Here is a 144,179-nt window from a genome sequence, read left to right as displayed (position 1 = left end):
TATTTAACTATTCCATAAAATGTATTTATTTTTGTCCTGAGAAAAATTAGTTGTTTTGAATGTTATATTTACAGTGTTCTCCCCAGGACCATTTTAGTGGGTACTTCACACCAACTAAAATGTTTTTAAATATTTAGCTAAAATTAGCTTATATTAAAAATGTTCAGTTTATTTCACACAATTATCATTAATTTTTTTTATATTGTGATGCAATAAATCTGTTCTTTGGATAGAAGGAAATATTAGAAAATATTTAACTGCCTCCTCTCAGCTATTTAATGCCAAATGGCTGGCAAACTTACCTGTGGAGAACATTGTATTTATACTATGTTTATTGTGTGGTTATATTGTATTTTTATTTTTTTGAAAATTCTGTTTATTATGAATCTGTTTTAAACATACAGGTTAGTAGACAAGTACAGTATGTGTTGATTTAAATCCGTTATCGATGATTTCACAGTTCTAAGTTCAGATTCATTGTTTTACATATTTAAAAAAAAAAAAAAAACATAAACAGTTTGTGAATAACATTAATGTCTCTGCAAATATCTTTTCATTCTCAGATACAAAGTAATAGTATAATAGAATATGTAAATAACAAGACAGGGCATATAGGTGTTAAAGTATCTCTAGGTCTAAATCATATGATGTGTCATTCCACTCCTTTGCCCCGCTTTCCACTGCCTCCCCAGATGTCACAGATTAGTCTTGGTGGCTCATGTTGTAGGTTATTTTGGTGAGGGGGGGTGTTTTGATGTATTGATCCTACATTGCTTGTATTTCTGCGTAAGCATCCCTTTTGCCCATTTTGTAAGAACCATATTCTTCTAATTCTAGGAGTTCAGTACCCTTTTGTCTCCACCTTGCTAATCCCGGTGTTTCCTGTGATTTCCAGTTTCTAGGACGTGCACCATTTGTCATAATTCTAAGGAGTAGTTTGGAGTGTTTTGAGGGAAGTTTTATGGATTTACTTAACAACCAGATTAAGGGGTCAGATGGGATGGGGGTCTGGAGAATCGTTTCTATTTCTTGTATAATGTCGTACCAATATTGGTTTATCTGAGTGCACCACCACCACATATGTCCCATCCCACTTCCAACATGTCTACATCTCCAGCAACGATTGCTGGATTTTGGAAATAATCTATTTAGTCTTCTTGGGGTTAGGTACCAGCAGTGTAAAATCTTATAGTTGATCTCTAACATGGACGAGGAAACAGAGGATGTTTTAATGTTATTAAATATGTTGGTAGCTGTTTGGGGTAGTATAATGATACCTAATTCCTTTTCCCACATCTCCATCGAGTAAGGTAGGTTGCCGGGAAGTGGCTGTTTTAAAGTTTTATATATAAGTGAGAGTGAATGATTGATAGGAGTATTGGATGTGAAAAGTTTTTCTATGTTGGTAAGTGAACATGTCATATTGTGCACTTGCTTGTGTGTAGTAATGTAATTATGTAGCCTCCTATATGAGAACCAATTGGATGCCCAATTGTGCCCCCTTTCTATGAGTTGGTATTGAGAGCAAATGGAATGAAAATTCTGAGTTGTCTATTAGTGACGTTAGAGGTCCAGGTCTGGAAGAGAGACAAGGGTTATATCTGTTGACTTTTTCCCATAGTTGTGTGGTTTGATTGGTTAATGGATTAGGGATAAGACGGGCTATTTTTGGAAAACTTGGGTCCCAGCACAAGTCTCTTATGTTTAGACCTGAGTTAGTGTTAATTTCTAGAGGTACCCAAATTTTAGTATCTCCGTGTATTCTCCAATCCAATATTTTTTGAAGGTGAATGAATGTATGGTATATTTCCAGGCCCCTTTGATTTTTGGGAAGTGACATTGTTTTTGCATTGATTCTAGGTGGTCTCCTATTCTAGATAAAAGAGCTGAATAATTGTTTCATCTGTAGTAGATATCATGGAGGTAGAGGGATAGGCAGTGTTTGCATGATATAGAGATGATATAGAGGAGTCTGGGGAATATGTTCATTTTTATGGTGTTAATACGTCCCAGCCAGGAGAGCCTTTTGGAGCTCCAAGAGGAGAGGTCGCACACAATTGCTGTTCTGATTGGGATGTAATTGTCTTTGTAAATAGTGTCAACGTTGTCAGTTAAGTATATTCCTAGGTACTTCAGTGAATCTTTGCACCATCTGAAAGGGCATAAGGATTTAAGTTGAGATACCAACTGTGGGGTTAGCGAGAGGCCTAAAATTTCAGATTTGGATTGGTTAACTAGAAAGTTTGTTAGTCTATGGAAGGTGGATAGTTCTGACATTAGAGGGGGGATTGATTTCTCAGGATTTGTGAGGGAGAAAAGAATGTCATCTGCAAACATAGATAGTTTATATTTATCAAATTTGATCTGTACTCTCGAGATCTCTTGGTTATTCCTAATCTTTGTCGCAAGTGTCTCAATTAGGCAAGCGAATAGAATGGGGGACAGGGGGCATCCCTGTGAGGTGCCATTAGTGATTAAAAAAGATGGGGATAATATGTTGTTAAGGGAAATCCGAGCACTTGAGGATGTGTATAGTGCAAAGATATGGTTCAGTGTGATTTTGCCCAGCCAGAAGGCCTCAAGGGTAGCTTGTAAAACAGACCAGTTAACCCGGTTAAAGGTCTTTACTGCATTGGTTGATAGTAATATTGATGGGATATTTTTGTTTTTAACATGCCAAATTAAGTGGAGATTTTGTACCGTATTATCTTTTGCTTCGCGTCTGGAGTCGCGGTGTATAATGTTGGGAGAAGCTCTTGAAATTAAGTATGCTGGTACAGCCTATTGCTCTGCTACATATCATGCTACATTTGTATGCCGACGACACCCAAATCTACTTCTCTGCACCAGACCTATCTCCTTCCTTGCTAACCTGTGTCACTAACTGTCTTTCTCACATCTCTTCCTGGATGTCCTCTCATTACCTCAAGCTAAATCTCTCGAAAACTGAGTTAATTATTTTCCCCCCTTCTTCCAAAATCTCCACCCCAATCTCTCTATAACTGTTGAGAACTCCATCATTACCCCTACCCCGCATGCCCAATGTCTTGAGGTCACATTTGACTCAGATCTTTCTTTCACTCCTCACATTCAGTCCTTGGCTAACTCCTGCCGCTTCCACCTTAAAAACATCTCTAAAATTAGACATTTTCTAACACAAGTCACAACTAAGATTTTAATCCACTCTTTCATCCTTTCCCACCTCGATTACTGCAACTCTGTCCTCTCTGGTCTTCCCAGCTGCTTCCTAGCTCCTTTACATTCCATAATGAATGCCTCTGCCAGGCTCATCTTCCTTACATGTTGCTCTTCATCTGCTGCACCTCTCTGCCAATCCCTTCACTGGCTTCCTCTTGCCTTTAGGATTAAACACAAAATTCTCACACTGACATACAAAGCCCTCAACTGCACTGCTCCCCCCTATATCTCAGACCTTGTATAAGGTTTGCTTCCTGGTAAGGCAGAAGTATTAGATCTCAGCTGCAGACTTATAGAAAAATGTAAATGTATCACTTAGTTGCACAGGCTATTAATTAGCATAGACTGTATGGTAAAGTGAAATTAAGTTAATATATTTTACACAGGAGGAAATAGGTCTGTATTTCACACTATTCCTGAAACGGATACCAGAATAGGAGAATTGTAACCTGAAATACCTGTATGAAACAGTATAAGAAGTCCCAGGGGATCAGGTTAACAGGAAAGGAGTTAGATTCTAAAATACAAGCAGAGTTCCATATAACTCCTTTTATGTTCTAGCAAACGGTTTTTGTAGGAAACAAAATGCTCAGTATGTGTTACTGCTCTGACCTTCCAAGAGGTTGTTTGGCAGCCTATGATGAGAGGGAGTTAGGTGGAACGTTTCCCTTTACGAGGTAAGACTGAGCAAGTGAGTATACAAGAAAGTCACAGCCTTCGCAAATGACCGCTATAGTGCCGAGTTCCGTAACAGCTGATGGGAGGAGCTGACGAGTTAAGTGACAGCGGCACAAGCGGCAGTGAAAACTGAAGCTCCGGTCACAGAGGAGGTAAACGGTTGTTTCCAAATGTATAATAGCAACAGTAGGAGTCTGATCTGACTCAGAGTATGTGTACAGGGCAGAAGAGAGGTTAAGCAGGGTGCCACTGGAAAGGGCTGAGGCTTGTAAGCTGCTGCAGACGAAGTGCCGATTACAGGAGATGTTAAAGTCCGCTGTAAGATAATGCTCCAGAGGTAAGATGGTAGGTAATACCTGGTGACTGTAATATAAACAAATTTGTAATCCACAAAGGTGAGCTTGAAATTATACAAAGTAGCTTAGGATGGCAGGAGTGCTACGTGCTGCTACAAGTGCAATAACTAAGCACCTGTTTACAGTCAGGTGATGACTTAAATGCAGGCAGACAGAGAACATGTGATAGAAAGGAAAACTGGAAAAGATGGACTGGAATCCTTACATACGCCCCCCCTCAAGGAAGCTGATCCTCGGCTTGATGTTTCGGACGATCTGGGTACCGTCTATGGAACCGAGAGAGAAGACGAGGGGCATCAATGTGCATATAAGGTTCCCAGGTGTCATCATCCGGAGAGAAACCCTTCCAGCGAACTAGATACTGCAATTCTCCATTCAGAATTCTGGAGTCGAGAAGATCTTGGACCTCGAAGGAATCGGAGTCCAAAGGCAAAGCCGTTCCACTAGAAAGTCCATACCTATGTGAAGCCAAGGTCTATCAGGAATTTCAATAGGTAGTAGTTGACCATATGGTTTGTTCCTATCCTTTTTAGAAGTAATACAAATCGTACAGGCATGTATATAATTCTTGATAGTAGAGAACATATCAGGCCACCAATAACGTCTATCGAGAAGTGTTTTGGTTCTGTTTATACCTGGAATACCTATAAGAGGAGGATCATGGTGTTGCCTGATTAAACTACTCCTAAGTTCTTCTGGTACGTATAGCTTCTTTCCATGGAAGTACAGGTTGTTCCGATAAGAGAGCTGATGATAGGGTATCCCCTTATCGGTTTGCAGAGAACGTTGTACCTGTGATTCGAAGGTAGGTAGAACACCAAGGAATCTTTCAGCCGGAATGATAGAGGTGGGTTCTTGTGTATTTGGTGGTCTAGGAAGATGTCTGGAAAGTGCATCAGCCTTGCCGTTCTTAATACCAGGTCTGTAGATAATTTGGTAATTAAACCTGCTAAAGTATAAGCTCCAATGAACTTGTCTACTAGAAAGAGTTTTATTTTTTTGTAGGAATTCAAGATTGCGATGATCCTTATAGATGAGAATCGGAAAGTCGTGCCCTCTAATAAATGTCTCCAGTTCTCGAAAGCCCTTTTAATTGCAAGCAACTCCTTCTCTCCAATGGAGTAATTCATCTCAGCAGAAGAGAGTAACTTAGAATAAAATGCAACAGGATGAAGAGGTTGTTTTAGACTCTTCTGTTGGGATAGAACTGCTCCGAGAGCATAGTCCGAGGAATCAACTTCGAGAACGAATTGGAGGGATGGATCAGGGAACTGCAGAATAGGGGCAGACGTGAAAGAGTCCTTGAGCAAATTAAAGGCTTGAGTAGCTGCTTCATTCCAATGGAATGGAACGTTAACAATGGTGAGTGTGGTGAGTGGTTTGACTTTATGTGAGAAGTTTTTAATAAACTTTCTATAGTAATTGCTGAAACCGAGGAAACGTTGCAAATCCTTCCTGTTAGGTGGTTGAAGCCAGGATTTAACGGAATCAACCTTGCTATCTTGCATTTTAATGCCCTTCGGTCCAATAGTATAACCCAGGAAATCTATTTTGGTCATATGGAAGACACATTTCTCCAACTTAGCATAGAGTCGGTGGACTTGAAGACGGGAGAGTATCCAACTGACATGTATGATGTGTTCATCCAGGTTGTTAGAATAGATTAAAATATCATCAAGGTAGACTACTACACAAGTATCAAGGAGGTCGTGGAAGATGTCGTTCACGAAATATTGGAAGGTTGCAGGAGCATTGGTGAGGCCAAAAGGCATGACGAGATATTCGTACAGACCATACCGAGTTCGAAATGCTGTAAGCCACTCGTTGCCTTGTCTAATCCTAATGAGGTTATAAGCCCCTCTTAAATCTAGTTTAGAGAATATTTTGGCATTTTGTAGCCTTTCAATACGTTCCGGAATAAGCGGCAACGGATACCTGTTCTTGATTGTGATTTTGTTCAACTCTCTGAAATCTATAATGGGGCGTAAAGAATTGTCCTTGTTTCTAACAAAGAAGAAACCAGAAGCTGCTGGAGAAACGGAAGGACGAATGAACCTCTTCTTTTTATTTTCGTCCAAGTAGGACTTGAGGTGATCGAGCTCTGGTTGTGACAAAGGATAGAGATGTCCAAAAGGTGGTGATGTTCCAGGTTTTAGATCAATGGGGCAGTCGTAGGAACGGTGGGGTGGCAGCGTTTCTGCCTCCTTTTTACTGAACATGTCTGCATACTTCGAATAGACATCTGGTACCTGTGTGGAATCTGAGAGTTGTAGTAAAGGACAATGCTGGAAACAAGTTTGTTTGCAGTAGGGTGATTTAAACTCTACCTTCAAGGAGCTCCAAGAGATCTCTGGTTCATGTAGAAGAAGCCAGTGTATTCCTAAAACAATGGGAAAAAGAGGTGAGGTGATTACATCGAAGGTGATGTATTCCTGATTTAAGCCAAGAGTAGTAACAAGAATGGAGATGGTATGGTGGATGATAGGACCTGAAGAGATTTCAGAACCATCAACTACTCTAATGGAAACAGGAGACAATTTTTTGATTAGAGGTATTTTTTGTTTTGTTACAAGGGAAGCATCAATATAATTGCCCTGTGTTCAGGTGTCAATTATAGCCTCTGTCTTCATGTGCTTGTTGTCCCACTGTAAGGAGAGAGGTAAAATGCAGTGAGCAGGTTGATCATGCACAATCAGAGAAGACAAAAAGGAATTGGACTTACTGTTTTTGTTCTTGCGTAAAGAAGTGCACTCTCTGATTGAGTGAGAAGCTGATCCACAATACATACATAAGCCTCTTGACTTTCTTCTAAATCTTTCTTCAGAAGAGAGAGGGCCTTTGAAAAAAACAATCTCCATAGCCTCAGGATTACTAGAGCTAGAAGTATGAGGTACTGGTACATGAGTGGGTAGACTCGATCTTTTAGGAGTGGAATCCTTATATTGGCGTTTAGATCTTCTTTCTCTCAACCTCCGGTCAATTTGCATTGAGAGTCTAATAAGGCCCTCCAGTGAATCTGGGAGCTCAGTGCGAGCCAACTCATCCTTCACCTGATCTGATAGTCCCAGGCGAAATTGATTCTTCAATGCGATGGTGTTCCACTGGCTGTCAGTAGCGTATTGTTTAAAGTCTGTTATATAAGATTCAACGGGCCTGTTCCCTTGTTTTAATTTCCTCAGTTTGGTTTCAGCTGTGAGCTGTAGATTTGAATCTGAGTATAACTCATACATAACTGCAAGGAATGATTGTAGTGAGGAGAGAAGAGGACTATTGGTCTCGAAGAGGCTATCAGCCCAGATGCGGGGTTCCCTGCGTAGGTAAGTAATCATAGTTAAAACCTTCACCCTGTCATTTGGGTATGTATATGGTTTTAAATTGAAGGTTAAGAGACAAGCATTCCTGTACTGGCGGTACAGAGATCTATCCCCACTAAAAGGATCTGGAGAAGAAATATGTGGTTCAACAGATGAATCAGTAGGATGTGTTTTAGGGGGGGCTATGTCTTTAAGAGCCTTCCTTAAAGTGTTGTTTTCCACCTTAAGCTCCCTCATTTCTTGAGTCAGTTCATCCACTCTTTGAGACAAGTTATAGACTATATTAGGTAAGTCTGCTGGATCCATCATTAAATGGCTTAGTTATTCTATAAGGTTTGCTTCCTGGTAAGGCAGACGTATTAGATCTCAGCTGCAGACTTATAGAAAAATGTAAATGTATCACTTAGTTGCACAGGCTATTAATTAGCATAGACTGTATGGTAAAGTGAAATAAAGTTAATATATTTTACACAGGAGGAAATAGGTCTGTATTTCACACTATTCCTGAAACTGATACCAGAATAGGAGAATTGTAACCTGAAATACCTGTATGAAACAGTATAAGAAGTCCCAGGGGATCAGGTTAACAGGAAAGGAGTTAGATTCTAAAATACAAGCAGAGTTCCATATAACTCCTTTTATGTTCTAGAAAACGGTTTTTGTAGGAAACAAAATGCTCAGTATGTGTTACTGCTCTGACCTTCCAAGAGGTAGTTTGGTAGCCTATGATGAGAGGGAGTTAGGTGGAACGTTTCCCTTTACGAGGTAAGACTGAGCAAGTGAGTATACAAGAAAGTCACAGCCTTTGCAAATGACCGCTATAGTGCCGAGTTCTGTAACAGCTGATGGGAGGAGCTGACGAGTTGAGTGACAGCGGCACAAGCGGCAGTGAAAACTGAAGCTCCGGTCACAGAGGAGGTAAACGGTTGTTTCCAAATGTATAATAGCAACAGTAGGAGTCTGATCCGACTCAGAGTATGTGTACAGGGCAGAAGAGAGGTTAAGCAGGGCGCCACTGGAAAGGGCTGAGGCTTGTAAGCTGCTGCAGACGAAGTGCCGATTATGACAAAGCTTGAGAGAGTGAAAATCCTTAGTGCAGCAGAGAGGGGTAGCAGGAGATGTTAAAGTCCGCTGTAAGATAATGCTCCAGAGGTAAGATGGTAGGTAATACCTGGTGACTGTAATATAAACAAATTTGTAATCCACAAAGGTGAGCTTGAAATTATACAAAGTAGCTTAGGATAGCAGGAGTGCTACGTGCTGCTACAAGTGCAATAACTAAGCACCTGTTTGCAGTCAGGTGATGACTTAAATGCAGGCAGACAGAGAACATGTGATAGAAAGGAAAACTGGAAAAGATGGACTGGAATCCTTTTCACCTTGTCTCCAGATACTCTCCCTCCCGTCCCCTTTGCTCTGCTCATGACATCCTACTCTCCTCCTCTCTTGTTACCTCCTCACACTCCCATTTACAGGACCTCTCCAGACTGGCTCCCATCTTGTGGAACTCTTTGTCTCGCTCCACAAGACTCTCCCCTAGTTTTGAAAGCTTCAAGCACTCCCTAAAGACTCTAATGTTCAGGGATGCATACAACCTACACTAACCTTTCTTTATACCAGTTCCACTCCTCCATTGTTATCCCCTTGAACCCCCTTAGCATGTAAGCCTAAGAGTCCAGCTGTTTGTAGATCACCTTCTTAAGAGCTGACTACAACAGTGCGACTCTTGGCAGGGTCCTCTACCCGTTTGATCCCTATAAATGTTTTGTTGTACTCCGCCTATGTTTATAGCACTGCAGAATCTGTTGGCGCTCTACAAATAACCGATAATAAATAATAATAATAATAATAATAATAATAATAATAATAATAGTCAAGTATGTTGGTTATTATTTTAGCATAAATCTTGACATCTGAGTTTAATAAAGAGATGCTTGCTGAAGGTGGAAAGGATTTGTTTTTGTCTATGCTTTGAAAGTAAGCTAAGAAGTGAGGAGACAGGGTCTCTTTAAATATGGAGTAATAAGCATTGCCAAATCTGTCTGGGCCTGGGGATTTTCCTTGGGGGAGGGAGGAGTTCTTCATCTGTGAAAGGGGCGTCTAGTTCTTCTCTCTGTTCTCTAGAGAGAGAGGGGAGGTGTAGTGAAGTAAGATATTTGTGAATTTCATCTGGCTGAGGGTCAGGTTTGGCCTCCTTTAAGGTATAAAGTTTCTCGTAGTAGCTTTTAAAGGCTTTAGCTATATCTGTGGAGGATGATCAAGTTTTCCTATTGTTGTCTTGTATACTCGTAATATAGTATTTGAGGGTCTTCTTTTTTAACTGTCTGGCTAACAATCTTCCCTGCTTATTTTCTCCTTCATAGTACTCTTTTTTCTTGGATTCTTTTCCTAGGAAAGAGTGCAACTGACTACGTTTGTGATCTATACTGTCAAGTAGGGACTGGTTTTTAGGATGTAATTTGTGTATATCTTGGAGTTTAGTCAGGTCTTCTAGTAGGGATTGTAAATATAGTCAATTTTGTTTCCTCTTTGCCACCTGTAGTGCAATAAGCTCACCCCTGATTACACATTTATGGGTGTTCCAGATGTAAGTATTTATGTGTGGTGTGTTATTATGTTCGAAGTACTCCGTTATTGCTTTTAAAATTTGAGCATGTGCCAAGGGGTCTTTTATCAGGGAGTCATCCAATTTCTATATTTTATCTTGAGGGTGGGATGTGGGCCAATTAAGTATGCAACTGATCATTGCGTGGTCAGACCACGTGAGAGGGAAGGTTTTTGTATGCTGGACTAGTGCTAAGCTAGTGACATCTACCAGTAGGTAGTCGATTCTGGTGTATGTCTGGTACGGGTGTGAGAAAAAAGTGAAGTCCTTTGTTCAAGGATTTTGTAACCTTCAACCGTCGTGTACAGCCAGTTTTGAGAGAGCTGATTTTGTCAAGTTTAGGGATTTTGTTGGTGTTGAAGTCTCCCCCCAAGGATTAAACTGTCCTTAGCTACTTCTATGATCTTGTTGCTTAGCTGTTGGTAGAAGGTATGAGAGTCAGTGTTGGGTGCATATATGTTTACAATTGTAATTGGACTGTGATATAGGTATCCTATTAGTATTATGTATCTCCCTTCTTTGTCCCAGTAGGTCTATGTTTCATTAAAGGGGGGAAGGAAATTTCTTGAGTGGTAGTTTAGGTTAATTTCTCTTCCTGAAATGGGTTTCTTGCAATAAGATTATGTCACCTCTGTTTCTAATGTAGTCTGTAATGGCCAAAGTTATCTTTTGGGTAGTGTTAAGCTCTTTAACGTTGTGGGAAATTAATACTGACGTGTTTAGGTGTGTGAGATATTTTAACCATGGGGAGGCAGTGGAAGCTCACCTGATGAAGTGGACTGGAGAGTGTATACAAGAGTTTCTGAGAAGTGTGAACCTAAGGAACAAATGCAAGACATGTAAACCATAGCATTAAATACAATGCAGTGATGAACTGTATAATCTCTAGAACAGTAACATATACCAAAATCGGGTGTATTGCTAGAGATATACACCTTGGTACGGGGGAAAGTGGTGCCTTAGTTGAGGATAAGAGTTATAACTGTAGGGGTCATAAACGACTCCTCCACTGAGATCGTTGTTCCCTGCATGTTGAGGGGTCTTCTTGTGCGTGGGAGGGAGGGAGGTAGATTGATTGGTGCATCTTCCGGTGTAGCAAAGGCAATATTCACAGTTTTTGCCAGATTTTCCAAATCACTATAGTTCTTGTATATGCACTGGGTGCCATTGTGCATCACAATAAGGCTAAAGGGATAACCCCAGTGGTAATTTATATTATTTTCTTGTAGAGTCTGTGTGATGTACATTATCTCCTTTTGCCTCTGGATAGTATAGGGGCTGTGATCCTTGAATATTTGTAATGAGTGTCCTTGGTAGGAAATGGCCTGTCTGGTCCAGGCAACGTGCCATATCTCCTCTTTAGTAGTACATTTTAGAAATCTGATGATGATGTCTCTCGGGCGGGCAGGTGGTTTGGGTAGGGGTCATAGAGATCTATGTGCCCTTTCGATTTCCTCATTGGGATAGGAGAGGATTGGGGAGAAATGTGTATGAAAAGTCCCTTCAAGTAATTTTTAATCTGTTCCTGGGTAAATTCTTCTGGTATCCCCCTTATTCTCAAATTATTCCTGCGCCCCCGGTTATCCAATTCATCAACCTTATCTTGCAAGGCTTGCATCATGGAATCTTGTATAGAGATTGGGTGTTGGAGCTGACCAAGTTGTTCAAAGTGTCTTGGCCTTCCTCTAGGTATTCAATTCTTGAGCCTAACTCATTGAGGTCTCTCTTGAGGTCTCTGAGCTCCTCTCTTATAAAAAAATTAAATGATTCTAAGTCTGCTTTGGAGGGCAGGACTGCTAGTTGGGTTTGAATGGCTAAAAGAGGTTCTTGCTGGCTTGTGGGGTGACCTGTAGAAGGATGTGTATTTTGTGAGCCATGTACTTTAATGCTTTCATTAGCCATGTGCTCAGATGTCTGAAAAAATTATGAAACTAAGGACACTGATGATGAAGACTTGATATTTTTTGTCTGCTTTCTGTACTTTTTTCGCGGCCATTTTGTGCACCCCTTTTCACACTGTTTGCTGAGAATGTTTTTTCATACTTTAGTTTGAATATAGGTATCTAGTGAGCCTATCAGTTTAGCTTGCTTGTAGATTATATTTGCAAGTGTAGGCACTAGGTCTGTCTATTGACTTATGCCTATTTGCAGAGGCTGTAAAAGTTTGTAGCAGGTTGTGTTTGTTGGCTGTTTTGCCCGTTACTCACTCCAGGTGCTCCGGTTTTGCTGCTGCGTCACAGGGCCTACTGTGTGAGGGGGTGATGTCCGGCCCGTCTTGTTGTTACAGGGCAGATGGTCTGTGTGATCTTCAGCCAATTCAGGTGGTGACTGGGAGCGAGATGACTGCTGATTGCGGTATGCTCCGAGATAGGGAAGCTCATCCGCTTCTCTGAAGTTTCCAGGCCCTTTACCAGTATGACGGCTGAGCAGACTCTTCGGCTTACAGTCGGTCCCAGAATGAGGCTTGGGAGCAGATGTGGCCGTAGGTGGTACACCGGCAGTCAGTGGAAAGACAGGTGCCCTTGGTATGTGAGTTGAACATTACCCCTGAAGTTGGTTAGAGGAGGATTGGCAATGACGGAGCTCTCTTAGTGTACGGCCATGTTCCTGCATGGCACGGCTCCGCCCCCCATGTGGTTACATTTTAAAGAGTGATCTACTAAAATGTTATGAGTATGTAATAAATAGTATAAAACTAAAGATTATTTACTCAATTTTTCAGTGCTGCAACACCTGCTTGTTCCTATATAAAAAAAGCAAGAAAGTTAATATTACTGGAAAGTGTTAAATTAATCTAGGAATTATTATTATTCTATGACCCATGGTTACTGAGAATAATCTTCACTAACTGTAATTGCTTGCAGCATTTGGGAGACCTTTGGTTTACTGTTAAAAATTACCAATAAATAATTAGTAAATAAGGTGTGTTTTACTGGTGAATTTCCATACTTTAATGAAATAAAGAAATCAGAATTGTGAATTGTCATAGACAATTACAATAACACTCTCTCTGACACTATCCTAGAAGCCTTCATTAAGATACTGCTGAAACCTGTGAAGCCAAGTTAAGTATGACATTTTCTTGAAGAGACATCATGAAAATTAAACCGCATTATATGCAAAATAAGTAAAAGAAATTAAAAAAAACCCATAAAATACGACACATAGCAATAGCAATATTAGAGGTATCACATCCAAGTAATGACGAGGTGTGATTGTGCTTAGTTTTCAAGATAGGATGGACTTGATGCCTTCACAACAATATGTAGTAAGTAATAAAGTTGTATATCTGGCAACTGGTAATATAAAATAATTTAAACAATTAAAAACTTGAATTACTGCTCTGATATTTACACAGGCTGATTTTAGAGAAACTGAAGTGTTGGATTCTTCTGATACCCCTTCACCATTGTTTTAGAACTTCAGTCAGATTTTGGTATAATGGTTTCTCTACAAGGATCCATAGAACAGGTAAGTTTCATGTGAAATGTTTTAATTTATGTACCTGTGAAAGAACATTTCAAAACATAATTTTAAAGGGGCAGTCTACCCCCTAGTCATCTTAAATTCTTACTTTAGATTAAGCTGCAAATTTCCTCCTGAACCCCCTTTTATATCATGCAGCAGTAACAGTAAAAATGTTCTTTTAAAATAAATAGTGTTTCTGGTCAGTTTGGAATGGCTGCCAAGCTCTGCCCACTGATGACATCACAATCTGGCCTGCATCTATGCACTCTGCTGAACAGCATTGACAGTCTTTTGAATCCAATTAGTGAACCTTTTGTAACTAGTGAAGCAGTGGCGTATTTAGGTTTTGTGCTGCCCTAGGCACTCAAAATTCTGCTGCCCACCCCGCTACCCCCCTAGGTTTTAGGCTTTTTTTCGGCCATAATATTTTTATACCCCAGGACTTGCATGTATGTATGTATGTGTGTATATATATATATATATATATATATATATATATATAGTATATATATATATGTGTGTGTATATATATATATATATATATATATATATATTGTGTGTGTATATATATATATATATATATATATACACAGACACACATATATATATATATATATAGTGTGTGTGTGTGTATATATATATATATATATATATATATATATATATACATACACACACACACAAAGCACACAGTCACAGACACAGCATAACTAATATTTTCAGCAGTAGCCCATCACCTCTGGGAGCAAAGAGGTTAAAACAGCCTGTTTTCTGCTGTGAGCAGGAGGGTGGGGGTATTTATGACCTGTCCTTCAGCAGCACACATTATTTACAACAAGAGATTGCTATAACATCCCCCTCTTACCACATTCACTGCAATATTCTCCTGTGACCTCAGCCTGTGCCCTGTCTTCAGCGTGCTGTTCACTGCTACTGTCTTGATCTGCATGGCTGCGTGCAGATGCTATCAGTGAAAGCAATGTCAGCACGGCACTTGGGGGGCCAGGAAGGGGGAGGGAAGGAAACAACTATGCTATTAGGCAGAAGGAAGCGGGACTGCTGGCTCAACACAGGCATTAAACTGTCTACACTTACAGACATTAACTCTCCTGTCCTCGCTCCTTGTCAGCCCTAGCCTACCAGCCCGCTCTCATTAGTGTGCACTGTGCGGCAGCTAACACTTAATGCCTCCTCTGCTAGCAACATTAATATTTTATTGCCTAATGATTAGGCAATAAAATGTTAATGTTGCTAGCAGAGGAGGCATTAAGTGTTGCTGTCACAGTGCACACTAATGAGATCATCATCCCTACCTACTGTCAGGACTCAGCCCGCCCCTACATGAGTTAGGTGACAGTCCTCCTCCACATTAGTCTCCGGCTGTCTATCGCAACTCACTGGACTCCTCCTTCTTCTACTAACCCCTGTTGCCACCTCAAGCCATGTGCGTGCGCCAGCAATAATAAAACACACAAATAGATGCTATTGGCTGAGAGTATATGAAGCAGCACTTTCAAGTTTAATTTTTTTTTTCTTTAAATGATCAGCCGCATATTCAGTGCAGCCACGGCAAGTGCCGCCCCTCAAAATCCGTCGCCCTAGGCACCGGCCTTGTTGGCCTATGCCTTAATACGCCCCTGTAGTGAAGCCTTTAATGCAGCCCAATGCAGCCCAGATTGTGATGTCATCAGTGTGCAGACCTTGGCAGCCATTTCAAAGTGACCAAAAACAATAGTCATTTTAAAATAACTTTTTTACTGTTACTGATGCATGATATAGAAAGGGGGCATGAGGATATTTGCAGCTTAATCTAAACTAAGACTTTAAGATGACTAAGGTGTAGACTGTCCCTTTAACTTTACTAACTAAGGGCTAGATCACAGACTATCAGCAATTTCCTCACAAAAATGTTTTGTGTTCTGGATTGGTTTGCATGTTTTTTGACTGATCATTTTGCAAAATGTATCTGTGTGTTAAAGGTCTACAGTCATGAACTTGTTTTCAACAGAAAAGTTCCTGAACAGGCCTTTTCATTTGTTAGGTACTTGTACATGCTATTGGGATAGATTTTCTATACTTTTTTTTATCTAAATAAACTTGCACAAATAAGTTTGAGCTAGAAGGTAAGGCAATGGAAATTGTTTTGTATTCATTATATACATTTGACAACATTTAGAAAATTACTGGACATTCTAACAAAATCTATTCACTGTGATTTCTTTTACAGGTTTCAGAGATGGAGAGAACATTGCTCTCTGAAAATCTTTGCTATTTCTTATGGGACTTGAAAAATCTTTCTCAGTCGGAAATCATAGATGCAACTAGTAGTATAGCAACAGCTATCAAGTACAGTAGTTTTGTGTTGTCTGTGCTTACTTGTGTCTTCGGATTAGTGGGCAATGCTATTGTCATCTTGGTTACTGGGTTCATAATGAAGGAAAAAAGGTCAAGAATCTGGTTTTTGAACTTGGCCATAGCAGATTTCCTATTTTTGTTGTTTTTGCCGATTGGTGCAATTTCTTTATTAAATGGCAACTGGCCATTTGGATCACATCTATGTAAAGCATATCATTTTTTATCCAACGTGAATATGTATGCAAGTATTTTCATCATTATTGCTCTAAATATAGATCGTGTCCTTTCAGTTGCTAAACCAATATGGCATCTCAAGTTCCTGTCTCCAAAATTGTGTTACTTTACTTGTATTCTTATTTGGATAATAACCGCTCTATGTAGTCTTCCAGCAGCTCTTTACAGCAATGAATATAGTTTTGGTGAAGGAACGCAGTGCCTTATGGGCTATAATGGATACAGTAATAAGGAAATGAATATCACTGCAGAAAGAAATAGTGATCAAATTATGAAACTGGCCAAGAAGTTGTTTTTTAGGCATGAAGAACGCAAAAAGAGAAATGTTGACCATCATAATTCTGTAAACGATGAGGATTTCATGAGCAATACAACACAATTGTACACTATAAGTATTAAAAAAAACAATTTTATGGAGATTAAAAATAATATCACTTATATAGTAATATCAGAAACCATAAAGGATTTAGCTATCAATGTCTTTTTTACTCTTGCACATGACAATATTAAGTTACTTCCAGACCAGCGAGATCAATGTGAAGGCAATGAGTGTTGTGCTAATGAAAAGGATTTAACGAAATGGAACCAGATGTTGTTAATCACAGAGAGTCTTGCGATACCTCTAACAATTATTGGTTTCTTTGTTCCTCTTTTTGTTATACTGTTTTCCAATGTAATAATTGCTATAAATGTAAGGAACTCAAGGACTGTAAAACCTTCAAGATTGTACAGGATTGTTGTTACAGTGGTTTTGGTTTATTTCCTAACGTGGACACCACTGGTCATAGCACAGATTATTTCCCTAGCTGCTGCACGTAATATGAAATTTTCACTTTTCCTTAAGATCAATATGATTTTGCCCTTACTATCCAGCATAGCCTACACCAACAGTTGCTTAAACCCTATTGTGTATGTGCTAGTTGGCAAAAATGTAAAGAATTCAATTACAGACTCTATGAAAAACATAAGACTAAGCATGTCAAGGAATTCACTCAAAACAACACAGAAGAAAAACTGAATCTCATTTTATATTATAAAAAGTTAATTTTGAAGCCTACATGATCATTTAACCAAATCATAAGAAAATATCTAGCTTGGTGTGAAACCATTTAATATGTCTCCTTTAAACACACACCATCTTAATATACAGTACATGCTGGATTGATTAAAATTATATTATAGTAAAAAAATTAAATGCATTTCAGTTTTGATTAGAAGTATTTTTGCAATATACATGTATTAGAAAAAATGCTTCTAGTATGTATCACTGTGTTAGTGTTTACTGTGCATGGAATATATATCTGTATGCACTATGCCTCTTATATCTAGAGACTGTGTCTACTGAGTGATGCATCAGTGATGTATATCACATTATTATGACCATCAGCTTTATGAGTAGGTGCAGTCTCCATATGCTAGTGTAAGGAACATATCGATTTATGTTTTATTTGGCTATTGAACAGTAAAATTTATATTTTCAACAGGGATAGCATTTACTAGGGGTATTTATAATACATGTCTACTAAAAAAAAAAATTCTAATCAAAACTGAAAAGCACTCCTAAGCATTTAAATTAGAGTGGCTATTTTACTGGTATGGCTGGTATTTTTAAGGATCAGGTCAAGGCAAAGATCTAAGTAAAGTCCAACTTATAGTGAAATCTATTTTTAATACATGATCAGTTAAAATCATTCCCAGAGCTTTGATTTCTGAGTTATGTTGTATAATAATGTATGCAAATGTATGCTAATTAGCACATCCACTTATTTCTCCTAGAAAGGTGGTACCTCTAATTTTAATTGCAACTTGAAAATTATGTTATAAAAACAAAAGGGAGTCTCATGGTGTAGACTGTGTGATTTATGAAACAAATAACAAATCCCAAATGAGTGCACTCACACGTGAGATGGCACTATATAGATGAATAGTGCAAATAGGCTCCCACCCAAAACCTCCAGGGGAATTCCTCCTTAGACTCCAATATCCAGGCACAGGCAATCAGGAGGTGGCTGCATCATCCAACCTGCCTATCTACACTATTCATCTCACTTGTGAGTGTTCTCACTTGGGATTTTTTTATTTGTTTTATAATTCGCACAGTCTACACTCCAAGGCACCCTTCTGTTTTTACCTTGTAGATACATGTTGGTTTTCCCGCACCTTAAGAAGAGGAGCTGCCCTGGGGACTTTGATTGTTCTTCTGGATTAGATACATAGGGGCATATCTATCAAACTCTGTATGGAGCTTGAAGCCCCATGTTTCTGGCGAGCCTTCAGGCTCGCCAGAAACACCAGTTATGAAGCAGCAGTCTAAAGACCGTCGCTCCATAACCTGCCCGCCTGCTCTGAGGAGGTGGACAGACATCGCCGCAATTCATCCCGATCAAATACGATCGGGTTGATTGACACCCCCTGCTAGCGGCTGATTGGCCATGAATCTGCACAAGAGCTGCTGGTGCAATGCTGAATGCGAGAGCGTATTGCTCTCCTCATTCAGCGAGGTCTGTCGGACAGGATCCGCTGAAAGGATCATGTCGGACAGGCCTTTAATAAATAGGCCCCATAGATTTTTCTTTTATCCAAAGTATTGTGTGTAGTATAGCTCCCCCTGTTTACTTTGTATACAAAGTGACTTTGTTGTTTTGAAAATTATGATGCATATATAAAATCAATTTTTCTTTACATTTTAATATTAGAGCTCCTTTTTTAAATAAAACTCTTACACCACAGTTAGATTAATGCTAGTGTTGTTAAAATGTTTGCATTAAACTAAACTAAAAAAACAACTAGTGAATCTGTATACTAATAATCAAATATATCTCACAAGCTTCTGAAACGACACAAAAAACATTATCAGCCCTTCTAGTTTGCTAGTGTCTGGGTACCCCTGCATAGTGAATATTTAATAATAGATAAGATTTAAAGGGATATTAAGGTCATTGCTACTTGAATCTTAAAGAGGCTATTTTTATTAGAGATGTGCAGGGAAGAAAATTTAGATTCATATGAAATTTTAATTTAAAAAATTCAAGGAAATGTGTTTGACTGAATATTCATTGTACTATTCAGTTTTCGTTTAGTTTAAATCGAAACGAAAATCTAATTTTTGCTAAACCCAATTTTTTTCTTTTGTAATTCAGATAGAGCATGCAATTTTAAGCAACTTTCTAATTTACTCCTATTATCAATTTTCTTCATTCTCTTGCTATCTTTATTTGAAAAAGAAGGCATCTAAGCTTTTTTTTTTATTCAGACATCTGGACAGCACTTTTTTATTGGTGGATGAATTTATCCACCAATCAGCAAGGACATCCCAGGTTGTTCACCAAAAATGGGCCGGCATCTAAACTTACATTCTTGCATTTCAAATAAAGATACCAAGAGAATGAAGAAAATTTGATAATAGGAGTAAATTAGAAAGTTGCTTAAAATTACATGCTCTATGTGAATCACGAAAGAAAAAATTACATTATTTCTCTCTGGAGAGCATGCTAAACCTATCCTCTTCTTGACACAGTCCTGGCTATGATAACAGAAAGCTTAGCCATTCAGCTCCCAGGACCTGCACTAACATTAGTGCAAGTCCTGGGTGCTGAGCGCTCTAAGCCTCCTCTTAGCGCAGATAGGGACCTGGCAAAAAGAGGATAGGGTTAGCATGCTCTCCAGATCGCTTTAAGGTAAGTATTAAGCCTTTAAAATTAATTTAAAGGAAACAAATAAATACTGACAAGTTTCGTCAGTAGTTTTTCATTTTCTTTAAAGGTATAGTAAACACCAAAAATGTTATTGTTTAAAAAGATAGATAATCCCTTTATTTACCATTCCCCAGTTTTCCATAACCAACACCGTTATAGAAATATACTTTTTACCTCTGTAATTACCTTGTATCTAAGCTTCTGCAGACTGCCTCCTTATCTCAGATCTTTTGACAGATTTGCATTTCAGGCAATTAGTGCTGGCTATTAAATAACTTCACTTGCATGAGCACAATGTTATCTATATGAAACACATGAGCCTACCTAGGTTTAGCTTTCGACTAAGAATACCAAGAGAACAAAACAAATTTGATGATAAAAGTTAATTAGAAAGTTGTTTAAAATTGCATGCCCTATCTGAATCATGAAAGTTTAATTTAGACTTCACTATCCCTTTAAATTTTACTGGTGCATTCATTTTGAAATTCTTTTTCTTTTATGAAAATGAAAATCCAATTTTCATTATGAATGTACTGTACTGAGAAAAAGGGACTTGTTTACTATACTTGTGGTCAAATAATAGTGCTGTTGGTGTTTTACTTATCAGAGAGAGAGTTTCTACCCCTCTAACTATTATTGCACAAGCATGAATTTTTGTTTAGTTTCAAAATCAAAATACACAGCTCTTACTTAAAGTAAATGTCAATTTTCTTGTTAACGAATCCTCCAAATGCTTTCTTTTATACATATTAGTTAAACTACCACTTTATTTTTTTTGAAAAATAAACAAATAATTATATATTTTTCTTTCAAATTTGATTCTGTTACGTACCCAAACTCCTCCCAGTCATTACTCCCTTCTTCTCCCTGGTGTGATGTATAGAGCGGTCCCACCCGCTCTGTACGTATACTTCAAGCACGCTCCCGTGTACACCTTCAATTGCACATGCGTTTGTTAGCAATACACATCACCGCCAATATGCATAAAAATGTTAAAATGCAGTACATTTTAGGGGCCACTAAAGTGAGCATAGCAAGAGGCTGTTAGAAGCCATATCCTCTCACAACTGCCACTGTGATATCTTCTCCGATCTAGGTATAAGTATGGTAAGTGCGCATGCGCAAAGTGTGAACGCACGTCTAAACATAGATGAAGATAGGTTTTAACGAATGAGTATTTAGATTCTGTGACGTTTTTAAATCGAGATTGAAACCCCCGTGCTTGAATCTATGATTGGTTAAAAGAGTGCATCTAAACCTGTCACTCAAATAGCGAAGATGGCGGGTGGAGGAAGCTTAGGGAGATATAACTGATAAAAAGCTAATTTTTGGCGTAAATATAGCAGTCATTGAAAAATGATGAATTAAAATTCAACTTATTTTTTATGCACATTAGTGTGGCGTTCTCAGGGGGTGGTGACTTTACATTCACTTTAAAGGAACAGTGTTTTTCAATGATGAAGCTCCACTCACCTCTTTCCTTATTTGTAGGAGCCGATCTTAAAATGACACGGCTTGCCCCTATCATTGTGTCAACAAAATCTCCTTCGTTTTGCTTCAGCAAAGATAACAAAAGGAAAATGAGGTGGATATAAGTGTAAATGTTAAAGGGACACTGAACCCAATTTTTTTTTCTTTTTTCGTGATTCAGATAGAGCATGCAATTTTAAGCAACTTTCTAATTTACTCCTATTATCAAATGTTCTTTGTTCTCTTGCTATCTTTATTTGAAAAAGAAGGCATCTAAGCTTTTTTTTTGGTTCAGACCTATGGACAGCACTTTTTTATTGGTGTATGAATTTATCCACCAATCAGCAAGAACAACCCAGGTTGTTACCCAAAAATGGGCCGGCATCTAAACTTACATTCTTGCATTTCAAATTAAGATACCAAGAGAATGAAGAAAATGTGATAATAGGAGTAAATTAGAAAGATGCTTAAAATGTCATGCTCTATCTGAATCACAAAAGAAAAAAATTGGGTTCAGTGTCCCTTTAAGCTTGTAAATCCAGCCATGTGCTCCTTCACTTTTCAGCACTAGAAATTCCACAATTTTCACACTTAAAGGAACATTTAGAACTTTAATGAAATTGTTACTACACACCATGATATTGTTTTACCTCCTGTGCCTAGAGCTGTCTTCAAAGTCATTCTCTTATTTTATCCCCTTACAAGTATCAGTTAGTGAAGCTCTGAGGCTTCACACTGGGCGCCACCATCCTGGAGCTTATATTTGTTATGTAACTTTTAAATTGTGCAAAAAAACCTACAAAAATGTAATGTTTCCAGTCTGGAGCACTGGCTCTGTAACAGGATGCAACAATACGCATGCTGCAAGATGGTGGCGGCTAGTATAAAATGCAGATCTTTACCATTTGGATTTAAATGATACCTGCAGGTACAGGAAGGAAACATTTTTATGGTAAGTAGTAATTTTGCTATGGTAAGCTGTAGAATGTCCCTTTAAATTACAGCAAAGGGGGCAAAACAAATAATGAAAGTATATTGCAAAGTTGTTTTACTATGCATAATTTAGCATTTAATATTGCAATCTCAATTTATTTATATTTCTTTAAGGTCCCTGTAAGGCTTGCAGTCATAAATGATTGTCAATGAACTGAACTACCAATGGCAAACATAATCGCTTATTTACAAACGCCTAGATTTAGAGTTCTGCAGCCAAAGGGGTGCGTTAGCTACGCATGCTTTTTTCCCCCCGCACCTTTTAAACAATGCTGGTATTTAGAGTTGTCTGAAGGGCTGCGTTAGGCTCCAAAAAGGGAGCGTACAGGCATATTTACTGCCACTGCAACTCCCTCAATACCAGCGGTGCTTACGGACACGGCCAGCTTCAAAAACATGCTCGTGCATGATTCCCCCATAGGAAACAATGGGGCAGTTTGAGCTGAAAAAAAACCTAACACCTGCAAAAAAGCAGCGTTCAGCTCCTAACGCAGCCCCATTGTTTCCTATGGGGAAACACTTCCTAAGTATGCACCTAACACCCTAACATGTACCCCGAGTCTAAACACTCCTAACCTTACACTTATTAACCCCTAATCTGCCACCCCCGCTATTGCTGACCCCTGCATTTTATTATTAACCCCTAATCTGCCGCTCTGTACACCGCCGCAACCTACATTATAGCTATGTACCCCTAATCTGATGCCCCTAACATTATATTTATTAACCCCTAATCTTCCGCCCCCAACGTCGCCGCCACCTACCTACAATTATTAACCCCTAATCTGCCGACTGGACCTCACCGCTACTCTAATAAATGTATTAACCCCTAAAGCTAAGTCTAACTCTAACCCTAACACCCCCCTAAATTAAATATAATTTTATTCTAACGAAATAAAATAATTCTTATTAAATAAATTAATCCTATTTAAATCTAAATACTTACCTGTAAAATAAACCCTAATATAGCTGTTCCGATCAGCCAATAGAATGCGAGCTCAACCTGATTGGCTGATTGAGCTGCTGGTGCAATGCTGAATACGGCGATCGTATTGCTCGCCGTATTCAGCGAGGTCTGGCGGACCTAATCTGCACTGTCGGATCAGGTCCACCAGACTTTGATAAATTGGGGCCATAGCATGTGCGACAGTGTTGATTAGGTCCGCAAGACCTCGCTGAATGCGGAGAGCAATACGCTCTCCATTTTCAGCATTGCACCAGCAGCTCACAAGAGCTGCTGGTGCAACGCCGCCCCCTGCAGACTCGCAGCCAATGAGCCGCAAGCAGGGAGGTGTCAATCAACCCAATCATACTCGATCGGGTTGAATTGTGGCGATTCCTGTCCGCCTGCTCAGAGCAGACGGACAGGGTTATGGAGCAGCGGTCTTTAGACCGCTGCTTCATAACTGCTGTTTCTGGTGAGTCTGAAGACTTGACAGAAACACGGGCCCACAAGATCCATACGGAGCTTGATAAATGGGCCTTATTATCTGAAATGAATTGGAGAGAGCACCAAAACATCAGGGAGAGGCAGTATAGTGTAGTATTTTCACCACACAAGCCCCAGTAGATAAATCAAATAGGGATGGGCAAATTTGTTTATATTCCAATTTGAATGTTAGAAAGTTGTTGTATAAGTTCTATTTACATAATCGAATGTTGATAAGAATGATTATTCTTAAATAACAGTTTTCGAATGTCACTTTCAAATTCGAATGTTTATAATTAGATCGAATGTCCACATTCGAAATTTCAAATGTAACCTTCAATTTAACAAATACTATTCAGAAGTTAAATAGTTCATGTGGTAGGGAATTTAGTAAATTGATACATAATAGATACATATATAATAATTTGAATATTACATTTAAAGAAAACATTAGAGATACTATTACATTAAACGAATGTTAGAATGTTGTACAAACATTCGAAATTCGAAACAAATGAACAAATGTGTTAACATTCGTATTAGTTTTTGAATGTTGCAAAACATTCGCCCATCCCTAAAATCAAAGTAGCACTGAGGTATAAGTAACATTTAATGGTGCGGAAAGAATCCCTTCTGTGTCTGTCAGTTCTTTCCATAAATGAAAAACTCCTTTTATTGTATTCAGTATAACATAAGTTGATTCTTTTGAACATAAGATATTTACCTTTTAATGAGATGTTAGATGAATTCCCAATAAAACTGATAGGCTCTTTATTAACCCCACCAACTTAAAACATGTACAATACTCACAAAAGTCTTTAGAAATGTTCAGATGGCTAAAATAAAGGAACAGATTCTCAGGACCTATATATAATAAACCATATAAGAAAAGCCACACTGCCCCAGAATTCTGTTCAGCACACAAATACTAAACCCCAGGCCAGATCAAGCCAGTAAAAAAAAAAAAATTATTGCAAAAAGGGAGACCATAAAACCACTAAATGAAAAAAGTGAAGAACAGCGTAGGGAAAAAAGGAATCGGTTAAAAACAATCAAACAATCGTCCAGCACCCTCCTGCATCTGATGCAAATTGGGTGTGTCCCATATTCATATCTATGAATAAGGGTCATACCCAAAACATGCCAGATGCAGACTTTTTTATTCTAACCTTAATTTTTTTTATTAGCTCATTTTTTGTTACTGACATACTCAGAAAGTGAGGGCTTTGTGTTAAAGTAATGTTTAAAAAATGTCAGTCATTATATTATAGTATATGACATACAAACAAAGTAAGACATATCCAATAGAAAGCATGCTGTTAAAATAAAGCTATATATTGTTTCAATTTGCATATCAAAAACACTCTGGTGCTTTTCCCAGCTATAAAGTAAAATGTTAAATTTGTGCTTGTCCTCCTAAGATTCTAAAACCCAAAGCTCAAATGCTTAAAGAATTAAAAGTGTTTTTTTAAGATATTTTGGTTTTATATAACATAAATTTACCAAATGTAAAAAGTACTATGGGCAAACTAAACATGATGAGCAAAAACTCGTCGGCATGGAGAGAAAACTTGCAAAATCTTTTGTGGTTTTATTGAGCATTATATTGTAAGGTATTTGTCTCTCCTTCATACCCAGAAGAGAGCATAGTGAGATAAATAGCTATTGAGCTAAAATGTGCCTTTCTAAAATACTTTGAGAGACCTCACAATACTGATGAGACTCCTTAGATAAACTCACCAGAGTGGAGAGCCTTATATCACCTAACCACTAACCTAACCGTTACTTTGCATAGTGTGACTAATGCCTAGAGAGTCAGCATATAAGTGTTGTGCACAGGGATTGCCATCAGGACATGACAGGGGCCCGACTGCCCACTAAAAGAGTTCCCACTAAGGTACCCTTTAAGTGCACACAATTTATTTTTAAGTAGCACACAGTTTAATTTTTACAGTGCACAGTGCGTTTCCTGCCCACAATTTCAGATGGGCGATGGTAAACCTGACTGCTAGTGAAAAACAACCTGGTGGGGGAAGCAATGCTAATACAAAGTGCATCTTTGCAAGTGCCTCTCAGCAGTGCACACAGTCCTTTCTATCAGGAAGGGAATTTAACATGACAAGGGCTCTGGCTGTAGCAGTGTTCTGTTGCATTCAAATGTATAATTGTCTTACACTGTATAAGGTAACCTGAGTTTAGAGCTAGAAAATAACCCTACATGACTGCATGGAAGGAGAGGTTTGTGACCTGGGTCATGTAAAGGTGAAGGGGGTGTCAGTTTTGGCAAAGACCTGTAAAGAAAAGAAAAATCTTGCCATTCTTTTCATTTGGTTGAGCCATTGCTGTCGCAGCCATTTGGAGTTTTGCCTATTTTTTGGCCCAAAAGTTATTGGTGGTACCTCCTGCTAGGGAATTGTGAGAGAGATTTGAAATTTTGGGCGTGTTTTTGCAGAGTTTGCCAGCATGTGGATTTTCTGATGTTTATTATTATTAAAGGAACAAAAAAAAATTAAACTTTCATGATTCAGATAGGGCATGCAATTTTAAACAACTGTCCAATTTACTTTTATTATCAAATTTTCTTTGTCCTCTTGGTATTCTTAGTTTAAAGCTAAACCTTGGTAGGCTCATATGCTGATTTCTAAGCCCTTAAAGGATGCCTTTATCTCAGAATTTTTAATTGTTTAAAAAGATAGATAATACCTCTATTACCCTTTCCCCAGTTTTGCATAACCAACAAGGTTATATTAATATACTTTTTACCTCTGTGATTACCTTGTATCTAAGCCTCTGCAGACTGCCCCCTTATTTTAGTTCTTTTGACAGACTTGCCAATCAGTGCTGACTCCTAGGTAACTCCACGGGAGTGAGCACAATAATATCTATATGGCACACATGAATTAGAACTGTCTGGCTGTAACAAACTGTCAAAAACCAATGAGACTAAAGCTGGCTTCAATGACTTAGAAATTAGCATATGAGCCTACCTTGGTTTAGCTTTCTACAAAGAATACCAAAAAAACAAAGAAAATTTGATGATATAAGTAAACTGGAAAGCTGTTTAAAATCACATGCTCTATCTGATTCATTAAAGTTTAATGTTGACTATACTGTCCCTTTAATTCAGTATATCTGGGTGAGGGGGTACCTCCAATTGATCCCCCGGTAATTTGTGGAGGGGGCAGCTATGGGAGGGTAGGATCAGGCTGACATGGGTGGGGATGGGGAAGGGCAGAGTTTTGGGGGAAAGCAAGAGATTACCACTGTTTAGTAGGCAATTAATTAAATTCAACAGCCAGTGATATAGATTTAGTATATTAACATTTTATACTAGAAATCACGTTGTTGTTTTTAATCTTCTTTATTCATAAATCAGTAATTGCATGTAAAACATATAAAGTTTGTAAATATTAGCAGATGTGTTCCTCATTCCTTGCATCGATATACCATGCATTTGTTTCCTCCATTATTTATTGCCAATGCACATTTGCTCCAAAAAGAATGAAGTTCTGAAAGAAAATATAAAGTTGACTGTTATTATATAATTATCATTATTATCAGGTATCAGTGCCAACAGATTCCACAGCACTATAAACATAGGCAGTATACAAGATAACATTATAGGGATCAAATGGGTAGAGGACCCTGTCGAGAGTTGCACTGTTATAGTTGGCTCTTATGAAGGTGATCTACAAACAGCTGGGCTCATAGACTTACGTGCTAAGTAGTTCAAGGGGATAGCAATGGAGTTAGGAAGGTTAGTGTAGATTGTATGCATCCCTGAATACTAGAGTCTTTAGGGAGCGTTTGAAGCTTTCAAAACTAGGGGAGAGACCTGTGGAGTGATGGAGAGAGTTCCATAAGATGGGAGCCAGTCTGGAGAAGTCTTGTAAACGGGAATGTGACAAGAGTGGAGGAGAGTAGGAGATTGTGAGCAGAGCGAAGGGAATGGAGAGGGAGAGTGTCTGGAGACAAGGTCTGAGATGGAGGGGAGAGCATTGCAGTTGAGGGCTTTGAATGTCAGTGTGAGAATTTTGTGTTTAATCCTGGAGGCAAGAGGAAGCCAGTGAAGCGATTGTCAGAGAGTTGAAGCAGATGAAGAGTGACGTGTAAGGAAGATGAGCCTTGCAGAGGTATTTATTATGGATTTTAAAGGAGCTAGGAAGCAGCTAGGGAGACCAGAGAGGATACAGTTGCAGTAGTCGAGGCGGGGAAGGATGAGAGAGAGTGGATTAAAATCTTAGTTGTGTCTTGTGTAAGGAAAGATCTAATTTTAGGGATGTTTTAAGGTGGAAGCAGCAGGCTTTAGCCAAGGACTGAATGTGAATAGTGAAAGAAAGATCTTAGTCAAGTGTGACCCCAAGACATTGGGCATGTGGGGCATGTGGGGTAGGGGTAATGATGGAGTTATCAACAGTTATAGAGAAATGGGGGGTGGAGATTTTGGAAGAAGGGTAAAAAATAAGGAGCTCAGTTTTAGAGAGATTTAGCTTGAGATAGTGAGAGGACATCCAAGATGAGATATGAGAGAGACAGTTACTGACACTGGTTAGCAAGGAAGGAAGTAGATCTGGTGCAGAGAGATAGATTTGGTGTCAAATGATATTAAAACTCGTGGCTCTTTATTAAGGAACCTAATGATGACATTTAGATTGAGAAGAGAAGGGGATCAAGGACAGAACCTTGCGGTACCCCAACAGAGAGTGGTAACGGGGTAGAGGATGCCCCAGAGAAGACTACACTAAAGGCAACAGATAGGAAGAGAACCACGAGAGAGCTGTGTCATAAATGCCGAAGGATTGGAGGGTTTGGAGCAAAAGAGGGTGGTCAACAGTATCAAAGGCTGCAGACAGATCGAGGATAAGCAGAGAGAAGTGGCCTTTGGATTTTGTTGTAAGTAGGTTGTTGCTATCCTTAACAATTGCTGTCTCTGTGGAGTGATGGTGGCGAAATCCAGATTGCAGTGGGTCAAGGAGGGAGTTTAATGTAAGGAAATGGGATAGACGTGCATATACTAGCTTTCCAAGAAGCTTTGAGACCAGGGAAATAGGGCAGTAGTTGGATGCGGAGGTTGGATCGAGAGAAGTTTTTTTGAGGATAGGTGTGACCAGTGCATGTTTAGGAGATGAGGGAACTGTACCAGTGCTGAGGGAGAGGTTGAAGATGTGTGTGAGTATAGGGGTAAGGGTAGAAGAGAGGGAGGGGAGTAACTGTGAGGGAATGGGTTCGAGGGGACAGGTAGTGAGGTGAGAGGAAAGTATAAAGGGCAGAAACTTCTTCCTCTGTAACAAGGGCAAAAGAGCGAAATGTATGGTTATGTGTGTTTTGGACAATTGTGAGCTTTTGAGGGGGTGGGAGACCAGTAGTATGTTGAGAGCTGATTTTATTTCTGATGGAGTCGGTTTTGTTATTGAAGTGGCTGGCAAAATCTTGAGCTGAGAGAGAAGTTGTAGTAAGAGGTGGGGGTGGGCATAGAAGAGAGTATTGAACGTGGAGAACAGACGTTTTGGGGTTGAAGAAAGAGTAGAGATAAGAGTAGAGAAGTAATGTTGCTTATATAGATTAAGGGTGGAATAATAAGAGTTCAAGATGAACTTGCAGTGAAGAAAGTCAGCTAAATTCCGAGATTTTCTCCAGTATCGCTCAGCAGTACAGGAGCATCTGCGTAGGTGCCATGTCAGAGGTGTATGCCAGGGCTGAGGATGAGTGTATGATTTCTGAGCTATGGTAGGTGGGGCCAGATGGTCAAGGACCGATGTAAGAGTGGAGTTATACTGGCAGCTAGATTTATCAGGGCAGGAAAATGAGGGGATAGAAGAGAGGAGAAGTTCGAGAGAGCTAGCGAGCTGTTGCTGATCTAATGACTTGAGGCTTATAGTGTTAAAACACAGTCTGATTATCTAATATTTGCTAGATTGGACATGAAAAATCTTGTTGACACCCCAGGGGCTGACCTCAGATAATCCTCCTTCTCCTATCCTTACTCAGATAGAGATTCATTTTTAAATAACTTTCTAATTTACTTCTATTATTACATTTTCTTCATTCTCTTTGCATCTTTTGTTGAAATGCAGGGATTTAAGCTCAGGAGTGTTTATGTAGCACTATATGCAGCAGTTTTGCAAGAATGTTATCCATTTGAAAGAGCACTAGATGGCAGCACTATTTCCTGCCATGAAGTGCTCTAGACACCTACCTAGGTATCTCTTCAACAAAGAATATCATGAGAACAAAGCAAATTTGATAATAGAAGTAAATTGAAAACATTCTTAAAATTGTATGCTCTGCCTGAATCACAAAATAAATGTTTGGATTCCATATCCCTTTTTAAATACTGAAGACAATGCAAATCATACTACCCTGTTTTCAGTTTATAGCATCTTACAATTCATTGCGTTTTTGTATGCAAATGTTTTACATATTGTGTCACGCTTTATTCAGCCCACTACTAGAGGCAAAGAGTCCTATTTTATAATACGGAAAACAAAACACTTGCAATTTTGTATAAAAAAATATAAATTTCACAGCATTTTGTGTATTTGCAGTGTAGTTTTATTACAATCTTTGCTGTGTAATTTGATTATGAATTTTTTTTTCTCCATAAAATACAATTTTTGCAGAACATATTTGTTATGATTTTTAACACACTTTAACAGATATTTAATGCATCTTTTTAATTCAGTATTTCATTTATTAGATTAACAAACATTTGTAAATGACAATTTTGTGAGCTCTACTGTAATGTATGCATCTCATTGTTATACTTAAAGGGATACTGTACCCAAAAATTTTCTTTCGTGATTCAGATTGAGCATGAAATTTTAAGCAACTTTCTAATTTATTCCTATTATCAAATTTTCTTCATTCTCTTGGTATCTTTATTTGAAATGCAAGAATGTAAGTTTAGATGCCGGCCCATTTTTGGTGAACAACCTGGGTTGTCCTTGCTGATTGGTGGATAAATTCATCCACCAATAAAAAAGTGCTGTCCAGAGTACTGAAACCAAAAAAAAGCTTAGATGCCTTTTTCAAATAATGATAGCAAGAGAACGAAGAACAATTGATAATAGGAGTAAATTAGAAAGTTGCTTAAAATTGCATGCTCTATCTGAATTACAAAAGAAAAAATTTGGGTTCAGTGTCCCTTTAAAGGGATGTGAAACACAAACATTTTCTTTCATGATTCAGATAGATCATACAATTTTAAACAACTTTCAAATTTACTTCTGTTATCTAATTTGCTTCATTCTCTTGTTATTCTTTGATGAAGGAGCAGCAAAGCACTACTGGGAGCTAGCTTAAAGCCAATGAAAAGATGCATATATGTGCAGCCACAAGTCAGCAGCTCCTGAGCCTACCTAGGTATCCTTTTCAACAAAGTTACACGCTCTATCTGAAACTTGAAAGAAAAAAATTGTGTTTCATGTCCCTTTAAATACAGGGAACACCCATTTGCAATGCACACTATTCTCAAGGCAGACAATTCCAACAGGGGCTTTACAGCACTAATGGGATTTCTTACTGAATCTTGCAAGCCCAGAGATCTTTATTACAAAATAGGTTTGTCGTCAAGTTTGTGACGGATGTTACACACAGAGCAAGGGATATCTATAAATTATATAAACTGAATTCAGCTGTAAAACATTTTTAGCCTAAAATACAACAATATATTTCATTTTAGTAGTTTTTTTATTTCTACCATTTCAAAGACATTTGACACTGAGAAGCAAATCAACTGACCTCTTGTGGCTGTAGGAAAATGTCTGAGATTTGGATGTTATCCAGCAGTGGCAGAGGGTACCCATTCATTAAATGTACTAGAAAAAGAATATGTATTAAAAAAAGAAGAAATTGTACAGACTCTTCTGTAATACAAGAATACAATAAAAGTGATATAAAAACAGGACCTGTATTAGAGGAGGATAAAAGAATGCAACCTTTATTAAAGGTACACCATACTGTAAAATTGCTTCTCTTTAATGTGTAACCAATGACTTGTTAAACCAGCTTCATGCTATTAAATGTTTTGTAGATTGCTCCTTTAGGCAATTGAAACAGTTGGTTTCACTCATTGAAACTACCACCTATAAGAAAATTGAATTACAGTATTGGTCTTTGTGTATAGAGAGTGAGATAAGATAAGCAGGTCTACTCTTCTTGCATGCTTGCTCAGACACTTGATTGAGCATGTTAGTGAGAATAATGGGTGTTGGCTTCAATGAGTAAAAACTATTTCAAATACAAACATAAAGCTAAAGGAGACATTTTCAAGACATCTTTATACTCTGCAGTATAACAAGTTACTGGAAATATATTAAGGGGAAACATTACACTGTCCCTTTAAGGTCTTTATCAGACTCCAGTTTATAGTTAAATAATTGTTTTAAAAATAGGGCTCCTTGATACATCAATGGCATCCTTGCTATAATATCATTGTAATTAACTTATTTAATTCAAGTTTGAAATTTTACTATCGTGTTTAATATTTGCAGATATATGTATCTTGTATACAAAATTATAATACAAATTTGAAAAAGGAAAACAAAATAATACATGTAAGGTAGTATCTCCTATTAATAATTACTTTTATACACATCACAGTTACATTAAAAGTAAACACTATTTTGGGGGGAGGAGCCAGCAGCTGAAGCAGCAAGACGTGTATTTCTCAAGCTCCCATAATTTAATCAAACTAACTAAGATTACGAACAGCCTACAAAGTTGTTTTTTTACATGTCCCTGCTAATCTGAATCCTAAATGGTGAAGTGAGCATTTTGAGGACAGGAAACAAAGAAATAGATGACTTTTTGGCAAGAGGACTAGTATGATGGTTAGATAGTGGAGTGAGGCGTTCCGACATTTTTGACTGTACATACAACACACCGCTATTCTCAGTGAGCCGGCCTATGCATACTCTGCTGCTGTCTAATTGGAACACTGTGGCATTCATAGCAATTTAATCTCCCACCTTGGTCCGCGAGGTTATAAGCTGGGAACTGCTACTGCTATTTAGAGCCTACGGAAGAATATTGGTCCGGAAGCCATGACGCCTTCAGGTATGGAGCGTCAAACTGCTACCATCCTGGGCAGTTTGCTGCATATACTAGACAGACACCAAGGTCCTCATTTTTGAGCTGAAAGATGCCTTTATTTTGTCCCAGATTGCACTGGAGGAGCATGGGACTGCAGATGACAGCATTCACGGTGCAACTGATACACTGCAATGACCGGGAGAGATAGTCCACAGCGCGGTAGACAACACTACTGAGGTACACTGTGAGATGGGTGACAATGCTAACAATTGACTCAAAATCTTCATGTTGATTGATAACTGTGTAAACTTTTCATTTTTTTCTATAAAGAAAGAAAATATGGATGGCCTTATGGTGACTTTGTTTGTTTGTGGTGGCATATCCCTATTGTATGTAATATATTTTATTCATTTCCAAACAGAGAAAAGTTATAACACAAGGGCAGTTATAGTTAGTCAGTAAACATATAGTAATAAATAAACAGAAAAGATTTCTTGTTCATCAGGAAACTCCATAGAAAACTACTACTGTAGAACACTCAGGGCTTTAGCCCCTATTAATTCTGAATAAGATTTTCCTGAGAAAATACACAAAAGAGTTTATTAGTTTAAGGGACAGTAAACACCTTGTAATTACAATATATTTCTGTTGTGCTTCTAAAGAATAACATATCAGCAAAGTCTTAACGTTTTAAAAACAAATTAACAACCTTTTTCCTGCAATTATTTTTCATTAGCAAACCCCCCTCCCACCACCACCATTTGCTTTAAATGGAGGAGCCATCCTGGACTTTAGCCAGCAGACAACCAGGATCATAAAGTTAGTATAAAATGCATATATTTGCAGTTATCATCGGTTAAAGGCAGTTAGGAAAATATATGTAGCAGAGCTAGCCTTGAAAAGTCAGCAGGGTGCATTTCAAGTTCTTAGTATCAAAAATTTCTCACGTTTCAGAGCCAAATTACATAAAAAGGGGCAAAATAAATAATGAAAATATATTACAAAGTTGTTTCATTATACATAAACATGGTATATGCAAAACACAAGGTCCCTTTAAGCGTCACATTATTTATTCTACGTACCGTTAATGCGTGGAAGCAGAATGTTTATGATATAATAGTTCAATGCAACATTTAGTAGCTCCACCTAAACAAAACAAATTACATATGTTTTATTTTATGTATAACCACTAAATCATTGTTTGCAGAGCTTATCAAATCACTGGCAATTCCGTAAATGTCCAAATCTAGTCTTCATCAACCAAAGATACGCCAGACTCTTAAACTATAAAGAGAGTTTTATAATGTATGTAAAGTATGTTTAAATATTTAAATCATTTTATATTAAAAACCCTCTTTTAAAGGTATTTATTTATTTTTCAGCAGGGCTTTTACAGAGCCCCATCCTTTTTGTAGAATTCACATTGTATCATCTGAATTTTGTCTGTTGCTTCCATTTGAATTTAGTTTCATGACTATCCTACTACTGTAACTCTTTAGAAGGAAGAAGTAACAATACACTACAGAGCTGCATCAAAATAAGGGATAATCGTGGAATTTTTACAAATTATTCTAATCATAAAAAAATAATTTTTAAAAAAAAATTTTTTTTTTTCTTATTCTTTTCCCTCCTCTCTTTATCTCCAAAAGTATCTCCAGGAGGGGAGAGGGGCAGGGGGAAAATGATCTTTCCCTCTGATTCATGGCTAGCCCCTGTGTGTGACCCCCCAACCGTGATTATCTCTCTTAGAACTGTGATGTTTTTACACTATGTTTTAGATAGATGATTGATAGATAGATAGATAGATAGATATATGATAGATTGATATATGATAGATAGATAGATAGATAGATAGACAGATAGACAGATAGACAGATAGATTGATATATGATATATGATAGATGATAAATATATATATATATGATATATGATAGATTGATATATGATAGATAGATAGATAGATAGATAGATTGATAGATAGATAGATGATAGATAGATAGATAGATAGATGATAGATAGATAGATAGATAGATAGATAGATGATAGATAGATTAAGATATGATATTTGATAGATAACAGATAGATAGATAGATGATAGATAGATAGATCATATACTTTTGACTGTGTGCTAACCCCTGCTCCCATTTATAGTACCAGTGTGAACTGTAGAAGTAATTAATCCATGGATTTGAGAAATTACTTACAGCACTACCTATATTACCCATAATATACCATTAAACCAGAAATTGTAATTAAATTCAAAAACATCATGTGCAGAAAACAGACAGAATTTGTTTTAAATCTTAGCCAAACAATGGTTTTGAATATAGATTTATGTGAAAGAATCTAAAAAAAAGGTTAGTTGAATTCTGAATGTTATGTCACATAATATATTAAGCAAGATTAAAATCACAGAGTTGTTGTGTCTGATTAAATAAAAAGACAACACTAAGGGATCTGTGAAGGCAACATACTGTGTTATGCAAATGTAGTGATCAGCTGCCTTCAGAAAATAGTGTATATAGCTAAACACTGACATCTTGTGGTCATTCTATAAATGATTTGTTCAGCGCTGCATTTACTGTTTTGTTGTCTGAAAGTTACAAATGTCAACCTTTTCTCAAGATAAATCAAAATCACATGACTCTCATCTAAGAGGATTGGTGCAGAACTAATAGAACAAACCCTCTTGGCTCACATGTTCCATGCACAGAAGAAAAAGTCCCATAAACACAGCCATAAAAACACAAAAGAGCATAACAGTACATGTTACTGAATATGCAGTAAAACATATTACAAAGTAAAATGGCTTTTTTTTTTTTTATTAATAGTTCTCTTTCATGAAGGTTTAATGTACACTTCCATGTCCCTTTAATTGGGCTGCCAAAATGTGCCACTTGCAATTTAGCCCTATGTATTTTTAATTTTAATATTTTATTTAAAGTCATACTCCATTATTGAACTCACATTCACAAAGGCACATTCCAGTTAACAAGTTCCATAATGTTGGTGCAAGCACTGTGAAATCTGCTGTCTTAGCATGAATGGAGGAGCAACCCTTACAAAAGCAGAGGGTTCACACTTTACAGTTTCGGTTCTGGTCAAATCCAGATGCAGAACTTCACTAAATAACATTTTTAAAGGTTTAAAATAATAGAAAAGATTTGAAGAGAGCAGCAGGCACAGAACAAACATGATAGCTTGATAGATAGTAACCATGCTACTTTAGTTCTACCCAGCCGTTTAACCCCCTCTGAAGTAAAGTTATGCTCAGGAATTGCAAGATTCTGAGCAGAACACAGCTTGACAGCCAATCAGAAGCAGTAGTTGCATGTAGCCACAAATCATAAGCTATTCCTGACTCAGAAGCTGCAATGCATGTGATACATGAGTAGGACATTACTTATTTGTTTAACCCTTTATCCACATTCAGATTTATGCTGTCTCACAGCAATCTCTAAAAGCTTAGAATCAAATCCCTTGTTTATTGATGTTGAATACTTACAGAGAAAGGTCCTACATCCGAATGTACAAGAGTCATCTCAATCCTGAAAGCAACACAGAACAGAAACCAAGATCAGAAATGTACTTAGAATTACAGACTATATGTTCAGACCATTAGAATAACTATACATTTGTTGCACGGCTATTTATAACATAAATATCAAAAAGTGCAGCAAAAATATTAAAAATTGTGATTTTCAGGTACCATACATAATATTTTGGAAGCACGTTAGACAGCAATATAATCTCTTCTTACCATCACCTCTATTGTGGTCCTCTAAACAAATAACAACTAATGTAAACATATGGGGTCTTATAATTTTATTGTAAAGTGTCATTTTCATCTTTATCTCCTACTATTTTATTATAAGGACTGTGATAGAGCTGAGATGGTTATGTATAATGCAATATATGCTTCCCTACAGATTATGGCATATTCTTGGTTATATTGAAAAATGCATAACTAATTTGTTTATTAGGGGCCAGTATTCCAACCCACAGTCGAAACCCCAATCACATCAGCTGATAATTAGCACTCAGTATTTGTTAAATTATGTGTACTGGGGCTGTTAGATGGAACCTGTGAGAAATATGCTGATGCCGGCTAAGACTTCTAGACCTCTAAGTTTATCTAATTTGTTTTTTAGTTTGCAGTTGGTGAGTGGACATGCAACCCACATTTAGTTAAGTTACACTATACTGTATAGTAAGCACTGTGAAGGAAGGGTCTTGTTTTGTTTATGTTCAAATGCTATTGCTCAGGGTGCAACTACAGGGGTCTCAACTGAGACAGTACTTACAACTAGGGAGCCCATCTGGCTTTGCAATCAGTAGAAGCAACACCAGAGGGGGGGGGGGGTGTGATGTGGGTTCAGCTTGCATCATGTTTGGTTCTTCTTTGTGCCTCTGCAAAACTGGTCTTACAGTGCAAGCAAAGTGTATGATTTTACCTTTACAGCATGGTTGTAGGGTTTTCAAGATGGCTCCCTTTCTGTTGCTGTACAGAAAAACCTGCCACCATGTTTGTACAGGTAGGCTGTGCAAATGCACATCATATGGCGTGGACTAAGCAAGGGTGAAGGATGACTCAGTGACAAAGCTCCAATTGTGTGTAATATGGGTGTTTGCTATTAATCAGCTATGCAGAATTATGCTATTATGAGTTTGTGCTGCATTGAAAAGGACACTGTTGAAATGTGGGGCCCTGTCATAGCCTTTGCCTGATGGCCAATGACATCTTGTTACGCTCCTTCACCTACTGTAAACTGTAATAAACAAGTCATGGCTTTTAACCTAAACCAGCATTTGAAGTACTTTTCTGCTGTAAAAAGACTCTGTGTCTATGCTATTCCCTGGACAAACTACTAAGGAAAGGAGCATTTTTATCACATGATATATAACTGTGAGTTTAAATAGTGTTTCCTCAGCATTGTTAATAATAAATAAATGCTGTAATAGGTTTATGGTAAAGAAATGCATCTTCCATATATGTTTAACTTGGAGTGTGGCTCCTTTTACATGCCCTGGAGCTGGGAGCAGAAGCCTTCTGGCCTCATAACGTATTTTAATCCCTTATTTTAAATCTAAACAACATCAGCAAATTAACATATGATACAAATCACTAAGCCAAAACAAATAAAAAAATTATAGAAACCATAGTAATAAGCAAAGCAAAAGCCATATTACAAGCAAATTATCAAGTACTGTTCTGAAACATAGGGATCAGTAACAATAATGAACAACCTATAGTAAGGACTATTTTACAATAAGAATGATACATTACACTGGAAATATGGCTTGAAGATTACCTCTTAATTGTTAGATTCAAAAACTAATGAGCACATCTCATTCAGAGGAAGACTTTGATATCTGGTTATCATATTAACTTTTGAGGTAAGACTCCCAATAAGAAATAATATTATAGTATACGATGATTTTTTATTTTTTATTAAACCTTTGAATTAAATGAATTTCTGTGAACAATATTTCAATACTGAGAAATATGTATTGTTCTTCATTCTCTTGTGCTTTCACAAATGCTTAGTCTAATGACATCTGCACCTGTGTAACCTCCGACTTCAGCTCCAAATTGTTATAATTATTTTCAATTAAATAATTTATAATTGATTTAAATAAGAATAAGTTGAATAAATAGATACATGTGTGTACATTTGCTCCCTAATTGTCTTTATGTGAAGGAGGGACACTTGTGTTATAATATGATAGTCAATAAAATAATCCCAGGGTGTCTCACCATGCCGGTGAGTTTTTAAGAATCTGTTCCCTAGTCTCTCAGTTCAAATATACACAGCAGCTTAGATTGCAAACATGAACTAAAGAAATGTATTTTTGCACTCGTTCTGTGTGATGAATATAATACGTCATAAGCTCTACCCTAGCCACACAAACAAAATCCTTTCATATAATATGTACTAGTACTAATGCAGTAAATATAATCATTCCCTCACCTCAACACATTAACCACAACATCCACATCATGTTAACTCCTCCATCATCAGAATACTTCTATGGCAATTAACATCCTGGCAATCCATCACTTAAACATTAACCACCCATAGGTTGTAGAGGGTGTCATGTGACAATAGGAGAATACTAGATGTTCTGATGTCAGAGGTGTTTGGGTAGTAGTCACAACAAAATATATAATATAGTATTGTGCAAGCAGTCGCGTGAGACTGCAGTACACCTAGTTTATAGGTATAAGTTAATTTAATAAAGTTACTAAAGGATTTCTTAGCTGTATGCAGCATCTGCTAATAAATGTTTTATAACCATCTTCTGCTGGTGTACAGAAAAGTAGGGTAACAATTTTTGAAAATAAAGTTTACTAATAATGTAACTCTACTTACTTTTTGAGTTCCAGGTTACCCACAATTCTGCTTGAATTAACTTTCAACCTCACCAATGCATCAGTTGTCTAATTAGAAGATACATATATGTTACTATCCACTTGTGACACCAAGTAATACTATAGATGACATACATAAAATGCTAGTTATACTTGTCAAACACTTTGATGCTTCTCTTAGTCTGAAACACATTAATCAGGGGTTCTGTGGAGGTGCTAGGGTGTGCTTAGTCGTATAGATTTTATTTGTTTTTAAGGACAGTGAATATTTTTATTTCAACTCTGCTTCCCTCATGCAGCATGCCTTAGTTCAGCTACACTCTCGCTACTTAAAGGGACATGATACCCAAATGTTGAAACACTTGAAAGTGATGCAGCATAACTGTAAAAAGCTGACTAAAAAATATCACCTGAGCATAGGTTTGCCACCTGCCCCGGTATTGCCGGGACAGTCCTGGTCTGGGACTGTATGTCCCATATCCTGGAACTACCCTCTAATGCCCCGGGCTAAGACCTCCCCTGGTGCAGCAGTGAGCACAGATTAAAAAAAAAATAGCTGGCCAGGAGAGCTCTAAGTCCGGGAGGAGATACAGAGCCTGGAGTGTGTGGGAGGGGGAAAAAGGAGGGTTGAGTACGTGGAGGGGATTCGTCACTTCCTGGCTGCACTGTGCAGCTGTGATGAGCATAACCATGTGTGCGTCATCTATAAGGACAGGAGCAGAGTGCAGCCGGTCCGTTAGGTAGCAGCACAGAGGTAGGAACCCGTTACCTGGACATGCAATGGATCGGGCCTCATGCACACTCATGTTATTTCCCTATTCAGTTTAAGGAAGTTTACTATGAAATCTCATGAGAATTAAGTGAAATCTCATGAGATCACAGTAAATGAGTTCATGACCTCAGCACTGCTGATGCTGATTGGCTGTTGTTCATTTTTCCTGACCTGAGGAAATTGGGAGGTAAAATATTTTTCTTTGTTACATAGAGTTTCTCAGGTGATATTTTCCTGTCAGCTTTTTACAGTTATGCTGCATCACTTTCAAGTGATTTCGCCTTTGAGTATTATGTCCCTTTAAGGTCATGTGGTCAAGTGATGCACTATTTTGTTTTCGCTCACGCGCTAGTAAAGTGTTATAGTGTATATTTACTATAAATATTTCACATATTAATGTTCTGCACATAGCAGAATATGTTCTTTGTATTTTTAAATAGATATTCCTATATATTTATATATATATATATATATATATATATATATATATATATATCTGTATATATCTATACCTATATATAATCATGTATACTGTATATAAAGGTATAAATATATAGTGTACCAAAATACCATTATATATATATGTGTGTGTATTTATGAATAAATAGAAAATATGCTATGTGCAGAACATTAGAATGTGAAATATTCATATTTTCATGTTGGGTTAGCCCATATGAATTTGAGTTTGGGTTAGTGTGCAAGTCAGGTGTTTTTTTCCACTTTTTTTCCCCTATGACTTCTATGAGGAAAGAGGTTATCTTTAGCGCAACAGTCTAATTGCACTAGAAGTAACCTGTTTGCGTATGTCGGGTTAGCTTGAGTGCGATAACTTTTTACTTTCAACTGATATATCAGTGCAACCCTACTGGTGTTAAAAGGTTACTTCTAGCTCAATTAGCATTATAGTGGAAGTGTTAAGTACCGCTCCACTTATAATCTGACCCATTTATAAACATCAGAAAATTTTGTTGTATTGCAAAGTCTTATACTGAACACAACTCACCACCCTGCTTGCTAAATTGTCTGTGGAGAACACTGTAGTGTGTGTGTATATTCTGTTTGATATTTTGACTTTGGCTAATTGTCTTTTTGATGAATTTTGATATAATTGTATACAGTTTTTAACGATATAATAAATATCTTCTATATCATCCATATTTTTAGAGGATTTTAATGTGTAGCAGTGCCCCTAAGAATTCACTTATATTAAAAATTGTTATATTTTTCACCAGGGAGGTATGCAATTTTTGGATTTTGTAAAGAGCTTTTAAGTGCATAAGATCTTCACTTTTTAGTGGCTGATATGCTACAGTATGACAATGTTATTTTTTTTATTTTGTGTTATTATTATTTTTAATATTATTGTTTCAATCCCTGTGTTACATCAGCAGGTTTTTTTGTTTTTGTTTTTTTAAACAATAGCAATGTAGTCTGTCCCCATTCTAAAAGTAGTAGCAATATTGGACTGAGTACTCTTGAGCATAAAAATAATCCTATGACTTAGTTCCTATTATATCTGCAGATACTGTTGCCAAGTGTTCAGTATTTAATCTGTGTGTTTTTTGCAATTGTGCATTATGTGTATGCCTTTGTGTATGTTGTGTATATCTATGTGTTTTGGATGTACACATATGACTGTGTTTTTCCATGTGGAATTTTGTGTGTACGTGTGTATTGTGTGTATTAGAGATTTATGTATGTTTAACTGTATTTTATTTGTGTATGTGTGTGCCTATTTGTCTTTTTTAATTTTCTGCTCTATCATATAAATATCGATTTTGGGTAATTTCATATACAAAAAGATGTTTCCTAAAATATATATATATATGTGTGTATATATATATATATATATATATATATATATATATATATACTGCATTTATTCATCAAATTCTAATATTTAATGCCAGTATGGATAAAGAAAGCAGGTTACTAACCACATTTAGAAGAAATAGAGAAGTCAGAGAGGAGTTTGGCAGAAGAGCATAGGCCTGGACTGCAATGACAGGGGAGAGAGTAAGGTTTCCCGGTTTTATGGTCAAATATGGAGCAGTAGAAGATGAAATCTTCAGCTTCATGAGCATATTGGGATACTGTAGTACCTGAGGGCATGGTAACAAGTAAATTAGTATAAGCAAACAATACGAATATTAGCACTCCCAAAACATTCACTGGCATTTCAGCTTACAGAGAGCTAGATTATGAATGGTGCCCTAAACAGTTGCTCGAGAGTGATAAGGTGTTTATCACAGGTGTTTGCGTGCATCATAAGTAGCGCACGTATTACAAATTAAACGTAAACGCATTTGCTGAAGCGCAATTGAATTTACCATGCGTCGGGTGATCGTGACTTTAGAGCTCACATTAACTGTTACGCTTGAATAAAAAAGTTGCACACAACACATCAAAAATACATTACAAAGTACATCTACACTCATAATAACTAGGGATGGGCGAATGTGTTTATATTCGAATTCGAATGTTAGAACGAATGTTATTGTAAACATTCGATTTACATAATCAAAAGTTGATAAGAACGAATATTATAAAAAATTCTATATTCGAATGCTATTTACAGTTTTCGAATGTCACTTTTTAATTCGTATGTTCATAATTAGATTAAATGTCCACATTCTAAAATTTCGAATGTAACATTTGATTTAACAAATACTAATCAGAAGTTCAATAGTTCATGTGGTTGGGAATTTAGTAAATTGATACATAATAGATACAAATATATCAATCTGAATGTTTCTATTTTGAATATTGCATAATTCGAATATTACATTTAAAGAAAGCATTAGAAATACTATTACAAATATATAAATTGGAATTTTTCATATTTGAATATTGCATAATTCAAATACATAAATCGAATGTTAGAATGTTCTACAAACATTCGAAATTCTAAACGAACATTCGCTCATCCCTAATAATAACAACACCATCTAATAAAAGTTCTTTGTAAAAAAATTGCATAAAAAAGTTATAAGGGCTCATATCTATATGTGTTATACACATATAAATGTATAAATACATATGTACACACACATAGCCATATATATAATTGTATTGGAGCCCTTTGCACTCAAGTAGCTGAAAACATGGAAAAACATATTTATGCAATATTCATATTTAATAAAGGTTTTAAGTATTGTACTGTAAATATTTACCATTTCAATGTTTTTCACATAGAAGCATATGCTCTAATTATTTTAAACAAATATTCCTATATATACTGTTTATCTGTATATATCTATACCTATATATAATTATATAGGTAAATATATATTTATATACAGGTATAGATAAATATTGTACCACAAAATCATATATATATATATATATATGTGTGTGTGTGTGTGTGTGTGTATGTATTTATGAATAAATAGGACAAATTCTATGAGAAGAACATTGGAATGTGAAATACTCCATGTAGGGTTAACGCACTTGAGAAAATGTGTGCGAGTAAGGGTTTTCATTTTTATTTACTTTTCGTGCTCCTTTGAAGTCTATGGAAGAATATGTTAACATGGTCGTGACATTCTAACTTCAGCCTTTTGTGCATGTTGGGTTATTGCACAAGCAAAAACATTTTACTTTCAACTTGTAATAAGCATTGTACCCAACGTGTGCAAAAAGCTTACTAGGGGAGATAGCGCGCAAGCGGGACAGATAAATAGCGCTCCACTCATAATCTAGCCCAGAATGAGAAAAATGGTTTTCAAGTATTTTTAAAGTAAGTTTCTTTGTCATACCTGAGGTATTAGTGCTCCAATATAGGTGGTATTCAGTCGTATTTGAAAGTCCTTGGGGATCTACAGAGATACATAACATGTTAGATTTCTTAGTTTTATTTTTTTAAAAACTGTTCAGAAATGACACAACACATAGACTTTTTTGGGGAAATATACTAGTAATATTTTTGTGCAATAAGTATTTATGAAGCATCATGATGTTAAAAAAAAAGAAAAAATATTTATTTATTTTAAAAGACCACATCTTTTAAGATAAGTTCCATAAATGCCCATCCATGCCACTGTATTACTTTCATAATTAATATATTTATTTGCAGTATAGTACAGTGGGATCTTAAAAATACCAGCCGGCTTATAAATCACCAGCTGTGTGGAGGCCGTTTAAGGTATTGACATCTCTTAAAGGGGCAATTTAATGCAAATGTTACATGATCTAAATCAGGGAGAGACAACCATGGGACACATGAAGCCATCTGCACTTGCTTTTATGGCCACAGGAAAAAGCACAACCAAAAATTGTTACACAGGAAAAGGCGAAACTAAAAATATGTGCTTTGTGCACTTCTGGTTGGTGGGCACACAAGATATTTACAACTCAAAGGCAGATAAAGAGCATCCTGCAACCTAACCGAAATCATTTTTAACAGCCATACACACATTATATATATATATATATATATATATATATATATATATATATATATATATATACAGTATATATGCAACTCTTCAGGCTCCTAAGATATTCATCTGCAGCACCCATGTGTGAGGAAGTCACTGGTCTCAATCATCATGTCATGTTTGTATTGCTGACCTTAGCTAACTTTAGGTTGATCACAATCTATATAATTTTATAATTATTTGCATTACAGCTGTGGGTGACCAGTTTTTTTATGTTGTTGCAATCAAAATCAGACATTTTCTTTGTTTATTGGAAACACGTTTTTCATTATTGTTTTCATTATTGTTTAAATAAAAATATATCATATACTTAACATTTCTCTTTTCCCTGAATTGAGATACAATTTATGTAGATGATCATGTGCAATATGTAACATATTCTCATTGCTTTCTCACATTATAGTAAAGGGTTAATGTGGAATACAATTATGTTGATTGGATGGCCACTCCCATTTGTACTTGTGATTAGCTCACATTTTTATGATATGGATATAAATATGAATGTTGCTATATGAATTTGACAAAGGGGCAGAAGCCCCAAAATGTTGCTACATAAATTGAGCTAATAAAATTATTCGTATTTTAACTCGAGAAGTGACAATAGCAGCCGGTGTGCAGAAATCATTATCTACTAAAAACAAGTGCAAGATATTAATAAAACCCCTCTGTGTTTAAACCCTCACCCCTACAAACTGGTTAAAACAGGAAGAGTTGTGCTTGTAAGCCACAAGCATTGGACCATGTCTGGTAAAACAATCAATAGCTTTCCTTGCAAATCCCTGGCTGTGTTCTATTTAGGAGATGCATTTCTTACAGGTCCAATGCAGGGTTTTTTTCTATGTGTTTAACCTTTGCAGAGGTAAAACAAACGTAATCTAGGGTCAGAAATGTAAAATGTACATGCGCTAACAAATTACAGCATGTAATTTTACTTTAGAATATCCCTTTAATGTTGACTCTTTTTTTCCCCTAGTTATTATAAGTGAGATGTTAAGGGACAGTGTACTGTAAAATGTGACTCCCCTTAATGTTTTTTTCTAATTAGTTGTTATATCAGCTAAAGAGTATTAAATGTATGGGAAATTGTTTGTTTATGTTTATTTTTGAATATGAACTAGCTAGCTCTTTGAAACCACAACTCATAAAAATTGGTTGTGCTGCAGGGAAATCAAATTTCCTTACATTATCACTCTTTATACATACACACACAAAGTCTCCTTATCTTATCTCTGTATACTTAGAGAGGACGATTGAAAATTAACAATTGAGTGCTTATTTCTACTACCCCCACACATGCACACACTGGATTTTCTTCTCCTGTATTTGTTTACATAGCTTTTCCATAGTAATTTCTTAAGTATTGAAATGTTTAGTATAGGTGGGGATACAACAGGCAAAAAAAGCTAGTTCAAATTACAAAGTAAAGCTAAAGAAGCTATTTGTAATCTATTTAATATACTCCAGCAGGTAATATAGATCATACTATAGTAACAAGATAGTAGGTAAAGTAGTACTACAAAGAAGAAGGGGAAGAAAAGAGAGGCGCTTGTGTGTACCAGTTTAGCAGGTTAAACAGTTAAAAGTAGTACTAGTAGTCCGAACCCTCTGAGGAAGCGTGAGCAAAACACGTGTCAGGGGTCTTGCTCCATAGAGTTCATACTTTCATTTTTTAACCGCTTACTCTCTATGATAACTGTTGATTGCCAATAGCTTGTAAATGTGTGTTATATTCTGAGATCAGATGTTGTGCTATGTTAGTGAAACAAGTCAGTTAAACGTTATTCTAGCCCCGCTATAGAAGGGGCTTAAGCAGACAGAATTTATTAAACTGAATAGCTGTACTAAAGTTAACTGTGCAAGCAAGGACTTTATAATTACAGATAGAGTATTAGTTTATTAGCTTTAATCTCGCAATCTGACATCCAACATATTAACAGGTCCTCTTGTTACAGCATTATTTTTTAATTTATTAATAGCCGGCTGCAAAAAATATTGTTTGTTTCTAACTGCTTGATATTATACAAACCAAGTACAATGTTTCATATTTAGATACATGACTCTCAGAGGTATTATTCACATACCTATGCTATATATTGATTTTGGGAGAGTTCAAGCAGACAGAATCTATTACATTGAGCAGCTATGCTAAAGTTTACTATGTAAGCAAGGACTTTATAATTACAGATAGAGTATTAGCTAGATAGCTTTAATCTCATAATCTGATATCCCACATATTAACAGGTCTTCTTGTTACAGCATTATTTCTTAATTCATTAAAAGCCGGCTACAAAAGATAATGTTTGTATCTGACTGCTTGATATTATACAAACCAAGTATGTTTCACATATAGATACATGATTCTCGGTGGTATTATTCACACACCTATGCTATATATTGATATCTAAAGAGTTTAAGTGTTTTTAAACGTGTATGATTGAATAGTTTAACCAATAAAGATAAAGTATGAATGGTTAAAAATCGTTCCTGTATTATTCAGGGAGAATTTTTCCTAAATAGTTGCAGGGGTAAAGCACTCTTTTTTTGTTACAGATTTTGTAACTCATTTATCTATGAGGTAATATAAATCATGAGGAACATATTAAAGGGAGAAAATTATACAGTACACTGTACTTTTAAAGGCATATTAACTGCTAAATAAAATTAGAGCATATATATATATATATATATATATATATATATATATATATATATATATATATATATAAATTGTACTGGTTGTTTAAATATTGGAAAAATAAGTTTAACGTTTTAGTCTTAATAAAGTAATGGGCACCACCATGTTGTTACCTAGGTTTTTGTAACAGATGGTTGAGATCTTAAAAGTGGTAACTTGGGACATGTACACACTACAATTTCAAATTAATTAGCACCCATATGTTTTATATAAATACTTAAATGCTCACATAACATTTAATAAGAACAAATATATATATATATATATATATATATATACTGTTCAAACTAAAACATATACTAATAGGACTATTAGGTTTTCTAGCTGTATATGAGCCAATAATCTTCAATCAGATGTGAAGTGAGAAAGATTTTTTTTTTTTTACTAGTTAAATACAAGCAGAAAATATTAGCTTGTTTCAACAGAGCAAAAAAATGTGTTTGGGATTTTACACTTGGTAAATACAACATATTCAGAAAATGCCACCTTCCCTGCCCCTCACTGTACCATGTCATCAGTGACATTGAAGACAAGAGCCCCTGCTGAGTAGTATACAAAAGCAGCTGTGTTGAACAAGTAATTGGCAGCTCCAAAGTAAACCATAAGATTGTTCTCCATTGGTAAGGACAGAGATGGTGGTGAGTAGGGTGCAGCTATCCGGTTAGAGAGGTCAAAGACTTCCCCCTGTGGATATAAGAGGTTAATAATTAGCTACATATAGGACGTATATATGTCATGTGTATTAATTCAATAAGTATATATTTCTTCTGAGTATATTTACTAGGTAGAACAATCAAGTCAGGGGATGCAAGCTGCTCTTTTCCTCTGTGAAACCGGCCTTCTTTCACCTCCAAAATAAAAAGCTCACAATGGTGTAGCACGTTTCAAATAAAATGGTAGGCGCACAAACAGGTCATACTCACAGGATTTTAGTTTTAAATCAGCTTTTTATTAAAACCATCACAAGGGCACCTTCATATGCAGCTTCAGAATTAATTAAAATATAGCTCAATGCGTTTTGGCAAACAAACCTTTCTCAAGAGCATAAAATCAATATATCTCAAAGCAAGTTATAATAAAAGGTTTTAATAAAAGGCTGATTTAAAACTGAAATCCTGTGAGTATGACCTGTTTGTGCGCCTACCATTTTATTTGAAACGTGCTACACCATTGTGAGATTTTTTATTTTGGAGGGGAAAGAAGGCCGGTTTCACAGAGGAAAAGAGCAGCTTGTATCCCCTAAAGTGAAACAGCGCCGCCACATTGGATATTTTTTGTTTCTGGATATGGTCTGGGAGAACCGCAGCTGCCAGCGAGCATCTGAAGGGAAGTGCTAACATAGCTTCATACTTTACTGCTATTTACAAGAACAATCAAGTATGTTAAATAATGTTGGACACACCCACTGATTATTTCCCTAACATCAACCCCTAAAACACCCAATGTAAATTGCTCATGGTAAGATTCACTAATGCAAATTCACCCAGTTAGATTCAGATGCAGAAGACGTGGATCAAAATTCGAACAAATCTATATTCAAAAGACCTTAAGTCTAAGTCCCACAGTAAAACATCCAGGCCAAGTCTCCACTTTAGGGCAAGTTTTTAAACTGTAGGAGAGACTCCCAGGACAATTATACCGTGGAACAGGAGGCCAAAAATTGTATGTCCTTTAGATAATTTATTTTTGACAAGCTCCAGGTCCAGATGCAATAAACCCAACGGATTTTAGGGAATTTAGTCATAGCCAAACCACTGTTCTTAATTTTTCAAGACTTTTTATCCTCAGGCATAGAACCCCAGGCCTGGTGTAAATCTGATGTGGTGCCGCTTTTTAAAAACAGAGAAGCAGGGCTGATCCAGTAAGCTGTAGACTAATAGGCCTGGCATCAGTAGTGGGGAAGATAGTGGAGGGGATTATAAGGGATTATATTCAAGAGTATATTCTGTAAAACAAGATTAGGGGCTCCATGTATTAAAAAGTAAGCGGACAAGTTTCTCAACTTAATTAAAAGCCTTTGCGGCATACATATCATTACATTCTCAAGTGGGTGTGTAAAGCCTACCCTTTCTCTCGCTCGAACAATCGCATGAGAGAAGGGTTTGTCAATCACGCCGAGCGAGTGAGTTCTAATTGCGGGAAGCAGGCTCGCATGTGCAAACCTGCCCCGCAAGGGCTCCAGAGCAATTTATGCTGCATGGCACATGAAGCCCTATGAGTTCAAATCAGCCTGGTTTTATGAGTAATAGATCATGTCAAACAAATCTAATTAGAATTTTTGAGAAGGTAAGCAAAAATATAGTTAAAGCTGAATCAATTGAGGTGATTTACTTGGATTTTGCTAAGGCTTTTGATGCCGGAGAGATTATTGTACAAAATTAAGGGTGGGTTTATTTTTTAGGTTAGGGCTTTGGGGCTGCAATAGAGCTAAATACCCTTTTAAGGGCAATGCCCATCCAAATGCCCTTTTTCAGGGCAATGGGGAGCTTAGGTTTTTTAGTTAGGCTTTTATTTGGGGGGTTGTTTGTGTGGGTGGTGGGTTTTACTGTTGGGGGGGTTGTTTGTATTTTTTTTACAGGTAAAAGAGCTGATTACTTTGGGGCAATGCCCCGCAAAAGGCCCTTTTAAGGGCTATTGGTAGTTTAGTTTAGGCTAGGGTTTTTTTTATTTTGGGGAGGCTTTTTTATTTTGATAGGGCTATTAGATTAGGTGTAATTAGTTTGAAGATCTGTAATTTGTTTTTTATTTTCTGTAATTTAGTGGGGGGTTTTCGTGATTTAGCTAATTTAATTTAATTTATTTAATTGTATTTAATGTAGGTAATTTATTTAATTGTACTGTAGTGTTATGTGCTATTGTAACTTAGGTTAGGTTTTATTTTACAGGCCAATTTGTATTTATTTTAGCTAGGTATTTAGTAAATAGTTAAAGACTATTTAGTCACTATTCTACCTAGTAAAATAAATACAAACTTGCATGTGAAATAAAAATAAAACCTAAGCTAGATACAATGTAACTATTAGTTATATTGTAGCTATCTTAGGGTTTATTTTATAGGTAAGTATTTAGGTTTAAATAGGAATAATTTAGTTAATTATAGTAATTTTATTTAGATTTATTTAAATTATATTTAAGTTAAGGGGTGTTAGGGTTAGGGTTAGACTTAGATTTAGGGGTTAATACATTTAATATAGTGGTGGCAACATTGGGGGCGGCAGATTAGGGGTTAATAAATGTAGGTAGGTGGCGGCGATGTTGGGGGCAGCAGATTAGGGGTTAATAAATATAATGTAGGTTGCGGCGATGTTCGGGGCGGCAGATTAGGGGTTAATAAGTATAATGTAGGTGGCGGCGATGTTAGGGGCGGCAGATTAGGGGTTACTAATATTTAACTAGTGTTTGCGAGGCGGGAGTGCGGCGGTTTAGAGCTTAATATGTTTATTCTAGTGGCGGCAATGTCTGGAGCGGCAGATTAGGGGTTAAAAATGTTATTATAGTGTTTGCGATGCGGGAGGGCCTTGGTTTAGGGGTTAATAGGTAGTTTATGGGTGTTAGTGTACTTTTTAGCACTTTAGTTATGAGCCTTGTAGTGTAAAACTCATAACTACTGACTTTAGAATGCGATAGGAATCTTGGAGGTAAAGGGTGTACCGCTCACTTTTTGGCCTCCCAGGACAGACTCATTATACCGGCGCTATGGAAGTCCCATAGAAAAAAGGGTTTACGAAGTTTACTTAAGTCGGTTTGCGGTAAGGCCAAAAAAGTCTGCGGTGCCCCTAAACATGCAAGACTCGTAATACCAGTGGTAGGGAAAAAGCAGTATTAGGACCTGTTAACGCTGCTTTTTCAGCTTACCGCAAAACTCATAATCTAGCCGATTGTCTGTAAAACCAATGTACCACTTAAAAATGCCTGCATTGTATTCTATAGATGTTTGAGTGTTTCATTTATTAGACTTTGCTGTTATATTATTGCAATGACAGAAACTCATTTAAGGTGCTTTAAAAGCTGAGACTCAGGATGTTGCACTAAGGTAGTTACATTGGTACAATTGTAAAAAGTCTGCTGGTAGAAAAACATTGTGAAGAGACTGTCTAAGGCTGCACAGATTAATGAGAGGATCAGCACATCTTGTTTCCTGAAGTCTTCAAGGCTAAAGGACCAGAGGTCAGAGTAACAAGGGCAGCTCTACTGTTGAAATAGAAGATGGCTGTGCATAATGGAACAGTTAATGCTATTAACAAATCAGCAAACCCATGCAACTATAAAAATGCTGTACTCTTTATATGCTGTACTCTTTATATATTATTTTATTCTTCATTTAATTCATCTATTTAAATAAAATATTTAAATTGCAGGTTTTTCTTATGATTTTTGATAAAATATAAAACAAAAGACAAAAATTGCTTAAGCATGCATGAAGTGTAACCCCCCTCTTCAAAAAAAATAATCTGTTGGATTAGAAAAATGGTCATTGATAATTATTGACAATGCATATGAAGCTATACTATTTAATGCAAATCTCTCACCTTTAGATAGACTTCAACAAAATCTGTAGTCACATTTGGAGGAGCTGTCAGGGAGTAATCAATAGCTGCTACTTCATCTATTTTTGCAATTACTGTAAGAAAGAAAGGTACAAAAAAATAAAAAGAGCCTTTATCCAATGAACCATATACTGTTGGTAAATAACAATCTAACATTGACCTTACCGATATTGCTATTGTCTCTTCCCTTGCCCTAGTCCCATTTTCTGATACCCTTATAATTTATAGCTACTGGTAGCTGGTACTGAGGGTTTTTTCATCATTCATGACACATGCTAACCTATTCTTAAATGGAAACTCAAGTCAAAATTATACTTTCATGATTCAGATAGAGCCTGCCATTTTAAAAAACTTTCCAATTTACTTCCATTAACAAAATGGGCGCAGTCTTTCTATATTTACACATTTTCCCCCACTGAGCATGTGCAAGAATTCACAGAATATACGTATATGCATTTGTAATTGGCTGATGGCTGTCACATGATACAGGAGAAGTAGAAATAGATACAACTTTGAAATTTAACAGAAAAAAATCTACTACTTAGTTGAAGGAAACACTAAGTTCTATTGCATTGTCTTTTTATCATGTAATGGTTAATTATGCAAATCTACTGTATTTACTGGTCCTAATACTGATATACTAAAAGCTGTACAATATGTAATATAGCAACAAGACAGTTACTAGAAAATCTTGTTTCTAGGGTGATATTGCAAAATGGGGGATTTTGTATTTTTTTAAGGAAAAGAACTGTTTAATGTAGGGCAATGCCATACAAAGGGCACTTTTAAGGCTATTGGTAGTTTAGTATTAGATTAGGGGATGTTTTTATTTTGGGGGGCTTTTTGATTTTCATAGGTATTACGTTTATTTTTTTTATTTTTGATAATGTTGTTTATTATTTTATGTAATGTTAGACTTTTTATTTTTTGTAATCTTATTTAATCTTAGTTTTTTTATTTTTAAGTAATGTTAGCTTTTTTATTTTAATTGTTTGTAACTTAGTAACTTTTTATTTAGGTAATTGGGTTTAATATAGGGGGTGTTAGGTTAGGGGGCTGAGTAGTTTAATCAGTTATTTGTGTTGTGGGGGGTTTGGTGGGTTTCGGTCATGAGCACAATGTTATCTTTTTTATTTTATGTTAGCTTTTCTATTTTAATTGTTTGTAACTTAGTAACTTTTTATTTAGGTAATTGGGGTTCATTTAGGGGGTGTTAGGTTAGGGGGCTGAGTAATTTAATCAGTTATTTGTGTTGTGGGGGGTTTGGTGGATTAGGGGTTAATAGTTTTATTAGGTAGTTTGCGATGTTTGGGTTGGCAGATTTAGGGGTTAATATTTTTATTAGGTAGATGTAGATGTGTGTGAATGGCGGATTAGGGTTTTTTTTAATAAAGAAAAATTCACAAAGAAAATAATCACAATTAATGTCTGATGAAGTTCGACTTTCTCCCTAGCTGCTTATTTTATGCTTTCATGTACTGTAGGTCTGCAAATCCTATTATTAACCCTTACATATAGGTTTTTTATGGTTAACCAAATTGTTTCTGTTGAGTTGAAAACAATGATTGTTCACAAATTTTTCTAACTTTTATTTAAAGGGACAGTCTACTCCAGAAATGTTATTGTTTAAAAACATACGGCTAGATTACAAGTTTTGCATTATGAGCAAAACAGCAGTGTTAAGGCTCATAACGCTGCTTTTTCACTACCGCTGCAATTACGAGTCTTGTAGGTACAGCTGTCCCGCACACTTTTTTGTTCGTACCGCTAATTAACTTACGCAATTTTCGTAAAGTCTTTTTTCAATGGGACTTCCATTGCCCCGATATTACAAGCTTTTTTTTTTAGGCCAAAAAGTGAGCGGTAAAGCCTATCCTGTAAGATTCGTAACGCTTTCTAAAGTCAGTAGTTATGAGTTTTACACTACAAAGCTGTAGCATAAAAGTCATAACTAAAGTGCTAAAAAGTAAACTAACACCCATAAACTACCTATTAACCCCTAAACCGAGGCCCTCCCGCATCGCAAATATTAAATTAAAATTATTAACCCTTAATCTGCCGCTCCCGACATCGCCGCCACTATAATAAACATATTAACCCCTAAATCACCACACTTCCGCCTTGCAAACACTAGTTAAATATTATTAACCCCTAATCTGCCACCCCTAACATCGCCGCCACCTACCTACATTTATTAACCCCTAATCTGCCGCCCCCAACGTCACCGCCACTATATTAAATTTATTAACCCCTAAACCTAAGTCTAACCCTAACACCCCCTAACTTAAATATAATTAAAATAAATCTAAATAAAACATACTATTAATAACTAAATAATTCCTATTTAAAACTAAATACTTATCTATAAAATAAACCCTAAGCTAACTAATAGTTACATTGTATCTAGCTTAGGGTTTATTTTTATTTTACAGGCAAGTTTGTATTTATTTTAACTAGGTAGAATAGTTACTAAATAGTTATTAACTATTTACTAACTACCTAGCTAAAATAAATACAAATTTACCTGTAAAATTAAACCTAACCTTAGTTACACTAACACCTAACCTTACAGTACAATTAAATAAATTAACAAAATTAAATACAAATACCTAAATTACAACAAAAAAACACACTAAATTACACAAAATAAAAAACAAATTACAAGATATTTAAACTAATTACACCTAATCTAATATCCCTATCAAAAAAACAAACAAACAAAAAAAACCCTAGCCTACAATAAACTACCAATAGCCCTTAAAAGGGACTTTTGCGGGGCATTGCCCTATAGAAATCAGCTCTTTTACCTGTAAAAAAATACAAACAACTTCCCAACAGTAAAACCCACCACCCACACAACCAACCCCCCAAATAAAACCTTAACTAAAAAAACCTAAGCTCCCCATTGCTCTGAAAAGGGCATTTGGATGGGCATTGCCCTTCAAAGGGCATTTAGCTCTATTGCTGCCCAAACCCTAATCTAAAACTAAAACCCACCCAATAAACCCTTAAAAAAACACTAATCCCCGAAGATCCACTTACAGTTTTGAAGAGCCCACATCCATTGTCAACAAAGCCAGGAGAAGTCCTCAATGAAGCCGGGAGAAGTCCTCAACGAAACCGGGAGAAGTCTTCATCCAAGCCGGGAGAAGTGGTCCTTCAGATGGGCAGAAGTCTTCATCCAGACGGCATCTTCCATCTTCAGAATTCTATCAGCCAATCGGAATTAAGGGTTGAAAAAATCCTATTGGCTGATGCTATCAATGCGAGCTCAATCCTATTGGCTGATTGGATCAGCCAATAGGATTGAAGTTCAATCATATATTATTAAATATATGTTATAACCCTGCCATATACTGACACTTTACTATATTGAAAACACATTATTAATACATTATTTGATGTTTTACTTTGTGAATTTAATGTATTTTTGAAAATATACACTTATTTTAAATCTGATACCTGCAACACACTCCAAAAAAGTTGAGACAGTCAACTGTTTACCACTGTGTAACATCCCCTGTTCTTTTAATAACACTTATTAAGCATTTGGGCGATGCAGACACCAGTTGGTTAAGTTTAGCTAGCGGAATTTTTCCCTATTTATCCATTATGCATGTCTTCAGCTGCGCAATGGTACGGGGCCTTTGTTGCCTTATTTTGCACTTTATAGTGCGCCACACATTCTCAATAGGAGACAGGTTTGGTCTGCAGGTAGGGCATGCTAGGACCAGCACTCTCTGCTTACGCAACTATGCGCTTGTAATCCGGGCAGAATGTGGTTTGGCGTTGTCCTGCTGGAAAATGCAGGGATGTCCCTGGAAAAGATGACGTCTGGATGGCAGCATATGTTGCTCTAAAATGCATACATATCTTTCTTCATTAATGGTGCCCCCAAAGATGTGCAAGCATGGGCACTGACACATGCCTCTACCATGACATACGCTGGCTTTGGACCTGACGCTGATAACAGCTTGGATGGTCCTTTTCCTCTTTGGCCCGGAGAACATGACGGCTGTTTTTCAAAAAACTATTTGAAATGTTGACTCGTCGGACCACAACACATGATTCCACTGTATTACTGTACCTCTCAGATGAGACCAAGCCCAGAGAAGTCGGCAGCGCTTCTGGAAAGTGTTGATGTATGGCTCCTGCTTTGCATAGTAAAGTCATAACTTGCATTTGTGGATGCAGCGGCGAATGGTGTTGACTGACAAATGTTTACCAAAGTATTCCCTGGCCCATGTCAGGATATCCATTACATATCTTTTAATTATATTGTGCACTGTAGAAGGTGAAATGCCCAAAATCCTACCGATTTGTTTTTGGGGAATGTTGTTCTTAAAGTGTTGGATTATTCGCTGACGCATTTGTTAGCAGATTGGCGCGCCTCGACCCATCCTTGCTCTTGAAGGACTAGGCCTTTTTGGAGGCTCCTTATATACTATGATTACTCGATTGCCTTACCTGTGTCACATCACCTTTTTCAACTTGTCAGATCACTATTAGTTCTAAATTGCCCCTGTCCCAACTTTTTTGGACCGTGTTGCAGTCATCAGATTTGAAATGAGTGTATAATTTAAAAAATACATTAAATTCACAAAGTAAAACATCAAATTATGTGTTAATAATGTGTTTTCTATAGTACAGGGTGAATTGAATTTTCAAATGACTCTTTTTGGATTGTTGTTTTTTTTTTTGCATTTTCCATACTGTCCGATTTGGGTTGTAGATGCCCTATCTGAATCATGAAAGTTTAAAAAGTTTAATGTTGACTAGACTGTCCCTTTAATGGTAAGTATGCAATGCTTTTCTTTTGGCTTATCTATAACTGTGTGTGTTTTACCATCTAAAGTATACACTAGTGAGAAGAAACACTAATTACTCAATATACCACTAAATAACAGTATTGATAATTTGCCTCCCATCCACCCACTAAACCTAGGAATTTGAACCTTTTATACTGGTAGTTATATTGTCATTCTTTATGCTACAACTCATTGCACTGAGTGTAAACAAGCTTCCTACCGGGTATGGTCTCAAGAAAGGGCTTCAGTTTGTCTCTGATTAAGTCAGTAACTGCAGGGCAGATCTGAAAAAGAGAAAAATAATTATTGATTTCCAGCCTTTAAATGTTGTCAATTATTTTCAAATCTCATATTGCTATATTTGATGTCTGCCTCCTGCCTTCTAATAATGGTGTATGGTTCCCAAGTGCCCTGGATCTAGCAAATTAGTCTTCTGTTCTGTAGTCCCACCCTGCATTTCCCAAGTTCAGTCTTTGTGACTGCCTTCCCCACTCCATCTAAACTGCACCCACATAGGGCCAGATCCGGTAACACACGAATTACAAGTTAAATTTAAAAAGATTGCTACGGAGCGGAACCTGACGCACACAAATCAAAGGACTTAGAATATTGCAACCATGTTATCTTATTCTCCCCATAGACTTAATATTTCCCATTTCAAAGTTCTTCACATACAGAAAAATGGGATATTTACTAACAGGTGCTTAAGAGCACACTAACCCACCCCTCTTTACTCTAGTACCAGGCCCGCGCAAACTTAGTTAGTGCAGGCTCCAGGAGCCAAGCGCGCTATGCCTCCAGTTAGTGCAGACGGGGATCTGGAGTAAAGAGGAGAGGGTTAGCGCTCTCTCCAGTGCATGTAGGTGTTTTAGCATTTTGTAAGAAAATAAAGGAATATTCCTGAAATCGGCAATATTCAATAATTTTCTTCAATTTTCCCTGTGCATTCTTTTAGATATTTGTTTCACTAAAATTAAACTAATATCCCTTTTTCAGCAAAAAATGCTTTTGTTCTTAAATTAATGCACAAGTTTAATATCTATTCCTATAGATATATAGGTATAGATATTTATTTTATATTTTCATATATTTATTGAAATATATATTAAATAATAAAAGTAAAATGTTTGTGTATGCAAAGGAATGTAAAATATGCCTATAGGAATTAATATATACTGTAGGTATAGGTATATGCAGATATATTTCTAGAAATATATATTTGCAATTAAAATAACATTTTACTGTATGTGAAGAACTTTGGAAAGTTAAATATGTAGAGTAAATACACAGTAAAACACATAAATACATAAATACATATTGCTTGCTAATAGCAGTTAGCGCACCACTTGTAATCTAGCCCATAATGGCACATATCCCCTACATTCTGCCTGTACCATATAGACTATCAAGCCATGTTTATTGGCTGATGAAATATTGTATTACTCCATCCAAACTTTATCCCTGGGTTTTTGAAATCCCCCCTTCAGACTGCAAAATTTTATTACAGTGTTAGACTGCAGGGTATGGGCATGTATTTCACATCTATGGGTGTTCGCAAAAGAAGAGCCAGTGATTATAATTACCAGCAACAAAATATACAGAGCCCATATTTGCCCATATTTAATAGATGCATGAGCCAAAATTAGAGGTCTGTGATCAAACAATCCAAAAGCCATTGTATGCTTTGCAAAGCTAACAAAATAAAAATATATACATTTATATATGTATATAGTATATATATATATATATATATATATATATATATATATATATATACAGTATATATATATATGCATATATACATATTTATATTTATTTAGTAACCATTTCATTATGTTACTACTAAAAGCCATTTGTTTGATAGAATAGATATTGATGGCAGATAAGAGCCATAAACCCAGCAAGTCTGCCCGATATTACCTAACAGTCGAGTCTTGTTGGTCTAGCTATACCGCAAGCATTTTAGCCTGTAACACAACGTCATCCCCGCACTAAAAAAAATTACGTTTTTACGTGGGATTTCCATAGCGCTGCCTTTACAAGTTGTGCGGTGAGGCTAAAATGCTTGCATTCCAGCCTATACCGACACAATCCATTCCGCAATCTGAGACCAGTAGTTATGAGTTTTGCGCCACAAAACTGTTACATAAAAATCATAACAAGTCTTACAAAGTACACTAACACCCATAAACTACTTATTAACCCCTAAACCGAGGCCCTCCAGCATCGCAAACACTATAATAAAGTTATTAACCCCTAATCTGCCGCTCTCTACATCGCCACCACTAATAAAATGTATTAACCCTTATTCCTCCACTCCCTGACATCGTCACCACTATAATAAAGATATTAACCCTTATTCCACCGCTCCCTCACATCGCCATCACAAAATAAAGTTATTAACCCCTAAACCGCCAGCCCCCCAAATCGCAAAAAATTACCTGTGAAATTAAAAAAAACTAAGGTTAAGCTATACAGGTAGCCCTCAGTTATGCCGGGCTTAGGTTCCAGAAGGAATGGTTGTAAATCGAAACCGTTGTAAATTGAAACCCAGTTTATAATGTAAGTCAATGGGAAGTGAGGAAGATAGGTTCCAGGCCACTCTCAAAGTTGTCATAAGTTACACCTAATACATTATTTTTAAAGCTTTGAAATGAAGACTTTAAATGCTAAACAGCATTATAAACCTAATAAAATAATCACACAAGACAGAATATATAATTAAACTAAGTTAAATGAACAAAAATATTTGCTAACCAGCATTATAAACCTAATAATATAATCACACAACACAAACGTCACTTGCATTTTTCTGCAAACAGTTCTTTCTATGCATTCCAATCTGGACTGATTTATAGACAGGAAGATCTTTTTCCTTTGAAATCTGCTTGATAGCTCAAGTCTGGTTAAACTGATTAATTTCAGCTTGCTTGGCTTTGCTGCAACACAAGCGGACAGCTCCCCCTACTGGATATTTTAATAAATGCACTGCTTCTCAATGCTTTTCAATAGCAGTCACATGACTGAAAAAAAAGGTTGTTATTCTGAAACGGTGTAAATTGAACCGTTGTAAAACGAGGGCCACCTGTATATTAAACTAACATAACTATTATACTAAAATTAAAATAACTATCAATTAAATAAATTAAATTACACATTAAATAAACACTACTTAAAAAAATTAAATCTACAATTACAAACAATAAAAAAACACTGAATTACAAAAAATTAAAAACACTAAATTACAAAAAAATAACAAACACTAAATTACGTAAATTAAAAAAAGAAATTATCCAAAATAAAAAAATGACACCTAATCTAATAGCCCTATTAAAAAAGCCACCCCCCCCATAAAAAAGACCCTAGCCTACAATAAACTACCAATAGCCCTTAAAAGGTCCTTTTGTAGGGCATTGCCCTAAAGAAATCAGCTCTTTTCCCTGTAAAAAAATAAAAAGACCCCCCCAACAGTAAAACCTACCACCCAACCAACCCCCCAAAATAAAAAAAACTAACTCTAACAAAAACCTAAGCTACCCATTGCCCTGAAAAGGGCATTTGTATGGGCATTGCCCTTGAAAGGGCATTCAGCTCTTTTTCATTGCCCTGAAAAGGGCATTTAGCTGTTTTAAGAACGTCCAAACCCTAATCTAAAAAAAAAACACCCAAAAAATATTAAATAACCTAACACTAACCCCCGACGATCCACTTACAGTTTTTGAAGTCTGGACATCCAGGTGGCAAGGACTTCATCCAGGCGGCGAGGTCTATTCAAATCAGCCAATAGAATTTCAGTAGCTCTCATCCTATTGGCTGATTTGAGCAGTCAATAGGATTTCAGTAGCTCTCATCCTATTGGCTGAATTGAATTTTAAAAATCAAATCAGCCAATAGGAATGCAAGGGATGCCATTTTGAAACAGCTCCCCTGCATTGAAGATTCAGTGTACGGTGGCGACCATATGAAGGGGACACTCCACACCGTCTTAAAGGATGGACCTGCTCCGCACCGCCGGGATGAAGATGGAAGATGCCGTCTGGATGAAGATAGAAGACGCTGCTGGATGGATGAAGACCTCGCCTCCTGGATGAAGACCTCGCTGCCTGGATGTCCGGACTTCAAAAACTGTAAGTGGATCATCGGGGGTTAGTGTTAGGTTTTTTAAACTTTTTTGGGGTGTTTTTTTTTAGATTAGGGTTTGGGCGTTCTTAAAAGTGCTAAATGCCCTTTTCAGGGGAATGAAAAAGAGCTGAATGTCCTTTTAAGGGCAATGCCTATACAAATGCCCTTTTCAGGACAATGGGTAGCTTAGGTTTTTGTTAGAGTTAAGTTTTTATTTTAGGGGGTTGGTTGAGTGGTGGGTTTTACTGTTGGGGGGTATTTGTATTTTTTTTTTACAGGGAAAAGAGCCGATTTCTTTAGTGCAATGCCCTACAAAGGCCCTTTTAAGGGCTATTGGTAGTTTATTGTAGGCTAAGGTTTTTTATTTGAGGGGGCTTTTTTTTATATAGGGCTATTAGATTAGGTGCAATTTTTTTATTTTGGATAATTTCGTTATTTTTTGTAATTTAGTGTTTGTTATTTTTTGAAATTTGGTGTTTTATTTTTTGTAATTTTTATTTTTTTATTTTTTGTAATTGTAGATTTAATTTTTTTTAGTAGTGTTAGGTTTTTTAATGTGTAATTTAATTTATTTAATTGATAGTTATTTTAATTTTAGTATAATAGTAATGTTAGTTTAATATATAGTTTAAACTTAGGTTTCTTTAATTTCCCAGTTAAGTTTTTATTTATTTTAAGATAGGGATCTTGTAGTTTTAATTTAAAGTTAGGGGATTGTTAGGATTAAGGGTTAATAGTTTAATTAAGTTTTTTGCGATGTGGGAGGCTGATGGTTTAGGGGTTAATAGGCTTATTTAGTGGTGGTTATGTGGGAGGCCAGAGGTTTAAGGGTTAATAACTTTATTTAGTGGAGGCGATGTCGGGGAGTGGCGGAATAGGGGTTAATAAATTTATTTAGGTGGCGGCGATGTTGGGAGCGGCAGATTAGTTGTTAATAACTTTATTATAGTGTGGGTGATGTTGGTGTGCGGGCAATAGGGGTTAATAGCTTTATTATACTGGCGACAATGTCGGAGTGGCGGAATAGGGGTTAATAACTTTTATTAGTGGCGGCGATGTCAGAGCGGCAGATTAGGGGTTAATAAATTTATTATAGTGGCGGCGATGTTGGAAAGCGGCGGAATAGGGGTTAATAACTTTTATTACTGGCGGCGATGTCGGGAGCGGCAGAATAGAGGATTATAACTTTATTTAGGTGTTGGCGATGTCAGGGGTGGCAGATTAGGGGTGTTTAGACATGGGATTTATGTCAGGGTGTTATGTTTAAACATAACTTTTTTTCCCCCATAGTCATCAATGGGGTTGCATTACGGCGATCGCCATTCTGCACTTCAGGTGTTAGTTTTTTTCAAACACACTCTCCCCATTGATGTCTATGGGGAAAGCGTGCACGAGCACGTATTCTCAGCCCTGGGTGAAATAACGCAACTTTTGTTGCGTTCGTTTAGCACCCTCTATAGTGCAAAACTTATAATCTAGGCGAGTATAAAGTTATCTAGTTTGTAGGATAGCCTTATGCTTGTCCCAGGCATTTTTTAAAGTCCCCCACAGTTTTTGATAGAACACTGTTTATGCCAGTTCCACTCATGCATGAAGATTCAACCACCATATCATCTAAATGTGTGCTTCTTAAACTGTGGGTAGGGACATCCCAGGAGGTCGCATAAGAATTTTCAGGGGTCCTCACAAGACTTGATAATGTATTGTGCAGAAGGAGACAATGGTAGGCTAAGTTGCAATAACTAACCAGACAACAGCAGTATTACAATAAGACAGAAAGAAAAAAAAAGTGCTGTTGACTTCTGCTTGTTTTTCAAATGAAGATTTTCTTTGTTTCAATGTCTTCATAAGACTTTGTTCATAATGGGGGGGGGTGCAGATATAATTCTTTGTATTGATGTTATGGGAATCCCTGGCTTTGTGTAGGAATTTGTGTGTGCGTGCGTGCATGTGTGTTGTGCTTGTGCGTGTGTGTTGTGTTTGTGGGTGTGTATGTTGTTCATGTGTTAAGTATGTGTGTGTATGTGTGTGTGTTCTGTTTGTGCATGTGTATGTTTGTGCGTGTTGTGTGTGTGTGTGCGTGTGTGCATGTTTGTGCGTGTGTGTTGTTTTTGTGGGTGTGTATGTTGTTCATGTGTTAAGTATGTGTATGTATGTGTGTGTGTTCTGTTTGTGCATGTGTATGTTTGTGCGTGTTGTGTGTGTGTGTGTGTGTGTGTGTGCGTGTGTGCATGTTTGTGCGTGTGTGTTGTGTGTGTTTGCATGTGTGTGTGTTGTGAGCATATGAGTTTGTATGTTTTCCAATGTAAATGGGGTCCCAGGTGAAAAAAGTTTAAGAAGTTTTAAATACATAATAAACACAATAAACAAATAGTTTAAAGAGAGCTAGTAGATGATACAAACATTAAAACATATATTTAGGCTTGTGTTAGAAGTAAAGGAATCACCGAGCAGCTGCTGAATATTTGTATCATAAGATCTTATTTGTGGAGACAAGAAGAGTTTCTATGTAATTGAGTAATAGGCTGCTCACCATTAACACCAATATAGCAATAACTGACATTAGCTTTCTTTTTTGAGACAACATCATTTTATACTATTTTTAATCTGTAAAATGTATCCTTGCTATTGAATGTTTACACTGTCCAAATGTTTTTTTTTTTTTAATAAAATGTAATTTTATTTAATTTAATTACAGGAATATTGTAGTGTATTATATTATAGTGTTTGATGATCAGGCACTAAGAGTCATTTGGAGAATATGGAAATCCATTTGACAGATATAACTGTAATTTGCTAACGCATATATTACATAACATATTGACATGCCAACCTGCTGCTCGATGTTAGTTTTTAATTCTGAGGAAACTTTGTCATGAAAGAGCTTAACCACCCAGCTGTAACAAGAAGAAAAAAATACAATATTACCATTTTAGTTGAAAAGTGAGTCCTCAAGAAATTAGTGTAAGATATCTTTAAAATAATGTTTGTGGCATACCAATTGGACCAGGTAACACCATAGTTTCTATCAGAGTACATGTGTGTATATGTGTATATATACTGTATAAATGTATATTTAAGTATATATATATAGTATATATAATACCTCACAACATTTCAAAATTCAAAAGAGGGACACCCCCCCTCCCTCGTGGCAAAATTTTTAAATGTGGTGGGCAGGAGCAGGGGCGGGGCTTAAAAAATCATAAGACTAAAGTAATATAAATAAAATTTTAAATAAAGTCATATCTTTTAATACTCTTAGGCAGCAAATCAAACACAAGCTCAACCCACTGTTATAGCTATGTGAGCTCTGTATTTAATTAAACTTTGCAGAGACAGTGCTAATTTTTTTTTATCTTAATTGGACATTTAATAATATATTCTTTAAAACTGCTCTCTGCATTCCCCATTAAAATTCTAGATTCTGGCCTTTAAAGTTAGCAAAAATGCACAGTAACACACTACATAGCATACACTTACATATGCACATACACACACACTACATATCATACACTTACACATGCAGATACACACACACTACATTGCATACACTTACACATGTAGACACACACTACATATCATACACTTATACAGGCAGATACGCACACACTACATAGCATACACTTATACATACAGATACACACACAAACACACACTACATAGCATACACTTATACATGCAGATACGCACACACACACTACATAGCATACACTTATACATGCAGAAACACACACACTACATAGCATACACTTATACATGCAGATACACACAAACTACATAGCTTACACTTATACATGCAGATACACACACACTACATAGCTTACACTTATACATGCAGATACATACACTGCATAGTATACACTTAAACATGCAGATACACACAAACTACATAGCATACACTTATACATGCAGATACGCACACACACACTACATAGCATACACTTATACATGCAGAAACACACACGCTACATAGCATACACTTATACATGCAGATACACACACACTACATAGCTTACACTTATACATGCAGATACATACACTGCATAGTATACACTTAAACATGCAGATACACACAAACTACATAGTATACACTTATACATGCAGATACACACACTTCATAGCTTTCATTTATACATGCAGACACACACACTACATAGCATACACTTATACATGCAGATACACACACACTTATACATACAGATACACACACACACACTACACAGCTAACACTTATACATGCAGATACACATACATACACACTTATAGATACAGATAGACACACACTACATCATATATGGGTATCTGTAACTCATTGTATAGGGTTCTGGGGTTGGCAAGCACATTAGCTAGCAGTCTGAGGCTGCCACTGTTCATTACCCTGGTGTTAGCACTGCTCATCGTATAAAACTGAAGGCATGCTAGTATTATCACCAGGGGCTAGACGTCATCACTACCAGAGGTAAGTTAGAGAGGTCACCATTACCTGAGGTCAGAGGGTATACAGCCTTCCTACTCCTGCTTAAGCCACACACCATTAATTTTCTACAAAGAATCTAACAGGTATATAACCCTGGGAGAGAAAAGCCAGCTGTATGTGCCCAATAAAATTTTAAAAAGAAAATATTTTTTTTAATGCATGGGGAAATGCGGGACAGATGGCTAGCAACCCGGGACAGACCCCTAAAATTGGGACTGTCCCGCGAAAATCGGGACAGGTGGGGGGTATGATATATATATATATATATATTATATATATATATATATATATATATATATATATATACACAGACACACACACACATATACATATATATATATATATAAAAATTATGTGTAGATGACACTCTTCTTCATAAAAACAACCCCCTCCTTGAGCTCCCCCCCCCCCCAGATGTTAATACAGCTTGTTTTCCTGGGACCTGCACTGAAGCATTTTGATTTTGAAAATTTCAAGTGGATGGTACTGACAAAGCCAATCACAAGCCATATAACACACACTCACAGAAGAGGTTGCTTTTGCTGCTCTAAAATAATCAGTGACTCCAAAGCATTCAGTGTTGATGAGGTGACTAACTGCAAGAACTAAATGAGAATTTTATGACAAGACAGGAGGCTTCATATTTTGCATTAATCTTTACTAACTCCCAAAACAGCAGCAAAGAAACATGTAACATAGAAACAAAACAACCAAACAGCAAAGAGCAGATAATGGGGCCCATTTATCAAGATCCGTATGGAGCTTGAAGGGCCGTGTTTCTGGTGAGCCTTCAGACTCACCAGAAACACCAGTTATGAAGCAGCGGTCTAAAGACCGCTGCTCCATAACCTGTCCGTCTGCTTTGAGGTGGCGGACAGACATCGCCAGAAATCAACCGATCGAATACGATCAGGTTAAATGACACCCCCTGCTAGCGGTAGATTGGCTGCAAATCTGCAGGGGGCAGAGCATAACCCGTTCTTTGTATAGGGCCGCTCCGGATCTCTTACCTATCCTCCTCTACTAAATCACTGGGAGGAGATCTGGTATAGTCCGGTGTTCTGTCCCAGCTGCTTCAGCCCCCTCCTCCTAGCGATCCAGCTCCTGCACGCCACGTGACTCCAGTGCTCTGTGAGCGTTGCAGGCCTCCTCAGTGCCGCAAATTCATCCAGTTTTGCTGGGCAGAACAGCTTTGGCAGTTCCCGTGCCTTCCTTTCTGACTCACTTCCACCCCTGGTGAGTCACAAAGCTACTTAAAACTGTAGTGGCTTGTCTCTGGGCTCGCGGTTTCTGCCTCTTGAATTACCTGTATTACATTTTCTGCATGGCTCAAGACAAGGACCGGTTTCTTTCCTAACTTCAGGACATGTCCGCTCTCCTCTCTGGGCTTTGTGATCAATGAGGAGAAGTCGAGAATCATTGGGCTCTTTTCCTCATCCATCCAGTCCATTTTTCCAGCCCCTCTCCACTACCATGCCATGTAACACTTAAATATCTAATGCTTTCAGGAGTCTTGCTCCTATCAACAACAGATTTTCCTTACAAACAAAGTTCGATTCAGAGATGGCATGGTGGCTTCAGGATGCCTGTAATAGCAGGGTGATTTTTGGTTCGGCCCAAGACTTCATTCTGTCCTCCAATGCAAGCCTTTTAGGCTGGGGTGTTTCTTCTAGAATTCCCTCCACCGGCGGCCCCCTTCACATCAATTGTTTGGCGTTATTGGCTGGCTTCTTTGCCGTTCACAGTTTTTCCAAACACAATACCAACTGTTGCATTCTTTTACGATTTTTTCCGCCCTACATTATATCAATCGTTTAGGTGGAACTCGATTCAAGACCTTTTAAGATCTCACCTCCCAATTCTATCAGTTTTGTTTGGAATGCAGGATTTCTGTCCGTGCCCATTTCATCCTGGGTGTTTCCAACTTCACAGCAGACTGGTTCTCACTTCATTGGAGGGAGTCCAGCAACTGGATGCTGAACCATCAGGTTTTTCTAGAGAATCAAAGAATTTTTGGCCCTCTGTTGGTGGACCCTTTTGCGGCCTGGACCAATCGCCAACTTCCTCAGTTTTTCATTTGGCTCCAAGATCTGGATTGCGAAGCAGTGGATGCCTTTCTGCAAGTCTGGCCTTTTCGCAGAGCTTACGCTTTCCCTCCTTTCACCCTCCTTGTTCGGACTTTTATGTGCGTTCTTCGCTTCCAATGCCTTCTGATGCTGATAACTCCCAGCCATAGTTTGCTCCTTTTCTGGAGATGTGCTCTGCGCCCCCTCGCCTTCTTCCCAATCTTCTGGAAGATTCTCAGAATTGCCCTCACCCTCTCTTATCTTCACAAAGATAAAACATTTATTTTGAGTGATCATTTTTATTTTATTATTTATTATTTTTTATAGAATCAAGATTTTTTTTGTGAATATTTAGCCCACTTTCACATTTTTTGTATTAACATCTTAATATATCTAACCTTTTTTTAAACCCCTTCTATCTCTAATGAACAGTAATAGATTTGTTTTGTAAGAGTCGTCTTAGATAGAGTTGTTTTTAAAAACATTAGCCCCAAGAAAAACTTTCAGTATGTAGAGTATGGATATAACAAATGACTACACCTTTAAGAAAGAATAGAAGGAAAAACATCAATTGAGAAATTGGCGGATAAATAGGAAAGTATGGGTAAGAGAAGTTCATCTTGAAAAAGGCTGTAAAGCTGAAATGCATAGATGATGATAAGCAGTTTCTAACTCCAGGATCAGAGCACTCTGATGAGTTCAATGCAACAAGTGTTTGATACATTCATGTTGGATACTCTGTATACTTGATATACTTTACTCAAAGATCATCCTGCATCAACCCTGTAATCCGCTCCTTTCATTTGTTCATTCACAACCTGTGACTTGAACATGTGACCCGGAACTAGGATCTGGAACAACTAACCCGCAATAAAGAATGGCAGAGTCTTGAAAGGTGATACACCGGATGCCGGATCTAAGGGAAGCCAAGTCTCGGAACATAAGAGTGGAGAAATCGATAGTGATTTCGGATTCCAGGGAAAGTGAGAGTCATGGTATCAGCAGACATCAGGAACGTAAAGTATTGAAGTTAAGTGTATCACACTATATTGCATTTATCAACAGCAGAACTTTCACCCATACCCCTCCTTACATGCTACTCACATGGGAATACCATTACATATTATTTGCTAGCAGTGACTCATGAAATTGTTATAGACCAATTGTTTTAGAATACATGTTTGGACATTTAGGGTCTCATTTCCGGAAAGCCCACGTCTTTTTTGATTGATTTTTAGGGGCTGTTTTTTACACACATTTTTTTAACATTTTACACCACCAGTTGCTTTCTTGTAGCACTCCACTAATTTGTATTTTTCAACATATGTATTTAGTATGGTTTCGTTGGTGCATGGGAAGAGATGTTGATCCCTTTTTTCCTCTTTTTCCATGATTGTGAATTTTCCCACTGAACTGTTTTCTCAAGGGAAAGCATACCATACTGTTAATCTGTTTTGCTCAGCCATTTTGGTGGGTCATTTTCCCTTTGAGTGTGTCCCTGCAGGTAAACATCCTTTAGTCTGCCGGCTTCTGTGAGCCATTTGGTTTAAGAACCCTCCAAAACCTTGTTATTCCAGCCTTTGGGATGTAAATGTGGTTCTTGATTTCCTTAGAAGCTGGTCTTCTAACTCTTCTCTTTCTCTTAAACATCTTTCTGCAAAATTGGCCATGCTTCTTTGCTTATTTTTTTTTTGACGGGTCTCTGACATTAGGGCCCTTGACGTTCATGCCATCTCCTTTTCTCCTGAGGGCATTTCTTTCTCCATTTCTCGCAGAACCAAATGCTCTTCTAAGGCTTTGTTTTACCCTTATTTTCGAGAGAACCCACACATTTGCATAGCCCTTTGCCTTAAGGTTTACCTGGCCAGGACTGAGAGCCTCCGTGGCTCCTCGTCCAGTCAACTTTTTATCTCATTTGTTCCCCCTCAACATCTGGTCTCTACCCCTACCTTAGCTAGGTGGATTTGATGGCTCATGTCTGAGGTAGGAATTTCTTTCTCTTCTGGAGCTCAATCAGTCAAGGTTGCTGCAGCCTCTTAAGCTTTCTTTTTGGGTTGTAATCTGCAGGACTTGTTAGCAGCAGCAGATTGGTCTTCGGCTTCTGTGTTTTCTCATTTCAATTTTAAACCTGTTCCTCATGCATTCCATTCTGTCCTTTCAGGGCGTTAACATATGCAAAATATGAAGCCTCCAGTCTTGTCATAAAATTCAGATTATTATAACCTTTCTGCCTAAATAATCTAGATTTTATTAAAGACAGGAGGCGAATATTTTCCCTCCTCTTCCTCCCCCCCACCCAAAAAACAAAAACTGTAAATTTTAAGTTATGTATATTTTTCCATATGTGCATGTGCTTGTTTAACCTTCATTCTCCTTAGGTTGCTTTCCGTCCTGGTAGCAGTGTCACCTATTTTACTTTCATCTTAATGGACTGATGAACTTGCGGGATGGAAAAGTTTGTTTTTCATTTTTATTCTATACTTTCTGGGATCCTAGACAGTTCTTCAGTGGAATCTTCATATCCGTTCTCCTTTGAAGTGTTTTCCTTTGTGGAATCTCCTTCTTCTGTTTGGCAGCGATAAGAGGATTTTATTTCCTGTGATTATGTGGTTGTATTATCTGCTCTTTGCTGATTGGTTGTTTTGTTTCTTTGTTACTTGTTTCTTTGCTGCTGTTTTGGAAGTCAGTAAAGATTAATGCAAAATATTCACCTCCTGTCTTTAATAAAATCTAGATCGACCAAGGTTATAATTATCTGAATTTTTCTCCACAACATATACTTATTGGCTAATTTGCATATTATGACATCCCAGTTTGCATATTGTCACACTAATCATAATACTATGCCAATCAAACAACAACATTTAAAGTAAGTTTTGAAAAATTTGTCAAGGGTTATGTAGAGTCTTTTGTTAAGAGCTTACAGTTCTTTCATAATCAATAGAATGCTGTATTACAGATATGTGTCATACATGCTGTTACTAAAAGCATGCTCTAAAAGTGCAACTTTCTATGTTATTTTATGGAACCTTTTTGGTTTATCTCAATCCTTTATAAAAGTTTATCAAATTGTTTATCCACAAAAATCCCCATAAACTTTAAAGGGACATGAAACTCAAATGTTTTTTTTTCATGGTTTAGACTAGAGAGAGCATGCCATTTTAAATATCTTTCCAATTTACTTCTATTATCTAATTTGCTTCATTCTCTTAGTATCAGTTGTTGAAAAGTATACCTAGATAGGCCCAGAAAATGCTGATTGGTGACTGCACATATATGCCTCATATTACTGGCTCATCCATGTGCAATGCATTGTTGTTTATTCAACAACGGATATCAAGAGAATGAAGCAAATTACAAAATAGGAGTACACTGGAAAGTTGTTTAAAATTGTATTCTCTATCTGAATCATGAAATAAAATTTGTGGGGATCATATCCCTTTCATTTTTTTTTCTGTTGGTAATCATTAGATACATTTATCTAAAGGCTTGTGATCAGCCTTTTATTTGTAGTGTCTATAAAATCTAGAAAATACAATGTTACATGAGCAAATAACTTACCCAAATTTCCCAGGCATTTGCACTTTGAGATCCTTGATGTGGCTGCTGCAGTCAGAGGAGAGAGCAGTTGGCCTTCCTTGCCCATCATTTCCCAATTTTAACACTATAGAAATTGTGAGGTCCTCCATTTTCACATTAAAAGTTCCATCATCTGAACTAATCCACAAAAGAAATATGATAAAATAAATAAAAGAAAGTGCAAGTAATAAGATAAATTGTAAAAATAGAATTACAGTTTAAACGTTCCTTGATTCTGTAAATTTTACCAGTATTGGTTGAAGTGAAACTATCTCCCACTAATGCATAATTGCAGCATTTACAGGGTCTGCCCCCACAGTTATAGAAACCCCGGTTCCTAGATAGCCAACCGGATTTAGTAGAGTAGAGCTAAAGTTTTTTCTTACTCTATCTCCTATAGTATCTGATCTCCGTGATATAAAATTACAGTTATTGGATATCAATCTTAAATCTACATCTCTTTCTAAAAGGGGCATTCTGGTTTTAATGATGTTACAAATTTCATTAAACTGATTGCTATATTTGGTAATGGAATTTACCCCTCTCTGTTGACGGTTACTGTTGGTATTATCCCTGGGATTTCTGTCCCTCAGTAAACTATCCCTTTCAAATATCGATACTAATAGGGATATTTCTTTCAATGAGTCTGGCTCATAGCCTCTATCCACAAGTCTGGAAGTCAAGTCATTGGCATGTTTCCAATAATCTTCCAGACTGGTGCAGTTACGTCTGAGTCGAATGTATTGGCCTTTGGGAATCCCTTTTTTTAAGTGTTTGGGATGTAGGGAGTCTGCTCTGAGTATGGTGTTACCTGTGACTTCTTTTCTATAGACCTCAGTAACTAGACGCTGTCCTGAATGTTTGATTAATACATCAAGGTATGGTATACTTATATCAGAAACATTATATGTGAATTTCAAGTTATCATCATTGTGATTCAAATATTCCACAAAGTCACTTAGTTCTTCAATAGTACCTCCCCAGATTAGTAAAATGCCATCTATATATCTAGTATATAGTTTGATATTGTTCTTGTAATGATTATTATCACTGAAGATTCTCAAAAGCTCAAAGTATGCAAGAAAAAAATTGGCATAAGAGGGGGCCAATTTTCGCCCCCATCACTGTTCCTCTGAGCTGTATAAAGAAATCTCCATTGAAAATAAAATAATTCTGATTCAGGAGAAAATCAATTGCTTGTAGAATGAAATCAATTAATTCAGTGTTGTATCTAGAGTACCTATTCAAAATTTTCTTAGTCAATTCCAAGGGAATGGGGGATGCAGGAATAAAGAGACACTGCATCTATAGTAACAAACATAAATCCCTCTTTCCATTGGAAATCATGTAAGTCTCAACAAATGCTTGGTGTCTCTTAAGAAACCTGGCAAAGACTGTACTATCGGTTGCAATTGTGCATCAACCCATTGTCCCAGTTTCTCCCCCAGGGAGCCAATAGCATAAATTATTGGTCTCCCCGGGGATCAACAAGGGACTTGTGTACTTTGGGTAAGTACTTAAATACAGGTGTCCTGGGGTGTTCTACATAAATGTAGTCACTAGTTTTTGTTGTGAGTACTGAGCATTCTACACCTACATCTAGCAAATGTTTTAACTCATGTTGGAATTTGGAAGTTGGATTAAACGTTAATTTCTTATAGGTATAACAATCTCCCAATTGTCTATAGGCTTCTTTAAGATAATATATCTGATTAAGAATCACAATTGAGCCTCCCTTATCAGAATCAACAATTACAATATCACTGTAACTTTTCAGTCTAGTTAACGCATATGTTTCTTTTTTACTTAGGTTGTTATGCCTATTACGGCCCAAACTATCACCTTTGCTCACTTTTTCAGACAAAGCGATGAGATCTTGTTCCATAACTGAGTGAAATAACTCTATTATGTCATTACGTGCATGTACAGGGTAAAAAGTACTTGGTTTAGACTCTTTGATAGGCTGTTGATTAGAACTGTCAATGTTACCATTCTCACCCTGTAACTCACAAAGGTCCACAAAGTCACAATTGTCACTCAAGACCTGTGTGTCTCCTTGTGAGTCACAGAGTGGGTCCGTCACATTTAGATTTTTAAAATGCTTAGTAAGAGTTATTTTACGGACAAAGCTATTGACATCTAGAATAGTGTCAAAAAGTTCAAAGTCCCTGGTAGGTGAAAAACCAAGTCCCTTTGAAAGAACGAAGATTTCACACTGTTCTAGAGTCCTGGAAGACAGATTGATTATTTGTCTCCCTTGTTGTTCTTCTTTTTCCACTGTGTCGTGCGGCTTGGGTATCTTGGTGTTGCTCCTCCCATTAGTGGGGCTTCCTCCTGATTTTCTTTGTTTTTTCCTTTTTGCTGATCCATAAATGTTACCCCATTTTTTGATCTTGCTCCTAATGTCACATCTGAATTTGTGGATGCTCTAATTGGTGTAGAAGTTGTGGGCACGTTATTTATAGGCATAGTGGAAGTCGATGCTGACGTTGAACTTGTGTCACTTAAACCAGCTGTACTTTCAAAACTAGAAAATTTTACTTTTTTCTGGTTTTTATTCTTGCTTGCATTTTTATTAAATGACCTCCTCTTTGCCCTCCTCTCAGTATTCCAGCTGTATACTATGCCTAAGTCGTAATCCTTTGCGTCTCTTTCATTCTTTTTATATTTGTTATCAGATAATTCTGTGTTTAATTTATCCAGTGTTTCATCTAGTTGTTTCTGGAATGGTATTGTCTTTTCATCATCCTTGAATCTCTCAAGTTCTTTATCCAGACTTTCAATTTCTGATAATATACCATCTCTTTGCTCCTTTTTAATTTTTACCAATTTTGGCATTAATTTGAGAGAGCATTCAGTCAGGGACTGGTTCCAAGTAATCATGAATTCTGGAAAATATTTATGAAATGCTGGGAATTTTTTCATTCTTAATCCCCTAGGGATCTTCTTTTCCTCTAGAAAGATAGTGTTCCAGAAATTCTATGTCCCACCAAAGTTTGAGTTCTTTGACATGAATTTTCTCTTTATTAGAATATAAAGTTCCCAATTCTAGTTTATTTTCTTCTGTGTCTGTGCGTTTAAAAAGTTGTTCAAATCTCTCCCTCCTACTTTTATCATTATATGCAGCCATGATTAATAATCAAAGATGAGCCGGGTTATAAAAAGATCAGAAAAAGTCTCTATGGAGATATATTTAATACAATTTCACACAAAACTTAGAGACTTCCAAAATCTGAGTATAGGCAGGATATAACACTTGTGATACTACCCTAAACTAGGGTCCCACTGATAGCGGTTATCACAGGGGGGGGTTAGAGAGCTTTTTAGGATAATTCAGAGAGGTGGGAAGGTAAACGGGTAATCCTACACTGTAGAAAATAATTATAATAAAACAGTAATAAAAAAAGGACCTTTTTCTCACACAGATTTTACTGCAACAAGCAATCCTACGGGCTCTCTGTAAACATACATTTAAAGATCCCTTTCTGCAAACATTTGAAGGTAATTCATCTATCTCCAATCAAGACAATGAGGCATATTTATCAATCCATCAACCGCAAATACGCTGGAATTCTGCAGCGTAATTGTGGCACGCCTGATTCCCCTTATTTATCAAAGCCTACAGACCGGCAAAAGTTGAAATCTATGACGTAACATACGATCCGCCGGTCTCAGTCCGACACAGATCGATATTTACATCATTACAGATGTTCCGAATGCAAATTCGGCACTATCTGACAACTTTTGCTAGTTAACAAACTTCTAACAGGTACGCTCGCCAGTATTCTGGCCCAGGGTACCTGGTTTTCAATCCACCACCCTGGAGGCCGTGGATGCCATAGGAATCAATGGAAGTTTTAAAGCAGCGAAAGCTCATGTTTGCTGCTGCCCTATATCTCTTTGATTCCTATCGGAGAATAAAAGTTATGTTTACACCTAACACCCTAACATGTACCCCGAGTTTAAACACCCCTAATCTGCCACCCAACACACCCCAGCCACCTACATTCTACTTATTAACCCCTAATCTGCCGCCCGACATCACCGCAACCTACATAATAGTATTAACCCCTATTCCACCACTCCCTACACCGCCGCCACCTACATTATACTTATTAACCCCTAATCTGCCGCCCCCTACACCGCCGCCACTTAAATTATACTTATTAACCCCTAATCTGCCACCCCAACACCGCCACCACCTACATAAAGTTATTAACCCCTATTCCGCCACTCCCGGACCCCGCTGCCACCTACATAATGTTATTAACCCCTATCCTGCCGCTGCCGGAGCCCACCGCAACCTACATAATGTTATTAACCCCTATCCCGACGCTCCCGGAGCCCACCACAACTAAATAAATGTATTAACCCCTAAACCCCTGGCCCCCACATGACTACCACTTACTAAACCTATTGCCCCCTAAACCGCCAGCCCGCCATAAACTAAATTAAACTATTAACCCCTAAACCTAACAACCCGCTAACATTACATTAAAATTACAACATCCCTATCTTATAATAAATTTAAACTTACCTTTAGATTTAAATTAAACTACATTAAACTAATAATTAATCTACCTTAATTATTATATTAAATTACATTAAACTATATTAAACTGTTAATTAATTTACCCTAACTATTATACTAAAATTACATTAAACTATATTAAACTAATAATTAATCTACCCTAACTGTTATACTAAAATTACATTAAACTACAAATTAAATTAACTATATCACATATTTAAAAACCTAACCATATTCAAATAATTTAAATCTACTATTAAAAATTATAAAGTGACAAAAAAACTAAAAAAATAAATTATCAAATATTTACACTAATTACACATAATCTAAGAGCCCTATAAAAATAAAAAGCCCCCCAAAATAAAAAAACCCTAGCCTACAATAAACTACCAATGGCCCTTAAATGGGCCTTTTGCGGGGCATTGCCCCAAAGAAATCAGCTCTTTTACCTATAAATAAAAAATACAAATAACCCCCCAACAGTAAAATCCACCACCCACACAACCAAACCCCCCAAATAAAAACCTAATCTGAAAAACCTAAGCTCCCCATTGCCCTGAAAAGGGCATTTGTATGGGCATTGCCATTAAAAGGGCATTTAGCTCTTTTTCAAAAGCCCAAACCCTAATCTAAAATTAAAACCCACCAATAAACCCTTAAAAAAGTCTAACACTAACCCCCCAAAGATCCACTTACAGTTTCTGAAGAGCTGACATCCATCCTCAACGAAGCAGCAGAAGTCCTCATCAAAGCCGGCAGAAGTCTTCATCCAAGCTGGCCGACATCTTCATCCAACCGGGCAGACGTCTTCATCCAGACGGCATCTTCTATCTTCATCCATCTGGCTCGGAGCGGCTCCATCTTCAAGACATCCGACGCGGAGCATCCTCTTCTTACGACGTCTTCTTCCAAATGAAGGTTCCTTTAAATTATGTCATTCAAGATGGCGTCCCTTAGATTTCGATTGGCTGATAGAATTCTATCAGCCAATTGGAATCTAATGGACGCCATCTTGGATGAGGTCATTTAAAGGCAAACCTCATTGTAAAGAAGACATTGAAAGAAGAGGATGCTCCGCGCTGGATGTCTTGAAGATGGAGCCGCCCGCTCCGGGTGGATGAAGATAGAAGATGCCGTCTGGATGAAGACTTCTGCCTGGTTGGATGAAGACGTCAGCCCGCTTGGATGAAGACTTCTGCTGGCTTCGATTAGGACTTCTGCCACTTCGTTGAGGATGGATGTCGGCTCTTCAGAAACTGTAAGTGGATCTTCGGGGGTTAGTGTTAGGCTTTTTTAAGGGTTTATTGGGTGGGTTTTAATTTTAGATTAGGGTTTGGGCTTTTGAAAAAGAGCCAAATACCCTTTTAAGGGCAATGCCCATACAAATGCCCTTTTCAGGGCAATGGGGAGCTTAGGTTTTTTAGATTCGGTTTTTATTTGGGGGGTTTGGTTGTGTGGGTGGTGGGTTTTACTGTAGGGGGGTATTGGCATTTTTTATTTACAGGTAAAAGAGCTGATTTCTTTGGGGCAATGCCCCGCAAAAGGCCCTTTTAAGGTCCATTGGTAGTTTATTATAGGCTAGGGTTTTATTTATTTTGGGGGGGCTTTTTATTTTCATAGAGCTCTTAGATTATGTGTAATTAGTTTAACCTTTTAACACCGTTATGCCGTTCTATTCCGTCCTAATTACACTGGGCTTTAAAGCCGTTATGACGGAATAGAACGTCATAACAAACGGCTGTCCTGAAGCCTTCTGTGCTTCTAGGACTTGATCGCGGTCTGGAGGGCGTTCCTAGAGTTGTAGGGACGCCCCCCAGATGAGATCCAATAATTGAAATCTCGCGATCGTATGCACGATCGCGTAGTTTCAATTTGTCTACATCGGAACAGGTGTTCCGATGTAGGCACTTTCACCCTGTCACTAAAGGGTTAAATATTTGATAATTTATTTTTTATTTTGTGTAACTTAGTGTTTATTTTTATTGTAACTTAGTGTTAGTTATTTTTTGTAACTTAGTTGTTAGTTTTTTGCAACTTTGTAATTTTTAATAGTAGATTTAAATTATTTGAGTAGTTTTAGGTTTTTAAATATATAATATATTTAATTTAATTTGTAGTTTAATGTAATTTTAGTATAGCAGTATGGTTAGATTAATTATGAGTTTAATATAGTTTAATTTAATTTTAGTATAATAGTTAGGGTAGATTAATTATTAGTTTAATGTAGTTTAATTTAATTTTAGTATAATAGTTAGGGTAGATTAATTATTAGTTTAATATAGTTTAATTTAATTTTAGTATAATAGTTAGGGTAGATTAATTATTAGTTTAATATAGTTTAATGTAATTTTAGTATAATAGTTAGGGTAAATTAATTAACAGTTTAATATAGTTTAATGTAATTTAATATAATAGTTAGGGTAGATTAATTATTAGTTTAATATAGTTTAATTTAAATCTAAAGGTAAGTTTAAATTTATTATAAGATAGGGATGTTGTAATTTTAATGTAATGTTATTGGGTTGTTAGGTTTAGGGGTTAATAGTTTAATTTAGTTTATGGCGGGCTGGCGGTTTAGGGGGCAATAGGTTTAGTAAGTGGTAGTCATGTGGGAGGCCAGGGGGTTTAGGGTTTAATACTTAGGGTAAATTAATTATTAGTTTAATATAGTTTAATGTAATTTTAGTATAATAGTTAGGGTAGGTTAATTATTAGTTTAATATAGTTTAATTTAAATCTCAAGGTAAGTTTTAATTTATTATAAGATAGGGATGAGTTAATATTTAATATAAAGTTTGCGGGTTGTTAGGTTTAGGGGTTAATAGGTTAATTTAGTTTATGGCAATGTGGGGGGCTGGTGGTTTAGGGGTTAATAGGTTTAGTAAGTGGTAGTGATGTGGGAGGTCAGAGGTTTAGGGGTTAATACTTTTAGTTAGTTGCGGCAGGGTCCGGGAGCGGCGGAATAGGGTTTAATAAGTTTATTAGATTTGCCGCGGTGTCTGGGAGCAGCAGGATAGGGGTTAATAACTTTATTTAGTTGTAGAGAGGTCTGGGAGCGGCGGGATAGGGGTTAATACATTTATTAGAGTTGCGGTGGGCTCCAAGAGCCGCGGGATAGGGGTTAATAACTTTATTTTGTTGCGGCGGGGTCCGGGAGCGGCAGGATAGGGGTTAATACCTTTATTAAAGTTGTGGCAGGGTCGGGGAGCGGCAGGATAGGAGTTAAACAGTTTAGTATAGTGGCGGTGTTTAGTGACAGTATATAAATAAAGCTGGTAAAAAGCCATATAGCAGAGAGATCGATGACTGTTAGTTAACAACAGTCCACTGCTCATCGCCCCGTACTTGGTGTGCAGCTTTTTTGACAGCTTTTTTAATAAATAAGGAGAGCGTATTCAGGTCCGCGGCCACGATGTTAGGCGATGTCAGGCGAGCGTATTGGTGCCGTTGAATGCAAGAAAGTTGACGGCTTGATAAGTAGGCCTTAATGAGTGCATTTTATTTTTATATCTATATCAAGAACATGTATGAGTAAGGAAGAAACAAAACAGGTATTTTGCTTCAAAAAGACAGGGAATTCGGCAATCTTTTGCAAAGGGATACACAGCTCTATAGTAAACAAAATATAAATTTATTGGTACAGAAAATTTGTTAAATAGACACACTACATCCCCTGTAAAATGAACAAGGCAATTATAGTCTAGTGCGTGGGCTAATGCAACCTAAACCACCCAAAGTGTCTGGTAGAGTAATGATAAAAATATTCACATATGTTTCACAAAACAATAAGAACCCTACCGGTCAGGAAAGCAAAGTACCTTCAAATACATATCTAAGCAACAGTTTAATGGAGCTTATAAAGATGTGTATAGGAAATCCACACCCAACTGCTCACAGGACCCCCAAAAAACATAAGTGGAGGATAAGACCTGGGCAGATTACCAATAGGGGATCTAGGTTTCCAATATTGCACCCTATATGCAAGGCAGTAATAAATACAGTGTCAACAGATTATAAACAATAAACATGCTATATATACAATCAGAGCATGAAAATCAATTTATGTATAGAGTAAAAAAGTGGTCCACACAACTACACCCTGCTGCTCACAGACCCCCATAGAAGTATAAAAGGGCACAGTCTGGGCAGGTAATATGTTGGAATCCAAGTTGTAGGAATAGATTACTCTATGGCCTCTATTTAACAATGGTCTTGCAGACCTGATCCGGCAGTGCAGATAAGGTCTGCAAGACCTCACTGAATGCAGAGAGCAATACGCTATCCGTATTCAGCATTGCACCAACAGATCACAAGAGCTGCTGGTGCAACGCAGCCCCCTGCAGACTTGCGGCCAATCAGGGAGGTGTCAATCAACCCGATCGTACTTGATCGGGTTGAATTTCCGGTGATGTCTGTTCGCCAGCTCAGAGCAGGTTGACAGGGTTATGGAGCAGCAGTCTTTGTGACCGCTGCTTCATAACTGCTGTGCCAAATAGTGATTTCCCAAATCCATAAAACCATCTATTGCATAATCAAGAAACAACATTATAGGTAAAAAGAGTCCCATGGATATCTGTATCAAGTTCCTTGTAAAAAACGTGCAAGTTAAAGCGTTGAAGGAAACATAAAGAGTTCTCCTATTTTACTTGCAAACAAGTGTTTATTGCAGATGCAAAGAACGACGCCTTGATAGGCGTTTTTGTGGCTGTAAGGTATCAACTGTATTCTTGTACTGCTTACTTGATGGCTAAGGTGTCACACAATACTACACCTTCATTGTTCTGAATAATTGCTGCTGAAGTCGAAGACCATGATCCCCAGTATTCATCTGTGTATTATCCGGACTTGAAGCTTTACCGAATGCCGCTCCAAACAAACCGCTCTACATTCAAGCGGTATTGTGGAAGGTACTGAGCATCCTGTGTTCCAGTCAGCTGATGCCGACGTGCGTTTCACCCCCTCGTCTATTGGAAAAAGCGGGGCTTCGTCAGGGCGTATGAATCAGGTAAGAAACAGTCTCTTTTGTACTGAATAGCTATGACCGCCCCTACCGAAAGGTGAAAGATCCATAAGAATAATATGTATATTGACTAATGCCCCAGAATATCTACATATGCTCATCATAAGCCAAGAATGGCGGAAGAGAACTGTCAAAAATTAGTTATATTGTCAGATGGAAATTGCTTTCTAAAGGAAGCAAGCCATGTCAAGCTTGTCATTCAGCCCATTTGGAAGCTGAGTGCCTAATGTAGATATCCATCTACATTCTTTTCTGAGGAGTATCTTATCATTGTCACCTCCTCTACCATTAACAATACCTCTGTCAATGCCTATGAACCGGAGAGAGTCAGGATTGCTGGTATGAAATTCTTCAAAATGCTTTGCCACATTGCTTTTTTGATTAGTATTTTTTATGTCATCACGATGTTCATTTATGCGGTCTTCGATCATTCTTTAAGTTTTACCCACACAATATCGGGGACATGAACAGAAAAGCATGTTTAAGTTTATAAACCTTGCCGTTATTTGCTGCAAATTCTCTTGTTTTTACCATATATCTGCATGCAACACACTTTCCACATGGGTGGTTGCCCACACGTTTGTTCTGAGTTTTGTCCTTTAGGTTGGGACATGAACTGGCTTCTCACCAATTTGTCCTGCAAACTAGGGGCCCTTCTTGCTGTCAAGCCTAGGTGGTCCCTTACCTCACGGGCTACATTTTCATCACTCAACAGAGTGTTCCAATTCCTAGCAAGAATTTGCTTAAGGCCATTCCATTGGCAATGATATTCAGTAATGAATCTAATTGTGGAAGTTTTATCTTTCTCTTTTGGAAATAGTAAATTGTCCCTATTAGTACGTGCTGCATCGTATTTTGCCCCCTTTACAATCTTTTTTGAGTAGCCTCTTTCCACAAAGTGTTGCTCCATCACTGCCGCATGTTTCAAATATTTTTCTCTAGAGGAACAGTTCCTACATAATCTTAGAAATTGTCCTCTAGGGATGCTTCTCTTAAGATGGATTGGGTGATGGGTTGAGGCCAAGAGGAGACTGTTTGTAGCCATATGTTTTCTATAATTCTCGGTTACAAGGGTTCCACTTTCCACCCTGACTTTTATATCAAGGAAGGCTAGTTCAACCTTACTGTATTGCACAGTAAGAGAAATGTTCTTGTTATTCGAATTTAGAGCAGAGACAAATTCTTTCAAGCTCTCAACATTGCCTTCCCATATCATGAAGATATCATCCACATATCGAAGCCATATGTGGATGTTATTCTCAAAAAGGGGGTTTGGGTACACCATTTAACAATTATGATTTCAAAATTCTCTAGTTGGTATGTTTTTCGGCACTGCTAGTTGGACACCTTTGACATGTGAGATATCATGCGTTGAAACACAACACAATTAATGGCAAAAACGCCATAACTGTAGAAATATGTTTTAAAATTACAAAGATTTTTTAAGGATCCTAGATTTGTATTATTACACTGCATAAATAATACTTACAGAAATGAGAAACGTATCTTCTTTTGCCCATCCACCTGAATAAAAGACCCCAATATGGTAAGCTTCAGGCCAACTCCTGGGACTAGACTTACTTGTGAGTTAGACTGCTGGAAACTGGATATCACTAAGCTTTAAGTGAAAAAAACAAATCATTAATGATTTCATAGCCCTTAGCAAGAGTTTTACTAAATTATTCAGCTTGTAAAAACACAAAGGAGAATATAAATGTAAGTCATGTACTGTTCCTTTATATAGGGGTCAATCTTTTCTAAGATGGTTGATAAATATGCACAATAATCCTAACCAGTTGTATTTCAATGCACCAGAAACACCAGTTGTATTTAAATTCACCAAAAACACCAGTTGTATTCCAATGCCCCAGAAACACCAGATGTGTTCTAATGCACCAGAAACACCAGTTGTATTCTAATGCAGCAGAAATACCAGTTGTATTCCAATGTACAAGAAACACCAGTTGTATTCTAATGCACCAGAAACACCAGTTGTATTTGAATCCACCAGAAACACTAGTTGCATTCCAATAAACCAGAAACACCAGTTGTATTCTAATGCACCAGAAACACCAGTTGTATTCTAATCCACCAGAAACACCAGTTGTATTCCAATAAACCAGAAACACCAGTTGAACTCTAATGCACCAGAAACACCAGTTGAACTCTAATGCACCAGAAACACCAGTTGTATTCTAATGCACCAGAAACATAAAATGTATTACAATGCAATAGAAACACCAGTTGTATTTCAATGCCCCAGAAACACCAGTTGTATTCTAATGTACCAGAAACACCAGTTGTATTCAAATGCAGCAGAAACACCAATTGTATTCCAATGCAGCAGAAACACCAATTGTATTCTAATGCACCAGGAACACCAGTTGTATTCGAATGCACAGAAACACCAGTTGTATTCTAATGCACATAAACACCAGTTGTATTCCAATCCACCAGAAACACCAGTTGTATTCCAATGAAGCAGAAACACCAGTTGTATTCTAATCCACCAGAAATACCAGTTGCATTCTAATAAATCAGAAACAACAGTTGTATTCTAATGCACCAGAAACACCAGTTGTATTCCAATAAACCAGAAACACCAGTTGTATTCTAATGCGTCAGAAACACCAGTTGTATTGTAATGCACTAGAAACACCAGTTGTATTCTAATGCACCAGAAACACTAGTTTTATTCTAATAAACCAGAAACACCATTTGTATTCTAATGCACCCGAAACACCGGTCGTATTCCAATGCAACTGAAACACCAGTTGTATTCCAATGCGCCAGAAACACCAGTTGTATTCCAATGCCCCAGAAACACCAGTTGTATTCCAATGCACCAGAAGCACAAGTTGTATTCTAATGCAGCAGAAACACCAGTTGCATTCCAATGCAGCAGAAACACTAGTTGTATTCCAATTCACCAGAATCACCAGTTGTATTCCAATGCACCAGAGACACCAGTTGTATTCCAATGCACCAGAAACACTTTTAACAACGATTTTCACATACTTTTTGGATTTGCCTAATTTATAATCATTTACCTTTAACCTTTAGAAAACTTTATCCAATCCATAAAAAAGCACTTTTCAAGCAGTATTTACTTTTTTTATTTCAATAGTTTTACCGGTAAATAAAACTGCTGGGTACAACTACAGTAGCATGGTTACTACTCACCATGATATTGTTTTTCCTCCTGTGCCTGCAGGTTTCTTAAAAGTCGTTCTCTTATTTTAACCCCTTACAAGTATCAGTTAGTGAATCTCTGCATTTTTACACTGGGCGTCGCCATCTTGAAGCTTATATTTGTTATTTAACTTATAAACTGTGCATAAAATTGCAAAAATTTACCATTTCCACTCTGTATTATGTGAGCTCAACTGAAGTGCAAGGTACATATGTCAAAAAGCCAGCAACATCACAGATCTGTGAAAGTGCACTGCTTCTGTCACATGATGCTACAAGATGGCGGCGCCCAGTATAAAATGCAGAGCTTTACCAGCTGGATTCTGTAATGAGTTAGAATAATAGAATGGCTTTATAAAGAGCGGCAGCTACAGGAGGAAATACCATAGTATTGTGAGTAGTAGCCTGCTACTGTAGTTGTACTCAACGGTTTCATCTCCCTTTAAATGATTAAAATCATTTTTTGCCTGTATTGGCTGATTGCATAACTTTTTATTTATCTTTTTGTTTTTGTGTATACTCAGGTCCCACTAAAGGGACGTCAAAGTCAAAACTAAATGTTCATGATTCACATAGAGAATGCAATTGAAAAAAATCAAATGCAATTCTGTAATCAATTTGAATTTGTCCTCTCTCATCGTTTGTGGAAGAGCATAAGTAGGCTTAGGAGCATGCCGATGTCTTCAGCACTATATGGCAGCAGATTTTCAGAGTGCTCCAGACACATACAAGCTCCTGAGCCTACATAAGTATGTTGTGCTCTTCAACAAAAGATACCAAGAGAACAAAGTAAATTTGAAGAGTGCTCCAGGCACATATAAGCTCCTGAGCCTACCTAAGTATTATATGATCTTTTAAAAAAGATGCCAAAAGAATAAAGTAAATTGGAAAGATTTTTTTTTAAAAAATTGCATTCTCTGGGGCATACGCTGTCAACATTTATCATTGCACCAGCAGTTCTTGTGAACTGCTGACGCAATGCAGCCCCCTGCAGATTCTAGCAGGGGGTGTCAATCAACCTGATCGTATTCGATCGGATTGATTTCTGTCGATTTCTGTCCGCCGCCTCAGAGCAGGCAGACAGGTTATGGAGCAGCGGTCTTTAGCTTGATAAATATGCCCCCTTATCTGAATCATGAAAGTTAAAGTTCTACTTTTGTGTCTGAAGTCACACTTTTATATTTTGAAACTTGTACACGACTACAATTCAAACAACATAAAGTTCATACATGATTGCTGTTGAATGTCTGGATGTTTTAGATATTCATTTTAAAACTATTTAAAATTGTATAAAAATGCATACATGGTAACACGTTCTACTCACCTGGAGAATGAGTAATGTATATTTCCCAAAAAAGCCTTGTAAGTGCCAGTGATATCTGGTAGGCTTAATTTAGAGAGTTGCTCCTTCAGAATAGTCATTCCCTTCTGCAGGGCTGTAAAAATGCAACCAAGATTATAATAAAATGTGTACATAAAACTACATCTTTCACTGCTCTGTATATCCTGCTAACACAAGTACTGTATACATTAAAAGTCCCATTAGAATAATATAAAAAATACATATAAGCAATGCAAACAGCTTTAATTGACATGTATGCATATTATAGCATCCCAACCTAACTTTAGCCTCACTGTTAATCCCCTGTTCTGGTAGTTAATTAGATGTGGGTAAATCAGAAATTGTATTTATTTATTTAAAGTTAAAGGGACACTAAACCCAATTTTTTTTCTTTCGTGATTCAGATAGAGCAGGCAAATTTAAGCAACTTTCTAATTTACTCCTATTATTAATTTTTCTTCATTGTCTTGCTATCTTTATTTGAAAAAGGAGGCATCTAAGCTTTTTTGGTTCAGAACTGTGGACAGCACTTTTTTATTGGTGGATGAATTTATCCATTAATCAGTAAGAACAACCCAGGTTGTTCACCAAAAATGGGCCGGCATTCTTGCATTTCAAATAAAGATACCAAGAGAATGAAGAAAATTTGATAATAGGAGTAAATTAGAAAGTTGCTTAAAATTGCATGCTCTATCTGAATCCCAAATGAAAAAAATTGGGTTCAGTGTCCCTTTAAGTGAATATTCGCTTTGTTCTTTTTAAAGTTTATGTTTAAAGGTTGCAGATGAAATGTTACAAATGTTCTGCAGTACACTTTAGATGCGTAGCATATACTGTACGTCTGTTCCAGCCTTCTGCTAAAGCCTGGGAACCAGAATGCTGTCCTCTAAGCTCCAACACATTTTATCTAGTTTTCCACTTCACCAAACTAAATTCTGTGGCTGATCTAGGTAGGAATTTTCAGATGTTTGATTTTATATTCTCAATATTACTTTATAGGCAACATGTGTACAATGATTTAGAAGAATGAAAATCCTATATATATATTTGTCTGTACACCACAGGGACATTACTATGTTATCAGGAATGAATAATCATTTGGCCAAGTAAAAACAATTATATGTAGATAAATCACTGGTAATTTATTTTTGGTCTAAGAGGATCCTAGAGTCTAGTGCAGAGCATATTCTCTTGTAAGTAAACGGGGCAGGCAGAACATCTGATTGGTTGTTCCATCCACCTGTAGGTAGCTGAAATTAAACAGGACTTTATAAAGAGCAGTTGGCAGCATAAAAAGTAATGCAGCAACAGATGGAACTAAAATACATGGTGAATCCTGTTTCTATTTTAATATAAGTAGAAAGAAGCAGTAATAAAAATGGGTTGCAGTGCTTAAAATGTAGTTCATATATTTGTACATCTAATATCTCTTTACATATTGAGGGATATAACTAGGGTTGCCACCCGTCCCTTAAAATACAGAACACTTATAAGTTACACAGGCTGCCGGGTGTGCAGGGAGGAATATGAATAGTTCTGTCCAGAAACACAATACATGTTCCTCCCTGCACACCCTGCAGTATGTGTAACCCATAAGTGTCCAGGAAAATATGGCTGAGGTGGCAACCCTAGATATAACAGTGGTAACCTCAAATCTGCCTATCAAAGGTGGAGGATATGAAAATTTCTGGCTGTTGAATCCTTTAAGATTTTGAGATTCTAGTTATGACTAGGGGAGCATTAGCCTGTGGCCCAGCCCAAAGCAGCAGCTATCATCCTATGCAGCTCAAGAGGGAAATCATCAAGTCCCAGTTCCTGAGAGTCATTCGCAACAACTCGGAATATGAACAGAGAGACATAAAACTGGAAACGATGAAAAACAAGTTTTTGGAACGAGGCTATAGTCTGAAGATGATCACATACATACTAAATGAGGTTGGGGGTTTTAACCAATCCTCACTACTATGCAGGAACCCCAGAACTACAGATGGGGGGGGGTGATAAAACCATTAATTTCATTACCAGTTATACTTCAGCTACTAAGCAGGTTGTGAACATTCTTAGGAATAATTGGCATCTTATTAGAGACGATCATTCCCTTCCGTTTGGCAAGTCATCTCCGCCCAGAGTTGTTCACAGGAGTAGATCAAGCTTAAAGACGTTACTGATGAAAACAGACCCTTGGCGCAGTGGTAAAACTTGGCTAGCTATATCCAAACCTGGTTGCTATAAATGTGGTAGCTGTGTTACCTGCAGCTCTTTGATAACAGGACAAAAATTTCATCATCCGAGTTCCACCAAAACATACACGATTAGGCACCGGCTAACCTGCACATCACAGTTTGTTGTCTATTTTCTCTCTTGTCCATGTGGTCGTTATTACATTGGAAAGACCAGCACCACATTCAGAGAGAGACTTGCAAATCATAAAAGTACCATACGGGCTGCCTTTAAAGATGGACATTCGGATCAGCCGGTGGCCAGACATTTTTTGGAATATAAACATCCCATTGCCTCATTAAAGGTGATGCTCATTGATATGGTTACCCCTTTAAGATGTGGGGGGATAGAAACAATGAACTTTTGAGATGTGAATCAAAATGGATCTACAGACTAAACACTCTTAGCCCACATGGTCTAAATGCTCAACTGGACTATTCCCTTTTCTATTGATCCAACAATCATACAATCCATCTTTATGCATGAAACAGACCCTGTCCAATTTATTTATTGGTTTAAAGTAACTAAAATTCACCATGCTTTGTATTTTACATGTTTTGTGGATAGTTGTTGTTTGTATCACCCACACCAACCTATTTCAATAGGGATATATTCTTTCTCTATGTGGCTCACTATCTGGCATAGTTGTACAGCTGCTGTTTCTGACAGTGGCTGAATGCTTGCTGTGGATTCTTTTCTAGGGTGACGTATATGTGATTTATTCATGGTTATCTACTTATTGGGATATAGGTTTGACATGGCTGTGTTTAGTTGCATGTGGTATGGAGTCCATACTTGTACTATGAGATTGTTCTGCTGGTGGGTTGCTTTGGCACATAGCTGAGTGACTTGTATATTTTTTTTGACAGGTGATGGAATGGCTAGTGAACTTATATTTTGATCTATTGTTGTTGGGGCATTCTCACTTTATGTGGTATGCTGCTTAGCATAGTCTAAATCGTACAGCCGCTTTTTTTTTTTTACATGCTTGCAATCTAATCTATTCCAGATTGTCATTTTTGTGCCTCATTCATGCCTAACTATATATTGTGATATGTGGTCTAATATTTTTGAGTCTCTTGGTATATGGTATGGAGGCCTGACTTGTACTATGAGACATCTTTGCAGGCGGGTTGTGTTGGCACATTGTCGGGTTGGTGATAGTTTGTCTTGTGCTCTTATATTATAAACTAATTGATTTGACTAATATCTCCGCTGAGTATGTTTTGTGGATGTTTTGTGGATAGTTGTTGTTTGTATCACCCACACCAACCTATTTCAATAGGGATATATTCTTTCTCTATGTGGCTCACTATCTGGCATAGTTGTACAGCTGCTGTTTCTGACAGTGGCTGAATGCTTGCTGTGGATTCTTTTCTAGGGTGACGTATATGTGATTTATTCATGGTTATCTACTTATTGGGATATAGGTTTGACATGGCTGTGTTTAGTTGCATGTGGTATGGAGTCCATACTTGCACTATGAGATTGTTCTGCTGGTGGGTTGCTTTGGCACATAGCTGAGTGACTTGTATATTTTTTTTGACAGGTGATGGAATGGCTAGTGAACTTATATTTTGATCTATTGTTGTTGGGGCATTCTCACTTTATGTGGTATGCTGCTTAGCATAGTCTAAATCATACAGCCGCTTTTTTTTTTTACATGCTTGCAATCTAATCTATTCCAGATTGTCATTTTTGTGCCTCATTCATGCCTAACTATATATTGTGATATGTGGTCTAATATTGTTGAGTCTCTTGGTATATGGTATGGAGGCCTGACTTGTACTATGAGACATCTTTGCAGGCGGGTTGTGTTGGCACATTGTCGGGTTGGTGATAGTTTGTCTTGTGCTCTTATATTATAAACTAATTGATTTGACTAATATCTCCACTGAGTATTATTGATATGGAGCGCTATGGGGTTAATTGGCTCTGTGTTTATTTAATTTCTCCGTCTTTGCGTTACAGCTTGATCAGCTGTAGGTGTTAAGTTTCTGGGATTGCTCATTGGTTGCTACAGTTGACACATAGCTTCCTGTATTTAAGCTCATACAGGTGATCGATTTTACACACGTTTTTTCCACTCTGGGAGTTTGGCTTTACAGCCGTTTGAAGGTATGCAGTATTTTTTCACTTTTTGCATTCTATTTGATGCATCTGTCTATATGCATGTGTTTTATCATTATGACAGGTCGGCAGTTATTATGCTTAGGCGCCGTTTAATTCACATTAGCTCAAACACGTCCTGCTGGTTTTATGTGTTGCTCTTAATATGTATCCATTTGATGTGCAAAGTTGCCCTTAGAGATTTTGGTTGCTATCAGTTGATTGTCCACGGAGGTCTCTTCCAAACTGAAGTCTGATACATTGTATTGGTTGGTTAATTGCATGCCTTTGTTTCTGGTACGGGCTCCACTATGAGGACCGGGTGTTTTTCATTTTTTTTTGCAATCTTTCGCGGCATATCTGCCAATACAGCCTGGTCAAGAAGCCGGTCTTAGGTGCTGTTTGATTGGTGTTCTCATGGGCCTGTGACATTTGTTTCGTGCTTTTGTTTGGATTAACGCCACTTGTAGGTGTGTATGGTATGTTTTTTTTAGAGTACATTTCTTCCGGATACATGTTTAGTGCCGTGGATGCATTATAGAAAGTTATTTCATCTCTATCTACTTACGGTGGTCTTTAATAATGTAAGTTCTTCCCGCTTATGTCTGGCGCCATACTTGAGCACCTCTGAGAGAGACAACTGGTGTGAGGTTTTTTTTATCGCATATTGCATATTTATATAGACGCAGCCAACGCTGCTCAGACATTTCATACAATGTGGTTTAATTATTGCAGGCAGTGCAGCTCATATTTGACTTTACTCTTTTGATACATGGCCGGTGTGCTGTAGTAAATTAGGTACATTGAGGAGGCAGCCGTGAGCGTTAGCAGGTTGCTTGTATGTAATTGGTTCGCTTGTATTATGTTTTATCCATATGTGTGTTTGATCTAATTATCACAATGTTTCTGATCACCATCTTGCGTAAGACACTCCGGGTAGCTATATTTTAGATATGCCTTTGGTTAAGGGCTGGGTGTTAACTATTTGCAGTTTGAGCCATATGAATTTTCTGAGGTTTCAGAATTCATTTATTGAATTTTTGTTGTTGTTAAGTCTGATTGGTCCCTGATGCTTTTGTCTGTTAAATAGGTTGCCTGGGTAGGCATGTGTTTGAACTTGTGATTGGTCACACACATATGAGTGTATATGCTGGTACCTAGAAATTCACCCTTTGGGTGGTATGGATGAATAATTTAACTGATAATGTTTTTAAATTATGAATATAAAGGTTAGTGATGGGTAGTTCTGTTGTTTGTCCTCACATAAATGTCTATTATATTTGTTTTGATTTATGTGTTTGTTTTCAGATTTAATATGTCCTGATGAAGGCTCGGATAACCATTCCTTGTTGATGTACGAATAAAGTTATTGTATTTGAATTTACAAATCCTGAGAGTGCCCTTCTTGATACGGATATATATATATATATATATATATATATATATATATATATATATATATATATATATATGAAATACAACAACAAAGGGGTTTGGTTAAGCACACCACACAAAAAACCTATTATATCTTAGCACACACATTGTGGGAGTGCTACCAATGTGACCAAAATAATTACAAAACATCAAATAGTATTGGTGCACATCCAACCACTTATGTCTACATATTTAGAGCATATTTATATATACTTTTGTCTGCTAAATATTCTTAAAATAGTTAAAATAAAATTGAGATCAATATCTCACAATATTATTAACATATATTTATGCTGCAAAAAGTTTTTGCCTGTTAAATATGCTTTTCAATTTTTAAATAAAGATGGGATCTTAGTCACACAATATGGCCATATTCTGCTAAGCCAGTCACCACTTGCAAGGTGGCCCACGATAGACTAGTCCTAACACTAACTTTAGCTTTGCTGGGCTGAATCATTCAATTCTAATATTCAAATACAGAATTCCCACCCTGCAGTACTATGCCTCAAATCATGTCTGCACAGAATGAAACTCCCTAGCTTTATATGTATACCACAATCACATTGTCTGGAACATACCTGGGCTGGGTGGTGTGCATTAACCAAAGGGGATTTGGTCAGCTCCCTATTCAAGAAATACAACAACAAGGGGGTTTGGTTACGCACACCACACAAAAAACCTATTATATCTTAGCACACACATTGTGGGAGTGCTACCAAAGTGACCAAAATAATTACAAAACAACAAATAGTATTGGTGCACATCCAACCACTTAAGTCCACATATTTATAGCATATTTATATATACTTTTGTCTGCTAAATATTCTTAAAATAGTTAAAATAAAATTGGGATCAATATCTCACAATATTATTAACATCAATTTATGCTGCAAAAAGTTTAAGTGGGTTTTCGCAACAGATTTGACGCGCGATTTGTAATCTTGCCCTTAATGTTTGTAGTATAAACTTGCCAAATTTACTCAGGTAATATTTTCGCAAGTAAATATATAAAGATACAAGAGGAAGATACACTCAACAAAAATATAGAAATGTTTGGACCTTTTCCATGGGAACAAATGCATTTACACAAGATTTTCATATACTGTATTACTACATGTTTATGTTTCGACTCTACCCCTTTAATGATCAGTAAGTTTCTCTTTATGCATATGACCACAATACCAGAAATGTATATTTAAAAGCAAAGTGTGGGAGAGAATCAATGAGGTCTGGTCCATACCAAACTATATATTAAAATATTGATTCGGGTTCAGCCTGTTTCTTGGGTGTGGGTTTACATTTGGCAGCAATCCCTATTTTTATACCATTTAGCAACCAAACACATACTACATTACACAACCTATTATTGTAGACATGAGAAGAAAAGAGCAATTGTTTCATGCTGGTTCAACAACATAAGATGAATGCTTAATATGGAAACATCAAAAGGAGAGATATTAAGATGTGTTATAAAAAAGGGATTAATTCAGTGGCGCATAATATACTTTAAAGGGACATAAAAGTGTAAAAAGAAAATTATCTAGTTTGTTAGAGCATTTTATAATTTTATTATTGTTTGCATATAACTATGCCTGACAATACATTACAGTGGGCTCCAGAGAAGCAATGCAGTACTGGGAGATAGCTAAACTCATCAGGTGAACCAATAAGAAAAGGCATATATGTGTAGCTAGCTCCCAGTGTTGCATTGGTGCTCCTGGCATAGGCTTTTCAAAATAAAATACCAAGTGAACAAAGTACATTTGGTAATATAAGTAAATTGAAAGATCTCAACTCAATAATCTACCCAAACTATGAACAGTTTAAAGGGACACTGAACCCAAATATTTTCTTTTCGCGATTCAGATAGAGCATGCAATTTTAAGCAACTTTCTAATTTGCTCCTATTATCAATTTGTCTTTGTTCTCTTGCTTTCTTTATTTGAAAAAGAAGGCATCTAACCTATTTTTTTTGTTCAGAACCATGGAAAGCACTTGTTTATTCGTGGGTGAATTTATCCACCAATCAGCAAGAACCACCTAGGTTGTTCACCAAAAATGGGCAGGCATCTAAACTTGCATTCTTGCATTTCAAATAAAGATACCAAGAGAATGAAGAAAATGTGATAATAGAAGTAAATTAGAAAGATGCTTAAATTTGTATGATCTATCTGAATCATGAAAGACAAAATTTGGTTTCAGTGTCCTTTTAATTATGACTTTCATGTCCCTTTGAAATGAACAGGAAATAAAGTAAAATAGCAGTAATATTAGCAGGACCATGCGGGAACATGGCCACAAGGTAAAAGAGCTCAGAGCCAGACAGTAGTTCCAGGATATATATTTGAGAGATGTAACCAAGAAACAGCATGGAAAAGTGCAGCAGGAACGGTGCGGGTAGGTCAGGAGTTGGAAGAGAAGCTGCGATACCATTAGGGATCTGAGAATGGAGCTGGCAGTGCGCTTGCTGCCATATTAGGACAAGCAGTAACTGAGGGCAGACAGATAGATGTGCTGAGAGGCAGCGAGTCTTTCCTAACATTCGGGAGCAACCTCCATCCTTACAAACAACGTGAGAAACCCAGTACAAGTACAGTACATCTACTTGTCTGCAAGGTAAGTTCTCATTAAACATGCATTAATTCACTAGGAACAGGACTGTCTTAGCCTCAGCATCAAGAGCACCGATATTAGAATTGTTACAGCAGCTATTTTATTACTGTAATACAAGTATATCGATCTCCAGCATTTCTACACATAGTTTTTGGATAATAAGTAATAATATTCTGTGTTGCTAAGTTTGATGTGCTGCTTAAGGAAGGCATTTAAAGGGACCATTTCTATCTACAGATTACATGGCAAAAATGAAAGCAGATGGTGCCCCGTCTGTAGGGCGCCAATCCCTAATTTTAAGGCGCCAGTGGCGCCCTTGTGCCCGGAATTGTCAAGCTCTGCCTTAGAGACATAGTTGCCCATGATGTCTGAGGAGAATAATGCTTGGTGCTCATGGCGCCCTTGTGCCCGGAATTGTCAAGGTTTGCCTTGGAGACATAATTGCCCATGATGTCTGAGGAGAATAATGCTCCTAGCAGAGAGAGATTATACATTTTATTCCTTCCCACATGTGAGATATTCTTAGATAGATTTTATAATGATGTATTTTACTAATCGTTCACTTGCCAAAGATATAAGAATCCATCCTAGATTGTGGTCAGACCCCTCTATGATAAGTTGCTTAATATAATGGCCCTCAATCCCGCTTCAATCCTACCATTGACGCTTAGAAGACAACCTGTTGGATGATACATTAATTACTCAATGTATAGAAAGATCACTGCAGGGTTATTTTACTATAATGTATGTAGAGTGGGTACCAAATATGAGAGTCATATGGGAAGCACTTAAAAGAGTAATCAGGGGAGGGAGAATTGATTAGAATTAAAGCCCACTAAGTTAAACAGAAGAGGATTGTCCTTCATGATACATTTAACAAGTTAGAAGATTTAGGGAGTAAGATACTGGCAATATAGCCATCCTAGAGGAACTAGAGAAATGCATACAGGGCATCCAAACTATTGTAGATAAGGACTGCAAAAATATGCTCTTCACATGAGACAAACCTTTTTTGAAGGAGACACAAATATAGTAAACTTTTTTGAGAGGAGACTGCAATGCAGAGTTAATAGATCTTATATCTATCCTAACAATTAAAAAAAGATAACCTTAGTCTCACTTCCAGAAGCGTTTTGAGTGTATTATGAGAACTTTTCCTATTTACCCAAAGCTCATGCGGACGAGGTGACACAGACAACAGAGAATAGATCTCAACTGATAAATCTTTACTTAAAAAGCCTTTTGATCCCTAAAATCACAGATCAAGATAGAGAAAAATGAAATGACCCTTTTAGTATATAAGAAATTAGCTCAATCATAACGTAAATTGGAAAAATCCCCTGGCACTGATGGACATACCAAACTATTATAAAAAAAGATTTACTAATTCTTTACCTGTATTCATTATGTAATTTTATAAATGATACTTACCCCTGGGGTTTATCAACACAAGAGAAGCCAAGGATAATACTGTAAAAGCAGTCCATTTTATCTAATATGCCTCTTCTAAAAAAATTCCACCGATGAGGGTTTGCACAGATGCAGAGAAAGTGTTTTCCTGTGTCAGTTTGAAATTTAAAAAAAGTTATGCTGTTCAAATTCGGGTTGGAGTGACCTTTTATTTCAAAGATCTTTGCACTGTATGAGTCTTCATCCACTAGGATAAGAGTACATGGCACATTGTCAAAACCATTTGATATTACAAATAGGACCAGACAGGGTTGTCCCATGTCTCCACTTCTTTTAGCGAGTGTAGTTGGACTTGCCACTAAAATTTCTAACCAACCTAAATCAACGGGATTGTTACTTCTGAACATAAAATCATACTATATGCAAATTATATTTTCTTTACCTTGACAAACCCCATAGAAGCAATGCCCACTTTGCTTAAAGGGACACTGAACCCAATTTTTTTCTTCTTGAGTCAGATAGAGCATGAAATTTTAAGCAACTTTCTAATTTACTCCTATTATCAAACTTTCTTCATTCTCTTGGAATCTTTATTTGAAATGCAAGAATGTAAGTTTAGATGCCGGCCCATTTTGGTGAACAACCTGGGTTGTCCTTGCTGATTGGTGGATACATTCATCCACCAATAAAAAGTGCTTTCCAGAGTTCTGAAACAAAAAAAACAGCTTAGATGCCTTCTTTTTCAAATAAAATAGCAAGAAAAAGAAGAAAACTTGATAATAGGAGTAAATTAGAAAGTTGCGTAAAATTGCATGCTCTATCTGAATCACAAAAGAATTTTTTTTGGCTTCAGTGTCCCTTTAATATGTGAGATGAAAGCAGACATTAAATGTGGCACAGTGGTTACATCAATGTGACTATATATTGAATTTGGAGGAATATTATGATATTAACAATAATCATGCAAACCAATTTTTGATCAGTTATCTGCTATGTGGGAGACATATTTAGCGAATAAGTTTAATAAGTGGTAAACGTTATAAATACAAAATGAAGGGAAAGTCTGGGAGCCAATACAAGGAAAGGAATTTTAGATTAATGAGGACTATCTCCTCTTAGATTAATGGTCGGTAGTATATATTTTTTTATTAACTAGGTGGCTATGTATTTAGGTAATAATCTTAGATTGTTTAGTTTATTTTTCAAAAATAATAATAACTAGAAAATAGAAAAAAAAAATAGCAGCAAACTCTACAAGAAAGCTGATGAATGGTTCTGTCAAAGTTATTTCAGTATGACCACCAATGTCAATTGAATTTAAATCTCTAGCAATCTCCTGAGCTATGGTGGCTTTCGATAAACTTCAAATCAGATGTAATTTCAAAATGATGTCAAAAAGAAAATAAGGGTCTTGATCAACTTTATAAACAGGTGAATTGTGTTTGCAAATGGTGCTAATAATTCTCAAGAGCTATGTTTGTGTTTTTGACTAGTACAACATCATTTAATTTCCCATTAAGATTTGCTAATTCTCAAATGCCTACAGTATTTTAAAGTAGGAGGTTGTTTGTTATTGTGAAAACACACCATAGGCTTGCTCAGATGTAAATATTGTAACATCTAGGGCCATATGAGAAGCATCACACAATACATACTTCTAAAACCATTTTAAGTAAAATCAAATGAAGTCTCATTCCTGGTTTACCACTGGATTTGACTTGACCTCACTTAACAGTGGAAATTCAGGTTATAGGGGCAGATTTATCAAGGGTCGAATGGCCCCTGATGCCCCTGTTTCCGTGAGAGCCTTCAGGCTTGCCAGAAACAGCAGTTATGAAGCAGCGGTCTTAAAGGGACACTGTACCCAAAAATTCTCTTTTGTGATTCAGATAGAGCATGCAATTTTAAGCAACTTTCTAATTGACTCCTATTATCAATTTTTCTTCGTTCTCTTGCTATCTTTATATGAAAAAGAAGGCATCTAAGCTTTTTTCTTGGTTCAGCACTCTGGACAGCAGTTTTTGATTGGTGGATGAATTTATCCACCAATCAGCAAGGACAACCTAGGTTGTTCACCAAAAATGGTCCGGCATCTAAACTTACATTCTTGCATTTCAAATAAAGATACCAAGAGAATAAAGAACATTTGATAATAGGAGTAAATTAGAAAGTTGCTTAAAATTGCATGCTCTATCTGAATCACGAAAGAAAATTTTTAGGTACAGTGTCCCTTTAAGACCGCTGCTTCTTAACTGGTCCGCTGCCTCTGAGGCTGTGGACATCAATCCGCCCTATCCTATACGATCGTGTTGATTGACACCCCCTGCAAGCGGTCGCGAATCTGCAGGGGGCGGCATTGCACAAGCAGTTCACCAGAACTGCTTGTGCAATGTTAAATGCCGACAGAGTATGCTATTGGCATTCAGCGATGTCTGTTGGACATGATATGCAACAGCGTATCATGTCACACAAACATTGATAAATCGGCCCATAGCATTCAGGTAATAAAAGGTAATTGGTCATTTCTACACTGAAGCTTTATTTCTTCAAGATCCACTTATGCATTTATGTATCTGCTTTTGGCACTCTTATCATACCTCATGTTGAATATTGTGAGTACATTTTGAATCTTTAACAATACTATGCCTGTTGGCTTTTGTTGTTTATTTTATTTTTTATTGATAGTATTTTTTTTTCTTTAAGTTAAGAATACTTATTACTATGAGCTATCTCTTTATTATGGGCCAGATTACAAGTGGATCGCTAATTTATTGCTTGCCCGTAAACGGGCAAATTTACCTATATTCACACTTTGTATACACATAAAATGTTGGCATTTAGAATGTTATGTGAAATGCAAAATGTTTTATTAAAGTATAAATCACAATTCAATTAAAAAAAACATTAAAATGTGATAAAAACCATATATAAAATAGTGAACTTTGTAAATTTAGTAGTAAATTTTATGTTTAAATGGATACACTGCACCCAGATTTCTCCTAGAGTTCTTCTTATGTTTCCAACAAAACACCTCAGAAAGAAGAAACAGAGGGAGACAATAGTGTACTCCTATTAGGAGAACCAACTAAAAAGTTCAGTTTTCCATTACTCACGTGGTTCTGAGCTCTTACCAAGCTCTATCGTATTGGGGCAATGTTATATTAGGCACAGAACCTTTGGTGTATCTTCAAATATATTTATTTTTTTAAATAACATCAATTCCCTTGCGGGCACATCAGATAACGAATGGTACATATATTGTGTCACAATTCCAAAAAAATATTTATGAGGACAAAACACTGGGGCATAGCTATCAAGCTCCGTGTTCCTGGCAAGCCTTCAGACTCGCCAGAAACACCAGTTATGAAACAGCGGTCTAAAGACCGCTGCTCCATAACCTGTCCGCCTGCTCTGAGGCGGCGGACAGACATTGCCGCAATTCAACCTAATCGAATATGATCAGGTTTTATTGACACCCCCCTGCTAGAGGCCGATTGGCCGCGAATCTGCATGGGGCGGCATTACACCAGCAATTCACAAGAGCTGCTGGTGCATTGCTGAATGAGGAGAGCGTTTTGCTCTCTGCATTCAGTGAGGTCTGTCAGACATGATCCACAATGTCAGATCATGTCCGACAGGCCTTTCATAAATAGGCCCCACTATGTCTTAATACCCAATTGTCCCTTCACTTGGCCCAGGAATAATAAATGTACCAACACATGTTTTGCTTCGGAAACCTAAATGCAATAACTCTATTTGAAATTATTTGGTCAGATTGGATTGGAGAAAATGCCACTAATAAGCAATCTTAGGGCTAGATTACAAGTAGAGCGGTATTTTGCATTTCCGCTATAGCTAAAACTCCGCTAGGATTTTAATTTGTGCGCTAGTTGGGTTGCGCTGGTATTATACGTTGAAAGTAAACAGTTTTTTCTCCAGAGGTAACCCGACTTGCACAAAAAATGAAATTCAAACATTGTGATCACGTTCACACACTTCCACATTCCCCTATAGAAGTCAATGGAGAAAAAAAGTTGAAAAAACACCCCACTCTTGCGCAAACACCATCACATATTCTCATCAGCGCTAATCCAAATTTATAAATATTTAATTTTCCAATGTTCTATACGTAATGGAATATGTTCTATGTATTCATAAATAAATATTTCTACATATATCTGATGGTTTTTTTAAACAAATAGATATGTATAGCTATATATATAGATGATTATATATAGGTTTAGATATATACAGATATATATATATGTATATATATATATAGATATAGATATATATATATAGGAATATCTATTTAAAAATACATAGAACATATTCTGCTATGTACAGAACATTGGAATGTGAAATATTTACAGTAAATACATAGTAAAAACCTTTATTAAAAATGAATATTACATAAATATGCTTTTACATGTTTTCATCTACTTTACGGCAAAAGATTCTAATGCACTTATAAATATATATATGTATATATGTATACAAATATAGTTATGTGTTTATATGTGAATATATGTCTGTAAATACATATATACACATATAAATACATTCATATATATGTACACATATATAGAAATATCTATAAATATACATATCAATCTTTAGCACGGCAGAATCTGTTGGCGCTCTACAAATAACCGATAATAATAATAATAATAATAATAATAATAATAATTTAGACATATATATGTATCTCAATATTAAAGCCCTACGGCTGATTTTTTTTTCTTACACCCAAGATATCTCCTAGCTTTGAGCCGTTATAACTTTTGTATGCAATATTTTTTGAGAATAATTTTTATTAGACAGTGTTAATATGAGTGTAACTGTACTTTGTAATGTATTTTTGAAGTGTTTTGTGCAACTTTTTAATTTTGCAAAAAAATTAACCACAGCTCTGAAATCATGGTAAGGATTCTAGCGTAAATCAAGATTGTACTAGCGAAATCGCGATTTTGCTCAATTTGTAATATCAGCGCAATTAAAAAGGAGTGCAAACGATTACGAAAACCCTCGAAAAATCTCTTGCGCTCCGCTTGTAATCTAGGCCTTAATATTTATTTATTTATTTATACTACTAGAGGTGTTAGGAGAGAAGGGAGAATTTCCTTTTCTTTTTCTATCTCCCTTTTTTCCCCCCTTTCCCCATATTTAAAGGGACAGTCAAGTCCAAAAAAAACGTTCATGGTTCAAATAGGGCATGTAATTTTAAACAACTTTCCAATTTACTTTAATCACCAATTTTGCTTTGTTCTCTTGGTATTCTTAGTTGAAAGCTAAACCTAGGAGGTTCATATGCAAATTTGTTAGACCTTGCAAGTAATCTAAATGCATTTTGATAGTTTTTTACCAATAGAGGGCATTAGTTCACATGTTTCATATAGATAACATTGAGCTCATGCACGTGAATTTACCATGGAGACAGCTCTGATTGGCTAAAATGCAAGTCTGTCAAAAGAACTGAAATAAGGGGGCAGTCTGCTTAGGTTTAGATACAAGGTAATTACAGAGGTAAAACGTGTATAATTATAACTGTGTTGGTTATGCAAAACTGGGGAATTAGTAATTAAGGGATTATCTATCTTTTAAAACAACAAACATTCTGGTGTTGACTGTCCCTTTAACACTATTGACAATATTCTACATATGTCTTACTAAAACTGAATCTGTTCATTACTCAACTATTTGTTCTTATTCATTGTAATTCTAATATGTAAAATGTGAGGCTCACAGCTCATATGCTCATATTCTCTTATTTCTTTTTAAACGGACATTTCTGTATTATTATATTGCTGTTCATCATCACATTGTCATAGTTATATTTGTGGATTTAATTTATTACTAATGTTGATGTTTGTATTCTACACCTATAATGCATTGCCTCCATAAAAGACAAGATAAAAAAAAGACATAAAAAAACTTTGACGGCTAGATTTAGAGTTTTGTCGGTAACGACCCGCGTAGCTAACGCTGGCTTTTTTCTGGCCGCACCTTTAAAATAACTCTGGTATTGAGAGTCCACAGAATGGCTGCGTTAGGCTCCAAAAAAGCAGCGTAGAGCATATTTAACGCAACTTCAACTCTCAATACCAGAGTTGCTTACGGACGCGGCCAGCCTCAAAAACGTGCTCTTGCACGATTCCCCCATAGAAAACAATGGGGCTGTTTGAGCTGAAAAAAAACCTAACACCTGCAAAAAAGCCGCGTTCAGGTCCTAACGCAGCCCCATTGTTGTCTATGGGGAAACACTTCCTACGTCTGCACCTAACACCCTAACATGTACCCCGAGTCTAAACACCCCTAACCTTACACTTATTAACCCCTATTCTGCCTCCCCGCTATCGCTGACCACTGCATATTATTTTTAACCCCTAATCTGCCGCTCCGTAAACCGCTGCTACTTACATTATCCCTATGTACCCCTAATCTGCTGCCCCTAACACCGCCGACCCCTATATTATATTTATTAACCCCTAATCTGCCCCCCAGAACGTCGCTTCCACCTAACTACACTTATTAACCCCTAATCTGCCGACCGGACCGCACCGCTATTATAATAAAGTTATTAACCCCTAATCCGCCTCACTAACCCTATAATAAATAGTATTAACCCCTAATCTGCCCTCCCTAACATCGCCGACACCTAACTTCAAACATTAACCCCTAATCTGCCGACTGGAGCTCACCGCTATTCTAATAAATGTATTAACCCCTAAAGCTAAGTCTAACCCTAACACTAACACCCCCCTAAGTTAAATATAATTTAAATCTAACGAAATGAATTAACTCTTATTAAATAAATTATTCCTGTTTAAAGCTAAATACTTACCTGTAAAATAAATCCTAATATAGCTACAATATAAATTATAATTATATTATAGCTATTTTAGGATTTATATTTATTTTACAGGTAACTTTGTATTTATTTTAACCAGGTACAATAGCTATTAAATAGTTAAGAACTATTTAATAGCTAAAATAGTTAAAATAATTACAAAATTACCTGTAAAATAAATCCTAACCTAAGATACAATTAAACCTAACACTACACTATCAATAAATTAATTAAATAAAATACCAACAATTACCTACAATTAAACCTAACACTACACTATCAATAAATTATTTAAATACAATATCTACAAATAAATACAATGAAATAAACTAGCTAAAGTACAAAAAATAAAAAAGAACTAAGTTACAAAAAATAAAAAAATATTTACAAACATTAGAAAAATATTACAACAATTTTAAACTAATTACACCTACTCTAAGCCCCCTAATAAAATAACAAAGCCCCCCAAAATAAAAAAATGCCCTACCCTATTCTAAATTACAAAAGTTCAAAGCTCTTTTACCTTACCAGCCCTGAACAGGGCCCTTTGCGGGGCATGCCCCAAAGAATTCAGCTCTTTTGCCTGTAAAAAAAAACATACAATACCCCCCCCAACATTACAACCCACCACCCACATACCCCTAATCTAACCCAAACCCCCCTTAAATAAACCTAACACTAAGCCCCTGAAGATCTTCCTACCTTATCTTCACCCTGCCAGGTTCACCGATCCGTCCTCGGAAGTCTTGATCCAAGCCTCGGAAGTGTTGATCCAAGCCCAAGCGGGGGGCTGAAGAGTGACGTCCATCCTCGGGCTGAAGTCTGGATCCAAGCGGCGACTGAAGAAATCCATCCTCGGGCTGAAGTCGGAAGTCCATCATCTGGATGAAGTCTTCTATCAAGCCGCATCTTCAATCTTCTTTCTTCCGGAGAGGAGCGGAACCATCTTCTTCCAAGCCGACGTGGAACATCCTCTTCAACCGACGACTAGACGACGAATGACGGTTCCTTTAAATGACGTCATCCAAGATGGCTTCCCTTGAATTCCGATTGGCTGATAGGATTCTATCAGCCAATCGGAATTAAGGTAGGAATATTCTGATTGGCTGATGGAATCAGCCAATTAGAATCAAGTTCAATCCGATTGGCTGATCCAATCAGCCAATCAGATTGAGCTCGCATTCTATTGGCTGTTCCAATCAGCCAATAGAATGTGAGCCAAACAGAATTTTCCTACCTTAATTCCGATTGGCTGATAGAATCCTATCAGCCAATCGGAATTCGAGGGACGCCATCTTGGATGACGTCCCTTAAAGGAACTGTCATTTGTCGGGAAGTCGTCGTCGGAAGAAGATGGGTCCGCGGTGGAGGTCTTCAAGATGGAGCCGGTCCTCATCGGATGAAGATAGAAGATGCCGCTTGGAAGAAGATGGTTGCCGGTCCAGATCTACTCTTCTTCCCGGATAGGATGAAGACTTTGGAGCCTCTTCTGGACTTCTTCAGCCATCGGATGATGGATGTCTAGCCCCCGCTTGGGCTTAGATGAAGATATCGGAGCCAGGACGGATCGGTGTGATACCCGGTGAGGTGAAGACAAGGTAGGAAGATCTTCAGGGGCTTAGTGTTAGGTTTATTTAAGGGGGGTTTGGGTTAGATTAGGGGTATGTGGGTGGTGGGTTGTAATGTTGGGGGGGGGTATTGTATGTGTTTTTTTACAGGCAAAAGAGCTGAATTTCTTGGGGCATGCCCCACAAAGGGCCCTGTTCAGGGCTGGTAAGGTAAAAGAGCTTTGAACTTTTTTAATTTAGAATAGGGTAGGGCATTTTTTATTTTGGGGGGCTTTGTTATTTTATTAGGGGGCTTAGAGTAGGTGTAATTAGTTTAAAATTGTTGTAAATATTTTTTTATTTTTTGTAACTTAGTTCTTTTTTATTTTTTGTACTTTAGTTAGTTTATTTCATTGTATTTATTTGTAGATATTGTATTTAATTAATTTATTGATAGTGTAGTGTTAGGTGTAATTGTAGGTATTTTATTTAATTAATTTATTGATAGTGTAGTGTTAGGTTTAATTGTAACTTAGGTTAGGATTTATTTTACAGGTAATTTTGTAATTATTTTAACTAGGTAGCTATTAAATAGTGCTTAACTATTTAATAGCTATTGTACCTGGTTAAAATAAATACAAAGTTACCTGTAAAATAAATATAAATCCTAAAATAGCTATAATATAATTATAATTTATATTGTAGCTATATTAGGGTTTATTTTACAGGTAAGTATTTAGTTTTAAATAGGAATAATTTCTTTAATAAGAGTTAATTTATTTCGTTAGAATTAAATTATATTTAACTTAGGGGGGTGTTAGTGTTAGGGTTAGACTTAGCTTTAGGGGTTAATACATTTATTAGAATAGCGGCGAGATTCGGTCTGCAGATTAGGGGTTAATAATTGAAGTTAGGTGTCGGCGATGTTAGGGAGGGCAGATTAGGGGTTAATACTATTTATTATAGGGTTATTGAGGCGGGAGTGAGGCGGATTAGGGGTTAATAACTTTATTATAGTAGCGGTGAGATCCGCTCGGCAGATTAGGGGTTAATAAGTGTAGGCAGGTGGAGGCGACGTTGAGGGGGGCAGGTTAGGGGTTAATAAATATAATATAGGGGTCGGCGGTGTTAGGGGCAGCAGATTAGGGGTACATAGCTATAATGTAGCTGGTGGCGGCGTGCGGACGGACGGCAGATTAGGGGTTAATAAGTGTAGGTAGCTGGCGGCGACGTTGAGGGGGGCAGGTTAGGGGTTAATAAATATATTATAGGGGTCGGCGGTGTTAGGGGCAGCAGATTAGGGGTACATAAGGATAACGTAGGTGGCGGTCAGCAGATTAGGGGTTAAAAAAATGTAATCGAGTGTCGGCGATGTGGGGGGGGCTCGGTTTAGGGGTACATAGGTAGTTTATGGGTGTTAGTGTACTTTAGAGCACAGTAGTTAAGAGCTTTATGAACCGGCGTTAGCCCAGAAAGCTCTTAACTACTGACTTTTTTCTGCGGCTGGAGTTTTGTCGTTAGATTTCTAACGCTCACTTCAGCCACGACTCTAAATACCGGAGTTAGAAAGATCCCATTGAAAAGATAGGTTACGCAATTGACGTAAGGGGATCTGCGGTATGGAAAAGTCGCGGCTGAAAAGTGAGCGTTAGACCCTTTCCTGACTGACTCCAAATACCGGCGGTAGCCTAAAACCAGCGTTAGGAGCCTCTAACGCTGGTTTTCACGGCTACCGCCAAACTCCAAATCTAGGCCTGAGTGTTTCAAATAATCTTAAAATGTTTGGATTGGCCTGAAGTCACCCTAAATTGATGCAACTTCCGCAAAGGCACTCTACTTTGTTGCATGCAAACTGCAAACTTCAGTGCAGGATAAGTATATATGATTTCTAAAATAATATTAATATATATTTTTTATTTTTGCCAAGCTTCATTTTCATCATAATGTGAGGACTCAATTCCTGACTTGAGCACTACACCTCTTCTTTTAAAGACTCAAGAGAAAAATATGATTATAGCAATAGGATTAAGTAGATTATCACCAATCGGTGCATATACTCTCAAGGTGGTTCAACACCACTGTCTCAGATATTATGTTGTGTTAGCTGCAATATTTCTATTGAGAAAATATATAGCAATATACCCACTAAGGGAGTTCTTTAGGGAGCAGTACTTGGTGATGGGGGTTGCATTATGAAGTCATGTAGGCGAACTTGGGAGTGTTGTTGGCACCTAGGTTGATAGTATAACTGTAAATGTTAGTGTACTCGCAAGGTAGTTAGTGAAGAGGTGGAGCAAATCATTGTCAGGTTCTTGTGTTCTTTGAGAATTAAATGGTTAATCACAATGGGGAGAATGTGGTATGATTTAGACTTATATAGAGAAAAAATTTCCTAGTTATGATTACTACTACTATGTAAGTGGAGGGAAAAACAAAATCAAGAATTGAGGAACAGCAACCCAACAATTAGGTACAGGAGCAAGGAGTCAGCCATCCCCTCCGTATCAATAAGTCTTTAAAAAAATGTACTCCAGACTTGGCAGATTAATATAAACTGATCTTTATTATACCATGGTCCACAAGAAAAACAAAGTTTCAGGCCCCAGACATGACTAAGGACCTAATGAGGGTCTGAAACGTTGTTTTTCTTGTGGACCATGGTATAATAAAGGTCAGTTTATATTAATCTGCCAAGGCTGGAGTACTTTTTTTAAATATGTAAGTGTAGGGCCTAGGGGGACCAAATGCCCCATTTATTGTATGGATAATATAGGTTGAAACAACATTTGTACTAGTGTGTGTATTATTATTTTTATTATTATTTTTATGATAATGATGATGAGAATGGAGAGCAAAAATACAATTCCTTAAAGGGACATTAAATTGTATTCTGTCCCACCCTCACTAAAAGCACATTCTTTTGTGACATGTTACAGAATATGCTTCTTAGCCCTTTCTAGCAAGTGTGGCAGGGGCGTGTTAAGGCATAGGCCAACAAGGCCGGTGCCTAGGGCAACAGATTTTTAAGGGGCAGCAGAATTTTGAGTCCCTAGGGCCACTCTACTGAACTGAGGGCCGGGTGGCTAAATCAACCAGGGCCCGGCTATTGCTATCCTATGGGATTGTATGTGGGTGCGCATGACGTGGTGACAGTGGAAGCGGAGCTCACTTGCGCAGCCTGGCCTGGACTGAGAGGGAATGCGGTATTCTTCCTGGCTCCACCGCGTGATTGAGACTCACACAGACTACACAGTGCAGTGTGCACTACACCGTGACCACTGTGAAACAGCATATGCCTTTCTCCCTTCAATACATCTTCATTAGTCATTAAAATATTTAAACGGATTAGTCACTAAATACTTGTACATATACTTGTACATTTACTGTTTGTCTATCTGTCATACATGCAAAGAAAAAGTATTTATTGCTGAATCTATACAACCATGTGACTTAAAACACAACTAAAAATATGTTGTATGCATTTAATACATTCAGAAACAATACAAGTATATACTTTATTATGATTGTATCATGTGACTTTATCCCCTAGGATACAATTCCTAAACCTATCATAACTACTGTTGTATTTTTTAAGTACTTTTAAAGGCCAGTTTGTATATTCATTACATATTTATCCAAGCAGATATTTTGCTTAAATAACTGTCAATCACCAAAGAAGATGTTTAAAGTTAAACAACTACCTACTGACGAACTATTATACAGTGAAGGATATTTTTTTCTGATATAAACACTTTAATCATCTGACTTGCAAAATAATGTCATTATATATATATATATATATATATATATATATATATATATATATATATATATATATATATATATATATGTGTGTGTGTGTGTGTGTGATCAGAGTGAATGCAAGCCCTGGCGAACATCTACTTAAAAATACTTTTTTTTTTTTTTTTTTTTTACACCCTGCCCCAAAAATATTATGTCTAAAAAAAGGCCTTAAACCTGGGGTGGGCAGGGGGGTGGGGGGGCAGCAGAATTTTGAGTGCCTAGGGCAACACAAAACCTAAATACGCCCCTGAAGTGTGGGGCAAACACAATTTTACACAGAATTACCAGAATGTTTAAACATGATTACATTATAAGGATCAATTTCTTGAAGAATATTCTTAATTGTTTATCAAAAGTCAAAAAATTATAAAAAATTAGAACAAGTACCATTCAATCAAAAACTCTACCCAAAACCTCCTCACATTAGACATGTAGTGCTAAATATGACATGAGATAATCAATGTCTTCTATGGGTAGTTATCAGAACAATGAAAAGTACATACCATAGTCTAGGCCTTTCTGTGTAATCCTCACCACAGACCCAGGAATGACAGCATGAGTATCTCCAAGGCACAGAACCAGCATAATAGCCAGAGCTAATCCTTTGGTTCCAGCCATTGCAGGGGTATGACAGGTAATCATTATTTGATCTGTGCATCAATATCTTAAACAGTGCAATTTATACAAGTAATGGAATGAGGAAGCACATAAGATAAAGTTATTTAGGTCTGTGAAATAGCAGATCATTTATAGAAAGGTAATTACAGGTTTGACAATGCATACACAAGATGTAGAACAAAGAGGTTCTTTTTAAAACTGCAGCATCTAATTATAAAGACCGGAATGAGTGAGCTGTATTTAAAACAACATAAAATACTTTTTAATTATGAGGTAGCTTTTCAGTAAATTTATTTAACAGTCAGGTGTAAAAATTTGCTGAATAAATTAACAACTCATTTGCTGCAGTTGTTTTTCAATAACCAATTTCATATGCCACTGTCATTCTGTTTGCAAAATGTTAAAAAAAAATTCTTGTATTTTATGTTTTCACATCTGTTGAGACTTTTGAAATCTGCACATCTAGGGCGCGATCCAATATACGGCGCAGGTTTCGGCGCAAGCGTGGAAACCTGCGCCGCCCGTAGTTTCACCTCGCAAATCGGGCTATTACATATACGGCGCCTACAGTTGTTAAAGTGCCGTAAGTCGGACAAACTAGCGATGTCCAGAAATAAGCGTAAGTACAAATTTCTGGAGTCGCCAGTGACTTACGGCACTTTAGAAACTGCCACCGCATAAAAAAACTAACTAAATATTAAATCTCCCGTAACTGTCTAACACGCCTTCCAAAAATAGCCCGACACGTACATTCCTCTATCCGCAATCCCCCCTCTCACTCCTAACAATAAATGTATTAACCCCTAGACCGACAACCCCCACAATGCAATAAGCCTAATTATTAACCCCTTAACAGCCATAGCCCACACTGCAAAAAAACAATCCTAGTATTAACCCCTAAACCGCCGCTCCCGGACCCCGCCGCCACCTATATTAAATGTATTACCCCCTAATCTGACCCCCCTACACCGCCGCCACCTATATTAACTATATTACTAATCTGAGCTACCTATATTAACCGCCGCCACCTATATTAAATTTATTAACCCCTTATATGACCCCCCTACACTGCCGCCACCTATATTAAATATATTAACCCCTAATCTAATCCCTCTACACCGCCGCCACCTATATTAAATATATTAACCCCTAAACCTAAGTCTCACCCTAACACCCCCTAACTTAATTATTATTTAAATAAATCTAGCTAACTAAATTATTCCTATTTAAAACTAAATACTTACTTATAAAATAAATCCTAAAATAGCTACAATATAATTAATAATTACATTGTAGCTGTTTTAGGGTTTATATTTATTTTACAGGTAACTTTGTATTTATTTTAACTAGGTACAATAGCTATTAAATAGTTAATAAGTATTTAATAGATACCTAGTTAAAATAATTACAAACTTACCTGTAAAATAAATCCTAACCTAAGTTACAAATACACCTAACACTACACTATCAATAAATTAATTAAATAAACTACAATTATCTAACTAAAATACAATTAAATACACTAAATTATATTGCAAAAACAAACAAACACTAAATTACAAAAAATAAAAAAAGATTACAAGAATTTTAAGATAATTACACCTAATCTAAGCCCCCTAATAAAATTAAAAAAATAAATAAAAAATTTGTCTACCCTAAACTAAATTACAAAAGTAATCAGCTCTATTACCAGCCCTTAAAAGGGCCTTTTGCGGGGCATTGCCCCCAAAGTAATCAGCTCTTTTACCTGTAAAAAAAAGAACAACCCCCCCATTACAACCCACCACCCACACACCCCTACTCTAAAACCCACCCGATCCCCCCTTAAAAAAACCTAAGTCTAACACCCAAGTGCTCCTTACCTGTCCTGAAGACAGGCAGAGAAGGTCCTGTTCAAGGCGGTGAAGTATTCTTCCAAGCGGCGACCTCTTCTTCTTCCAGGAACCAGCCGGCGCGGAGCGGAGGAGTTGAAGACCAATGACTGCGGAGCTGAAGACCATCCACTCTGGAACGGAAGACCAGCGATGCTGGAACTGAAGATCGGCGACGCTGGAACTGAAGACCGCGGAGCCATGGAGCGTGGAGGATCCTCTTCATATGATCTCTGCCGTACACTGAATAGGAATTCAAGGTATGCGATTAAAAATGGCGTCCCTTGAATTCCTATTGGCTGATTTGAGCCTTCAAATTCAAATCAGCCAATCGGATGAGAGCTACTGTAATTCTATTGGCTGATTTGAATAGCCAATAGAAAAAGAGCTACTGACATTCTATTGGCTATTCAAATCAGCCAATAGAATGTCAGAAGCTCTCATCCGATTGGCTGATTTCAATTTGAAGGTTCAAATCAGCCAATAGGAATTCAAGGGACGCCATTTTTAATCGCGTACCTTGAATTACTATTCAGTGTACGGCGGAGATCGTATGAAGAGGATCCTCCTTCTCCACCGGTGTTCAGGACAGGTAAGGAGCACTTGGGTGTTAGACTTAGGTTTTTTTAAGGGGGGATCGGGTGGGTTTTAGAGTAGGGGTGTGTGGGTGGAGGGTTGTATTGGGGGGGTTGTTCTTTTTTTTACAGGTAAAAGAGCTGATTACTTTGGGGCAATGCCCCGCAAAAGGCCCTTTTAAGGGCTGGTAATAGAGCTGATTACTTTTGTAATTTAGTTTAGGGTAGGGAAATTTTATTATTTTGGGGGGCTTTTTTATTTTATTAGGGGCTTAGATTAGGTGTAATTACCTTAAAATTCTTGTAATCTTTTTTTATTTTTTGTAATTTAGTGGGTTTTTTTTAATATAGTTAGTGTATTTAATGTAACTTGTGTATTTGTGTATTTGTAACTTAGGTTAGGATTTATTATACAGGTAATTTTGCAATTATTTTAACTAGGTAGCTTTTAAATAGTTATTAACTATTTAATAGCTATTGTACCTAGTTAAAATAAATACAAAGTTACCTGTAAAATAAATATAAACCCTAAAATAGCTACAATGTAATTATTAATTATATTTTAGCTATCTTAGGGTTTATTTTATAGGTAAGTATTTAGTTTTAAATAGGAATAATTTAGTTAATAATATTAATATTATTTAGATTTATTTAAATAATAATTAAGTTAGGGGGTGTTAGGGTTAGACTTAGGTTTAGGGGGTAATATATTTAATATAGTTGGCGGCGGTGTAGGGGGATTACATTAGGGGTTAATATATTTAATATAGGTGGCAGCGGTGTAGGGGGATCATATTGGGGTTAATAAATTTAATGGCGGCGGCGGTATAGGGGGATCAGATTAGGGGTTAATAAATTTAATATAGGTGGCGGCGGTGTAGGGGGATCAGATTAGGCGTTAATACATATAATATAGGTGGCGGCTGTGTAGGGGGATCATATTAGGGGTTAATAAATTTAATATAGGTGGCGGCGGTGTAGGGGGATCATATTAATGGTTAATAATTTTAATATAGGGGGCAGCGGTTTAGGGGGATCATATTAGGGGTTAATAAATTTAATATAGGTGGCGGCGGTGTAGGGGGATCATATTAGGGGTTAATAAATTTAATATAGGTGTCAGCGGTGTAGGGTGATCAGATTAGGGGTTAATAAATTTAATATTGGTGGCGGCGGTGTAGGGGGATCAGATTAGGGGTTAATAAATTTAATATAGGTGGCGTCGGTGTAGGGGGATCAGATGAGGGGTTAATACATATAATATAGGTGGCGGCGGTGTAGGGGGGTCAGATTAGGGGTTAATAAATATAATATAGGTGGCGGCGGTGTAGGGGGGTCAGATTAGGGGGTAATACATATAATATAGGTGGCGGCAGTGTAGGGGGGTCAGATTAGGGGGTAATACATATAATATAGGTGGCGGTTGGGGTCCGGGAGTGGCGGTTTAGGGGTTAAACACTTTATTAGGGATTGCGGTGGGGGATTGCGGTTGACAGGTAGATAGACATTGCACATGCGTTAGGTGTTAGGTTTTATTTTGCAGGCAGTTTAGGGAGTTACGGGGCTCCAATACTCAGCGTAAGGCCTGCTACGTCTGCATTTTGTGGCGAGGTAAAAATGGAGTAAGATTTCTCCATTTTCGCCACGTAAGTCCTTACACTGTATATTGGATCCCAAACTGTGCAGGTTTTGTATGTCAGTGTATGGGGCAAAAAACTACGGGTGAAGGCAGAAATATAGGAGCGTAACTTCTATGTTACGCCGTACATAGGATACCAAACCAGCGCAAAATTTGGCATTGCCGGCTAAAATAGCCAATAAAATTATATAAATTATATCTAAAAATGTGTTTACTGATATTAAATCCAGTAAGTTATGTCTTCTGTTTTTATATATATATATATATATATATATATATATATATATATATATATATATATATATATATATAAAACAGAAAATTTGCTGGATTTAATCTCAGCAAACAAATTTTAAACATGTTGGGAAGGAGTTACACAGAGAAAAATCACATTAAAAAATAGGTTGCTGAGATTAAATCCATTGAGGGCTGTCTTCTGAAATATTTGCTATATGTATATAGCAAAAATATGTGGACATCCCTACTAATTATTGAGTTTAGGTGTTTAGCCACCCCCTTGCTAGCAGGTGCATAAAATCCAGCACATAGCCATGAAATCTCCATAGACAAACTTTATCAGTACAATGGACAGTACCAAAGAGCTCAGTGACTTTAAATGTGGCACTGCCGTAGGATATTACCTATAAAAGCTTGTGAAATTTTTGTCCTATTAGATCTGCCCTGGTCAACTGTAAACGCTATTATTATGAAATGGAAGTTTGTAGGAGTAAAAACAGCCCAGATATGAAGAGGAAGATCACTAAAACTCACAGAGCATGGTTGTTGAGTGCTAAAGCACCTAGCACGTAAAATCCACCTTTCATCTGTTGCATCACTCACTACAGAGTTCTAAAGCAACATCAGCAAAAAAACTGCATCAGTAGGTTTATGAAATGGGCTTCCATGGGTGATGCCAAGTGTCGTCTGGAGCCGTGTAATGCATGCCTCCACTGGTCTCTAGAGCAGTGCAAATGTGTTCTATGGAGTGATGAATAACACTTCACTATCTAGCAGTCTTATGGAAGAATCTGGGTGCAATTGATGCCTGGAGAACTCTACCTACTGAAATGCATACATGTTTTTCAGGGTTTGGGCTTGGCCCCTTTGTTCCAGGGCCATCTTAATGCTACAGGATAATTGGGTGCTTTCAACTTTGTGGTAACAGTTCGGGGTAGGTCTTTTCCTGTTCCAGCATGTGTCCCATTACACAAAGTGAGGCCCATGAAGACTTGATTTGACGAGTTTGGTGTGGAGAAACTCAAATGGCATGCACAGAGCCCTGACCTCAACCCTATAGAACACCTTTGGGTTCTCTGATTGCAATTCATACTTTCTCTTGCACCATCAAATATACTTTTAGCTGAATAAGCACATATTTCCATAAACATAAATCTTGTGGAAGGCCTTCTCAGAAGAGTTATGACCTTAAAGAGAGGGGCCAACTTCATATTAATACAGTTTATATATATACAGTATATATATATATATATATATATATATATGCAGTATATATATAGCAACAATTTTAGAAGATCCACACTTAATGGGCTCTAATCCAAGAGGTATTGTTTATTTCTATGTGACGCTTCATAGCACCTTTTGCCCTTCTTTAGAAGAAGGGGATAAGTGCTCAGAAATTTCCCATTGGTCTATGATTAAGGCGGACAGCCGAAATGCGTAAGACGGAATACCCGCCTGCAGTCTTACTTCTTCATTAAGTGCATAAGTGCCATTTTTTTATTGTTTTTAAGCTGTCATTTTTTGCTTTTTACACATTAAACTTCACGGAATTTGAACCTGTCTACTTCATTTTTTGGAACTTTATATACAGTATATATATATATATATTAAAATGTTCCAAAAGTAGAAAAGAAGGCTGGCACATCTCCTTGATTTCGTAAAACTTTCTTCATTTCAGTCAAAATAACACAATGCTTTACATGTTTCGGCGTCTCAGCCTTAATCATAAGCATAGTTCAACCTAAAAAAATGCTAAAATAAATAGGGCTTGCCCCTCACTTATTGGACATAATACATCATGTGACTGACCATACCAGGAATGGTCCTCAAATTTAAGGTGGAATGGGAAAATAATACATGAAAAAATGTATTTAACAGGTTATGGAAAATTAACTCTGCTAGGCATAAACAATAATCCCAAAATATAATCTACTAATTGAGACACTTTTGTGGAAGAAAAAAGTGCTTAAATATATGTCACTTCGTGATGAAAAAAATATATATATACTTGCTTATCTTTGACACCACATTTAACTTATTAAATACAATGAGGTTGTGAGAGGAAATGTTGCAACATATAAACCAATTATAGGTATTCTTAAAGTGATAAATACTTGCAAAAGTTAAACCCAGAACGAGGAATGCAGAAAAAATGAGTGGGGCAAAAATTACTTCAACAAAATCTGGTATATAGTAATAAACATTAAGCTAAATTATTATTTGAATAATGTTTAATGAAATGAGTAGTTGACTTAAGGATGCTCTATTGGGTAAATTTAACCTAAGTTATTTATTAAAAAACCATAAATGTATCACAAAAGTTTGCAGAAAAGCAAACATAAAAATAAGAAAAAATGGGAAAAGAAGGGAAAACAAAGTTACTACACTGTTAGTGGAGCTACTCCCAAAAGTTAATAAGGTCAAATATGGATTTATACCCTTTTGGTATTCTTGTATCAAGATTAAAAATCCAAAATGCCTCGCGTTTCAAAAGTAATTTCCCCATATTGCCTCCTCATTTGGGTAACTTTACTGCCTCAATCACCATCCATTTAAGTGTTGTATTAACACTGTTGTGTTCTTGGATGAAATGGTTTGCAAGCTCTGAACAACCATCTTTGCGTTTGACGTCAGAGAGATGCTGTCTAATCCTCTCCCTAACCTCACGTATTGTGCAGCCTATGTATTGTTTACGATTACAAGTACACCAGATCAAGTATACTGCATTTTTAGATCTACAATTTACACAGGTGTCAAGATCGTATTTTTTGCCATTATTGTGTGATTCAAATGTATTTGAAAAATTTGCAAAACTGCATGGGATACACTGGCTGTAACCGCATCTGTGCATGCCTTTCACTTGGAGCCAAGAACTGGTTTGTCTGTTGCTTTTGAGCTCACTAGGTGACAATAGATTACCTAAGGTAACACCTTTTCGATAGGAAAAATTGCAACCTTTGTGTACTTTTTGTTGAAGCCTGTCATCCGCCAAAAGCATAGGAAAATGTCTTTTAATTACTCTACAGATTTGATGGTATTCGGATGAGTATTGGGTTACAATACTTTTTGTTTTGCCTGATTTATCTCTAAGTAGAGGCTCTCGACTGATAGCATCAACCTCTGATTGTGCTTTTTGTATCACTCTCTTGTTGTAGCCCCTTTCTATAAATCTTTTAATAAGATATTTACTCTGAAATTCATAATCTGATTAGCTACTACAATTCCGTTTAGTCCTGATCAACTGTCCCTTAATAATTGAATATGGGACATGTTTAGGATGATTACTGTGACCGTGTAAGAGGGTATTACCCGATATGGGTTTCCTGTACATAGTAGTCTCCACACGTTTGCTGTCACGGTTAAATGTTAAAGTGATATCCAAAAAATGAATTCTGTCCCTATTATATTCATGTGTAAACCGAAGTCCACACGGATTATCATTCAGATAAACAATTAAATCACTTATCAACCGGTCATCTCCTGTCCATACAAGTAACAAATCATCTATATACCGATAATAAGATCGAATATATAAGATGAAAGGATTATGCTCACTATACAAGAAAATTGACTCCCACCAGCCCATAGTTAAATTTGCGAATGAGGGGGAAAATCTTGCAGTTCCCCGGATTTGGAGATAATAGCTGTCCAGGAAATAAAAATACTTATGGGTCAGAAGGAAATCAGTTACCTCAATCAGGTAATCAACAAAGGTGGAAGTGTAATCAGTGCAATTACGCAAAAAATATTCTACTGCTCATAAACCCACTTGATGGGGGATTGAGGAATATAAAGAGACTACGTCTACTGTGAGCCAGCAGTCATTGTGATTGCATTAACTTTTGCAAGTATTTATCACTTTAAGAATACCTATAATTGGTTTATATGTTGCAACATTTCCTCTCACAACCTCATTGTTGTAAATGTGGTGTCAAATATGAGCAAGTATATATATATTTTTTTCATCACGAAGTGACATATATTTAAGCACTTTTTTCTGCCACAAAAGTGTCTCAATTAGTAGATTATATTTTGAGATTATTGTTTATGCCTAGCAGAGTTAATTTTCCATAGCCTGTTAAATACATTTTTTCATGTATTATTTTCCTATTCCACCTTAAATTTGAGGACCATTCCTGGTATGGTCAGTCACATGATGTATTATGTCCAATAAGTGAGGGGCAAGCCCTATTTATTTTAGCATTTTTTTAGGTTGAACTATGCTTATGATTAAGGCTGAGACGCCGAAACATGTAAAGCATTGTTCCTGAGCTTTGCAACCCCGCTTGTTTTAAATCAAGGAGATGTGCCAGCCTTCTTTTCTACTTTTGAAAGTTACCTACTTTCCCTGACCGGCACGGCACCTCCGAGTATCGCTTTGGATCATCTGTTTGAGTGACGTTTTCTGGAGACCTGACATTGAGGGCATCATTGGAGGAGCACAGTCAAGTGGAACCCGGAAGTGATCTGGAGCCCGGGTGCAGACACAGCGGAGTGCATACCGAAGAAGAACACCAGCCGCTCTGTGATTTTTTCCTGGAGCAGATTCCTCAGATTACCGGGGGTGGTGAGTTACCATCCTTCGGTTCTTTGTGGGTATTTCTGCCATTAACAGGTAGCACTTTAGGAGGGCATATTACATGGGACTGTTTATTATTCCATTAGCATTTAAGTCAGTGTATGCACTCCCAGCCTGAGAAATTCTGCCAACACACCTCCATCAACTGATTGTGGACGGAGCTGGTTTATGATACATCGCATTGTTTGTTGGAAACTATATATTAAAATGTATATGTATATGCGTGTGTATATATATATATATATATATATATATATAAAAATTTACAAAAGTGTGGAAGAAAAACATAAAGTCCAGAACCTATCTTAATACAAAGACACAGGAATTTTATTCCGGTAATTTATATATATATGTATCTCGAATGACTTAGGGTCAGCTAAAGTCAGACGTGGTGCAGACCCCTAAAATTTAAATTTAATCCAGTATTTTATAGATGAAGAAAAATGGTAGAGCTATATGAGATACCATAATTAAAGTAGGGGATTTCAGCACTCAATTTGTAACCCATTTAATTCAATTCCTTAGAAATGTACGGCTGCAGGACAACACAGAATCCAAATAATGAACTACACATGCACAGATTCAAACACATGCAATTAGTTTATTGCAAGAAGTTGCTAAAATAAAAATAAACAGCTAAAAATTGCTTATCATCTCTAAAATGCACCACTGCAGTGGATTTTTAATAAAGTATATCAAGCATAATGATGTGTTATCACAGGTAAGTAAAGATCTAGATGCAGCAAACAGACTAGTTTAGAACATGTGATCTACAGGTTACTAACTGATTAAGTACAACAACAAAATCTTTTGCCGATTTCTCTATGATGGTAACAGAACATAGTCCTTTATAAAGACCATATGAGTCCTTAAATAGAGAAAGTTTGATGTTATATTTAGTAACAATTTGTATCACTTGGTAATCCAGCTGAAGTAAACCTTTTTACAAACATGTGTTCGTTAATTAGTGTTAACCGAGGTGAAAACGTCCTCTAATGTTAACTAGAACTTGGCATTTATACCGCTTGATAGCAGAAAGATCATCTTTCAGTGGTGAAAAGCAGAAACAATAAAGCAGACCTGTGTTAGCGTATTGCAGCAGACATCCGGGAAAACAAAGTCACAGTATTATTGGCAAACGGACCGGGACATGAGCCTCCGACATCCTTGTCTCACATCTCACAACCGCGTCTCCCTGCTCACTGGGGACACAGACTTGCAGGTGTACGTTTTGCTTCTGTGTGTAAACCGTATCCAGGCGGTTTATAGGAACCACTTGATTACCGCAAGATCCAGGCTTGCTTCTTCAGTTGAATTTTTGAAATTCCCGGGCAGGCTTAGGCCAGCTGCTTCATTCACAGGTGCAGTGATAGCTGTTTTCAGGAAAGTCGACGCGCGTTTCGCCCCATAATGCTGAGCGAAACAGGGGCCTCGTCAGGACTGTCCATCTCCTCCTAATTTCAGCCTTTATTGCAAAACCAATGAACTGGGAGGTAGTACTTCAGCCAATCAAATTTGCTATTTACACGCACCCTCTAAAATTCTTAAACCAAACATTCCTGTTTATAGGTTAAATAATTATCTATTTTTTAGGTTGATACAACATGGCCTACATTAAGAAGATGGAACATTTTTTTATATTTAGCAACCTCCATACAACAAACAAAAAACCGCACGCGAAAAAACCTTATGCATGTTGCAGCTCAATTAAACTTTATTTCTTTGGTTACCATGCCTAGATGAATGTGCTTCACATAAATCCCATATTAACTTGAATTCTGTAAATTTGAAATGACTTACAGGATAGCTACAAAAGTTTCTATAAAGGTGAACTTTGACATATAAACCCACAACTTTAGAAACAAACTGTACGGAAAATGAATGTTATACTTAATGACCTATTTATAAGATTATCTAAAAGTGATACAACTTCTCACTTGTTTATTTTATCTCCAGTTGCAACAAGTAGAGAATTTTAACTTAATGATACAAATCTCTATTTTAGAAAAGATGCATATTCGATCCTTTCGTTTAAGCCTAACGGTGACACCGTATTCAGCATAAAGGTCCATCTTGCTTCCTTTTTTAACAAGCAGTTATCCTCATCTCCACCTCTTCCATTTCTTATTCCTCTGTCAATCCCTATAAATTTCAAAGAAACAGTACTACTATTATGGATCTCCTTAAAATGACGAGCCACACTTGTGTCTCTTCCGTAGAGGATGTCATCTCTGTGCTCCTGTACCCTGTCCTTGAACAAACGTTTTGTTTTACCCACATAGAACAGGGGACAGGAGCACCCCAAAAGGTAAACAACCCCCACTGAGTTACAGTTCGAAAAACATCTAATAGTATAGTTTTTACCTGTATTGGCTGAAAATGTTTTGCTTTTTGGCAAATAGGGACAATAGACACAATGTCCACAAGGAAAGCTTCCTTTCACTTGTTTTTTAGTTAACCAGTTAGTACCTGGTTCTGACCGAGTAAATCTGCTTCTAACTAATTTATCTTTAAGATTAGGCGATTTTTTTGCGGTCAATAGGGGTCTATTTCCTACCTTATCAGCTATTTTGTCATCTAAGGTTAAAAAATGCCAATTCTGAGATAGAATATTTCTTATACTTTGCCATTGGCAATTAAATGTAGTAATGAATCTGATGTTATTCTCAGTTTTTGTTTCTTTTTGGTTATACAAAAGGTCTTGACGGTTCAATTTACTTACTTTGTTTAAGTTTTTTTTCACCAGGTTATGAGAATAACCTCTTTCAATGAAACGTTTACACATTTTCTCAGCATGATAATTAAATTGGAAGAGGTGGAGATGAGGATAACTGCTTGTTAAAAAAGGAAGCAAGATGGACCTTTATGCTGAATACGGTGTCACCGTTAGGCTTAAACAAAAGGATCGAATATGCATCTTTTCTAAAATAGAGATTTGTATCATTAAATTAAAATTCTCTACTTGTTGCAACTGGAGATAAAATAAACAAGTGAGAAGTTGTATCACTTTTAGATAATCTTATAAATAGGTCATTAAGTATAACATTCATTTTCCGTACAGTTTGTTTCTAAAGTTGTGGGTTTATATGTCAAAGTTCACCTTTATAGAAACTTTTGTAGCTATCCTGTAAGTCATTTCAAATTTACAGAATTCAAGTTAATATGGGATTTATGTGAAGCACATTCATCTAGGCATGGTAACCAAAGAAATAAAGTTTAATTGAGCTGCAACATGCATAAGGTTTTTTCGCGTGCGGTTTTTTGTTTGTTGTATGGAGGTTGCTAAATATAAAAAAATGTTCCATCTTCTTAATGTAGGCCATGTTGTATCAACCTAAAAAATAGATAATTATTTAACCTATAAACAGGAATGTTTGGTTTAAGAATTTTAGAGGGTGCGTGTAAATAGCAAATTTGATTGGCTGAAGTACTACCTCCCAGTTCATTGGTTTTGCAATAAAGGCTGAAATTAGGAGGAGATGGACAGTCCTGACGAGGCCCCTGTTTCGCTCAGCATTATGGGGCGAAACGCGCGTCGACTTTCCTGAAAACAGCTATCACTGCACCTGTGAATGAAGCAGCTGGCCTAAGCCTGCCCGGGAATTTCAAAAATTCAACTGAAGAAGCAAGCCTGGATCTTGCGGTAATCAAGTGGTTCCTATAAACCGCCTGGATACGGTTTACACACAGAAGCAAAACGTACACCTGCAAGTCTGTGTCCCCAGTGAGCAGGGAGACGCGGTTGTGAGAGGTGAGACAAGGATGTCGGAGGCTCATGTCCCGGTCCGTTTGCCAATAATACTGTGACTTTGTTTTCCCGGATGTCTGCTGCAATACGCTAACACAGGTCTGCTTTATTGTTTCTGCTTTTCACCACTGAAAGATGATCTTTCTGCTATCAAGCGGTATAAATGCCAAGTTCTAGTTAACATTAGAGGACGTTTTCACCTCGGTTAACACTAATTAACGAACACATGTTTGTAAAAAGGTTTACTTCAGCTGGATTACCAAGTGATACAAATTGTTACTAAATATAACATCAAACTTTCTCTATTTAAGGACTCATATGGTCTTTATAAAGGACTTTGTTCTGTTACCATCATAGAGAAATCGGCAAAAGATTTTGTTGTTGTACTTAATCAGTTAGTAACCTGTAGATCACATGTTCTAAACTAGTCTGTTTGCTGCATCTAGATCTTTACTTACCTGTGATAACACATCATTATGCTTGATATACTTTATTAAAAATCCACTGCAGTGGTGCATTTTAGAGATGATAAGCAATTTTTAGCTGTTTATTTTTATTTTAGCAACTTCTTGCAATAAACTAATTGCATGTGTTTGAATCTGTGCATGTGTAGTTCATTATTTGGATTCTGTGTTGTCCTGCAGCCGTACATTTCTAAGGAATTGAATTAAATGGGTTACAAATTGAGTGCTGAAATCCCCTACTTTAATTATGGTATCTCATATAGCTCTACCATTTTTCTTCATCTATAAAATACTGGATTAAATATATATATATATATATATATATATATATATATATACAGTATTTATATATATATATATATATATATATATATACAGTATATGCACATATATATATATATACACAGTATTATGTAGATAGAAAACAGAGGCGCCACAATTGCCTAGTACTACCAAAACAAGTTGTTATATATATATAAGACAGTAATGTACTCACAAACGTGATGCACCCAATGGTGCTATTGGGGCAGGCTGGAACTTCCCAGTAGTCCAGCTTATTGTATCCAACCTACTGTAGTGCAAGGCCAGGATTTCCTGAAGTGTCACCACCAACACCTATATAGGGATGGAAAGAGAACAACCATGGCCTAGTACAGTAATAACAAGGACAAAAAAGTGTGGAGTGATTGCACTTACGAGAAGGAGAGCACCTCCAGGTGCAATACAAGCAGACTGGGACTTCACAGCCGCCCAGCTGACTGAGCTCCACAGCAATAAACAGGATAAACTCCAAATTCCCAGGAGTAATATGACAAATAAAATGTGTTTCTCCCACTTCCAAAATTATTTTGTTAACACAGAGAAACTGAATGCTGCGCCAATATATATACTGTATATATATATATATATATATATACAATACTGTGCAAAAGTTATAGGCATGTGAGATAAAATTCTGTAGAGCAAGAATAATGCCTTTAAAAATAGAAATGTTAATAGTTTATTTTTATCAATTAAGAAAATACAAAGTTAGTGAACAGAACAAAAATCTAAATCAATATTTTGTGTGACCATCCTTTTCCTTCAAAACAGCATCAATTATTCTAGGTACACTTGCATCCAGATTTTTAAGGAACTGGTAAGTTGTTGATATCAGGGCTCTGTGGGGGTCATATTATCACTTCCAGGACTCCTTGTTCTTCTTGTGTGTTTGGAGTCACTGTCATGCTGCAGAATAAATTTTGAGCCAATCTAATGCCTAACTGTCATGAACCTTCTATTCCACCTTTAACATACAGCCTAATTCCACATACCACCTTTTAATTCAATTAACACCCTCTGCATTTCCAATATAACCAGCCTGCTCCCATGGTCCTTTGCTGGTTTATTGAAGTTTCTACGCTACAGTATCCAGCCCTTACCAACACTGCTACGCTATTGGGAGTTTACTTGTACTTTTCTCCCTCACATACTAGAGAGACACCTACCGAAATCTACTGCCTCAAGCTGTCACGGCAGCTCCACGGTGAACCTGTGACCTCCACCTACTTCCGAATTGGCAGGTACGCTTGATTCAGTGATTCAACACAGCATGTGACACTGCACGCTCTCTTCTGCCCTGTCGCTACCACTCTCGCACGGAACGCGGCTTAGCCACACACGCTGCTCGGATTCCAGTGTTCCCCGCTCACCGGACACAGATCAGCTGCAAGGTGCCAGTAAAAGAAACCCTCGGCTGTGGTCACAGGTTCCGTATATTAGAGACTAAGTGCTGAATGTCACTGGTTGTATTACTTGTATAATTGCTACACTATATATTCTGTGTAGAGTTTCCCTGGCATAAACATCTAAGCCCTTGTACTAGCTGTTGTAACACCTGCAGGGAAGAGCTCTTATTTCACGGACACTGGGATAGTTAGTGAATAACCTATGCAAGGTTTTCTCACAGACACACGCTTCCACATCTCTGCATCATATTTACCAGAGACTTCCACAGTTAACCTGTTATTTACTATTTCCACTTTAAAGAAGCTATCTCTACTTATACTGCTTGTTTAACTACCCATTAGTACAGACTCATATTTCTGGGTAAACATTTACATGGCAATATTATTCCATTAAGCGTTTGTTAACTAGACTAGCAAACATTCTTCTTTACTTGTGACAAGAAACCAATTTATAACACAAGTAATCAACATATGCAGCATTTAGCTGCTGATCTTTACACTAACTGATGGTATTGAATAATGGATAGGTATCTGCCTATAGTTCTCTGCAATCCCCAACTTCATTTTCAGAAATGCAGCCCCAAACTTGCAAGGAACTTCACTTCACTATTGTCTGCAAAAACTAATTCTTGTACCCCAGCCCTTCTGCTAAAGCTAAATATTTAATTTTTTTAATTATCAGTCCAGAGTACCTTGTTTCCACATTGGAAATATGACTTTTGGCAACAAGTTTTCTATGAAGACCATTTCTGACCAGATTTCTCTGGACAGTAGATGGGTGTACCAGGGTCCCACAGGTTTCTGTCAATTCTAAGCTGAGACACTGCTAGACATCTTCCAATTGAGACGGGAAGTAAGCATGATGTATCTTTCTTCTGCTACAATAAGTTTCCTTGGCCGACAAATGTATCTATAGTCTTCAAATTGGCCTGTTTAGTTGGGCCTCTTCAGAAGAGCTTGGACAACACATCTGGAAACCCCTGTCTGCATTGACATTTCTGCCTGGGGAGAGACACTGCTAATGCAGTATAACTGCCTTGTGTCTTGTTGCTGTAGTCAGTCTTGACATGGTGCATTACTTTTGACATTAAACTGGCTTCAGCAACCTCACCTTTTTTAGCAGAGCTTGGCTTTTCTTTACCGAGGCCTGATATTCAAAACCTCGCCGATCAGGCAAGATATTCTAAGAAATCTTGTCTGTACGGCGAGGCCCTTAAAAAAGATTTAGAAACACAAATTTTAACTTGAGACAATGTTTATGTTGCTATATATGTGAAACAGAGACCCCTACATTACAATACAAAGTCTAAAAAAAAATCAGAAAGATTTTGCGTGATTTCTCTCCATGCAGGCAAATTTTGAATATCAGGTCCCCCAGAGTTATTCCACCTAAAAAGCCGCCCCCTGCACATTCGCCGATAGCAGGGGGTCTTAATCATCCCGATCATATCCCTTTTGATTGCACAAAGAAAGCAGAAGCCACTACTTATTAAACCTCCCCAATTAAATTGATAATTATTAATACCTGTTTGGTATAATTGTTTAATCATGCAACTGACTATATTCTTACAAAATTCCTGACTTTGCACACGTGTACCTAGAAGAATTGATGCTGTTTTGAAGGCAAAAGATGGTCACACCAAATACTGATTTGATTTAGATTTCTCTTCTGTTCACTCTGCATTTTGTCAATTGATAAAAATAAAGTATTAAAGGATTCCAAAACTTTTCATTTTTATGTTCAATTAGATCATCACAATCGATCACAGATGCTTATATTTCAAAACTTGCCCACTTTGACATGAAAACAAGCATTATAAGTCTAAGAAAATTATATTTTAAATTTAGAGAATTACGTCACTGAAGCCAAACCCCTATTTATGGTGCGTTCAATACCAAAATGAATCTCCAATCATAATTCGTTTTCGTGCATATAATTATTATCCTGTTTCTTAACCCGGCCCATGCGCAGTACCATACGGTAATTCGTACATGCGCAGATTGTACCTTCGATACCACACTTACCCATACAAAGCTCCATATGATGGAGCATGACGTATTGTATGACGAGTTCATAAGATCGCGCATGCACATTACGGCCGAAGTCCGACATTTTGATAACTCAGGTTATCATAAATGATTAGTGGATGAAAAATAATCTGAGAATGGTGAGTTTAGAAATCAATAAATTTTTGTAGAAGCATATCTCGATAATGGTAAGAATCTGACACGTAAAGCAATTTACATATATAATTGTTAGATATGGATATAGCGATTAAAGAAAAGTTTTTTGCAGCGTTTAGTGTCCCTTTAACATTTCTATTTTTGAAAGCATTTTTTTTTAAAAAAACATTTTTTATTGAGGTTTTTATAAATTGACAAAGGGAATGAGAATACAAAGTATTGACAGGTCAAGGCAGTATATTGATTCTACAATAGGCTAATGCCTTGTTTCAACAACAACTGTGTGATAATCAGAACTTGTAAGTCAAGTATATTCGCTACATCATTTCAAATAATAGCAGGTAAGGGAATATCAGCAGTAAGATAAGGCAGACACCAATGAAACCTCATTTTTCTCAATGAGTATAGCAATGGGGTAACTATAGCATAGGCCACTCAAGGACCAAGTAGATAAGGAGTTAAATGAAAATTGGTAGTTATGTGGAGGTCACCATTTGATAACGGATAAGGGAAAATCAGCAGACAAGAGCTGCTTTAAGATTCGGCCCCCTCCCAATCTTAAAGCAGCTCTAGTCTGCTGATTTTCCCTTATCCGTTATCAAATGGTGACCTCCACGTAACTGCCAATTTTCATTTAACTCCTTATGTACTTGGTGGAGGGGGACGTGTCCAGGAAATATAATGATAGGTTAAGTTATAATCATAAAGCTCATCATCAGATAAGTAAGTTGACATCCGGAATGATACATAAAATATATGTGAGCATGGGCCAGTTTTATATTTTAGGTGTGAGAGTATAATGGTGGCTTTTATAAGCAGGGGTATGGGCATACAGATATAAATAGATGGGGAGAGTAGTGTTGTTGCCTCTGAACATAATACATGAAGATACAGTCTAGGTAATTATCAATGGTGGTGGCTATAACACTGACCAGGCAGTTAGGACCACTAAAACACTGAGGCTGTATAGGCGAGGAAGCGCAAATAATTATCTCGAGTTTGCTCTAAATTGGTAGAGGAAAAGCATAAATGATATATGCAGTACATTGGGGGTAGAGGACATATGGAGAACCACTAATCCTAACAGCTTGGAATAAACCCATATATCAAGAGTATATAATACAGCTTCAAGAATTGATTTCTTCTTAACTTCTAAAAACTTCAGAGATAAAATATCAGAAGTAGAAATAAGAGACATGATAATCTCTGACCATGCCCCAGTAACAATGACAATCAATCGGACAAATAGGAAAAAGAAAAACAGATTCTACTATCCAAATTATCTCAATAATTCCCCAAAATTTAAAGGGACACTCAGATCTAATTATACTTTCATGATTCAGATACAGCATGTAATTTTAAACAACTTTCCAATTTACTTCATTAAAAAAAAATGTGCACAGTTGTTATATTTACACATTTTTTTATTTTTTTTTTAAATAAATTTTTTATTGAAGTTTCAAGGTAAAGTGGTATACAGAGTTCGCCCATCAGCGAAAGATATAACAAAGCATTATATACACAGTTGTAATATGACAGCCATTCTAAGGGAGAAAACTGAGAGAGCAACTTCACCCCTCGAGTCTGTGCTAAAAACAAAGCTTTGAACTATAGAAAGATGGAGCCTGCCCGCCTGGAATATCCAACAACATGTTTAGGTTTAGTGCAATTATGTGTAGAAAAGTACAGCTGTGCGAGGTGAACCTGTATAAATGACTTCGTTAGCAATGCTCTGAAACTATAAAAGAGGAATCTATGGGCTATATTAAATGGAACTTAAGTTTTGTTAAAAGAGAGAAAAAGTGGGAAAAGAGAGAAAAAACAGCGGGCAAAAGCCGCTCAAATTGTAGAAGAAAATAGAGGGGGGGGGGACGTGTCTTCTAAAACAGGGTAGTAAAGTAACCAAAAGGGAGGGTAGAGAGTGTGAACAGAGGGACAGTTATTTCAGTTAATGGGTGTCTGAGATCAGGGAGAACAGTTGTTTGTTGTGTGAACTAAAATCTTATCTAGTCTGAGCACTCAAACAGGGCGACAACTGGCATATTAGAAAGGGTGTTTCATCTGATATATATATACTGAAGTACATACCTAATATCTGGCTGATACTATACATTTAGTTAACACAGTGCTATTAATTATAACCAGAACGTGAGAAAAATATTTATCCCCAGGTTACTATATAGGGTAGAGTAAGACACCTACAGGGATTCCAATATCTAGGGTTATAGTTTAAAAAAAGAAAACAAATTAGGTAATTTATTAGATACGCCTAGTGGTTAACCTATACTTCCATCTGCCCCATGTAAATAGAAAAAAGGAGGTCATGCAAAATTTAGAAAAAAAAGTTGTCAACGACTAGGGCTATACCCAGTAAGCTGTTCATGTGGATACAAGCATTTAACCCACTCCAGATTTAGGCGATACAGGGCTAAGGTATAGGATTTGCTCCATGTTACCCCTAGGTCCCGCATATGTGCTGTGAAGAAGGCGGGAGAGTCCAGGATGGAGCAGTAAAATGGGCTGCAATCCATCGTAGGCAACGTTAAGACCCATATAAGCATATTACCAAAATCATGTCTGAGGGATTCCTGGGGTAAACTAGTATGTGTCCCAGTCTTAGGTACTCTGAGAAATGACTTAGTCGCAGAGCGGGTACTATATATTTTCCCGGTGCTCAGAGTCTCAGCATATGATGATGTACTCAGGGTCCTTGGGGCGCGTTGTGTAGTAAGTATTTCTCTGCCTCTCATGCATTGTTTACTGGCTGGGTCTGGAAGGATCTCAGTACTCCTCAGCTGCGGGATCACCCCAGAAGTCTGTGGTAAGTATTTGGCGAGATCTATGAGTGCTTGGAGGCTTTGCTGGAGATTGGTGTAATGCACTGCCGGTCCATGTCGCATCTCGTCCTCCTCTTTGAGTATAGATGCCATATCTCTGGAAGGCTGTTACCTACTAATATCATTCATCAGTTCTTAGTCCAGACACCAACGAGGAGAAGGGGTAGTAGAGCAAAAGTAGGGGGGAGGAAAAGGGGATGGTGGGGGGTTCAGCAGCCCTGTGTGTGAAAAAATAAAAGGCGTCACAAGGCAAGGCGAATACGGCACAATTAAGAGTAGGGAAAGTCTGGTTGCAGGTCCAGGACTGGCCCCTTTGGTTTGTGAGACTGCGACTTGTGATGTGATGGTGGTAAGGTTTAGTCCGCCTTAGAAGATGAAAAGATGAGGCCTAAGATGGCGACTGGATTTTTCTGGGATTCAGGGCTGCGTCATACTGGAGCTTTGTGCCAGAGCTTCCTCTCTATAATCTTTACCAAGTGAGCTGATCCCAGGACTACTTAGTAAGGCTTGTGCATAGGGAGTAGAATTAAATATTCGCTTGGGAAACATTGATACTTCATAGTTTAAAATAGCTTTAGTTTGGAGAGCTCTGTGTAAAAGCGTCTGCTCTGTTTGGCGGTTGGCTCCGCCCCCATATTTACACATTTTGAGTCACCAGCTCCTACTGAGCATATGCAAGAATTCACAGACTATACGTATATGCATTTGTGATTGGCTGATTGCTATCACATGGTACAGGGGGTGTGGAAATAGACATAACTTTGAATTAGAAACAAATCTACTACTCATTTGAAATTCAGAGTAAATGCTATTGTATTGTCTTGTTATCTTGCATTTGTTGATTATGCAAATCTACTGTGTTTACTGGTCCTTTAAGAAATATCTAGAAGCAAAATGGAACGAATATAAAGAAAACAATAAACAGCCTATGAGTAACCCACATTTATTTTGGGAAGCGGCAAAAGCCTTTATAAAAACCGATATCATGTCTTATGTCATTAATAATAATAATAATAAGGAAAGAAAAAATATAGAAAAAAGTTAACTGAGCAGTTAATAATGGCCTATGCAGATTATAGTGGAGGTAGGGAGTAGACTCCCCTCTAGCCAGTTACAAAGGAACTTCCTCAAATAAGTTCCAGAGAGACAAGTCAAAGAAAAGGAAAGAACTGCACTGGCGCTTTAGGCTAGGGGATATGTTCAAAGATAGTAGTTTAGATATTTCATAATCTTATCAAAATTATATTTTATAAAAACAATAAATATTAAGGATGAGCTCGAAATAAGCAGATTACAGATCTTGAAAAAGCCCCTCAGGGTGAAACGCGTTGATTGTGTGTGATAAACTGTACTTTTGGAAATTGACCTCTATTTTGTTAAAGATTAGATGGTCTAATAACATCTTCTATAGTAATCTTGATAGGAATTGAGCCTCAAGATTACATTGTGCTAAAAACGGCTGCACCTTACTCCCTTGTAAGGGAGCTATTGGCATTAACAGCTAAGATACCCTCAGCCTGTAAATTCACCGGATGATCTACTTTCACAGATAAACAGCTGATTATCATTGCGGTCCTGTAAACACAGTGACGTCAGACGCCTCCTCCACGTGGAAACACCGAAACTGGAAGTGCTCCGTGTTACTGTAATACACAAAGTCCGGACACCACCCGCTACAGAAGCGGACTACGAAAAATTACTGAATCACGGTAATTTATTCCAGCTAAGAAAGAACATCAGAGACAGGAGCAGCTCATAGTGAGAGACAAATTGTTCCACTTTGTTTTTTGAGAGACGATCCATTCAACTCTACTAAACACCACAATGAGTGGCATGCAGGTACCATGCAAATATAACATAATTGTTGTTTTACCTTGAACTTCTTTTTAAGAGCTCCATCAACAATATGAATTAAGGAAACAATCAAATATAAAGTGACATAAACTATATAAACTAAGGAAACAATTGTATCCAGCTCAAGGTGACATATACTATATGAATAAAAAGGATATACACGCAAGCCATTTTTATATTTTTTAATCAGCCTAAGGTGACATATACTATATGAATTAAAAAGATATATACGCAAACCAATTTCTATTAGTATATTTATTTTTCTTTCATCCATATTTTTGCAACACGTTGCTGAAATCATTTTTTAAAGTGCACTTTATTATATTTTTTAATACTGGACGTCCAGATAAAGGGAATATTACAAATTGTTTAGTCATAGTAAGGGTGTTTCTGAAATTATCTCAGTCTCCCTCAAACTATACTTCACATTGGATTGTATAGAGTACAGCCTATATAGTATAAGCTTTTTTAATATTATTTTTATTATTGTATTTATCGTGATTTGACTATTGAAAAATAATTCTTGTTATTCTGTATGTCAATTGATATAACATTTTATTTTGTATTAATAAATAGGTATTATTGTAATCTGCTTATTTCGAGCTCATCCTTAATATTTATTGTTTTAATAAAATATATTTTTGACAAGATTATGAAATATCTAAACTACTATCTTTGAACATATCCCCTAGCTTAAAGCGTCAGTGCAGTTCTTTCCTTTGCAGATTATAGACAGGTCCCTCACAACATAATCAATTAAGATATTTCCAATTTAAAAAACAAAGAGATGACTATGCCATAGACCAGTCCCAGTTAGATGCGAAAATTAATATGGGTAAAATATGGGGTAACCGCTCAGGTAAACTATTGGCAGCAGCAGTAAAAACTTATGGCTAGATTACGAGTTTTGCGTTATGAGGGGTGAGGTATTAACTTGCACGTTATTGTCACCGCTCACTTACCTACAGCGCTGATATTACAGGTTTTTCTAAACCCGGCGTTAAAAGGCAAGAAGTGAGCGTAGAGCAAAATTGTGCTCCATTACGCACTCCAATACCAGTGCTGCTTAAGTCAGCAGTGAGCTGGTTGTATGTGCTTGTGCACGATTTCCCCATAGACATCAATGGGGAGAGCTGGCTGAAAAAAAGCTTAACACCTGCAAAAAAGCAGCGTAAAGCTCAGTAACGCAGCCCCATTGATTCCTATGGGGAAACACATTTTATGTTTACACCTAACACCCTCACATGAACCCTGAGTCTAAACACCCCTAATCTTACACTTATTAACCCCTAATCTGCCGCCCTCGACATCGACGACACCTACATTATATTTATTAACCCCTAATCTCCCCAATGTCGCCGCAACCTACCTACACTTATTAACCAATAATCTGCTGCCCCCAATGTCGCCACCACCATAATAAACATATTAACCCCTAAACCGCCGCACTCCCACATTGCAAACACTAGTTATATATTATTAACCCCTAATCTGCCGTCTCTAACGTTGCCGCCACTATATTAAATTTATTAGCCCCTAAACCTAAGTCTAACCCTAACCCTAACACCCACTAACTTAAATATAATTAAAATAAATCTAAATAAAACCTACTATTAATAACTAAATAATTCCTATTTAAAACTAAATACTTACCTATAAAAAAAACTAAGCTAGCTACAATATAACTAATAGTTTCTTTGTATCTATCTTAGGGTTTACTTTTATTTAACAGGCAAGTTTGTATTTATTTTAACTAGGTAGAATAGTTACTAAATGGTTATTAACTATTTAATAACTACCTAGCTAAAATAAATACAAATTGACCTGTAAAATAAAACCTAACCTGTCTTACACTAACACCTAAATTAACCCTACAATTAAATACATTCCCTAAATTAAATACAATTAACTAAATTCAAAACAATTAGCTAAATTACAACCCCCCCACTAAATTACAGAAAATAAAAAACAAATTACAAGATCTTTAAACTAATTACACCTAATTTAATAGCCCTATCAAAATAAAAAAAGCCCACCCAAAATAAAAAAAAAACCTAGCCTAAACTAAACTACCAATAGCCCTTAAATGGGCCTTTTGCGGGGCATTGCCCCAAAGAAATCAGCTCTTTTACCTGTAAAAAATAAAATAAAAAAAAAAAACCAACAGTAAAACCCACCACCCACATAACCAACCCACGCAAATAAAACCCTTATTAAAATGCCCATTCAAATGCCCTTTTCAGGGCAATGGGGAGCTTAGTTTTTTTTAGTTAGGGCTTTATTAGGGGGGTTGGTTGTGTGGGTGGTGGGTTTTACTGTTGGGGGTTGCTTGTATTTTTTTACAGGTAAAAGAGCTGATTTCTTTGGGGCAATGCCCCGCAAAAGGCCCTTTTAAGGGATATTGGTAGTTTAGTTTAGTCTAGGGATTTTTTTTATTTTGGGTGGGCTTTTTTATTTTGATACGGCTATTAGATTAGGTGTAATTATTTTAAAGATCTTGTAATTTGTTTTTTATTTTCTGTAATTTAGTGTTTGTTTCTTTTTGTAATTTAGCTAATTGTTTTGTATTTAATTTAGGGAATTTATTTAATTGTAGGGTTAGGTTAGGTGTTAGTGTAATTTAGGTTAGGTTTTATTTTACAAGTAAATTTGTATTTATTTTAGCTAGGTAGTTATTAAATAGTTAATAACTATTTAGTAACAATTCTACCTAATTAAAATAAATACAAACTTGCCTGTAAAATAAAAATAAGCCCTAAGATAGATACAATGTAACTATTAGTTATATTGTAGCTAGCTTAGGGTTTATTTCATAGGTAAGTATTTAGTTTTAAATAGGGATTATTTAGGTAATGATAGTAATATTTATTTATATTTATTTTAATTATATTTAAGTTAGGGGGTGTTAGGGTTAGGGTTAGGCTTAGATTTAGGGGTTAATAAATTTAATATAGTGGCGGCGACGTTGGGGCGGCAGATTAGGGGTTAATAAATGTAGGTAGGTGGCGGCGATGTTAGGGTCAGCAGATTAGCGGTTAATAATATTTAACTAATGCTTGCGAGGCTGGAGTGCGGCGGTTTAGGGGTTAATATATTTATTATAGTGGCAGCGATGTCCAGAGCGGCAGATTAGGGGTTAATAATTAAATTTTTGTGTTTGCAATGTGGTAGGGCCTCGATTTAGGGGTTAATAGGTAGTTTATGGGTGTTAGTGTACTTTTTAGCACTTTAGTTATGAGTTTTATGCAACAGCGTTATAGTGTAAAACTCATAACTACTGACTTTAGAATGCGTTATGAATCTTGCGGGATAGGCTGTACCGCTCACATTTTGGCCTCCCAGGACAAGCTTGTAATACCGGCGCTATGAAAGTCTAATTTAAAATAGACTATACGCAAATTGCGTAAGTTGATTTGCGGTAAGGCCAAAAAAGTGTGCGGTGCCCCCAAATCTGCAAGACTCGTAATAGCAGCAGTAGTAAAAAAGCAGCGTTATGAGGCTTAACTCTGCTTTTTTACTCATAACGCAAGACTCGTAATCTAGCAGTTAGAAAGCTAATTGGATTACTGTCTACAGAACAGACTTTATACTGCTGGTCAGGTAGTTCCCTTGTCATCTTGCATACTACCTGATACTGAGATGACTAAAGTGCTGCATACACAGTGTACAGGACTGCTAATATAAGGAGTGCAGCAGCCATTCATTATAAAGGACTATATATGTGTATTTATCCATATTACTGTGTGCAAATCTACAGGAGCCACATTTTTATGTAATCCAGTAAATAAAGTGACAGTCTATATTTAGAAGTTACAAGTGCATCATTCATAAAAAAGAGTTAATGTTTGCTATGTAAGGACATTACAATTATTAAGGCTATTCAAAACTTACCAGCGGCTAAAGAAGCAGGACCCAATGGGTTACCATCAGATTTTTATAAAATATTAATAGGCAAAGTAATAGAACCCCTTCATAGCGTATATGTAAAACATAATTTATGTAAGAACTTACCTGATAAATTAATTTCTTTCATATTGGCAAGAGTCCATGAGCTAGTGACGTATGGGATATACAATCCTACCAGGAGGGGCAAAGTTTCCCAAACCTCAAAATGCCTATAAATACACCCCTCACCACACCCACAATTCAGTTTAACGAATAGCCAAGTAGTGGGGTGATAAAGAAAGGAGTAAAAAGCATCAACAAAGGAATTTGGAAATAATCGTGCTTTATACAAAAAAATCATAACCACCATAAAAAAGGGGGTGGGCCTCATGGACTCTTGCCATTATGAAAGAAATTAATTTATCAGGTAAGTTCTTACATAAATTCTTTCATGTAATTGGCAAGAGTCAATGAGCTAGTGATGTATGGGATAGCAATACCCAAGATGTGGAACTCCACGCAAGAGTCACTAGAGAGGGAGGGAAAAAAATAAAAACAGCCATTTTCCGCTGAAAAAAATGAATCCACAACCCAAAATATAAGCTTATTGTCATAAATGAAAAGAAAAAACTTAAATCAAAAGCAGAAGAATCAAACTGAAACAGCTGCCTGAAGATCTTTTCTACCAAAAACTGCTTCTGAAGAAGCAAAGAAGACTAAGCTGCTGCTTTGCAAATCTGATCAACTGAAGCTTCATTCTTAAAAGCCCACGAAATAGAGACTGATCTAGTAGAATGAGCTGTAATTCTCTGAGGCGGGGCTTGACCCGACTCCAAATAAGCTAGATGAATCAAAAACTTTAACCACAAAGCCAAGGAAAGAGCAGAAGCCTTCTGACCTTTCCTAGAACCAGAAAATATCACAAATAGACTAGAAGTCTTCCTGAAATCTTTAGTAGCTTCAACATAATATTTCAAAGCTCTTACCACATCCAAAGAATGTAAGGATCTCTCCAAAGAATTCTTAGGATTAGGACACAAGGAAGGAACAACTATTTCTCTATTAATGTTGATAGAATTCACAACCTTAGGTAAGAATTTAAATGAAGTCCGCAAAACCGCCTTATCCTGATGAAAAATCAGAAAAGGAGATTCACAAAATAGAGCAGATAATTCAGAAACTCTTCTAGCAGAAGAGATGGCCAAAAGAAACAACACTTTCCAAGAAAGTAGTTTAATGTCCAAAGAATGCATAGGCTCAAACGGAGGAGCCTGTAAAGCCTTCAAAACTAAATTAAGACTCAAAGGAGGAGAGATTGATTTAATGACAGGCTTGAGATGAACCAAAGCCTGCACAAAACAATGAATATCAGGAAGTTTAGCAATCTTTCTATGAAATAAAACAGAAAGAGCAGAGATTTGTCCTTTCAAGGAACTTGCAGACAAACCTTTATCCAAACCATCCTGAAGAAACTGTAAAATTATAGGAATTCTAAAACAATGCAAAGAGAATTTATGAGAAGAACACCATGAAATGTAAGTCTTCCAAACTCATAAAATAAATCTTTCTAGAAACAGATTTACGAGCCTGCAACATAGTATTAATCACTGAGTCAGAGAAACCTCTATGACTAAGCACTAAGCGTTCAATCTCCATACCTTCAAATTTAATGATTTGAGATCCTGATGGAAAAATGGACCAAGAGATAGAAGGTCTGACCTTAGTGGAATTGGCCAAGGTTGGAAACTGGACATCCGAACAAGATCCGCATACCAAAACCTGTGAGGCCATGCTGAAGCTACCAGCAGCACAAACGATTGCTCCATGATGATCTTGGAGATCACTCTTGGAAGAAGAACTAGAGACGGGAAAATATAAGCAGGTTGATAACACCAAGGAAGTGTCAATGCCTCCACTGATTCCGCCTGAGGATCCCTGGACCTGGACAGGTACCTGGGAAGTTTTTTGTTTAGATGAGATGCCATCAGATCTATTTCTGGAAGCCCCCACATCTGAACAATTTTAGAAAACACATCTGGGTGGAGAGACCATTCTCCCGGATGTAAAGTCTGATGACTGAGGTAATCCGCTTCCCAATTGTCTATACTTGGGATATGAACCGCAGAAATTAGACAGGAGCTGGATTCCGCCCACACAAGTATCCAAGATACTTCTTTCATAGCTTGAGGATTGTGAGTCCCACCCTGATGATTGATGTATACCACAGTTGTGACATTGTCTGTCTGAAAACAAATCAACGGTTCTCTCTTCAACAGAGGCCAAAATTTAAGAGCCCTGAGTATCGCATGGAGTTCCAAAATATTGATTGGTAATCTCGCCTCTTGAGATTTCCAAACTCCTTGTGCTGTCAGAAATACCCAAACAGCTCCCCAACCTGAAAGACTTGCATCTGTTGTGATCACAGTCCAAGTTGGATGAACAAAAGAGGTCCCTAGGATTATACAATGGTGATCTAACCACCAAGTCAGAGAAAGACGAACATTGGGATTTAAGGATATTAATTGTGATATCCTTGTATAATCCCTGCACCATTGGTTCAGCATACAAAGTTGGAGAGGTCTCATATGAAAATGAGCAAAGGGGATTGCGTCCGATGCTGCAGTCATGAGACCTAAAACTTCCATGCACATAGCTACTGAAGGGAATGACTGAGACTGAAGGTTCCGACAGGCTGCAACCAATGTCAAACGTCTCTTGTCTGTTAGAGACAAAGTCATGGACACTGAATCTATCTGGAAGCCTAAAAAGATTACCCTTGTCTGAGGAATCAAAGAAATTTTTGGTAAATTGATCCTCCAACCATGTCTTCGAACAAACAACACTAGTTGATTAGTGTGAGATTCTGCAGAACGTAAAGAATGAGCAAGTGCCAAGATATCATCCAAATAAGGAAATACCACAATACCCCATTCTCTGATTACAGAGAGTAGGGCACCTAGAACCTTTGAAAAGATTATTGGAGCTGTTTCTAGGCCAAAAGGAAGAGCAATAAATTGGTAATGCTTGTCTAGAAAAGAGAATCTCAGGAACTGATAGTGATCTGGATGAATCGGAATATGAAGATATGCATCCTTTAAGTCTATTGTGGACATATAATGCCCTTGCTGAACAAAAGGCAGAATAGTCCTTATAGTCACCATTTTGAAAGTTGGTACTCTTACATATTGATTCAAAATCTTTAGATCCAAAACTGGTCTGAATGAATTTTCTTTCTTTGGGTCAATGAATAGATTTGAATAAAACCCCAGACCCTGTCCCTGAAACGGAACTGGCATGATTACCCCTGACAACTCTAGGTCTGAAACACACTTCAGAAAAGCCTGAGCATTTACTGGGTTTACCGGAATGTGTGAGAGAAAAAATCTTCTCACAGGCGGTCTTACTCTGAATCCTATTCTGTACCCCTGAGAGACAATACTCTGAATCCAATGATTTTGGACCAAATTGATCCAAAACATCTTTGAAAATTTTTAATCTGCCCCTTACCAGCTGAGCTGGAATGAGGGCCACACCTTCATGCGGACTTGGGGGCTGGTTTTGATCTCTTAAATGGCTTGGATTTATTCCCATTTGAAGAAGGCTTCCAATTGGAAGCAGATTCCTTGATGGAAGGATTAGGTTTCTGTTCCTTATTTTGTCGAAAGGAACAAAAATGGTTAAAAGCTTTAGATTTATCCTTAGGTTTTTTTATCCTGAGGCAAAAAACTCCCTTCCCCCCAGTAACAGTTGAAATTATTGAATCCAACTGAGAACCAAATAATTTATTACCTTGGAAAGAAAGAGATAGCAATCTGGACTTAGAAGTCATATCAGCATTCCAAGATTTGAGTAACAAAGCTCTTCTAGCTAAAATAGCTAAAGACATAGATTTAACATCAATTTTGATAATATCAAAAATGGCATCACAAATGAAATTATTAGCATGTTGAATCAACTTAACAATGCTAGACAAATCATGATCCGAAACTTGTTGCGCTAAAGTATCCAACCAAAAAGTTGAAGCAGCTGCAACATCAGCCAAAGAAATTGCAGGCCTAAGAAGATGACCTGAATATAAATAAGCTTTCCTTAGATAAGATTCAAGTTTCCTATCTAAATAGGCTGACCATATTGCCGCTTTAAGAAGGAACACATATGAAAAATACATATGTGAGGGTTCTTATACAAAATCATTTCTTTAAACAGCCCTGAAAACAGCCCTAACATATGTATTTTTCATATGTGTTCCTTTTTAAAGCGGCAATATGGTCAGCCTACATCTAAAGGATCTTTAAAAGAAGTACTATATTCCGTAGGAATAGTAGTACATTTAGCAAGATTAGAGATGGACCCATCAACTTTGGGGATCTTTTCCCAAAACTACTATCTAACTTCTGGCAAAGGATACAATTTTTTAAACCTTGAAGAAGGAATAAAAGTACCAGGCTTATTCCATTCCTTAGAAATCATATCAGAAATAGAATCAGGAACTGGAAAAACCTCTGGAATAATCACAGGAGGTTTATAAACAGAATTTAAATGTTTACTAGTTTTAATTTCAAGAGGACTAGTTTCCTCCGTATCCAATGTAATCAACCCTTCTTTTAACAAAGAATGAATATACACCAATTAAAATAAATAAGAGGATTTATCAGTGTCAATATCTGAGGCAGGATCTTCTGAATCAGATATATCCTCATCAGAGAAGGATAATTCAGTATGTTGTTGGTCATTTGAAATTTCATCAACCTTATGAGAAGTTTTAAAAGACCTTTTACATTTATTAGAAGGCGGAATGGCAGACAAAGCCTTCTGAATAGAATCAGAAATAAATTATTTTAAATTTACAGGTATATCTTGTGCATTAGATGTTGAGGGAACAGAAAAACAGGTAATGAACTACTACTGATGGATACTTTCTCTGCATGTAAAAGTTTATCATGACAACTATTACAAACCACAGCTGGAGGTATAATCACCACAAGTTTACAACAAATGCACTTAGCTTTGGTAGAACTGTTATCAGGCAGCAGGAATCCAACAGTGAATTCTGAGACAGGATCAGATTGAGACATCTTGCAAATGTAAGAGAAAAAAACAACATATAAAGCAAAATGATCAATTTCCTTATATGGCAGTTTCAGGAATGGGAAAAAATGCAAACAGAATAGCCCTCTGACATAGAAAAAGGCAAGAGGCAAATCAAAAAGGGGTCTAAAATAATGAAAATATTTGGCGCCAATTATGACGCACAACAAAAAGAAAATTTTTTTTTGCCGCCAAAAACGTCCGGAAACGACACACACTCGCGTCATAGATGACGCAACCTTGTGAAAGGACCCGGCGTCAACTAAGACATGGGAAATGACGAATTTGCGATAATGAACGTAACTTTGCGCCAAAAAAAATCTCTCTCCAAGAATGACGCAATAAACTTTAGCATTTTGCGCCCTCGTAAGCCTAATTCTGCCTGCAAATTTGAAAAATAACAGTCAATTGAAAAAAGACTACACCCTAGGTAAGAAATACATTTCTAAAAAAATGCATTTCCCAGATATGAAACTGACAGTCTGCAAAAGGAAATATACTGAAACCTGTATCATGGTAAATATAAGTACAATACATATATTTAGAACTTTATATAAATACATAAAGTGCCAAACCATAGCTGAGAGTGTCTTAAGTAATGAAAACATACTTACCTAAAGACACTCATCCACATATAGCAGATAGCCAAACCAGTACTGAAACAGTTATCAGTAGAGGTAATGGTATATAAGAGTATATTGTCGATCTGAAAAGGGAGGTAGGAGATTAATCTCTATGACCGATAACAGAGAACCTATGAAATAGATCACTGTGAGGAAAACCATTGCATTCAATAGGTGATACTCCCTTCACATCCCTCTGACATTCAATGTACTCTGAGAGGAAACAGGCTTCAAAAATGCTGAGAAGCGCATATCAACGTAGAAATCTTAGCACAAACTTACTTCACCACCTCCATAGGAGGCAAAGTTTGTAAAACTGAATTGTGGGTGTGGTGAGGGGTGTATTTATAGGCATTTTGAGGTTTGGGAAACTTTGCCCCTCCTGGTAGGATTGTATATCCCATACATCACTAGCTCATGGACTCTTGCTAATTACATGAAAGAAATATATATATAATGGAGAAGGAACAATACCACAATTATTAAAAGCAGGTAACACAGTAGTTATTCCAAAATAAGGCAATGATCCAACACATCCCCAATCATATAGATCTCTGTCTCTAATTAATGCAGACTACAAAATATTAATGAAGATAATAACAAACAGATTAAACAAAATAATACCCAATATAATAGCAGAGAACAGGTAGGATTTGTCCAGGGAAGATCATCAACAACACACATAAGAACGATATTGCAAATAATGGAAAAATATACAGTAGATTTTTTTTTAATTCTTTTTTATTAAAGAGAGTTCAGGCATACAACATGTATACAGTTACATATAGATAATTCAAAATTACACAGAGTCATACTTAATGGGTTTACAATGGATATTGAGTTGTCAACCAATGGAATACATAGTAATACATTTGATTAAAACCTATGGTTATCACACCTATGCATCAGATCCCTTCTCACTGCTTGTTACCCAAACTCTCTTAGTTTTAACTTTGTTTTGAACTAAACTAACCATTAAAACTAAACTAAATTAAACATTAAATCCTAACCCACCCAACCATTCCAGGGGTATTCCCCCCCCCCCCCCCCCAGATATGTAGGAGATATCCCAATCTGCAAACTATGCACTATTTCAAAATTACAAGTATAGGCACTCAGTCAGGCACTGGTCTTGCTTGAGCATAACTGAAAAGGCCAGAATTAAGGAGGGATATCTGCTTTAACTGCTGAATTACTTGGTATTGAAATTATATGAATTTGGTTGAGATGCACAAATGCCCAATCTATTTAAAATGAGAAGACCTATATGGATTAGTATTGAAGCAAGGGCTCTGAACAAACATAAGTGTTTTCAACCTTCTTGTAGCCTAGGTGTGTATCATGCATTTCAACATGTATAAGTTGCCTAGGAAATAAACAAACAGTCAGCCCTTAATGATGGGAGCTGCAGACATTATAATCAGACATTGTGAGTACTATTATTTTATGAGGGTTGACCATAGCCAAGGGAGCATTAGCCAAGTTATCTTCTGATTAACCAGCTCAGGCGTAATTAAGGGAGCATTAATTAAAATACTTAGAAAGTTAAGGTGGGAACCCTTTAGAGTCTAAATAGATATAGTTAAAAAAAAAAAAAAACACACCGTGGCAAGCCTGACGTGCGCCCAACAGGACCAGGATTTATAACACAATAACTACCCCTTTAACAAAACAAGGTGCATTATCAATCACTATGGTGGCATAACAGTTTGATCCTGTTTTGCTATACAGTACCTATTATACCAAGATTTAGCCTCAGCGGAGTAGTAGCATCTTATATAATGGTCTATTGAGCTGTAAAGCTAGCAAAGATGAGACGACTTGCCACATCGCAATAACATAATGAGAAATAACAAGATACTAGTCATGGGCAGTTCACAATATAGTCCATTTATCAGCAAGAGCAAAGCGACTATCTGTTTTCAAAAAAATGACATTGCATGTATGATATTTCATTGTAGGCTGGGACAGTGTAGTAAAGATCTTAAATTCTCCTTCCGCTTCATATTTACAATAGCTGTTGACTGTGTATAGGCAACAGAGCAGCAATTCCAGCGCCGGAAGTTTCTAAGGTCAGATTGTGATAGGTTCAGTGAATATATAACTTGTCCAACTAATTTACACACCAACTCGAGATGAGAGTGTTATGCCATACAAACAGGGGTGGATCAAACCAAATTATGTAACTCCCTGCCGCATACTACTAACCCACTCCCTGGATCCAGCCTGTCTGAAAGTCCATATCTGATTTCATGGCTGAGGTGTCCAGCTTTAGTGCTGAGATCCAGGGAAGCATAGGCTGAATAGGTATAGCTGAAGAAGGCCCGCTCTAAGGGCTGTTGACATCGGGAAGTTGCATTAGCGGACGGCCAGACGGTCGCCCGAGGCGGTGCTGCATCCTGAATTTCCTTGGTATCTTGTTTCCTGATCAGTGAGTTTAAGATCATGCCCGTTGATGAAATGTCGGTTGCGGGGTTTGTAGTCAATTCTAGAGGTGATCTCAGCCGAGTGAGGAGTCAAACAAACATCCCCCTGAATCCCAACAGCCGGGTCCGAAAAGAGAAACCCCAAACCCATAGTTTTAGTGTTCGGTTGCAGCAGGGCTAAAGGTGTGGGTTGCGGATCCATTGGGGAAGGGCAAGCTTGCATAGATACCGGGTAGTCATTTGGAAGACAAGGTCCCTTAATAGCCTGGATTGTTTCATGTAGTGTCTCATAGCTAGAGAACAAACGTTCAAATGCCGGCAAGAACACTTCACAGATCTGCGCAGCAATAGTATTTTCCGACTCCATTGCTCTGGACAGGAAGTTAGTATATACAGAATCCTTCATGGATTATTTTTTAAGAGAAATGACCTCCGGGGAAGAACAGAGTGGTTTTCCTCTATCTGCTAGAAATTCCCGGACAGCTTCTATGTCAAGTGAGATGCAGATGGCATAGAAAAATGATGCTGTAGAGGAGATTAGAAACTGTTCTCTACAGAGCAGCAAAAGCTTGCATCCATTTTCTAGGGCCGCCCACCGGAAGCATCTTTCTTGAATTTTATTGAAAAACTATACTCAAAAGCCGAGACTCATATAATTGTAAATGGCGAATTATCCAAACCAATTTCTTTATATCGAGGCACACGTCAAGGATGCCCGTTGTCACCGATATTATTTAGTTTGTCACTGGAACCGCTAGTTCAATTATTGAAACAAATACCATTTGGCATTAAAATGAAGAATTTGGAAATAAATTGGCTCTATTCCCAGACGATCTGCTGTTTTTTGTCGCAAACCCTAAAAATTATATAGAGGATATAATAACAAATATAGAAAGGTTTGGAAAGATTTAAGGATATAAAATAAATATTACTAGTCTAAAATATATTGGCTAAAAAAGTCTAAAATATATTGGCTACTTAAAGCAAACGAGAGGTTCAAATATCCATTTTAGGTGGAAGAAGAATACATAAAATATCTAGGTATAAGGTTAACCAATGATCCAACTAGGACATATAAGTTAAATTACCATTCTATAATATGACAGATTGAACGAGATATGAAGGTCTGGAGTAAATTATACTTAAATCTAATGGGAAGGATTCAATTAATAAAAATCATCATATTACCAAAATTAATATATCCAATGCAGAATTTACCTTTTCTGCTAAATAAAATAGACCTGCAGCAAATAAACAGGACAATTAGAAATTTTATTTGGAGAAATAAAAAATCAAGAATCAAATTAAGTAAATTACAATCCTCCCAGGAACAGGGCGGCCTAGGACTGCCAAATATTCAATATTATAATTGGACGTTATTAACACGTTATATAATATAATGGATCTTAGGAAGTGGACAAATAATTTGGCAAGAGTTAGAACAGAAAATGTCAGGACAGGTAGCTCTGGCATATCTACCATATGCAGCCAAAAAATAATTAACCACTACACAAAAAAATATTGTCCTTATAAAAGACACAATATGGGCATGGACAAAAATAAATAAAAATTTTAAATCATGGTCAGAGCTCAAGCTCTTCCTGCCTATACAAGGCAGCCCCAATTTTACGCCAGTCAATCAATACCCCTTTCTCTCCCAAGAAGGTAAACCAACAATCAAATATATAAAATACGTATGGCTAGATTTACGGGTAGATTTAGAGTTGGGCGGTAGCCGTGAAAACCAGCGTTAGAGGCTCCTAACGCTGGTTTTTACCGCCCTCTGGTATTTGGAGTCAGTCAGGAAAGGGTCTAACGCTCACTTTGCAGCCGCGACTTTTCCATACCGCAGATCCCCCTACGCCATTTGTGTATCCTATCAATGGGATCTTTCTAACGCCGGTATTTAGAGTCTTGGCTGAAGTGAGCGTTAGAAATCTAACGACAAAACTCCAGCCGCAGAAAAAAGTCAGTAGTTAAGAGCTTTCTGGGCTAACGCCGGTTTATAAAGCTCTTAACTACTGTGCTCTAAAGTACACTAACACCCATAAACTACCTATGTACCCCTAAACCGAGGTCCCCCCACATTGCCGCCACTCTATTAAAATTTTTTAACCCCTAATCTGCCGACCGCACGCCGCTGCCACCTACGTTATCCCTATGAACCCATAATCTGCTGCCCCTAACACTGCCGACCCCTATATTATATTTATTAACCCCTAATCTGCCCCCCTCAATGTCGCCTCCACCTGCCTACACTTATTAACCCCTAATCTGCCGACCGCACGCCGCTGCCACCTACGTTATCCCTATGAACCCCTAATCTGCTGCCCCTAACACCGCCGACCCCTATATTATATTTATTAAACCCTAATCTGCCCCCCTCAACATCGCCTCCACCTGCCTACACTTATTAACCCCTAATCTGCCGACCGGACCGCGCCGCTATTATAATAAAGTTATTAACCCCTAATCCGCATGTTCCGATCAGCCAATAGAATGCGAGCTCAATCTGATTGGCTGATTGGATCAGCCAATTGGATTGAACTTGAATCTGATTGGCTGATTCCATCAGCCAATCAGAATATTCCTACCTTAATTCCGATTGGCTGATAGAATCCTATCAGCCAATCAGAATTCAAGGGATGCCATCTTGGATGACGTCATTTAAAGGAACCGTCATTCGGCGAGTAGGCGTCGCTTGAAGAGGTTGGATCCACGTCGGCTGGGAAGATGATGGCTCCGCTCCGCCCCGGAAGAAATAATATTGAAGATGCGGCTTGATAGAAGACTTCATCCCGATGATGGACTTCCGACTTCAGCCCGATGATGGAGTTCTTCAGCCGCCGCTTGGATCAAGACTTCAGACCCTCTTCTGGACCGATCACTGAACCCAGTGAGGTGAAGACAAGGTAGGGAGATCTTCAGGGGCTTAATGTTAGGTTTATTTAAGGGGGGTTTGGGTTAGATTAGGGGTATGTGGGTGGTGGGTTGTAATGTTGGGGGGGTATTGTATGTTTTTTTTTTACAGGCAAAAGAG

At 37.1% G+C, this 144,179-nt stretch overlaps 2 protein-coding genes across 2 annotated transcripts; one reads left to right on the top strand and one right to left on the bottom strand.

Annotated features, from left to right (window-relative positions):
- The first annotated feature begins 15,855 nt into the window (after positions 1 to 15,855).
- On the top strand, positions 15,856 to 17,226 carry LOC128662613 (chemerin-like receptor 1). The gene has a single exon (XM_053716460.1). It carries the CDS (start codon positions 15,856 to 15,858, stop codon positions 17,224 to 17,226), a length of 1,371 nt encoding a protein of 456 aa, XP_053572435.1.
- Positions 17,227 to 31,526: 14,300 nt separating this feature from the next.
- On the bottom strand, positions 31,527 to 107,399 carry LOC128662611 (bactericidal permeability-increasing protein-like). The gene is made up of 14 exons (XM_053716444.1): positions 107,285 to 107,399; positions 84,777 to 84,888; positions 81,750 to 81,878; positions 70,692 to 70,847; positions 63,418 to 63,481; positions 56,683 to 56,746; positions 51,637 to 51,728; positions 47,615 to 47,791; positions 43,732 to 43,791; positions 41,911 to 42,075; positions 39,203 to 39,270; positions 36,334 to 36,376; positions 33,911 to 33,974; positions 31,527 to 31,612 (listed from the first exon to the last, which is right to left on the bottom strand). The coding sequence occupies exons 1-14, from the start codon at positions 107,397 to 107,399 to the stop codon at positions 31,527 to 31,529; spliced, it is 1,395 nt and encodes a 464-aa protein (XP_053572419.1).
- Positions 107,400 to 144,179: the final 36,780 nt, after the last annotated feature.

Source organism: Bombina bombina, chromosome 1, assembly GCF_027579735.1.
Source record: "Bombina bombina isolate aBomBom1 chromosome 1, aBomBom1.pri, whole genome shotgun sequence".
In the NCBI taxonomy this organism is placed as follows: domain Eukaryota; kingdom Metazoa; phylum Chordata; class Amphibia; order Anura; family Bombinatoridae; genus Bombina; species Bombina bombina.
This window is presented reverse-complemented; position numbering and strand designations above follow the sequence as displayed.

What these genes read in the sequence shown, in the direction of transcription:
- LOC128662613 (XM_053716460.1), top strand. Translation starts at nt 15,856, where the DNA reads ATGGAGAGAACATTGCTCTCTGAAAATCTTTGCTATTTCTTATGGGAC.
- LOC128662611 (XM_053716444.1), bottom strand. Translation starts at nt 107,399, where the DNA reads ATGGCTGGAACCAAAGGATTAGCTCTGGCTATTATGCTGGTTCTGTGC. An exon ending in TTGTTGAAGTCTATCTAAAG is followed by an intron (nt 47,792 to 51,636) that starts GTGAGAGATTTG and finishes TTATATCCACAG; the next exon opens with GGGGAAGTCTTTGACCTCTC. An exon ending in TCTGCTTCCACGCATTAACG is followed by an intron (nt 31,613 to 33,910) that starts GTACGTAGAATA and finishes TTCTTTTTCTAG; the next exon opens with TACATTTAATGAATGGGTAC.